At 41.1% G+C, this 142905-nt stretch overlaps 8 protein-coding genes and 1 long non-coding RNA gene across 22 annotated transcripts in view; 4 read left to right on the top strand and 5 right to left on the bottom strand.

Annotated features, from left to right (window-relative positions):
- fbxl4 (F-box and leucine-rich repeat protein 4) overlaps positions 1-15437 on the bottom strand; it is a 17975-nt gene extending 2538 nt beyond the window's left edge. Inside the window, exons 1-9 of one of the 5 annotated variants that reach the window (XM_026184099.2) lie at positions 15233-15437; positions 12136-12766; positions 8993-9326; positions 7600-7844; positions 7138-7351; positions 5262-5333; positions 2624-2748; positions 2052-2239; positions 1-1325 (exon numbers count right to left, since the gene is read on the bottom strand). The exon at positions 1-1325 is cut by the window's left edge and continues 2538 nt beyond it. In XM_026184099.2, coding sequence (XP_026039884.2) covers positions 1162-1325; positions 2052-2239; positions 2624-2748; positions 5262-5333; positions 7138-7351; positions 7600-7844; positions 8993-9326; positions 12136-12632 — 1839 coding nt within the window. In that variant the 5' untranslated portion in view covers positions 12633-12766; positions 15233-15437 and the 3' untranslated portion in view covers positions 1-1161. The other 4 variants (XM_026184098.2, XM_026184100.2, XM_026184102.2 and 1 more) reach the window with 4 other exon arrangements.
- Positions 15438-44196: 28759 nt separating this feature from the next.
- On the bottom strand, positions 44197-58330 carry faxcb (failed axon connections homolog, metaxin like GST domain containing b). 2 transcript variants are annotated; one of them, XM_080307854.1, is made up of 7 exons: positions 58087-58330; positions 56304-56425; positions 52141-52276; positions 51460-51656; positions 47363-47580; positions 45166-45282; positions 44197-44753 (listed from the first exon to the last, which is right to left on the bottom strand). In XM_080307854.1, the coding sequence occupies exons 2-7, from the start codon at positions 56408-56410 to the stop codon at positions 44434-44436; spliced, it is 1095 nt and encodes a 364-aa protein (XP_080163980.1). In that variant the 5' UTR covers positions 56411-56425; positions 58087-58330; the 3' UTR covers positions 44197-44433. The 2 variants fall into 2 exon arrangements, with proteins under 2 accessions (XP_080163980.1, XP_026041332.1); XM_026185547.2 differs by lacking the exon at positions 58087-58330 and having other exon boundaries at positions 56304-56775.
- Positions 58331-59917: 1587 nt separating this feature from the next.
- coq3 (coenzyme Q3 methyltransferase) lies at positions 59918-69120 on the bottom strand. The gene is made up of 6 exons (XM_080307855.1): positions 68477-69120; positions 65862-65999; positions 64027-64126; positions 62125-62376; positions 60759-60918; positions 59918-60445 (listed from the first exon to the last, which is right to left on the bottom strand). The coding sequence occupies exons 1-6, from the start codon at positions 68668-68670 to the stop codon at positions 60273-60275; spliced, it is 1017 nt and encodes a 338-aa protein (XP_080163981.1). The 5' UTR covers positions 68671-69120; the 3' UTR covers positions 59918-60272.
- LOC145431779 (uncharacterized) lies at positions 66593-67111 on the top strand. Its single transcript, XR_013912074.1, has 2 exons — positions 66593-66732; positions 66898-67111. It is a non-coding gene; the product is annotated as an uncharacterized LOC145431779 (long non-coding RNA).
- Positions 69121-70689: 1569 nt separating the features above from the next.
- Positions 70690-78126, bottom strand: pnisr (PNN-interacting serine/arginine-rich protein). Of its 4 annotated transcripts, none has more exons than XM_026184727.2 (12): positions 77895-78126; positions 77304-77412; positions 77001-77177; positions 76661-76896; positions 76137-76302; positions 75588-75778; positions 75330-75470; positions 74981-75080; positions 74332-74385; positions 72712-72906; positions 71547-72633; positions 70690-71027 (listed from the first exon to the last, which is right to left on the bottom strand). In XM_026184727.2, the coding sequence occupies exons 2-12, from the start codon at positions 77389-77391 to the stop codon at positions 70994-70996; spliced, it is 2469 nt and encodes an 822-aa protein (XP_026040512.1). In that variant the 5' UTR covers positions 77392-77412; positions 77895-78126; the 3' UTR covers positions 70690-70993. The 4 variants fall into 4 exon arrangements, with proteins under 4 accessions (XP_026040512.1, XP_026040514.1, XP_026040513.1 ...); XM_026184729.2 differs by having other exon boundaries at positions 71547-72630; XM_026184728.2 differs by having other exon boundaries at positions 72715-72906.
- A 3398-nt stretch (positions 78127-81524) lies between these two features.
- Positions 81525-124315, bottom strand: usp45 (ubiquitin specific peptidase 45). 2 transcript variants are annotated; one of them, XM_026183566.2, is made up of 18 exons: positions 124174-124315; positions 122681-122791; positions 122305-122474; positions 113784-113884; positions 112494-112594; positions 103509-103657; positions 100733-100828; positions 100390-100520; positions 92370-92457; positions 89161-89242; positions 88611-88702; positions 87852-87908; positions 87495-87626; positions 85698-86364; positions 85064-85161; positions 84863-84949; positions 84547-84691; positions 81525-83423 (listed from the first exon to the last, which is right to left on the bottom strand). In XM_026183566.2, exons 2-18 carry the CDS (start codon positions 122781-122783, stop codon positions 83293-83295), a joined length of 2430 nt encoding a protein of 809 aa, XP_026039351.1. In that variant the 5' UTR covers positions 122784-122791; positions 124174-124315; the 3' UTR covers positions 81525-83292. The 2 variants fall into 2 exon arrangements, with proteins under 2 accessions (XP_026039351.1, XP_026039353.1); XM_026183568.2 differs by having other exon boundaries at positions 103509-103654.
- tstd3 (thiosulfate sulfurtransferase like domain containing 3) lies at positions 98621-126775 on the top strand. Of its 4 annotated transcripts, none has more exons than XM_080307859.1 (4): positions 98621-98654; positions 125113-125274; positions 125691-125850; positions 126246-126775. In XM_080307859.1, exons 1-4 carry the CDS (start codon positions 98636-98638, stop codon positions 126304-126306), a joined length of 402 nt encoding a protein of 133 aa, XP_080163985.1. In that variant the 5' UTR covers positions 98621-98635; the 3' UTR covers positions 126307-126775. The 4 variants fall into 4 exon arrangements, with proteins under 4 accessions (XP_080163985.1, XP_080163983.1, XP_080163984.1 ...); XM_080307857.1 differs by lacking the exon at positions 98621-98654 and adding an exon at positions 124397-124531; XM_080307858.1 differs by lacking the exon at positions 98621-98654 and adding an exon at positions 124578-125022 and having other exon boundaries at positions 125691-125742.
- Positions 126776-129749: 2974 nt separating this feature from the next.
- On the top strand, positions 129750-133851 carry LOC113032283 (uncharacterized). Of its 2 annotated transcripts, none has more exons than XM_080307853.1 (11): positions 129750-130152; positions 130298-130457; positions 130602-130751; positions 131150-131269; positions 131371-131466; positions 131563-131697; positions 131784-131894; positions 131977-132087; positions 132233-132357; positions 132456-133325; positions 133498-133851. In XM_080307853.1, exons 1-10 carry the CDS (start codon positions 129794-129796, stop codon positions 133321-133323), a joined length of 2235 nt encoding a protein of 744 aa, XP_080163979.1. In that variant the 5' UTR covers positions 129750-129793; the 3' UTR covers positions 133324-133325; positions 133498-133851. The 2 variants fall into 2 exon arrangements, with proteins under 2 accessions (XP_080163979.1, XP_026040892.2); XM_026185107.2 differs by having other exon boundaries at positions 129757-130152; positions 132456-133319.
- A 5739-nt stretch (positions 133852-139590) lies between these two features.
- Positions 139591-142905, top strand: part of prdm13 (PR domain containing 13) — a 6742-nt gene continuing 3427 nt past the window's right edge. The window contains exons 1-3 of the mRNA XM_026185948.2: positions 139591-139883; positions 141305-141436; positions 141554-141674. Of these exons, the coding sequence (XP_026041733.1) occupies positions 139716-139883; positions 141305-141436; positions 141554-141674 (421 nt within the window). The 5' untranslated portion in view covers positions 139591-139715. The remainder of the gene's footprint in view (positions 139884-141304; positions 141437-141553; positions 141675-142905) is intronic.

Below are 142905 nucleotides of genomic sequence, written 5' to 3'. Positions count from 1 at the left end.
ATTACTACATTCATCTGAAGTGTCTGATATGTGGTGACACATTAACAGCTGCCCAGGTAATACAGTTGGAAATTCTTTCATATTATCCTAGTAAAAATATTAACTGCTGGACCAAAAGCGCCTAACTGAGAGTTGGAGAGGAAAAGATTTTTAGATTTGTTTCATGTCATCTTAAATAAGATCTTCATTACTTCTCTGCGCTTTTATTTCAAAAGAGTCAGTGTGCATATCTTTTGAATTTGATGCCTTTAGGTGTTTTCTGTACTCCTGCAATTTTAGAGCATGTGGAAATGAAAACAATTTTTTTCCCCATTGATGGAAACATGCCATTGCTAAATCTCTAGTGCATGGACATTTAATGATGATCCTGCAGTTTGTAGCAACACATATTAACTTGTGATAGTCTCATTAAAGTAAAAAAATAAAAGAATAACACTAACCACAGTGCATTGCATCTAGTGCAGCTGTTTTCACCTTTAAAGCCCCTTTGAACACAACACCATCCACTATGATTCAATGAAAGTGAGTGAATGGTGATAAACACCACCGGAAAGACCTTCATGTACAAACCAGCCTGTTCATATTCCACAATCAAACAAGGCACTGACCAAGGCCCTGATATGTAGCTAATATTATTATGTGAAGTCCAGTAACAGGTAAGAATGCTTTGTGTTCCATTTGTTTTCCTAAAAAGATGCTTAAAAGAAGTTTTCTCTCAAATGTTGCTTTTTTCATGTGTGATTTCTAGTGGTAAGGCATATTTCCTTGCCGTTTGTTATCTGGCAATACATACTGTAAGTGCTGATTCATATTGTGGGAACATGTGGCAGCTTCACTGCAACAACCCTGATTTAAAAAACAAACAAACAAAACCCCCACCCAAAAATACAAGTGTCTTATGTTGTATAATCCTGCTCCTACAAATCTGTAGTCATTTAGGTTCACTAAATCAGTAAAGCCAGTAAAATCCTCCTCACCCAGTCCCACCGCTTTTTATACTGACCGCTAAAAGAAGATCTCGTCCGTGATACAAGCAGAGGCAGGTCTGCAATCTCCTCCTGCATCTGACCTGCCTCTGAATCACTCTGGGGCAGTATGGGCTGACCAGTACCTCCCTCCACTTGCTACATCTCAGTAGTGGGAAATGAGCCAATGCTGGGGTCACTGAGTGAAGCTTTTCTTGATGGCCACATTGGGGAAGAGGCCAGAGAGCTCCTGGACGATGCGCATGTCTATCTGTGAGCAGAAGGAGACGTCCAGGAGGACAAGCCGAGGACACGACTGGAGGAGTTTCTTCAGTGAGGCGGCGCTCACTGACCGTGTACCTGTCCGGCAGACGTATCACAACAGGGACACGCAGAAGGTGAAAAACACTTCACAAAAAACGCATAAAAAATAAAACAAAACACAGAGCTGTGAAATAAAAACAATGATATTTTTATGTCTGGCTACTTCTTAAAAAGGAAACTGCGTGTGTATTTTCTTTGTAAATGAAGTAAAGTTCCTCTCTGCCTGTTCACACAGATCATAGAGTCCAGACCAAAATCATTTGCACACCTTCCAGCGAGTCAACCACTGAAGCACATCTGAAATAACTAAAGAACTGACACATCAGCATAGCCTGACTAACACTGAAGCTACTGTGCTGTCAAAAACACCAACTTATGCAACTGGAACTAGAGTGTTACTGCTATGGTGTGCTGCTGTAACTTTGCTTACTGAGCACTACTGTATAGCAATATTAAGCTGATTATTTGAGTTTGTGTTCGAGGTTAACTTGAAGGTTTTTTTCACCCCTCAAATGCTACACTGGGAATGGGCCTGCTGTGAATATGATAAGTGAACGATGAGCTAAATCAAAAATGCAGTTGCCCAACTGACAAAGTCTCTTATAAAAAGTTAAGTTGTGGCTATGCTGCTTTGATGGGGAGCTTTATACACCAACGTGATGAAACATAAGTCATGACCGAATAACCACGAACTTGACACTCATTAACAAATGATTAATAAGGCAAACGTTTGTTTCCACATATGTGTGAGGGAGAGCTTACCCAGAATGTCCAGATGCCTCAGACAGGGGCAGCTGGCTGCCAGCTCCTCTATGTCTGAGTCGCAGACGGTGCGGTTGGCAGTGAGGAAGAGTTTGCGCAGGCGTGGAAGGCTGCGGGCGAGGTGTTGGAAACATCCCGTACTGCTCTGCAGCGTGGGACACCAGCCCAGGTCCAGTTCCTCCAACATCCTGAGCAACAACAGAGCCAACAAGTAAACTGGGGTGACGCAAGGACAAATTTGGATATTCACAGAGAAACCATGCAGTGTCTCTAATGTGTAAGTGTTTTAACAAAAACAAAGCAATCGCAGAGGAAACTAACACCATTTCAGGTCCTGGACAATTTTACAACCAAAGATGTTATATGAGAAGAATCCTGAACTGAAAGCTATGAAAACTCCCCACCAAGCAAAAAGATGGTGGCAGGAGCAGAGAGGGGGGAGGAGCTTCCTGAAATCTTATTTTGGGGCAAAATTAGCACTTAAAAAAAAAAAAGAAGCTGTTATGAATGGTTATTTTGCACATGCCTGGAGTCCGCAGGTGTTATAAACAACAGTAGCTTCAAGTGACTACCTGCACCCTGAGACGAGCTCAGTCAGGCCTCGATCGGTCAGGTTTCTGCAACGCCACAGGTCCAGAGAGCACAGCGAGCGACAGCGAGTGGCCAGCATACTGGCTACAACATCATAGTCTTCGATCTGTAAGTGAGACAGGAGCATTTACTCTCTATACAATATGCAGCATTTGCAGCTCACAAGCAAGTTCCCAGAGGGACATTTGGACGATTCAGACCCGCTTTAATGTGCAAAACCACCCTCGTCGTATGCTGCAGTCGATTCAGATGTTATGATTTGTACACGTCGGTGTGAGCGATGTACGGGCAGAGGTGCTGTGATCTGTGCTCATCTACAACACTGTCACAGTCCCAGGCTTTTAAAAATGTACCTTTAGGATAACGTAAAGGAAGATGATGCTGTCAGGATGAGTCAGTCAATAGTCTATCTAATATATTCTGAACAAACTTTTGAAATGCTGCGATAATAAAAAGCTGATTAGCGGCATCACCCGGCTTGTGGCTCGTAACCTCGCTTCCTCGAGAGAGCAAAAGAACAAAGCACTAACGCGGAATACTTTCACCGTAAAAAACAAAATAGTCTTTCAGGAACTGATTTATGTTTGCGAGGCTGTTATTGTTCTTTGGTGTCAGGTAATGCTGGCCATATTTCATTGTTTCATCCAAAGATGAAAGCAAAGAAATGCAATTTAACAACTAAAAACAGCCCGAGCAGATAACTCAGCTACAAAAATGACAGCAAGAACATTTCTCAGAGTTAGCAGTGATGGATATTTAAACTCTGGCAGAGAGAGTCGCTGCCTTTATGCATTTCTCTTGCCAAATGTTGCATAACTTTATTTCTGATGATGACAGTTATGTCTTGAGAAAGACCACAAGAGGATTTTCTCATGTATTATATCAATATTTCCATCAAAGTCATTCAACTTTTTTTAGGGAGTTAAACACACACAGATGCCCCATCATTATCATCATGATACACTAAACATTTATTAAAATGCCTCATTAATAATTCTAAAAGATGTTAATAATAAAACGTATTGTACTTTAATATCATCATACATATCTGTCCACAACAGTTGCTGTATACCATTCCCCTCATATTCAATGAGCCATCATTAAAGGAGTAACAGGAGAATGACACCGCTCTCACAGAAGTCTACAACTACCAACCAATTATCTTATCTTAGCACAGACTGCACAAAGATTAGCCAGTGACCCCATGCCAACCACCGGCTGTTAGTGAAAAATGTGTATTCCCAGACTGGTTTTCAAGTGGTTGTTGGCGTTTGCTGTCACTGGGTGAAATTGGTACTAAAGAGGTACACGGTGCTGCACTGAAAACTTCTTTGGCCCCCAGCAAGTTGCCATGGTTGACTGTAGTTTGCACGGAAGAAGCTTAATGTCACTGCTGTCTAAACATGGAGCAGTAGTGAAACTTGGTTTTGGTCTTAAGACGCACGTTTTTCCAGATCTCATTAGCATTCTATGATTAGCGTTTGCAAATGGGTGTCTTCCATGCAAACACTAAGGTGAGCAATCGCAAAGAGTGCATGGTCAGCACCCTCTTTGCATCTGAATTCACTTGGCAACAGCCAGAAACCTCCAGTAATCACTCACTAATCAGTCAGGGTATACATATTTATCACTAGCCACTAGAGTATCCTAAATGGTGGCCAAATGGTGTCTAGGCCTGTGTGACTACAGCATTATGCAACAGTCACACTAAGAAAAACGGTGGTTGAGGTATGACCAAAATGATTGTGACCTTGTGCAATGACCTTGCAATCCTGTCACAGACAGGGACCAGGTCTTGACCACTCCCAGTCAGTTGCCATCTTCAAAGAGACTTTGGCGTGGCAAGATGGTGATAAGAGTGATTTGCCTATCAGTCTGTCAGCTGTGCTGTCAGCTTACTACTGAACTGGGTCAAGATGGCAATTACATGCAATCATTTTGTGTTAATACAGTGATTAACTTGTGACAAACTGTCAACAATTGCAAATGTGTTGCAGTGTACATACTCAGAAATCAATATTAACTACTTACAGAGTCGAGCGAGAACCTCAGAAATTCAACAGAAGCAATTCCTCCAAAAATAGAGACCTTGCTGCTTCAGGACAGCGATTTAACTGCAATGTGATATACTGTAGGTGCTTAGCAAACCTTGACTTTATGTAGGAATATAACCAGAACGCACACAATTGGCCACCAGCTGACTGGCTCACACGCTGACTGCATTTTCAAACTGTTTGTGTTCATAAATTAAACATCATTTACTTGAAACCTTCACTAATCAGAGTGATTCCAGTGAGTTTGAATCAGGCCACCATTGTTTGCAGACAGGATGCCTTCCATCAGACAACCTGTGCGATCGCACAAGTGGGTACTGCAACTACTTGTAATCAGTTTTTAATGCAAAAAAACATTAAATTCAATTATATAAGCACAGATTTTTCCCAGTTACGATAAGATTGCTGTCCTACTTTTACTCCAGTGTGACTAAGCCATTTGCCAGGGATCACAGGGCTCTCTTTCATCTTCCTATCTGGCATCTTTTAGACAAGCTTCCAAAATGAAAGGTAATAGTTAAGATTGTAGCTTTCTTTGAAACTTCATATGTGTGCACATTCTCACCCTCACACAGCTCCCCAGGTTGAGGTGTCTTAGCTCTATGCAGAAAGTCAGAATGCTTAAGATGGCTGTTTGCTGTGGAGGAAAGGAGAGACGGAGACAGAGGTGCACAGGTGAAAACCAGGTAGGTAGAAGGAGCAAAAGAGATTTAAAACACCGGTACCATCTTACCTGAGTGTAAATCTATATATAAGATAATTTAAAACAACATAGGTTTTAGTAGCGGTAACAAATCCAGTCATGTCACCTAAAGTTCCCGTTTAAGTAACTTCCTGTCTGTTACCTGGCACACCCAGCACTTTCAGGATTAAAAGGTTTTTAATAAAGCACAGGAAACAATTTTTCCACCTCCTTGTGGAGTGAAAAAAGTGAAAACGGAGGCCTCTCGAGCAGCACTACAACTAGTATATGGAGATATCAGAATTCAGTGCTGCAACTGCCAACACATGCACCTCAGCGGTAGGAGAATGTGTCAGACATGAAAGTGAAAGCCTCTTGTCTGCGTGTGCGCGCGTGTGCTCGACTCGGTGTAAGGCATTTTTATAAGTGCCTCTCTCCCGTAAGCTAGCCATTTAATTAGAGCAGTGACAAGGTAATGACAGCTGAGATGTCAGGGCCTCAAACAGACACACGGCTCGCTCTGTCTGTCCGGGTGTAAACAACCTGCAGCACGCTGCCTGGCTCCACCGCAGAAACTCTACACTGTCTGTTGCCCACAACGTCACTCTGAAACATGACAAACACTAGAGAAACGCTGAGGTGCACCACCAAAACAAGGCACAGTGATATTACACATCAGACATGCCTGAGCTTGAATACATGCGATGTATATTCAACACCCTGTAGAATCAGAGTTTACTCAGTTCATCTTAAATCTTTCTTAAGGAGAAATCATTAGTTTTTACATTAAATGCACATTTTTGGGAAGTTTTGTTCAAACCTATACTATATGCATGTTTCAAGTGAAACAAAGGAGGTCATCAGATGATTAACTAAACACGAAAAAAATAAGATTAAAACATCTTTAAAACAAAATGATGATCTTTTTTTTTTTTATATTAGTTCAGTTACACAGGTGGACCTCAGACTTTATAAATGAGGAAAATGTGGTTTTAATTGCTTACAGATCCCCTATCACAGAAAAGTCATAAGTCATCAGTATGTTAATGCCGTAAAACCTGAGTTTCTGAAAGGGGGGAGGAGGCCAGTGGAGGCTGTTGGTAACAGTTCATGTGGCCTAGCAATGAAAGAGGTTATGACATGAGCTAAATCGGTTTGCACCAAGGCTTAGTGTAAGATAAAGGATTCGTTTGAACTGTGAATCATGCAAAACTACTCTAATACAGTCCAAGAATAAAAGTACAGAGTTGGCGATGAGCAGGTCCCCTTTAAGAAGATAAAAGCTGCCTCTGGCTGCTCTTTTATCTCAAGGGGTCAGCACAGTGGGCAGCTCCTCATGTTTGATTTGCCAGACGCCCTTTCTGATGCAAACCCAAAAGGCATTTTCTGCTTTATTAGATACAATTGATCAAATTCTGTTGCTTGAATATCAGGAAAAGTGACTAAATTCTCTGACCTTTCCACCGTGTGGAATCTACCTCTTGAAAATCTCTGACATTCTATATATTCAAAATACGAAAGATAATTCATTTTTTAAAAATCTTTTTGTAATTTTTTTATAACAGCTCAGCATCAATGGTGAATAAAACATTATATACATTTAGAAAAAGGAGCAGTCTGCAAATTATAAACAGCCAGGGTATCGGATATATCATTAACCAAACAACAATTTGACCTGCTCTATATTTAAACAAGACAGATCGAAGTCCACGCGAATCACTCTGATTAGTTTCGCAGAGACACTGTTTGCAGCGCATACCTCTATCTTTGTTCGGTAAAGCACCAGCCTGCGGAGGCGTGTAAGTTTTGAGATGTGCGTGAAGGCCTGTGGGGGGAGACGATCACAGGAGGACAGGTTGAGCTCCTGGAGTCCAGGACAAGTCTGGGAGATGACCTCGAGACAGGCTTCGTTCAGGAAGTGGCAGCATGACATTTCCAGGCAGACCAGGCTGGGACCACAGGCCTTCATGAAACTAAGGCGGGAGATTGAGAGAAATGAGTGACAAGAGGCCAAAAACAAAAACGAACAAAAAAGCCATCAATTCCCCAGTAGTCCTTCATCCTCTTCTTAATTTATTTTTCAATCAGTTACAGAAGAATGTGTAAACTGATTTTCTTTGTTTCAGTATGCTCCTCCTTGAAAAAGTGCTTTTACTTCTATTGCTACTTTCCAAGGTCATTTCCCTGTTTGCTGCCATTCGTGGCCCGCTGATAGTCTGACCTGCTGAAGCCCGTCAGGGTAAGGGCTCCACGGTTGCCGGTCCAGGACAGGTTGAGCCTCTGGAGGAGGGTGCAGCGGCTCTGCAGGTGTCCCAGGGAGGCGTCACTCAGCCGGGCCCAGTAAGGCTGCAGACTCAGCTGGGTGTACTGTAGCGGGTCACAGCAGTGCTGGTGCAGCAGCTTACAGCTCTGGGCCAGACGGCAGAGGTCTGGCAGGGTCAGGTGGCTCAGTATCAGCTGGATGAGCTGTGGACGGGAGTCGGGGGAGAGGGGTTAAGATAGGAGACGAGGAGAGGAGAGGAGAGGAGAAATGGTAAGATACGAGGAGGGTGAGAGACAAGACATGTTTGGTCTTGTAAGAAAACATAAGCAGAAAATAACACATAATAGAGAACATTAAAGAATAGTGGAACCTAGCAGAGAAGAGAAAATAGTTCAGTGTAGAGTGGAGAATGTTAATTGCGTCCCCTCTGTCAGGCAGATCTAAATAGTGGTTATCTGGGAGACACAGCACCGATAGCAGGATCAGCGGTGAGCCGGCTTGTTTTGCACCGCATTCGTGTGTCTCTCAAAGAGAAAGAATGGTTGTGCGTGTGTGTGTCACAGTGGATTAACAATACACTGTGTTCAAGCTGGTATCAGCTGACAGATAATAGCTATATTGTGTTTCTGAAACAAACACACAGCGGTTGTGAAGACTGCTGTTAATGGCAGTGGTTTGGATAGGAGATAAGAGAACAACTATCAAGAGTACTGCTGGTGTTTTGAAGCTCGCCTCAGACAACATGATACATCTGTATGGCATGAAAATGACTGTCTGTGAGTGCGAGATCAAGAAAGTGCCAGAATGGTTCAACCCGCAGTGTTCGTGTGTGACACGTTTTTTTTATTTTTTACAACAACAACAAAAAAGTGCACGTGTGCACACATGCTGAGCACATATAATAAGGAAAAAACTTGATGTGCATAAGGAAAGCTTTAAAACACTTCAAATAATCAGCGTTGCAAATGTTTTGTGTGCAGAGAAATGACTGCAGCACCTTCAACCTATATGTAAGACTAGTGCATGCGACTGGAACATCTTCAAAAAAGAAATTTTAGATATTGCAACTTTCAGGCAGTAATTGTAGAAGTAATGAGGGCGGCAGCTGAGGAGTCAGGTTGGATCTCTGTGCTTGTCAAAATAGGAAGAGTGTGATAGGGAATGGTTAAACCTAATATTTATTAAAGAGGTACTGATCGAAAATACTCCTGTCTGTACCACTAAGCAAACAAGATCACATCTGAAAAATAAAATTTAAAAATGCAGTTTTATTTCATTGTGCGTATCTAAACTTTCAACCCAGGCTTGGATGACGCAAGCCTTCTGATTTGTTATTAAGGACTGTAATCACCTCATATGGCAGTTTGTCAAAGTAGCCATTTCCTGTCCTCTGGTGCTTGCCATCTCCTTGCCTGAAAGGACCTCCCACATCAGACAGCTCCTCTTCGCTGTCGCTCAGGTCACTGATGTCGATGATGGGCATTTTATAGAGAGCCAGCATAGGCCTCTCTTTTACCCCACGCAGGATAACAGCATCCAGTTCGGTGTAATAGTCCAGCAAAGAGCTGTTCACCTCTAGACGCAACAGGTTGGTTGGGAAGCCGATATGCTTTATTTTAGGGGAAAACTGGCGAGCCTGTGGAGTCAGCACCTTGGTGGGCTCACCAGACCACAACACCTCCCACCTGGACAACACAAAACATGTGCAAATATAAAAATAACATTCTTTAACCTATATAATGCTATTAAGACTACTTTGCACTACTCTAGGTACTCGTTGAAAGCAGCAGGAAAATACAGTCCTAACAATGTTCTTAAGCCTGTGTGTGGCATTGTGCACAACAGTGTTTGCCTCTTTATCTTAACATATTTCTAATAAGCAGAGACAGACGGATTTGCCCATATATGTTGTCGGATATGCCCCCATATGAAAACTGTCTTTATTACAGTAAAAAAAAATTTTTTAAAGCTGTGCGGTGTAACTTGTAAATTATGTTTTTACATAGCTTAGCAAGCAGAGCAGTTTTCCCTCTGTTGTTTGCAGTACTATCAGTACTTTATGCAACACATGTTCACAGGTTGTGAAACACATTGGAAAGTTACTAAATAACAACCCCATCATTGTCTGTTTTCAATATAAATCAAACATACAAATCAGGCATTTATAGTATTCTAAAGACTAATGATATAGTGATATCAAAACTTTACACTCTCTAAAAATCTGTATCAGGTCCAAAACTCCAGTGTTGATAAGATAAGATAAGATAAGATAGAACTTTATTAATCCCTCGGGTGGGTTCCTCTGGGAAATACAGAGACAAATATAAATAAAATATACAAAGGGGATAAATAGAATAAATAGGAATAAAAATAGAAATACAAGTGAATTGCACATTTCAAGTATTGAGGTCTATTGCACCATTGACTATTTACAAAAAGTATTGCACAAGGTATTGTACAGTGAGGTGAAGAGGCACTACAGCTTAGTTGTTCCCCCCTCCTCCTTTGTCCTCCTGATCATGCACTCTTAAATAGTGGGACTACTTTGAATGGCTTTTAGCAGCTGACCACATCCATATTCCATCAGAATTGTATACCCTGACTTCTGTCTCACTTCTTTTTTTGCTGGCTCCCTGTGTGTCTCAGTGGACATACAAATAATCCTTACAAGCCAGAGGTTGAGGCTTCAGAGTAAAAGCTGATACTCTGCTCTCTATGGTGTCAATGACAATGTACCCCATTTAGTAGAGCTGGGCGATATATCGAGTTTTTAAAAAATATCGATATATTTTTATACGAGATATAAGATCTGACAATATCCTTTATATCGATATAGTCTATGTTACGTTATAATTATACTTGCGGAGCCGCAAGTTTGCCTCTCTTTCGTCCACTTCCGTCTCTACGCAACGTTACTCGGCCTCGCCTCTCTTTCACTGAACACAACTCCCCCTCCTCCCCCATCGCTTCACCTGCAGGAAGCGACAAGATGGACACGGCAAATCTCCGTTAACGAGTTACTGCGCATCGCCCCGTGCGTGGGGCTGGACGGCGTCAATGTGTTAGCTAGCTAACCACGCTAACGAGCTAACCACGCTAACGCCATGCAGCCAAAATCCTTTCATTTTCTCAAAAGTTGACAGCGCGCCTTATGTATGAATTCTGGTTGTGCTTGATGGCTGCGAACCGATTTTATGTGGAACACGGCGCTCAGCAATCTGTCAAAAAATGTTTTAGTACGACTTTGGTAAGCTACGGAGCTGCACCGCTTGATGGATTGTCGGAGCATTACGGCTGAGCCTCGCGGAGTGATACGTACTGTGCTTCAACGTAATATTACCCTACTGTGTATAAGGACCATAAATGGCACCTGTTAAGAGACGTGGTTGCGAAGCGGATTACAAACTCCAGGCTGTCAGTCACGCAGTACAAGTTGGGAACAGAGCAGCTGTGAAATCTGTCTTTGTTACTATGCTCAGCGTCTTTTAGTTTACATTTTGACTGCACAATTGTGAGCTTTTTGTTATGCACAAAAACAACATTGTTTTCTTTTATTTATGGAGCATTATTATTTAATAAATGCTCATAATTTATTTTTGAGTAAATTTTATGTACATCTGCTCTATGTTAATAAAAGTGCCTGTGTGACATCTGGGACACAGCTTTGACTAAGAACTCTCTTCTTGTTCTTACTTTATGGCTTTAAAAAAAATATATCGAGATATATCTTATATCGCCATCCAGCTAAAAAATATCGAGATATGAATTTTGGGTCATATCGCCCAGCCCTACCATTTAGTAATCTTTGCTCTACACGTTTTTAAAAAAAATGTTTTCAATGAAAGGGGCAGCCAATCAGAGGAAAGCAGGCTTGTGGGGGAGGGGATTCTATGACTTGTTTCGGACAGTAATGAACTGAGACACTGCACCAAGAGCAGGACCAAGGCAACATAAGGCAACACCTAACACGAGGCAGTAAACACCAAGCTAAAGCTGTAAAAAGTGAATAAAGATCCAGGCAAATCTTAAGACTTTATACAATTTTATCAGTTTAGTTTTTTCTAATCAAGGTAGCCTAAATCATTTATCTGCATGCAAACATGGCTAAATATGATTCAGTGCTCTCCTATACATAATACTGCGTCTTCAAGTCGGAACTAAGAAATTAAAAAAAGCTCAGTCTCTGCATATATGCAGCTCCACTGTGCAGTGTGACTCCCTTGACAATTAGCAGTTAGTGCTATAGCAGGTAGATTGTTGAAGAAATCATCTAATCATCGTGATAAAGAATTGTAATAAGCTAATCCCATTGCATCCTCTGCCAGGTTTCTGGTAGTTTTCTGGTGGAAATTCTGGCCAAGCAGTACTTTACTCCATGAAATGCCAACTGGATTTTATCCAAACACTGAAGCCTTGTTATGTAATCGAAAACTGTGCAATTTACTGGTATTGTAAAGTTTTAGAAATGGCATAGTGTGGAGGAACTATTGTTACCTGACATCAGTAGGCGGATTCTGGGTGAAAGGATTATGAGAGCAGGCCAGGATCTGGACGATGGCTCCAGGGTAATAGGTCTCAAACACCTCCACTGCTGTCGGGTAGACGGGCTCCTCAAAGCCTAGCTCAATGTAATCCTTACTGTAGAAGCCTTTAGGAGTGCGACGAAAAGGCAGCGGAGCACTGGCACACTGTTCCCACCACGTCCCATAAGTTCTGAATACAGCTGTCTGGGTGAAGTCCCCTGAGCTGGGGTAGACGTTAGGCACCCCTGCCAGGTTCCACATGGTGTAAGACATGCTATTCTCACTGCCATAGTGGGAGCTGAAGTCCAAAACCTCTTTGGCATACTGCTCCACCTCCACACTGACTGGCAGTACCGCTCTCTGGCCAGATTCCACAGCCCGTCGACTGGTCAGAGCCTCGCCTCGAGTTCCACTCCTGGAGCGCCGCCGCAGACAGATATAGTAAAACATGCTCAACAGGGTTAACATAGGGAACTCTGGGACTGATGGGGGCAGTGGGGAGAAACGGAGTAGGAGGATAACCCTCCACCTACGGGTAGAACATTATCTCAAGCGCTGGGGATGAACAAAGTGCAGGCTAGAAGGCTGGCTGCATGCATGACCTGTGGGTTAGGCAGAGACAAACAAGAGTGAGAAGAGCAAGACAGCAGGTCTAAGACACCACAGAGGGACCAATTTCTGCTTGGTCCCGATATAAACTTGATCATTTTGGATATCTGAATCCTAAATTTAAATGAAAATAGCAAGAAGCAAAAATACATTTTTGGCTGAATATAAATTGAAGGATTGTAAAACCAAAACAAAACAAAAAAACGTTCCATGTGGAGAAAGCGCTACTTTATGTTGTGCATGATTATACTAATAAATAATCAATACATTCAATACATTTCTTTGGGGTTGTCATAAAAAAAGACCTGCTTTCAACATAAGGTTTTTACATAACAGGACAAAAGATAAAATCATCCACCCTGTAGCAGGTCTTAAAATCAGATAAATGCAAGGTCAGGAGAACAACATCACATGACATATGACGCATCCCTACTCATTTAACAAAAATTAAGCCAAAAATACAGAAGCAGTGTGTGAAAGACTAAGCACATGCCTGGTTTCAGCAGCTTTTAGAGCCCTAATCATCACCCATCCACCGCCATGCATTACTGGCAAATATCTCCATATTAGCTCGTCTGTTTAAAGGACACTGTTCTAGAAGTCTTGTGCTTTGTTCAGATGTAACTTTGCAAATCTAAGCTGAGCTGCCATGTGTTGTTGTTTTTTTTTTTTAGAAAGAAGAGATTTTCTCCTGAAATCCTTCTAAACAAGCCATACTTCTTCCAATTGTACCATCAAGCACAGTCTGACCTTGGGATGCATCTGCTGGGAGATACACTCCAGGGAAAATTGGCAACGGTCTTCAATGTTTTTGCACTTTTTTTTCCCCACTTAGAATGATAGACTTCAAATTGTTTGGAAATGGTCTTTTAACCCTTCCCAGATTGATGGACAGCAACAGTTGTTTCTCCAAGCTCACTGCTGATGTATTTCCTCTCTAGCATTGTGTTAACACATACCTGGCTTGTCCGTACCAGTAACCTCCCAGAGCTTCTGCTTTTTCATTTGTTAAACAAATAATGATGTTGTGCAATATGTAAAATGTTGTTGGTTATCTGAGGTTATATTTGTTTAAAAGGTAAGACTTACTAAGAACCATGTTTTGCAATTTGTGCTGATATAAAAAATTATGTTAATTAAAAGACAGGCAGCTTCTTCTTACCATGACTATACATGTATACTTACTTTTACATTTTGATGCTTTCTTGTAGACAAATGATTCATTTTTACACATTGACAAATTACAGCAAGAAGCTGGATCTAATTTCTAGCGATTTCTTCACTATTTTAACCACTTTGACACTTTCTGAGAAGAAGACTTGCTTATTTAATGAATACTTATTCTGCAAACAAACCAAGCACTTCTGCAGCTGCCAATCTTCGAAAGGTATAGCCTTGTACCGCTGCTTGCGTGTGGCATTTCTTCATAACTACATGCGGTAGTTTGTGGTTAAATGAAACACGGCAAGACATTTATCAAACCAAAATGCAAACTGTAGAGGTTAAATCCATGTTAACGCTTGACACCATCAGAAATCGCTAGCACTGACTACAATATTCAGGTTTCAAGACATCCTGGTACTTAATGGTGCCTGGTAGCCACAAATCAAGAGTGGCTACATGATACCAGAAACTTCTGGGTCTGGTGCCTGACACTCCTGCCTCACAGGTTTTCAGTATCACAGATTGACCCAGCTGTAGGCTGCAGTGAGCAGTACACGTTTGCCAGGGACATCCTGTGCTTATGTGTAAACAAACAAGTAGCCCTACAAGCAATAACAGGACACGAGTCCCCACCAACCCTATATTAACCGCCTTTAACATTAAAAAACAATTACATTAAAGCCAGTGATGTTTAGACAACAACCACGTTTTGATAAAACTAAAATATTAGCTTTAACTGTACACATGAAATACTAATAATACTGTAAAAAAATACTACAGTTCTGACAATAATGTGGCCTTATTAATACTGTACGGGAAGAGAAAAGGAAGTGTAGCGTTTTCTGTCTTGCCAATGTAACCTTTGATATTTCATTGTGCATTTGAAGCTAGCTAAACTAGCCCTCCAACCTTGCTACCTTTGAAGGCATTTCGACATTACATTAGGTAAACGAATTCTGACATACGTAAGCGTACTTTAAGCCAGCTGCCAGGAAGAAACTGTCTTTTCCCAAGTCCTTGTTCAATAAACTGAGCAGTCTCCCACAGCTAGTGCTGTCAGTGTTAGCTAACGATAAATAGTTAGTGTTAGGTAGGCAGCTAGCTAGCAGACACAGGCTGAGCTGTCAAAACATGAACTGTTAGCTTCCGTAATGGTTGCTGTGCAAAAACCGAGCGATCAAAGAGGACAAAATTTACAGTGAACGTAGATCAATGAATCCACTGACGAGGAAAAACTCTCTTCCTTCCATAGCCGTTCACAAAGATTTCAACAATCAAACATTCTTGACGTTTACCTTGTGTTGCCTTCAAGTAACAGTCGGCCAATGCATTAACTCAGAGAGCGCACAGCACAGTCAGCGACATAATCTGGGTAACCCTTCATCTTTGTGTGTTTTAAGTATTAGAGAAGTATCAGTATTATTACTACCACTACACGAGTTATTTCTACAAAACACGATGCACTGGGGCGAGGCTCCAGGGGGAAAGTAATGCAATTTGGAAGACTGCTGCTTTTTTCTCTTTATCATTGCACCAGTGCGGCACTAAATAATTGACTGTGTTCAAATGTCGTGAACAAATGCGAAACATGGCCAATTTTGACTGTTTTTGTCAAAACGTGTGATTAAACAGGACGCGGAAACCTAAAAAAAATAGAAGTTACGTATGAACTTTAAATGTCACACTTTAAATGTACAACAAATTATCAACATCCGGTCGGCTTCTTTTAAAGCAAAGGATTATGGGAAAAGTAGTTCTTTGGTTTAAAACAGACACTCAAAACATTCACCCCAGTTTCATGGTTTTTAATACATTTATAGATAATCCAGCGTAATGTGTATTAAAACATACCATTAAAAGAATGGAGGAGTATAATAAGATTTCATTCTGTTTCAAGGCCATTCACAAACAACATAGATGTACACTATATACACACACCCAAAAATAAAAGGTAGAGTTCGGTCAGCAATGGTGAAAATAATTCTTCAGCTTATTAAACCTTGGAGATAAAAAAAAATTAAAACAACTGAAAAAGATTTTTTTTTTAAATAAAACACACACCAAAGGAGAACCAGTCATGTAAACAAAGAAAGATATGAGGTATAAGGTAAGAGCTAATTAAACAACAAGGACCAAGATAAAAATGTATTCAACCTTTTAGACATATTTCAGCGTCCTAAAATACTAACGTAATGTAAGAAAACAGTCAAAGAGGGAGTACAGCCTTTCGCTCAAACACAAGAAAACACAAGCAAACGTGAATAATAACTCTTTCTCGTTGAAGGACCCATTTATTGGCAGGTGTTTGAGCAAAGGGGGTCAGAGGAGTTTAGGGAACACTGCTTGTTGCTCTGCTGCATCCAGAATATTGTTCCGCCATTGGGGCGTGTGGCAGTGGTGGCAAGGGGTTCAGTACTGGGAATGAGGTCACCCTGTACTGTCCTATTGACAGCAGGAAGTGGTGCAGCACCACAGCAAAGAATGCGATGTCTCTGCGCGCTGACTCTTCTCCTGGTCCCGTCAGGATGTGATTCAAGCCTCTTTGGACAGTGATGTTTCCAAGAAGTTCATTACTCTTGGCAGTATTAGTGCTTAGAGAGTAATGGAGCAGATTGATTTCTGATTTGCTCCATTAGAGCAGAAATGAGCTTAGTCATTTCTGCTCTGATGGAGCATGTGAAAATAGCAGTGGAGAGCTGGTCTGCTTTAGCTAGGACTACTTAGAAAGCCATTTTACTGAACTGCTTGGGGAGAAGTGCTTAAAGGTGGCAACCAGGAACCTTCATCATCACTATCATCACCACCAAAAATCTCCTGCTGGTGCTTTCTCTTTCTCCTGGAGCACTCTTAATCCTGCCGGGTGGTCTTGTAATTTAAAAGCACTTGAAAGCACCCGTGAAACTTTTAAAAATAAATAAATTAAAGGTACGGGAAAACATTTCTATAAACCTTTAAACATTTTGCCAATTTTCTCACATCTTCTCTTGGTTTTGTAATGCCACTTTATTTTTTAACAAGTAGCTGGTAATGTAGACATGGTGTACTCAAAAGGAAACAAAAAATAAAAAGCTAGCATGCCCACTGCATTTTCAAGAGTCGTAACTCTAATGAATGTACGCTACAATTTGTACAAATACTGAATATTATCTTTTGGGGCTGCCAGTCAAACTGAATGTTTTTCACATGCTAAAAGTCTCTTGTCTACAAAAGAGAAGTCTGTCCTCCACCATCTCCTCATCACCTAAACTCTTCAACGATAACAGACAGCAAACTTCAGCTGCACAGTTTGTTATGCAACAAAATCCATCAAGTGATCACAAAAAAAGAAAGAAAACTCGGTGTTTGCTGCTTGCTGTAGCGTCCTCATGGCAGTAAGTTTTTGGACTGCTTCAAGTGAAGTGTCCAGGAAGGACAAGTGATTTTCAAAAAAGAAAAAAAAGATGGTGCATGAGATGATGAAAGCGTCATGTCGAAGAAAAAGATGAAAATGTTTTCGCATTGCTTGGCAAACACTCCAAAGGCTATAAATACAAAGAAGAGTGAAGTCACAGTGGTGCTCTACAAAGGTTAAAGCAATTTGTGCTGAGCTATTGGTGGTTTAAGAAGTGTTTAATTTTTCCTGGGCACAAAAGCACACAGATCACACGTTTCATAAATCTGAAACTCAGCCATCTTCTTCAACTCGTGAAGCCCTCCTGCTGTAGATCGTTTGCTGGTTTTAAAACCAGCGGAGTAATAGACAAACAGTGATGTTGAGGGAAAAAAGCAAAAAACAAAACATATTCGCAGTTTGAAGACTCTTGATGGAAATCTGTAATAGACATCGAGGTTGAAATTATTGCTTCGTTATTGCATTAATATTAACTATGGGGAAATACATTACATAAAACCTAAAATAAATGTAGGTGCAACATTTTATGTTTGGTTTATGTAAGCGGACAGACACTTAAAAAAATCATGTAACTTCAACCAGAACCAAAGGCCACAGGCACAAGACCCAAAACTGCTAAAAAAAAACCCCTCTAAAATTAGTTGCTTCTGATGTTCTTTCCTTCCCTATCTTCTATCTTATCCTATGCATTGCTTTGAAGAGTTACTTTCCTCCTGTATATTTGCTTCCTTTGATTTCACTCATTGGTTTCACCTGTGGTCTTTCTGCAAGTGCCTTGCTTTACTGCAAATTTTTCTATCAATCCAATAACAAGGGTCAGTATTGCAGATTCCAATACCAATACTTATACTATAGAGGCAGCTTATACAGGAGACAGCAGCATGATTTATGAGCTGAGTCAACATCAATTTGCAAATTATGAACACATTTTAATGACCACTAAATCACTGTGATTTTTACTTTGCACAATAATTAGTTGATAAAACAAATCACATCTTTCAGCTTTTCATGTATTTGGAAACTGGGTCTTTTGGAGAGCTGGAATGCAGCAGAGATGCAGTGTTCATCTCTAAAGCACTTTGGGTCAGCTTCTGTTGTTTAAATGTGCTATAGGCTATAAATAAAAAAGACACGGCAGTCACACAAAGGTTCAGTTGTTTATTATAGTGCAGGTTTAAGGCACATTTTTTCACTTCCAAAATAAAGTATACTAAAACAACCTCACACAATTCAGTGGGTTACAAACTGAGCTTAGGTGATAATGACAAAGTATCGATCCTATCGTGCTTGTACCAGTTTTGGTATCGATATTATCAATATTTGGATCGATCCACCCACCTCTACATTCTATCCTGTGTGTACATGGTCTGCCTGTGTCTGTAAATGGCCTGTATTTATATAGACGTAGTGTCTCCACGTCTGTAGTGGGATCATCTCTTTGCTCTTCATTTGGCTACCTCTCAGTTCTTGTGCTGCTTTTGGGAACTCTCTTTTGGACTTTGGGTACAATGTTTTTTGGGTCACCCCCAAAAAACATTTTAATTTATTGTCTCTGCTTGTCCCTGCTTCCTGCATTTGGTTGCTCTCTTGTACATTGCTACATTGATATTGCACATAAGAGAACATGTATTAATCATATTGAGACCATGACAGAATTCAGTGTTTGGCATCATCTCTCATAAAACTTTAGTGATATTCCAAAATACACGCACACTCTCCACCCTGTATCCCCAGATAATTAAGAGCCTAATAGATCTTGCGTATGATAGCGGTCGCACTTTGGCTGGCATTTTGCATCGTTGAATGACTTGTCCAGTTGCTCAGTCTCTGCAGCACACCGAGGCTCTATTGTCAAAACCAAAAGACCAGAGTGCCTCGACACACCCGCAGGCGACCAATCATGAGTCCAGCTCTCATTAGCAGGCATCCATTGTGGGTGACAAGTGGAGATAATTACCTTTGACCACAAGAGCTCTCTTGTTCTCTCCCTCTGTCATAGAGACTCTGTCATAGAGTGTTATAGAGACTTTACAGATAAAAATATACCCCATCCTGCTAAATCTGTCACTTTTTTGTAAAAATAGGAGACTTGTCTATGGCTTGCAAGAAAGGTCCTTTGATTGTGATACTAATAGTTCTTGACCGTGATGAACAATTTCACTTTGACATCACTGCATTATATCTGCTGATGCTTGAACATGTTACTACAAGATCAGATTAACTTTCACAGCATGACATGTTTCTTAGCAAATCCTGTACTGGGTTTTCATCACTTTATCTTGATTGATCTCTGTCTAAAAGAAGACTGTAACACAGAAGCACATCAGAGACAAGGATGCAAACCCCCCCCCACTCACCCCCCCCCCCCACACACACACACACACACACACATATATAAAGACTACCCAGCCAGATTTAGAGTTAACAAGAAAGGATGATGTGAATAGGGGGCTACTGGGCATGCTCTGTGATTGACAGGCCAAGCTGCTGTCAGCTCCTCCAGGCAAGCATCAGCGAGCAGCAGTCCTGCTACTGTCAGAGCTCTGTTCTGGTCCACTGTGCCACACATACATATGCACATGGCCGAGCACCCACAAATGCAAATCAGGTTGGACACACACACACACACACACACACACACACACACACACACACACACACAATCTATTATTTTCCCTTGTGTCACTCACACGCACATCCATGCACTGATACACTTTCTGTCCCTCTGCTGTGCCCCAGCTGTCAAAAGCCAGTTAAATAACGAGAGTGCTGCTCTCCTGCCTCTTTGCATAGAAGAAGAGGAGCTGGTTATTGCTTGTATGGAACAGAGTATGTGTGTGTTTCTTCCCAGCTGCAGTGTGGTCACCCCACATGGGGAACTGTCTCATGAGGCTGTAAGAGTAACCGAGCATGCCTGCTCATCCCTGTTTAGATTGGATACAGGGAGAAGCGGCCTTGCACTGTGGCTAACCTCTTATTTTTAATTCACTTCCCTGGAATGAAATGTAATATTGTGCACTCTGGGACTAATCCTAGAGTAAGGCAGTCGTAGAAGTTTGATTTATAAACGGATCACAAGTTACAGCATCATTTGCATCAGAAAGATCTGTTTTTGTGCCATGAGCTCTAGATGGCTGGACATGTATCACTTGTATATATTTAATCGACAGGTCAACATGTTTCAGGCATTACAGCCGGGAAAATGGTGTGGCTGAAGGACTGTGGAAACTGAGAAGCTGTATAGGATTGACAAGAGAAAGCAAGGTGCAGTGCAGTCGTTAGCAGGTTAAGATTTACATTGCTGTTAGTTGATATAGAGGTGGTGGCAGATTTGAGCGCAAACTAAACATGGAAATACCAGAAATTTAAAAAAAAGTGTCTTCCACTTTATATTGCAGTAACTGGTCACAATGTTGCTCTGAATGAAAAACTAATGTGAGCATGTTAACAGGTTAATGAGGTGTGGTTTAATGTGTGCAACTAATCTGATGATGGTTCTAGATGAATAGTTAAACACAGTTTGTCCTGCTACTCACATGGTTGTGTGTGTCATGGCGCAGTCCATCCCATAATAAGATGGGTGTAGCCATCAGGACATCATGGTGAATGTGATTGGTGGTTCTTACAGAAAAAATTCCAGGGACGCTACAATCTCATGTGGCGTGACTTGTCAGTCACAATGTTGGCCAGCTTTACTGTTCTTTTGACTCTAATATGGACCATAATTAACAACATGGACATGAATGTTTAATTCATTAGGACTTGAGTTTGCATAGAGCCTATGGTCTGTTTTACTCTATTTTACTTATTACTATTGAATTAAATGGAATTTCAATGCATTTTATCTGAAATTACAATTAAATTATATTTACTTACAAATGCTTATCCATAGATACTCAATAATAGTAGAAGTAATAATAATAATATAATTATAAGAGGTATTATAACAGGAAAAGAGATAATTATACGGTAATAGATTTTAAATGGTGTGTAACTTCAAGTATTTTATAAGAAACAAGAAAAAAATGATATTGTAAGTAATTTTAAGTAATCAGATTTTTATACATATTATCAGAGTACAACTGAATAGTGAAGAATCCGTCATGCACACCAAAAGAAGGTATAATTATTTAATAAGATTGGAAGTTAAGCTACTTCGTAATTAAGCCTATGGCCCTATGTACTGCACATTTACAGTGTAGGTTGGAGAAGTATTATTTTTGTGCTAAAATACATGGAAGTTTCTCACTACTTAAAATTACTCACAGTATAAATAAATCTTCTTCCTTGTAAAGTATCTTACGTTACACACTACTTACCATTTTTACAGTGTAGTCTGTTTCTTCTCTAAAATACCTGACATTACTCAAAGTAGCATAAAGTATAATTGTTTCTTCTTTGTTGTAAAAATGTGAAATTATACCCCTTTATGCTAGTGTATAGGTATTTTAAGCTAAATTAATAACATCTTAATTCTAGCAGAATTACACCCTTGCTGGGAGCCATAAAGTGCTACCAAATGATAAATAGTTTACAGTGTCGTTAAAATACATTGAAATTTGCAATGCATTTTTTGTTTGTTTTTAATTCTTTTCCTGTGCTTAAGTTTTAATCTGGTAAAAAATTATAACACCTTCTGTCAAGTACTGATTGACAGTAATAGTAATTACATGAAATTTTAACTGTGTTTTATTTATACATGACATGATAAAGCTTCAAGCATACTAAAGTATGTTTAATAACAATTTAGTCAACTCCATTAAGAGTCCATTATGACAAAGAACTTAGAGAAATCTAAATCTATGTCACAGGATGTAACCATATGATTTGAGATTTTAGATGATATTAATCATCAGTCACTCCGCCCCCTCACACAGCTACACCCATAGATTTTTCTGTTGCCTTGAGGCCACACACAGGTATAAAACTCCAAGACAAATCTAATTTCCCTGTTTCAGTCATTAGATGAAATATTTTAATATATTCTATCCACCTTGGTTTTCTTGTTACTTATCCAGACTTTCATCCTACAAGAGAGCGCAGTTTCTGAATAATCATACTGATATTTCATTCAGTAAGCACCAACGCTGTGTGTGAGTTAGGCTCTGAGTTGATGAAACCCACTTAACAGCCTGTCAAACCTGATTGTGGGATCCATTCACCCTCGCTGCCCTTGTCACCACCATCCACTGGAGCAAACCAGTTTATTAAGTTTCCTTTCTTCCTTTTAGACACTAAAACGCGCGTGAGCATCACTATATACCAAAACTATTACCTGTCATTATGATTTTAAATCTTGCAGCATCCCCATCATTCACTTACTCTTCTCTTCATTTAACTTTTCGCACAGCTCTGACCTCCGATCATAGTCTGTCACATGACATTCAGCTAAACTCTGATAACTTTGCCTACCAAGATGCTTTGAACATTTTCCACTGATTGCAAAACTTCTCTTAATGACAAAATCTGCAAATATAATTACTGCTGCAAGAAAACCCAGCCAGAGATAGCGGACAGAAGCTGTCATCTGCTATTGTTTTCTAGTCCTTGTCCTCCAACTGAACTTCACCGACCGACAGTTTAATTGGTTTCAGGGAATCGAGTGTGAAGAGGAGTCATGACCTTGATCTTTCTCCCCGATAAATGACTTTTTCTTTTTTTTTATTTTTACGAACTATACATGCAAATATGCAGAGTATGTGTGTTCGAGAGTTGAGAGGGAAGTAAACAGATACATATTGTCTCATTTTATTGTGTGTTTAGTGGCTGATTAGAGGCCTAATTAAATACAGTGTTAGTGAGCTCAGAGGCAAACAGAGGAGACACTGACCCTGCGACTTCTAATGCACCCTGGGGATCAGCTGAACAAAGAGAGTAGATGCACATGGGAGGACAGAGAACATGCATTCAGAGACTTTGAACAAACAAGCATCACCAGACCTTTATCACCTGAACCTGTCCTTAATTCACTCTTCAACCCGCACCATAAATATTAATAGGAGGGCAGCAGGAAACGAAGCAGAACTAAACATTAGATCATGGTGATGTTGTTTGCTTCAGTTCAGACCCGAGGGGTACAAAAGCACAATATTCAATATATAGGCACGAGGACCAATGTCACAACCTTGACATATACCCACAACTGACAACTCACCTGCACTGATTTCAAAACAGGATTTAGCAGAAATATCTGTAACGCTATCAGCAGCCAATCTCACTATCAGTTTCTTTCCATCTGATGCATTGATACAGCAAATGTTCACTTCAGAATAATATGATTATGTGAGAACGCTGCACGTTTTTTGCCCTTTGGTTGAACAACCCTGCGTTGTATACATTTTACATATATGTAGTGTTTGGAAAACATACAAAACAGCACAATCAGATGACTTACACAATCCAAATCTGTCGTTTGTTTCTGTTATTTAGTTTAGTTTTATTTCCTTTTAAAAGTTATATCTCAGGTAAGCCTGAAAACTGCAAATTGGATTATTTATAATATTGCAATTCTCACTAGTTGACAATAAGATTATTATATGTTACTGTATTTCTTTTTTTCTTTTCTTTTTTTTTGCTTCTGCTACAGACTGGATGTAAATGGTTTGTCTGTTTGTCATTGTAAACCGAATTACATAAAAAGTTATGAATGAATTCATAAACAAATTTCAGGAAACCAGAAATCCAGGATTCAGAAGGTAGGGTTTTTTTTAATGTTGCAAGATGGGGGGAAATTGGACCCTTTCCATTATATTTTCATGAATATATATCAGATTGAAATAGGAAAACACAGAGAGACATCTAGACGTTCTCTAGAAAATGATCCAAACTAATAGAGATCCATGTATTCTTTACATTATAGGAATTCAGTTCATACATATTGTTTAATGATTTTTTCCATTTCTCTGACGTATGTATTTGAGGATCTAGGAAATGCAATTTGAAAAACAATGCTCAGAACTGAAGGAACATGTGGAGGCCAATATAATCAAGACTACATTTCCCACAGTGCAATTCAATACCACATTTTCACTGACTTAGCTGCCACTGGTAAGATCTCTTTCTTTTCTTTTCTTTTTTTATTCTTTCCTCCTGATTTTAGTTTGATCTTAGTGCAATTAAACAACCCCAGTTACATCATTAAAGCTGCTTTCTAAAACTTCCGACAGTTCTCTAAGGAGTCACATGAGACATGGTCATATCCACAGGCTTAGTGCTGTGAAGGTTTTTTTTAATTATTATTTTTGTTGAAAAAAATGTTTCATTAATTTTTGGGACTAAAAGCCAATTGGGAGTGCTTCCATAACTTAGATTGGTATGAAATTGCGGCAGGTAATTCAGTCCAAATGATTGGGTCATATTTGGGAATATCTGTGTCATGGTCTGGGTGTGTGGCTGTAAAATTCCATTGAAGGTCTGGACCTCCCTGGTATCCACCTACAGCCCCCCTCACCTGAAGCTGATTGAGGCAATCAGGTTGGAGATTTAATCTGCTTGCTGACACTGCTTCCTCGCCAGTTCGTCAACTACCCTATGTTGGTAACCAGGCCTCACGCTTCATGTTCATGAATCTCAAGTGCTCTACTAACCTTGTAATCTCGTGTTCTAGTTACTCCAGGAAAACTCCATCATACTGAACCACTCATCTTGGAAATCTGGTTAACCCGCCAGCTCTCGGAATCATCTCCTTGCCTCACCTGCCTGCCTTCCTGCCCTTACACCACCTCGGGACCTTCACCACTCAGGACAGCTGCCACACACCACCTAACCCACCTGGACCGCACCACCTCTCCCACAACGCTTCCATCTCCCACCTGCACATACTTACCTAATCACCAGCAGCTGCCGTTGCTTTCTTGGACCTGTCCCCTTGCTTGTCCCTCTCCCCTGGCCAAGACCCTAACGTGAACGTCATTTTGGTGTTAGTTAATAAACCTTTGGTAAACCCTTTACTCTGCCTCCGCCTTGGGTTTCCTGCACGTGGGTTTGATTTTTGGTGCTCGGCCTAGTAGGTGCAAGGCTTGGTATGTAAACCTTTTCAAATGAGAGATTAGCTACACCTTCTACAAACACAATCAAAGAGCATTACAATTTGTCCCAACAGGTGCTAAAGCTTGGCTAAAGAGTTTCACTTTAAAGCATTTGAGTCTTAACCCTGTGAGGTATGGTTCATCGCTGTTGATAAGCCTAGGCTAACAGACTATGTCATGTTTTTTGTCAATGTTTGCATCAAAGAGTACTTGAACTTTTTTCCAAAACATCCATTTTCCTTTTCTCCAAAGGATTCAAGTCCTGTTTTTGAAGAGAATCCAGCAGCTTGGGGTCTGCATTTTGTAAGATTGGAGCAGTGGTGGTCAAAGCTTGAAGTGCCACTTAAGGCGCTTGACTTGGTGCATGACAGCTATGAAGGGCTTGCAGTAGTCATTAGCAGCAGAGAAAGTGTATGACGTGGGGCTTTATTTCATTTTCTGGGGCAGTGAACGTAATGTACTGGTAACATAACATATAACACTTCTTGTGGAGAAAGTTTAACAGCTTACACTATGTTAAACACACACACAAAACCCCAACAATTTATTTGACTGTGATGTATAGAGAGAGTGAGAGGAGTAAAAGGGGTAAAGAGAGAAAAAACATAGGAGATAAATATGCAAAATTTATTTATTGCTGTACAGATATATGGTGCTTATCCCTGCTTCTCTAGTGCTGTTCTGTTGTGGTATTATAGACCTTATGTTGGGGGGGTTACTTTTTTTTCTTTTACATGAATTAGGAATATGTGTTGAGTTCACAGTTGAGCACCTCTCCATGCTCTGATGGTATTCTGCTTCTTTGCAATGATATTTCGCTTCAGAAATGCATGACCTCTTTGAGCATTCTCAGGACTCACAGGATTAGCATTGATTACACACCTAATCACACACCTAATGTGTTTCTCAGTAAATGTTAACATTTTGGGGATTACGCACACCCCACTTTTCAGTTATTTATTTTTGAAAAATGTTTGGAATCATGTATGATTTTCTTTCCACTTCTCACGTGTACACCACTTTGTATTGGTCTTTCACGTGGAATTCCAATAAAATTGATTCATGTTTGTGGCTGTAATGTGACAAAATGTGGGAAAGTTCAAGGGGGCCGAATACTTTTGCAAGCCACTGTAAGTATACCTTCAAGGTATTAGAGAAACTGGTTATGGAGCTCGAAGGGAACAGCCTTTCAAACAAGGCCCTGGTTCTCAGGAACAGGCTGTACAAGTGAACAGTTTTCCAGTTATGACACGGGAACAATATGTTTACTACTTTGAATATGTGTCCTTGTTTATTTTTTGTAGAACACTGGTAAAATTACAGTACACAGTGAAACTGTAGCATCCAGTGTTCACTTTTCAAGCCACGGCTCTTTTGAGAAACAGAAAGTGTCATGACATTTTTTCTTCTTTTTTTTCTCGTCACCTTGAGACTGAGTGTGCCACACCCTCTGCTTCTGGGCAATCATTTTCAATCGCAAGTTGAATTACCACAAACATTTTATGTAATGCCAACTCAATCGACTGCAAAATGATCACTGCATTACTGCCGTCTTGATTCACCAAAGGGATTTTGAAGCTGGCAACTCAATGACCTGGTCTCAGTCATTGAAGCAGCTATTTAGAAAGCAGTCAGTTTGCAAGTTCATTGGACATGGTCACAGTAACTGTGGTTGTGCTGCGATGTCTGGCCACTGTTTTCCCTAGAATGATTGTAGCATAAGTTATTGTGATGTTTTGGTGATAGAAGCAAGCCAATGCTAATCACAGTTTAGGTCTCTTGGTTATGTCCTTGCAGGTTAAAATGTTGGAGCGGCACAAATAATTTGTGTGGCATCAAATTTGATGCAGAACAGCTGATTGTTCTGTAAATACTTTGAAATGTTTATTTTTAAAAAACCCCCGCCTTGGCTGCATTTTTAGGTAAACAGCTGCAAAAAAACTTCATTGTTTGCAAAACTCAGTTACTTTTTTGAAGAAGTAACTATATAATTAATTGCCCAACACTGGTCATTATATACTGTATCTTGCGGACAGAGAGTTACAGGACTCTTTCCCAGACCACAGACTCATACTCACAATACAAGTCAGAGCTTTATAAAAAAAATTAAATAAAAAAAAAAGTTGTGTTTTCAAAATTGGAGTTCAAATTATTTTTACTTCCAATAGTGTTAACATACTACACAGGTCATGAACAAGATTTTTTTTTACATTTTAATTGTAAGTGGGCTAAAGCAGTTAATTAAAAGTAGTCTAACATAAATGCTGTAATTTGATTATTTTAATAAACCATGTCACTTGGATGGATTCGATGCTGGCGTGACCACAGTGCACATGTCTGCTGTTGCTCACAGTGGTCCAAAGGACTGCACAGGGAGTTTGTGTGTTCGCTCAGACACATGAAAAATTAGAGGGAACATTGATCCAGAGTGATCTGCCAATCTTCAGGCATGTTTTCATCAACCTTCGGGACTGTCTTGTCGGAAACTGACAGTCTCCCGCTCCTTTGTTTGAAGTGAATTTCAGTACGACTGGCTGCAAACTCTCTACATCGCTTGTGAACATTTTTGACATCCATGCACAACTGTCCATACACGTCTCTCAACTGGTGATGAATTTTAAAGTGGTCCTTTTGCGTTCAAAAACAGAATAACTGCGCGCGCTTCGCACTTGGCGGTAGCGTTCAATGGGAGCTCTATTTTCATAGGGCTGCCAAGCCAAGATTGAGCATCCCAGCGAAGCCGTGCATGCTTGTTTGGGAGTGGAGGAAGCACCAATCACAACAGTGTGGCCAACAGCCGTACGAACAGTTTCTATACGTCACCACTGCTTTGGGAGACCTTACTTTTGGGATTGCCCTCATATATAAAATAAACTTAGCAGAGAATAATCTTGATAATCTAACCTTTACATTTTACATAAACAGTTAGTGGCCAATAAACAAGTGGTTTCTATAAATATTCAACAGAAATGAAAAGCATAACAACAACACAAAAAACCATGTTCATTGCAAAATAAATTGTGTGTAGTTACAATAACATAAAAAAGACTATGGTTGACAAAGCATAACTTAATTGCGTGCAACCGATGTACATATGTTTTTAATGTTAATCCAACAGGTTATTTTTTTCAGTGTAGATGGGCCCTATAGTTTCTGTTTTACATTAACATGCAACATGCAGACCGCTGCACACGCATGATGTCCTAGACAACTTATCAAAACAGATGAGATTAAACTTTCATTTTACCTGAGGGTGCCTTTGTAGATACGATCAGAGATGTGGTAATACATGTAACATACTAACAATGTCAAGTGGGAATGATATAAATATTTAGCTAAAACCAGAGGTTTAATTATAAATGAGGAAGGACATTTGAGAGAAAACGGTATGGATGATGCAGTCTGAGGACGTGTGAAGGAACAACCACAAAACACCAATATTGTACATGGCAGGTGAAACGAATGGGAAGCTGTGGTAAAATAACCGTTTCAAGCCAAAGCTGTACAGATTGCAGCTCACTGCACTCTAACAGGTGTAATGAGGATACAGAAGGTATGAAAAGACCTAGGTACTGTACACAATGCACATGTCAATCTGGTGAAAATAAAGTACATGTAGAGGAAAGGCGATCAGTGCCACACAGTGCACAGAAGCAGTGAGAGTGCAAAATATATCGACACTGTCACCTACTGACGCGGTCATTATCACTAATCTAAGATGAGGGAGGAAATCGTCTAAAATAAGCTAAAATATCACTGCATTGGCCACACCTTTGATTTCCATTTAGCTCATGTTGCTCCTGAGGCCCTTGAAGGCTATTTTTCATGCAGACCCCCTCCTTTGGTGCTCCCCCCCCCCCACCCCCACACCACCCCTTTTTTATTCCCCAGCCCTCTCATCCCCTCTCCACCCCATTGCCGCCAACAATACCCCTCTCACCACACCGCCCCACTCTCAACAGGCTTCTGTGGAATTTATTCAAATATTTTGACATTTCGCCTCCCCTCACTTCCCGAGCAGAAATGATTTGTGACAGCTGGAGATGGGTTCGGTCGGAGGAGCTTCATCTAACACCCTGCCTTCTTTTTTTTCCCTTCTCTGTCCTTCTTTGTAGAAGGGCAGATTTTTCTCTTTCGACTCTCCATCTTTTTTTCCCTTCTTTATTCACCACTGCTCCTGTTAGCTGGCACAGGCCTTGAAAGCCTCTCACCCAGTTTTTTTTTTTTCATGTGACTTCCTAGTGTGATAGACAAACTGGGTGAAATTCTTCTATTTGTTGACATTTTGTGTTTGCTGTCTCTTTTTGTGCCTTTTGCTCAGTGCCCACCTACTGTTTGATCCTGGGCTGACGCCATGTATTGGTAACATGGAGGGTAATCCTTCTATGAAACGCCTTTCATCTGACTCCTCTGACGATCGAGTGCAACAAAATCCTCGCTTGTGTTGCCTATAGACAAATATAAATAACACAATTTTTCTACAGTGTGATCACCTGCATGGTGTTGCGCAAGCTGGACAGTAAGGGAATGACACCAGCACTTTCAAGGTGCCTTATTTTCCCACATGCATTTCAATAGCTGATAAACTGATAGAGCATCAACATGAGGAAGCGGTGCATCAGCCAGTGCTGCCTGTGACAGCAGAGTGCGGACTACAGCGCGGTGCACTGACAACAAAGACTCCATTTGAATAATGCTGCTCATTAGTTGGGGGACAGGGCCTTTTTCTGTTGGCGCCTGTCCCTGGTCACTTTGCACCACTGCGATAGACAAACACGCGCACACACTCAACACCAAGGCTGTCATCCATCACCACGCTGGGAGAAAGGTAGGCGACGCTCAAGACAAATGCATTTTTCGTTTTTTTGTTGTTTTTTTTCCTCTGCAATGATTAGACATTTTCTCTTGTGGAGCATCACAGCATCCACACAGAGTGAAGAAAGTGATGCCAGCTCTCTTGTACTGTACATGGCGCAGACTGAAGGAAGCTATTGAAGAAAGATCTGAGATTCCAGCGGAGACTCGAGCTGTTGGAAATCCTTTATCAGCTCCAGTGTCAGACTACTGAAGAATAATAAACTTCCTGACTGACCACATTAAAAAAAACCAAAAAACAACGAATCGTCATTATAATCTGGCATCTGCATAAAATTAATGAGTTTCTGTCTAAATTATACTAAATTAAGTAGTTTTACTGTGTTTCGTTAATCTGTACATGTCCTAAAATTTTACCTCCATCTACTACAATCTACCGCCCCCAAAAAATGAAAAATAAAAAATTGCCATGAATACGAATCAAAGTCCAGTATCCAGGACTAAAGTTGGATATGCTTTTGCAAGGCAAGTGGAAACATGAAGCTAGCGTCAAAGACACTTCAGTCCCCACAGAGTCAAGTGAAAATGCCTAAAGCAAAAATAAGCATATTTGGTTTCCGTATGATAGGAGCTTATTGTTATTCATCATGAAGGGCTTGGCTAATTTGACTGACAAGTGGATGCTGTTTGGTTTTTTTTTTTGTTGTTGTTGTTTTTAAAAAGTAGTGAATTACTGATGGACCTTGCTGAAAAGCTAGCTCGCAACCACCACTAGCATTTATGGTTAACACCCTAAGCTAGCTCTGCCTGTACTGGGGTTAAGCTAGCTTAAACTGCCAGCTTAAATAAAAACAATTTTTTAAAAAAATAAACAAAAGAAAGCACAAAAGCAGGAAGCCAAAAAGAAAAAAAAAAAAAAGCAAAATAGTGTTAATAATGAGTGATTATTTTCGATAAGATCTTAGCGTCATTAGCTAATGCTAGCTGCATTTATAAACCATACCAGAAACTCTGCAAACATGGTTGAGGGGTCCAATCTAATAACACCAGTTAGTAAAGGTGAGGCTCAGCAGACAGCTGTGTGGGCGTAATGAGTTATAAAAAAAAAAACCCCCAAAACATCAATCTACCATACAGCTGTTATGAAGTTAAATGGATTCATACTCATTTAGTGCTTTTCTACTCTGAGCATTCATGCATTTTCTGCTGCAAGCCTCAGTCACCCAATCACACACACACATTCATACAAGTGTTTTTTTTTTTCTCTACCTAAGGGCCTTGTATAACATTCGCACACAGATTGAAGCTGATGGATGCATTGGGGGCAATTAGAGATTCAGTATCTAGCCCAAGGATACTTGGACATACAGACTGGTGTAGCCGGGGAACTGATCCACCAAATGTCCGCTTAGTAGATGACCCGCTCTACCTACCCACTCTCTGCCCAAAGGTGGAAACAATCCAAAGAAAAACAAAGCATATTTTTGTACCAGGCTGTAGCCATCTATGTCTTGGAGTCAGCCTGAAATTGCCATTCCAGGAACTGCAGTTTCACCGTTTGATTAATTTTACAACCCTGGAGGTTGTTGCTTGCTTCAAATGCTGACTTTGTGGTTCTTTTTACAATGAAACACTCCCTTTTGTTTTTACAAGAGCACTTGTATCAGTCATTTCAAAAAGTAGCACCAGACAGCTGATATCAATGTTTAGCTGCTCTTTTTAGGACATCTTTATTTGGACAGAGCCAGGCTGGACTAAGCTAACTGCCTGCTGGTGGTGGATTCATAACAGCATTTTCCTCACTATGATATGATGATAGTTTTTCTTTAACTTGACCTTTTTGAATGATTGCACTACCTCAGATGAAAATATATACAGCATGCACCATAGGCATCAACTGAGTATCGGGAAATCCATCTTCAAGTACGAGCACATCTCTGGTAGAATTTAATTAGACAGTGGTTTATCCTTTATGCAAATAAAAAAAAGATGAAACCAAAGTAATTTGACTTAAAAAAAAAAGAATATTGTGATTGTTTGAACAGACCTGTGGAAAATCCAACTGTAGCTCTATAAAAGGAAAAGAATCAGTCATCTGCCAAGGACAGCCGGAGCTAATAAGTGTGTAACATGATAGAAAAGAAAATTAGTTCATAGCTGTCATCTTCTTGATGAAGAGGCAATCAAAATCAAAGTGAATCACTCTGTGAGGAGGATTGTGTTTTGGAATTCAAACGGGCAATGCTTCAATATGACAAATCAGCCGGTGTGGTGCATGTTGATTGATTCCGTCCATGAAAACCTAATAGATTTAGCCCTCTGTGAATTTGGCTCTCATTAACCTCGCAGCGTTTTCATACGAGAATGTATTGGAGCCATTTTATCCACCACTCAAAGGCAATTCAGTGGGTGATAAATCCTTTGGCTTATCTGGCTGCAGGTGACAGCACAGCAGAGCACTGAGGCTGACGGGGGCACAAACACACTCTCGCAGAAATGCATGCGCACATATTCACACTCCGCAGACACACGCAAACACACATTCTGTTGTGACGCACACACATTTTCTCATAGGGGTCGCCATGGTGACCCATGTGCGGAAAAACCCTGTGATCCAACCGGAACCGAAGACATGCTCCTCGACCCGAGCGGCCAGCCGTAACACAAAAATCTTCCTCTCAGCTCCCAGAAAAGAAGAGGCAGAAGAAGAAGAAGAAGAAGAAGAAGGAGGGTACAAAAAAAAACCTGAATTCAATTACACAGTCGAAACCCACTCCTTGCCCTCCGGGAGTGATATCAGCACCATTTAAAAGTCTGATTACTCACAAAACCAATAACATTTTGACTCCTTGGTAATGGACCAGTAGATTAGAAAATTTAGATTACATTTAACTGCCTGTAGATTCTCATTAAAACGCCACCAACTAGTTAGAAACAATAGGTAATTAAGAGTGTAATGAAGCGCAGTAGCGTTAGCGCACGTCTGTACGTATGCTACTCTTGTGGGACCCAGCCTTACTTTGCACTTATCCTGCAGCAAAGCCATACCAGCGTCTCATTTGGGCAATACGACATATTTAATTAGATTAATGAATTTCGGTGCTGTCTCCATGGGGTTGGTTGCGCTCCTTGCAGTGACAGTATAACAACGCATTATATATTGGGGGAGGCTTGCAAGCTGCAGGCAGGCCGGTTTTAGGTTGGTCCCCTGACAGAGGCGCAGTTTGTGACAGTTTGGGTGGAACCTGTCTCAGGTTTACTCCTGCAAAATTGTCAAATGCAAATAATCATAAGCAAATGTGCTGCAAGATTAAGCACAAACTCTTATCCAAAACTCCAGATTTGATTTAGTAAAGTGAGGTGTATTGAATTAAACATGATTGATTGTAACAAAAACAGAACAAAAAGTGAAAAACACAGGCAAGAGAACTAAGGGTGATAAATGGGTTAGTGTTTGGCTTAAAGCTAGTCTCTGTTGCTCTGGCCAGTCAAAAGTAAATGCTTCGACACAAAGTAAAGACTAAAGGAAATTAAACGGGCCGTGGGTCTCTGAGGCTGCAGCTAACTTGTTTGAAACACTTGGAGACTGTTTTCAGCCTGCTGTAACAGTCAGTTGAAGAAAGTTTTTCTTTTATAATGAAATGGCAAATAACTCAGAAATACATTTAGCACGAAGTTCATAGCACCAGTGTGATACTACCTTAATATGTTAGCTTAAACAGTGTTCCAATTGGGTTTACAGGCAGTTTTTAGGCTGAGATAATTTGCTACAAGAAGATGAGAAAAGGTTTTGCTGAGTGTAACATGAATAGGTGTTACTGGAGTTGAACTCACCTCTTACGACACTGCTGCTATGACACTTCTCTCTTCCACGTCAGCATTTCTGTGCCTGTGTTGAGTGTCTTATCTCGCACAAACCTTTTGGGTGGCAGCGACAGTCGATAACTCTGTTTTAACAAGCAGCTTATCTCACTGAACGTCACCTGTTTTTGAGCATATAGTCTGCTTTAGTGATTATTGGCGTAACCGGGGCCTTTTAATAGCTCTGCTGTGTTGAGATATATTTAATTAATGAATCATCCTGACTGTGCTGTTTACAAAAGTTGATTTACTTATTGATTACTGAAAAAACGAATCATTCGTAAGTCATTTTTCTTATTAGGTTACATGTTGTGAATTTTTATGTAATTACTTACTCGTATACTTTGGCAGTGTGATTATGTAAAGTTTAATGTCAAAACACCACAGATACTAGTAATAAGAGAGGTTACAATCCATGTGAACAATAATACAGTGAGCACTATCATAAAATTCTGACTTAAAATTTAAGGGGAAAAGCAAACAAAAAAGGCAAAAATTGCATTGTTGATTTCAATAAACAGATTAGACTTTTGTTGAAAAAATGCACATGTCCAGATAGGGTTGATAGAATTGACTGCAAACAAAGAACAGCCCCTGGAACTAATCACCTTTCTCAGTTTTAGAAAATTTAAATGTAGTATACTACAAGGCCCTGATTGATCCACTCTGTGGGAGGAATAATTGCTAGTTATTAAGTTACTGATGCTGGCTACTCTGGACAGAGTATGATAGTTATTCCGAAAAAGAATGGATCAATAGAAGTTACAGCTGTTTACAGCTGTCGTTTAATAGCTGTTGCACCATCAATCCATCCATACTATACCAACTGTCACAGTGCAGCATGCGCTGTTGCCCCATGGGATGGCAAATTAATAACAAGGAGTTAGTAGTATATAGTAAATGTTTTTATCAAACCTAGTATTAGCTATAACTGTGTTTTAGGTTAATGTGGGAGCTCTGGTTTCTGCTATTTCTTTAGCTGTAACTTTAGCTTTGACTATTTGCATTATTTTTGTTTGATTCGGTTTTTAGAGCATTACAAACATTTTAACTGGCACTAACAAGAAGTCACATATTACTCCAGTTTTGGATTCTCTTCATTGGTTGCCAGGAAATTTTAGGTTTCATTTTAAAATCTTAGTTTCAACTTTTAGAAGTCTATGTGGTGAAGCTCCCCAGTATATCTCTGACCTGTTGAAACCTCATGCTTCTTCCCGAGCACTTCCCGAGGTCTTCAGGTCAGAAGTTTCTGTTGGTCCCACGCACTAGGTTCAAAACATGTGGGGATCAAACTTTTCAGACACTGGCAAGGCAACACTCTTCTGTTGTCTTTACACTCCATTGACTCTTTTAAAAAGACATGTCTATACACTTTGTGAAGACAATGTAGACCTATATGGACCATAGACTGTAATGGGGCTTAGTAACCGTGATATTATCTATTGGTTAGGGAAGTTTTTGAAACTTGGAACTGAGCGTTTTCCCTGTGGGCATCTTGCTGTTTTAAAATTAAATGTGATCTATGATAGTAACCATTAGGAGTCTCCCTCTGCTGGCTATTATCAGAATTAGCACATGTTTAAAGCACTTTCACTTCACTGCATCTTAAAGATGGCTGCAGCCATCTTTAAGATACAGTCCCTGTTTGCACAGCATTACACTGAACCATAAAAACACAATTCATAACTGATGAATAGATAGCATTCAAAGCTTTAACCTATTTAGTCAAATGTGTCCTCATCAGAGCCAAACAACACAGTTTATATTAACTGTACACTTTTGCACCTTCGCCTATGGACTGCGAAGCCATGCTCGCTATCATTTTTCTTTTGTAGTATTGCACTGCCCTCTATGGGACTGCATCTAAACTGCACACAGTTTTGTGTGTTTCGGGCATATCTCCTGCCCAACTGTTTTCAGCACATTATGGATCTATATTTCAGCACAGAGGGCATTACATTTTGGAGAGAAGCTTTTTAATAACAATTTCTCGAGCTCAGCTTTATTCAGTGTCTACTGTAAATGGCTTGCTGTATTTTAACTTTTTGCGCTGATTTTAGAGACAGGCACAGATGTTCCACTCTCTATGTGTATAGACACAGCTTGTATGGGAATCACTAGGGGAATATGTCTAGAAAGCGCATACGCATTTGCACACCTCCAACCTGGTAGAGTGTTTGTGCTTGTAAGTACTTGAATAATTGAGCCAGATTCAAACACACCATCTCTCTGAAAGGAGTCATGGAGGAGGAGGAGGAGGAGGAGGAAGAAGAGAGAAGGAGAGCAGATGGCCCAGTGCAGATAGACTCAGAGACTGGGAGCGAGGAGTGTTCTCTGAAGGACAAGGTCTTGTATTGTTGTGGCTGCGAGGGCAGCTCTGTCACACGTCGTACCAGGGGTCCCCAAAGAGCCAGGGTCTTATGGTGTCAGTGTCCCCCCAGTCCTCATCCCCCAGCCCTGGCCTATTGTGATTCTTGTTTTTTAATTTCTCAAACGCAATCAAGTGTGACACAAACTGTTTACCTAGCGTGTCTGCCACAACCAAGAAGAGAAAAGGAGAGGAGAGAGAGAGAAAAAACAGGCACACAAGCCAGGATCTCGGCACAAAAATAATCCTCCATAATACCAGAGAGTTTAAAGAGGCTTTGCCAACACCTCCCTGAATCCCCCCCTCCACCTCTCTTTGCTCTTATGAAAAAAGGAGGGGGGAGATAAAAAGAAAAAGGCAAGAAAAAAAAACACATCAGAAGAAAGCTGTTAAATTCGCCCCTCAGTCTCGTTTGGGATTGCTAATTATTGTTTTTAGAGCACAACAATTGGGGTATTAGGGCATAAGCGGCTGGAGATAACATCCAGAGGAAGGCGAGGGGAGGGAAAGGGGAGAAAAGGGAAGAGGTGCACGGGGGGAGACAGATAATGGCTCGACAGAAGGGGAGCTATGATAGGGTCTGGTCCATGGCAGCGTCTCTCTGTACTGCGACACACCACAATATCGGGGGACTCGCTGGCTCGCTCTGTCTCCAAGGATCTTGAAAAGTGAAGAAAACTTGGCAAGGAAAAGTTTCTAATGTTTGACAGATTATGAATTTGGCTGAGATCAGAAGAAAGGGAATGAGAACAAAGTCACCACATCACACCACAACAAACAATGTTAATATAACCAAAATATTCAGGAAAAGAAATGTAAAAATGCTGCTATAACACATATGCCTTAAGAAATATATAAAACCCTTGTGGAATTATCATCAAACACAACATTTATCATCAGCTTTATGGGAATTTTATGACTTTTAGCTCTTTGTTTCAGTTTTGGGCCCACATTAGACGCAACCAATGAACAGCAGAGTGGCACATTTAACAGATAAAAAGACATATTTCTCTTAGAGGACTAAGAAAGCACGATCTAAAGCAAAGGAGAGACAAAAGATTTTGAAAATCAGCTGTGGAATGAGTTACTTGCGAGCACAAAGACTTTTATCATCTTTCCATGACTTTTGGTGGAAAAAAAACCCTTGCAGTTTCTGTCATGGGTTACATTTTCATGTTACGAATGGGCCAGTTTTGGTGTTGGAGGTCTGCAAATGAAAAACTAGCAGATTTTGTGACATCACAACCAATATATAAGAGAAGAATCTAACTTTTTAAAGCAATGATAACTTTAAATTAGAGGTGATCCAAACACCGATCCTTGTGGAACATCAAACATGAAATCATAGACAGAGAGGACATGGTATGGCAACATAACATGTTTAATGATGTTGTTTATATTACATGGCTTGACTTGATTCAGGTTTATTTAGGCGTGAGTGGTTTGTGGTGCTTAACTGCTGACACTGATGGGCAAAGATAGATGGCACACTATCGTATTACATAATAATTTTATTTCAATGAAGAAAAGAAACTTTAGAGTACCAAAAAAAGTACCTGGAGATGGCGTATGCCCCAGAGGAGAGAGAAAAAAACAACTGGAAAACACATTCATACACACACACACACACACACACACACACACACACACACACACACACACACACACACACACACACACACACACACACTTTGGCTTTTATCCTGTGAATGAGCAGGCCAGCCAAAGTCATCTGGAAGCCTGCACATGCCAATGAATAAATAAAGCCGTAATTAGTAAAGAAAACAGCGCCACCTGTTGGTGTCCCACCCCTGTGAACTCGGACCATTATAGGGAGCTGTGGGAAACACCTGAGCCTACAAAGGCTGTGTGTTAAAGAGCTGGCACACGCTCAGAACGTGCGTGGGCGTATCAGAGGAAGTTTTTTTTTCCATGTGGGCCACCCGTGTAACCATGTGTGTTTCAGGCCTTCCATTTGTAAAGAGGCTTACTGAGCATATGTGTTGGTATTGTGAGAGCGTGCATGTGTTTGTGTGTTCACTTGTGCTCGCTTGCGTATGTGAAGGGGTCCAACTGCATGTCCTGGGGCCCACCTGGCAGCATTGTGCAGATTCCGGGGCCTGAGCAGCTGGCCTGGGGGCTGGTGGGGGTGTTCGGTGCGGGAGCAGTAGAGGAGGTTTAAGAGGGGCGTGGGGAGGTCTTCCATGGCCGTTCTCCCACCAGACCCAGGCAGTAGGAGGCAGATGGGCAGGCCACAGTCACTGCCAGAGGGCCAGAGGGGCCACAGGGCCAAGGGACAGGGCCAGCCAAGCCCGACAGAGCTCACACGCATGGAAAAAACATCAAAAGACCCCCCTCCCAACAAATAAAAAAAAGAACAAAAACAGCTAACCTACAATAACAGACTTAATACATGTAAATTGGAAGACTTAATTTATTAATGGATCCACATCCATGAGCAAATAGTAAATTTGTACTAGTTAGTTTTTATATATAACTATATAAGCAAAGTACTAGATGATGATCACCATAGTTATTGCAGTGTATCCTAAGAAAATACAGCAAATGTGTCAGAAATTCAACCAGTCATTGTTTTCAGAACCTGTCTGGAGCTAAAGGGGTGAATGACTGAAAACTGATCATTTATCATTATTGACCATCAGAGAAAATGTTGCTCTCTTCCATACTTTTAATGTTGCTCAAATGAGGCTAGACTGCTGTAAGTGTACACATGTCTTACACACCGATGTTCATAAAGACGATTATGAAGTCTCTTTTAAACCCTCCGCAGCTGCTTCAACACACGCTGAAGACAAAAAACAAGCCTAAACCAGCACAATGCAGAGGACGGTTTTAAACGTGGGGCTGGGTGATTTCAAAGGATATCTTGTGTGAGTGTGTTTGTGTGGGACTGATACGCAGATTGTAGTGAACTTGTACTATAGGTTGATTCTGGTGGTGGTGGTGTGGTAGGTAGCCACCGGCTCTGGTAGTCCAGAGAGCCACAGATGCTCCACTGTTTGTGTGTTGACTCTCTGTAATTTGTTTGCTCTAATTTGTTTTGCTGTGCCAAGGGAGTTCCGATTTTAATTTTGCTCTGTGTGTGTTTACCCCTCTTTGTGGATCGCTGATCTGTTAAGCACAGAGCGAGGGAGAGACAGTCAGTGCGGAGGGTGGGCTGTTCGCAGAGCCAAATTAAAAAAGGAGCAGTGCAGATTGTTTTAAGCTCTGGCAGCCCCTTCAGGCCCAAAGGCCTTGCTCGCAGCCTGCACCTGCTCCGTCCCCGGGGAACTTGGTTCCTGATCCGTGGCCCTAGCTTCTCCTCCCCGGGCCCCTAGCCCAGCCGCCTCATCCCCTCCTTTTCTCTCCACTCCGCTCTGACTTCTTGCTTTCTTTCTCTCTCCTCTCCTTCTACCCCTGTCTTTTCCAATTCTTCCCCTCCAAAAAAAACTCCTGATGCTCCTTTTCTCTTTCCTCCAGTGACTTCCCTTTATCCCTTCACTCCTCAGTCCTGGCCTCTTCACCTCTTCTCTCCTCTCCACCACCTGCTCCTCTAGTTCGTTCTCATTCCTCCTTTCCCTTTACTTGCTCCTGGTTACTTCCTCTTCGCCCTGGTTCAACTCTCTCTTTTCACCTAATGATCTTTTTTTTCCTCCTCCTGCTCCTCTCCTCTCGTCTTGCCTACAGAGTCATGGCACACTCTTAATCAGCCCCCCTCTGCACATGAGTGATTGTGGCTGGTTTAGCATGATTGAAAACACACCACCACATGCACGATATGCAGTTAGGGACACGACAGCACAGTGTGCGTGTCAATAAAGCTGCGTCATGACTTCGGCCCCTTTCCGTTAAGCTGAGATGCACAAGCAGAGTGAACACGAAACCAGGGTGTGGTTAAAATTGTCACAGCTAGTCTTTATTGAAATCATCCAGTCACTCCAGCTTGTATGACTGCCACAGGTAGTTTGATCAGTCAGTCAGCTCTACATACAGTATGATACACTTTGTCACACATACAATATTTACATTACACCAGCAGCAAACGCTATGACGTGGTTCCAATAACAAGACATCTAGTTTTAATATGGCTTGATTAATGCAGTCCAACTGTACTGTAATATCATGCCCAGACTGGATGAAGCGACTGAGAAGCACACAACCAAGACTGGTGCGGATCAGGTCGGAATGCAAACCACAGGTTGACATGATTGAAGAAGGTTGTTTCTACAACCTGAGTCTCAGTTCATCTCTGGCCTTTGGGCAGCTACCTAGGATTGTTCCCCAAAACAATAAAAAAACAAAACATAAAAGTCATCTCCTCAGATGATACATAGACATGCAGACAGTTTTGGTTTTCCCTGGCCAGGTTTTGAGATATCCACTTTTCCTTCATAAGGATGGAAATGGATGGATTTTTCCCCCCTTATTTAAAGTGAACTGCCACTCTCACTTCCACTTCATAGTTTTAAAAATAAACCTTAGGTATCTTCTACAGTGCCTCCCTCAGTCCGGCCTCTGTCTGAAACAAGCTCTTTTACCTCTCATACATTAAAAACAAATTTCTCCTGATTGGGTGCCTCTCACAAACAACAGGTTTGAACAGCTGGTGGGTCGGCTTCTGTTCCCACTGCCAAAGCTATTAGGGATAACCCCTCATTGATCGCAGTGAGAGCCAAGAGTGGAAAAAATGTCTAAAACGGAGCATTAAGAGCAGTCTGAACCCTGAGCTTTGGCTCACAGAGATTACCAACATAAACTCATTATTAGAAAGGTGGACATGTTTAATATTAATCCAGTAAGCTAACAATATATTATATATATATATATCTATACACTTGCTCATTAGAGAGATTTAGAGCATTGTTGTTCAATTGGCATTCCTGGCTGTCTGATATAACTACAGTACTCACTCAAATTTATCAGTGGTTTGGTCTCCAGCTTCTGAAGGAAATTTTAGCTCTTTACTTGCTAAATAAGCTCAATTATGATCACCAGCAAGTTGCTGTCATTATTAGTGTCATATGGTGCTAAGCAGTTTGTCTAGAGCTAAAAAGCTGCCAGCTGCTTCTTAGAATGACACTAATGAGAGCAGTGAGACTTAACAAAAAGCAGTTATGTTGCAGCCTGCGCGACCAAAACAATCACCGGAGAGGTGCTGTGCCTCTTTGTAGATCTGAGGGAAAAATGCAACACGACTCTGTTTGCATTAGAAAAATAAATGGATCCTTTTCTGGGAAAAAAAAGAAAAAAAAAGAAGAAGTTACCAACAGCTTTAAATAATTCTGCAGAAATGTCTGATAGTTGCTCAAAAAAACTTTTTTTGGTGACAGGTAAAATATGTTCAAAAATGTTTCGAAAACATGCAAAAATCAAAGGTCATCTTATTAGCTTTAATATTTAATTTGAATTGATTTTTGTGACAGACATCTGAAGGCTGGGTTCACACTCCAAGGCCCTATGCAGAAATTCTGGTTTAATCCTCCGATGAGTTTGTTTGGCACTTTTTTTTTTTTTTTGCATTCCTCTCTTAGCCAATATCAGAAAAACAGTGAGACGCATGTGTAACAGCGTCCCGTGCATCGTACTTTTACACAGAAGCGACAAGAGGCCGAAAAAATGCGTTTACCGGTTCACTTTTAAGTTGATGTGCAGAAGTGGCCGGCTAATCAGAGAGGACGAAGAGAAAGATCGTGGCTTTTTGTGGTACAGTAACTCCTAGCTTCATATTGAGGCGTGGAGGCAGTGTTGGAGCCCGGAGTGGTTGGATTCTGATTTTCACTGAATAAAAAACTCTGTATTTCAGGGCTCCATATGAAAGAATTGAAAAAAAAGAAAGATTTCTGTGATTTGTGCTTTTGTGAAGAAACACGAGTGGTATTTAAGCAAAGGAATCTGATTTGGGCCCTTTTTTTGCCAGCACGTGAATATAACCTATGAAACCTGTTTGCACTGTAAGATTCTAGGCTAATAAGTGTTTAAGTTAACCATCTCATATTTTGTTCATTTACTTTTTATTTATTCCTCTTTCTGTGAAATAAAAACTAATGAATCTGGCAACTCTGACCATCTATCCAGCCAGCTGAATGAAGATTTTTTTTTTTAATTTTTCCAGGAATTAAAATGAAACTCCATTAATCTCGTGGAGCGAAATAAGAAAAGAGACTCCGAGCCTGGAGAATTCAAAACAAAACTATCTGCACGGTTTAGTGCCACTCGTGAGGAGAAAAAAAAAGTTTATAATCAGGGTTTGTAGACCCTTTAATGCAAGTCACACTTACTTTTTATGTACCATAGTCAGTTTTTAAAAGCCATCACATTTTCATTACGAGCACTTCCAGCGAGCTTAACGTGACAGACAAAAACGAACGCTCCCCCCGGCCCAGACACTTTGGTCCACATTTTAATCAAGATTTTCCACCAAGCTATAGTCGCTTCCTTTTCATTTGGTATTCTGACTCAGTCCGGTCTGCAAACACTTTATCAGCTGCTTCACTGATGACATTCACACCCGGTAACATTCGCATATGCGCAGCCGACATGAGCAGCACAGTCCACTGCAGCTTGATCTTTATCAGCGTCATTCAGTCTCCATTCTGTGCCTTCACAGCTGACTCCTCCGACTGAAATGAGGTGAAAATTAAATTTCCACTAGTGCAAATTAAGATCTCTCTTTGAGAGCAATAAGAAAAAGAAATAACATTAAATATATGTATATATTTAACAAAAAATAAATTATTGTAGAAAGAATAATATCAAGTGGCACTGATAATAAATTATATCATAACAAAAAAATGTCGCAAAGGAGTTTCACCCATTTGTCTCAATGTTCTGAGCGCTGAGGGTGAGTTGTTGCTGCGCTAAGTTGTAGGATGCAGTATCTTTCTCTCTCTCTCACACACACACACACACACACACACACACACACACACACACACACACACACACACACACACACACACACACACACACACACACACGCGCGCGCGCGCTACGTATGAATGGGAGATTTAGCAAAGAAGTGGACATTTCTTGTGTTAAATGTACTGCACGTCCTTAGTCTGGAGTGACCTTGATGTAGAAGGCAACAGGCGGACTGCTGACTCCATCTAGTGGTCAAATACAAGAACTGCAGCTCTCCGATAAGACCACAAGAAGTTTGGAAGAAACTACAAAAAAAAACCCCCCCAAAAAAAAAGACCCGACAACAACAACACCCCCCCCCCCCCCAACTCTCCAAGTTCAACAATAACAAAGTGCAGGCAGATAATTACTTACTGGGCAGAAAATAGGATGAAGCTTGCAGAAGAAATAGGCACAAACCTTACCTCCTGATTTCTGTTCAACAGGCCTATACAGTAAGTGTATCTGGGCTTTTAGACAAAATGATTGAATTACTTTTTTTCACCACATACAGAAGCATGAGGGAGCATGAGGAAAATGACTTTAGGGTCAACTTAATGCACGGACTGATGCTCAATGTCATCTGTGTTTACTCCTCAGCACACGGATGGCTAACAGCAGAGACATGGCAGCTGTTCCTTTTTCAATCTCCACCTGTTTCAGTGGTTTTGTGCGTTATGACACACGGCAGAGTGGTGATTAGTTGCATCATTTCATAGCAAGTGAAGTGCCACCTGTCATGTCTGTAGCACTCTTCTGTTGCCAACGCGCTCTTCATGAGATGGTTCCTTTGTGTGTTAACCTTTCGTGCTAGCTTCTGCATCTTAGGATGAGACAAATAAGGCAAAGAGGAACTGTCACAGGGACAGTTCTGACGTTACGGGAGGGAACTGACTGTACAGTTGCATGTTTTGTAAGGTTTATTTTGCATCGTCCGCATACAAACGCCCAGTCTGCCCATTGGGAAGTTGTAACATGCTGGGCATTACAGGTGGAGGAGCTGGAATAGTTCTTTCAGCTGTGTGCGAGCTGCTGCTTGGACACATCGTTCCAGCCAGATTTATTTAAGCAAAACCACACAGCAGCCTGTAGCACCGACTGTTCTAGCCTTCGGTCAGTCTCAGTCTGCCTAGGTCAAACTTCCAGGTCTGGCATTGACTCCTCTTTAAACTGAGCATCATTGTCAGACCCTGTGCCCACGTCCGAATCAAATAGCGAGCGGTCAGAGTCGGGGGAATGTGTGTGCGTGCGTCCGGCTGAGTGGCTGCTGCCATCGCTGTCGTCCAGCGTGTCAGTCCTGGAGAAGAGGCCGAAGTCCAGCAGGCCCGTGGGGGTGCCCCCGCTGCTGCTCTCGCTGTCTCCGTCATAGTAAAAATCCTCCACCTCAACAAACCACTCGGGCCAGAACCTCCTCCGCATCCGCTCGCAGAACATGGCCAAGTTGATCAGCTCTCCTGTGGAGACATGTAAATCTTTTTGAAGACAGAGAAGAAACCAGCAGGTGGTATCACAGGTGCTTACTGCCTTTGTTAGTCTTTTCTTGTGTCCGGTTTTCTTCCCACAATCACCTTGATCACAAATTATGGATTAAAACACAGAATCAAGCTCTGATGCTGTTCTCTGAAAAGATAAAAAGACTTCAGTGTTCCCTGTGTGAGACTTTAAAGCTGCTCTCTGAGCTTGTGTAAGCAGCACTGCACTGCAGCAGAACAGCACTGCCATCTAGTGGACTACACATAAAAATGCACCAGTGAAAACATCTCACAAGTATGCTTAAATTTTGCAAGGACAAGGTAATATACAAAAACTTGTGATAAAATACAGCATGTATGTGTTGATTTGCAATTACTGAATAGATCCTCTGACCTTTGATAAGTTGCTCTGGTCGTGTTCCAGGTAAAGTCCACATGGCTTGAGCTAGATGCCCAAACACTGTAGCATCTAATGTTGACATCTTAGACCCCATGAAGTATTTCTTATCTCCTGCAAGACAGAAAACAAACAGCAATTTCAAGCAACGATAAAGGGAATATACGAGAACTTCCACAGCACTGTGCAGCTAAAGATGGTTAAATTAAAACTATTAGTAACATTAATAAGCAGCGATGAAGCAACAAGTTGGCCAGCTGATACTGTCCCTGTTCACCAGTACTGGCATGTTGGCTGTTAGTAATCTGCTGTGGCATGTTAATGCAGAGCTGAGAAGACTTTAAAACAAATCAGTTTTTACAGTGATGATTTACCTGCTGCAAATCAATAACAGAAACAAAGTAACCAAACACACACACACAGACACATAATAGATATCAAAAACCAAATTAAAGTACTCCTTTTTCAACTCTGCAACTCATTCCATCTGTGTTGTTGAAAGCTTTCTTGCTACAGATGATTTTCATTCCACTTGTACTGGCAGAAGGTGTTTGTAAACCAACAGTTTTCGCTTTACTTTGAGCTTTTTTGATGCACTAACTGACTTCATGAACTACCTTTAGCTCACTTTTTGAGATGTTTATCATTAAGACCTTTGCACACTGAGTGTGCTGGGAAAAAAATGTTATATTCCGAATTCTTGGGATATGAGCTGGTCATGTAATGTTTATACATATAGGATGTCAGTGGGGCAGTTTAAGCTCTTGTTAGCAGAGTCAGTATCACATCTGAGGAGACAGAAATCATTTCAAAGAGCCAGAGCAGTGTCTAGCTGTGTGCCTGAGGTAAAATAGTATTATTTTACCATTTCAATATCCATCTTAATGTATGAAATATCAGTACAAATTTGATGCATCAGGTGTGTGAACGGCTTTATTTTAAGATTACAATACAAAATGATCTATCACTAGCACTAAATCTTAGTTCACGGTTGTTTTTGGATACTTTCCCCCCCACCTAAACACATTTCACCGAGCACATTTTGAACTGCTGCAGAGAGTGCTAACACTGACTAGAAAGACAGAGCATATTTCTCCCATACTGCCTTCTCTTCATCGGTTATTATTCATCTCTGCCTGTCTTCCACAGTGTGTCTTTTGTCTCGTCTCCCTCCCCTCACCCCCAACTTGTCCTGGTTCTGCTGGATGTTTTTTTTCCCCCCAACTCTGCCAAGTGCTTGCTCATAGGGGGTTGTCTGATTGTTGGGGTTTTCTCTTTATTATCGTTGGGTCTTTACTTTAATATAAAATGCCTTGAAACTTGTCATTTAGTGCTATATAAATAAAACTGAAATGAACTTCTTTTTACTTTTGTTTTTAAATTTGTTCAATTTATTCATACATTTTTCAAATAAGTGGAAATACTCTGTGATCTTTGAGTACCCCAGGCAGCTGCTGACATCTCTCCTGGTTGGGAATCCCTGCTCTTATACACATCATCATCAATGCCATTAGAGATGTTTTTAATGTAACCTGTAAACACTTCCAGTATTGCAGAGGGAAACCAAAACACTACAGGAAGGCAGGTTAATGAAAGGTTGCTCAGTATTTGTGTGCTTTTCTTGCCCTTCAGAGAGCAAACTTCAAAGTAAACTAATTTCATTTTGAAGTTGGGAAATCAGCTCTTCTGGTTAAAATGCCAGATTTTAGATGAACACTTCTGGTACTTGTGTGTAACAAACATTAAAAGACGGAAGCCAGATGGTTGTGGAGTGTACCAATGTTTTCACTCGGGAATGACTTTTCCATTTTATACAAGCTGTTGTTCGCTGTAATGACACAAGCAGATCGATGCAAAGCACTATTCTAAACACACTTATATTGCATCCCTTCAGCTAACATCCAGAACGTTCTCTGTTTTCATTCATTACTGTCTGTACCTCAATAAAATTCAAGTGCAAAAATGCAGATAAATGACATTTTGTTCTGATAAATATAAACCAATTAAGAGGAGCTTGTGAATATTTTGAGAAATATCAGCTCACAGTAACAAATTCATGTATTTTCATTGCAGCCAATGGAAAAAAGAAATAACACTAGCTCCATTATCAGCTTGCATAACAGCATTAGCGTATCGCTCTATAACCACAGTCCTGATGAGGTTAGTCTTAGTTCTACTGAACAGGCGTCCGTACCCAGTAGAGTGGCCAGTGTCCTCATGTCCTTCTCCATCAGTGTGTAGACCTCCTCCTTGGAGAAGCGTCCGATGCCGTGGCCGTACATCTCCCGCCGCACCATGCCACCATTCAGGTGGCTAAGCATCCATTTCAGCGTGTCACTCAGAGGCCCACTCATCGCCAGCAGCTTCTGTGTTTCCTCCAGGTTATCCACCCACTGGCAGTAGGCTATTGTCCTGAAGGAAAACACAATGTAGACAACACTGTGTTACGATTACACTGGCTGGCAAAAAGCTACTCCTCTAAATCAAAAGTGAGCCTCAGCTACACCTACAGTCTGTCAGTTTCTTACACTCTTCCTGTACTTACTTAGCTCAAGATCAAAAAGTATTCCAAATGTTGGTCTAAAATCATCGTGGTCTTTTCAAAAAAGAACAAACCGCATTTGAAACTGAGTCTTTGAGCCATCAGTTCATTTGTATCATTTATAGTTGAACATACAAAATGATTTCTACACAGCCAAAAAACCTTATCCCACTCAGCATACAATTCATGTACCAAGAACATGCTAGAAGGTATAACACCATCAATATTAGCACACATATTTAAACATAAAATTATCACATACAAAAGGTTAGGGATATAACAGTTCTCCAAAAGCATGTTTTTGTTCATACTGCTGTTTTTAAAGGAGATAAATAAAGCAAAAACAAGGAAAAACAGCTTTAATGCCTTAATGCTTAAATCTTATTTAGTTAGTTCAGTGACTGCGTGTCTGTGTTCACTTTGGCATTTTCACCCCTGCTTTGCAGAAACATTGTCATGTTGTGTTGTATTAAAGATCTGTAAATCATTAGATCCGTTTCAAGTAAAACCAAAAACTACACTAATACAAGAAAGAAGAGCCATGTTTATTCATCTCTCCAGTCTAGTGCTGTATTTTTAAAACTGAATATGGTGGCAAACCAGAATTTTACAAAGGACCAACAGTAATATTTTACTCTATGATGCTGAGTCAAAGTGAATTAGAGTGGGATTCCAATAAAAGTGTTTAATGAAAGGTCCAGCCACTGCATCGTAAAGCTTTATGTCTAATGACAATTAGCCTCAACTTAATCAATAAAAGTGCTCCACCCATTCACTTGCTGCCAGAACACAACATCGTATATTCAGCCCTTCAAACTGTCGGCCTGAGGGTTGAAAGAAATGCCTGGAATCCGTTCCTGCTGCTCGTGATAAAATATAGACGCCTACTGCTGCAAAGCACCGGCAACTTACAGTTACTCATGAAAAGAAAGCAATGCTGCAGAAATGGCAGCATATAGTGTATCTCTATATTGAGATTTTTCTCACACTGTGGTCCAACAAATCCTGTTTATTTACAAGCAAACAAACCCAACTCAAACCCTCAAAATCCCTTGTGAAACCACCAAAGGACAAATGTTTCACATGAATTCACTCCATAAAACAAAGACAATGAAAACAGCAACTCTGGTATTTCATACATTTGTTGCTTCTGTTCTGCATAAGTTGTCTGTGTATCCAGATACTATGATTAAGCTGTTACATTCTTACACACTTGGACTTTTCACACTGTAGGACTTTTTTTTCTTTCTGTTTATGATCTGAAAAAGTCTGAAGAAGTGAAGAAGTTGGGCTTGGTGCTTTTTTCTTTTTTTTTTTGGCTCAACAACAGAACTCAATGACAGCCAAGCTGTTTGTTGATAATAGTACAAGTGCAGGGGAGACCTACATGTTTCTACCTACATGGGTTAGAGCTTTTACCCCTCAGTTCATCTAAAGGCCAGTGCCTGGCCTCTGTCATTTTTCTGCTGTATGTGACTGGTTGCTCAATAGAAACTGAATTAAAGAATCTGGGTTATATTAATTTTCAGAGTGGGGACTATCCATTGGCCAAATGCTACTTCCTGTTATATTATCTGATGTCCAAAGTGTCTGTATTCTTTAAACAAACAAACAAACAAACAAACCAGAAGAGGAGCAAGCATAAATAGAGTATTTTTAATCCCCAGGTAATTTCAAATGCAACCTTTGCAAATGTTTCTGTGCAGTTCGCCACAAACTGCATTTTCAAGATAAAGCTGCAGTTGCAGTATTTCCCAGGGAGAGAAAAAAATGCTAATGTGTGATCCTGACAGATGGAGAAGGATGCAAGAAAGAGAGGAAGATGGATGGATGAAGGATGACTGTTTTCAAAAGTTCTGGCTGCTCAATACAAGAAAGTTTCCATACAGGAAATTTAAATCTTACATGTAATGCCCTCATTGATTTTAGAGTTTTATAATCAGATACATGTCTGATGCTGTACTAAATTACATTTTTTGAAACCTCTTGTCAAATAAACAGTGTTATTCAAGGGTTGCATGGGAATACCTGGCGGTTTAGTGCAGGCTAAACAGTACATCGGACTGGTTACACCGAGGGTGGCAGGGATCATTTTGGTAATGATGGTAATGATGCCGATTAGATTCACTCTGTGAACTATGGCTTTTATACTAGCTTTATAGTGTCTAGGAGTTGGGGCCATTTAGCCATAAAGCTTATGAAACATCTACTTATACAGTATTTTAGTGAACTTTGCTGGCTAAATCCACAAAGAGCAGTGAATATCAGAGCAGCAGCCCAAGTCAGCCAATCACAGCCTGCACACAAAGAAAAGTCCAATGGAGCTCACGAAACAAATCATTTTACTGCGTGACTTATTTCTAACTCATTCTTTTCACCATAGATGTGTTACAGCCCATCTTAGAGTTCCTCCTCCTGCCGAATCCCCCTTTAATCCGCGGTTATACCTGCTGTGTTTGCAAACAGTTGGACATTTAAATATCCAGCATAAGGTTAATCTCAATTTAAAGTTGTATTTATGCCCAGTTTTACTCTTGAAATTCCTCTTTGACATTCACTGGATCACAGCTGCTAACACTAGTTGTCTGTGTATGTCTACTTTAAAGTATAGTTGAGTGATCCTTTTCTGGTATTACAGAGTTATTAACAGATTTGTATTTTTAAAAAGCACAGCAAAATAAATGAGTATATAATAGTAAAGCTAGCTTTGAGAACATTTTCTGCTCTATAACCATGCCACTATGAATCAGGAAGGCAACTCTCTGTGTGCACGATCTAACCAAATCTATCTCTAGGCTGTGTCTCAGTACACAAAGAGCAGCACGCTGTCATGCTGCCCTTCCCTGAAATAAATAATTCACTCAATAGGTCTATATGTGGGTCCAAACTTGGTGCAGGGTGCATGGACAAGCAGAGGAAGAGGAGCAGGGAGGTGACACAAGGAGACAAGACGGGAGGGAGCGTGAATGTAGATTACATGAATGACCTCTGCTGCTTTTTGAGAAATGGAGCAGATTCAGTTTATAACACAAAGCCAGCAAATTGTTCCATCCGTTGTTCCTTTTTTATAAGTGAACTAAAACCAATGAGTAGTTCAAATTGTGTTCTAAAATTATTATATAGAGAGCAATAGGCCATACCACATGGATCAAACCGAGTTAGTGTGTGTATGTGCGTGCGCCTTTGTGAGGGGGATGGATAGAGAAAGAGAGAGAGAGAGCTTTTAGGTAATGGAAAACACTCCTCTCGGTGTAGATGGAGTGTGGAAAACGATTTCCTAGCAGCATGTCTCTCCCCCAGTGATCCTGGAGTGACTCACTGCTGCGAAGGATGGCAGATATCACAGCCTGGGCTGAAAAGCTGCACAAACAATGCACAAATAATCTTACTTTTTTGTTTTTAGAATAAATCTGCAGTGTGTCTTTTTTTTTTCTTGCTGCTAAAATAAATTGGACCTTTTTTCCCGGGAGGATCCGTGTAGGTGGTTCCTCATATGGTTTAGCACTGAGCACATTAAAGTGTGCATTTAAATATGAATGCATACACACAAAATTACATAATCAACTCAGCACCACATAATTTCACCCCTCAAGTGCAATAATTAAATCAAACTGTAGAAACAGAGAACTGCTTTTGGTCTTTAAAATGATCTGACAGTGGCTTTTCCATTTAAAGTGCCTGAAGTCTTAGCTCTTAAAAGCCTTTCAAAGGCACAGCTAAAGCACTGTATACCTATACGACTTACTTACCAGTAGAGGTGTTCCTCAACCATTTTGGTGACAGCGCGGGACACAGCTATCTCCTGTGGGGTGAGGTTCTTGTTGAGGTTCACACCCAGCTTCTCCTCCAGGAAGTCCACTATAAACTCTGACCCCGACACCTGTTCGTGGTTGTACTCGATCCAGGGCATCTTACCTTGCGGAGATAGCCTGCCATCAAAGTAGTTCTGCAAAGGGAAACAACTTTGCACATGAATTTCCTGGGCTGTGTGTACATTTTATTAACAAAACAAAGAGACTGTAGACCTATGTGAAAATGGAGACTTATTTGTGGCATGAAACTACACAATCATTGACTAACAAGCTGTAAATCACAAGTCATCATCCATAATAAGCATGTGGTTTCAAAGTCAGACCCAGTCTTCCTCATTGCATCCATTTTTTGCAACCAAGATGGTCATTAACAACTAAAATCTTAAGATCTTCAACTCCGTCACGTCCAACAGCTTTCATTGTTTTTGTCCTTATATGGAAGCTGTTGACAAATGGGACCCCATTTCTAAGCTGCCATTAGCTTGTGCTACCCAGTGTTGATGCTGATGGAAGAGAGACATTAAGGCTGTGCAACAGAAATAGCTATTAATGGCTGAAGAGAAAAACAACTTCAACTCTTCAGAGGCAGAAACACCCCCCTCCCCTCTCTGTTATCACCTGGTAGGGCAGATCCGCCATCCGCAGATACGTCTCTATTTTGAGGCAGAAGGGCGAGAGGCTGGGCACACCATTCTTTGGCCTGGAAAACTGATGGAGGATGATGGCGTCTTTGGAGTCCAACTCCTGCTCCTTCCTACATAGAAACCAAAGGTGGGGGAAACTCAATGAATAAATGTTGTACCTGTAAACGTTATACCTCTTTAAAGACCATTCTTAAACTCGCTAACATAGTCTCATTTTGTACATTTTGTGCCAGTGTTAACGTTAACAGCATACTTTCATCTATTCTGTGTGGATGAAAGTATGCTTTGGTGTCTTGAGCCTTTCCAACTATGCATAGATACCAAGAGGAAAAACTGCCTAAAAATGTTTCATTTTAACCCAGCGAAGCCGAAATCAACCGGTTTTTCCACCTGTTTTCAGGGTCAATTGGTGCAGTGGGGCCAGTGAGATAAAACCAAACGTAACTCAGCATCTGGACAGAAAACAGGACTTTGAGTTCAGCTTCAGGCTCTGGCCAACCTCCCTGTGAGGAGTAGGTCACACCTGCAGTTTCTTTCTAGCACGGTGACACTATTCGTGCCGAGTTCTGTTTTCTTTGCAAGTTTAAAAAAAAAAAAATTATTATGTTAAACAATTCCAATGAATCCCAATCCAACTTTATTTATAGAGCACTTCAGAAAAACAACACAGCTGACCAAAGTGCTTTCCTGTTAAAAGACAACATCAAGATTTAAACAAACATATTAAACAAAAAGGAAAAAAAATAATATAAATCACAGTAAAACATGGAAAACTATAAATAAAATAAACAATAACATATACAAGAAATAAAACTAACAATAAATGAAAATAAGTATTAAAAGGAACCAAAAAAACAACACTTTCTTTATTCACACTGAGGTCACTAACTTTTACATAATGAGTCTGTACTTCAAGTGACTTTAAGTGTTTTGAGATATACTGGCATCACTAGCTGTTATTATACTCCATTAAAACTCTTTAAGTGATTGTCAAGACTAGAAATTTTATTTCCACTTTGATAGATCGTTCTGTGAAACAAGGAGCAGCTGAGCTACCTAAGGCTTAAAATCCACAAAGTTGTATTTACACTGCTCCACTGTATTAGCCGAGGGGTATTAAGAGCTTCAGTTATAAGTCAGAATATTGACTAAATGAGTCATCTCTCCTCCCATTGTACTGTAGGCCTGCTGTCTAAAGACACTTAAGATAATAATAAGCTAGAATGCAATTGTGCAGGGAGGATGTTGGTGGTATTCCTACACTGCTATTACCGTGCTAAAATTGTAGTTGAGGAGTGTCTCAATGCTATCTAATATGGCAATTAGAGTTAAGACCTTTTTTGCAACCAGAGAAATAAAACTACACCTAACACATCAGCACAGGGAAAAAAAACTACATCTAATCTGATTTTACTACACCGCTTTCCTAATCACGTTACACATTCATCTGGGCATCTATTTCTATTCCTGAAGAAGCTTTTAGGCATCATCTCAGGTACACACACACACACAGACCCCATCTGCTCCGTTTAGCATCTCTTTTATCACTGACCACTGCTCCCTATATTTGAATAAATTTGTGTAACTGCAAAGCGGTCTGACAACACTTACTCCACTTTTAACCATCCTTTTTTAGAGTTAGGTTTGTGGAAATTATATTATAGATTATGGTTGCTTTTCTTTTGAGTTCTATCCTATTTTACGATCACATTACAACATGATGTCGTTTTTTAATTATTCAGAGGGGAAAAAAACGTATTTCTGTACATTAAGACAAAAATAAGTAAAATAAAATTTTTTACCCAGGCCACTTTTAGAGTGACAGAAAAAAAATGATAGAGCAAGATTTTGCATGGCACTATTGTATCAATAAAGGGACACCAAATATCTATATTTTATTAAATAAATTAAAATACTCTGGAAACACTACAATAAGAGAGCTCATATCATGTAGCACCAGCATTAGATAAGGTTAGCGGAGCAAATTCACATGAAATCAGCTGAACTTTTGCAATATAAAACAACTCAATAAATACATCGTTAAAAAACAAAACAAAACGAAAAACCATCCAATACTGGACACAGTTAGCTTGACGATGCTAAGCAAGCGAATCACTAAGTCACACGAATTCATTTGTAACAACAGATATTTGACTGTGAACAATTTATCACTGTAACACTTGGTCACAGTTAATTACCGTATTATCAGAAACTGATTCCATGTAATTGGCAACTTGACCCCATTCCAGGCTGGATGTTATCTAAACAAAAACTAAATACAAATCTGTTTTTACAGGATAGTACAGAGTTTATATTTTATTATATTCTAAAAAATAATATGTTCATTTCTAATTTAATATCAGCAACATGTTTCAAAAACCCCAAGTCAACAAAAGATTGTTTAAAAAAAAAAAACAACAACAACACACAGCTGGTTGAGTGTTTCACAACTTATGAGATTAAACTGTCATGGATGCTCCATCCTAAAATATAAAGAAAAGAGCAATCCCTCAATCTACTATCAGTTCATATTTCAGTGCCAGCATCTGTGGTTGTGTGCATTGTGTGCTTTGAGGCAACGTATGCTGCCATCCAAACAAGCCTTTTATTTTCTCTCAGGGAAGGCCTTGCTTATTTTCAGTAAACCACATTCTGCAGAAAATATAAATTCATGCTTGCATGACGACAAATTCTTATTTTTTTCATAACGTTTGTAGTTAGGGCTAAGGCAGGCTAAGGCTGCAGTGGGGACTTCCCATGATGCACTAAACATTTCTACTAATAATAATAATAATGGATTGGATTTATGTAGCGCTTTTCAAGGCACCCAAAGCGCTTTACAATACCACTATTCATTCACTCTCACATTCATACACTGGTGGAGGCAGCTACAAACTACACTCACCTTTTTTCACTCCCCATGTTTTTGTTTTTTTTAAATAAATCTAGTGCATGCCATTAACTTTTGTCTAGTCTCTCCCATAGCTTGTGGTTTGACCTGTTTGCGGCTGAGATCAGAGCAAATATTTTTGATTTTCCTAAACTTTGCTCTGCTGGAGATTCCTTCCTGTTTAAAGGGAGCTCTTCCTCTCTATTGTCACAGTGGTGGCTAGGAGTTGTTGGTTGTGATGCTAAATAAATAAACTTGAGCTGACTGTGGTGCTGAAACCTTGCAGGTCTCCTTGGTAGCTGTCCACAGTTACATGGTGCTGAAAATATTCTAAATCTGCAGAGAAACTGACATCATATTATTACGCCTGATCTACGCATGCCGTCCTTCTTCCATGCACGTTGTGGCGCTTCGTCTCTCAGAGGAACCACTTAAAGAACTTCTCAAAGATCTCTCAGCTGGGAAAAGGAGAACAAAAGCTGACTAGTCGTAGCAGCAGCTCTGCCAACAATACATCACATGGCACGGACAGATGACGCCGGCAGGCTGCGGGGCCAGCCTCAGCGGCCTGCACGTGATTCAGAGTTTCTGCACGAAATGCACGGTTCACGCAGCTTGTGGATCGAGGAGGGGGAGTGAAAGCAGAAACTACCAGGCCACTGTAACAGGATGTTCTTACTTCCTGGCCGAAAAAAATAAATAATCCGTCCATTCACAGCCAGGCGGTCTGTGCTCTGACAATAGTCCCGTGTTAATCTCTCTTACAGTGACCGCATACTGATCACCAGCTTTCATTGTAGAAAACAACTGTAAATGACGCGGACAGCTGCTGTGTCTCAGCTCATTAAAGGTCAGGCTGATTCCGCAGCGTCCGAGGAGCGCTTCGTTTAGACACGCTCAGGTGCCGATGTGTTCCGCACGGGAACTGGCACACGAGCGGACGCGTGACTCGCTTATTAATTATTTTTTTAAGTCTCCACCTAGTGTCGTGTCCTTTGAAGGAGAAAACGAGGGACGGCAACCTCAGCAAGAGCCTCTTCCCGCGAGAGCTGCAGAGGAACCACATCCCCATGTACACACTCCTGTATCCATAATGCTTTATGCGGTGTCACTCATCAGTCACTGTCAGCGGGGGTGGGTGCGATCAAAACGTGAGCCCCGGGAGGCAAAAGAAATACTAAACAAACAAACAGAAATCTGGTGGTGATAAAGATGATAAAGAGCTCAGGAATGTTGCGCGTCCCTACCTGATGGCGAGCAGCTCATGCAGTAGGTAGGCTGCAGCAGCCAGCAGGGCCCCCCCGGTGATGTACAGGGTCTTCTTCCACCAGGAGTCCGAGCCCAAAACCGACATGATGCCTCCGTAATCCTGCAGAGGAAAGGCGATGATATAGCCATACAACGACTGCTGCTGCTCGGAGCCGCACAGCCCGATGGGCAGGCTGTGATTCCGCCCCAGTTCAACAACACACGGCCGGGAAGAGGCGAAACCAGCAGCCCAGTACATCCTCTTCCCTCGGTTACAGCCGCCCCGCGTCCTCCCTGCTGCAGTCCCCGTTAGGCTTCATCGAGACCCCCGGCGCTGTGTCTACGGCATGGCGGCGGTGTGGCTAATATTGATCCAGGAAAGCGGAAAAGGTAAATATCTGGAACATCACTCCCTGAGATGAGGCTCGGCAGCCAGCTCGCTTTCCTTCGCAGGATCTGCCCAGCATTATCGCGCGAATAACAATGGCAACACCGCGACTTCCGGTCCCTAATTTCAAAATAAATGTCAGTGTCCACACTGTTACAATTACATTTTTTGCACCTAATATTTTACTTGCAAAATAACATTTTCTGCTCTTAATAACCGTACACAGTGGCTGTTAGTTATTGCTATTTTTCCATCACATATCATGTGAATGGAATTCTATCGTAAATCTGAACATGATATAAACTAAATTATTCATTTTTGTTCATGAAATGTTTTAATCGTTTAAAAGTAGTCGAATCATTATCTGATTTGTCTGACCAAATAAATAGGTTTAATTTATTATTAGCAAAAACAAATTAAAGTAGCTGGGACCAAAGATTATTTGGCTGTTTTGCTTCCAAATAATGGAAAAAGCTTAAAGCAGGCCCATCATGTATTCCCTTATTTTCTGTTTATATGGCAGATCCCCATCTGACCAAAGTTTCGAGGTACTAATGGGTGCTTCCTTTTTTCTCAAGGGACAGACTAAGATAAACATGAATTAATCTGAACTGTGAATTGTGCAAAGCTACGTCTACATGTTTAGTTCCAGGTTGTTGGGGTTTCTTTTGAGTCTCTCAAAGAGCTTTAGTCAGATACACTTGGTTTGCAAAAAGATGTTGTCCAATCCCCACCATAGAAACGAGAGTTTACAAGAAAGAGAAGCAATTGATCTAATTAAGTTCTGCATAGAGCTGCTAAGAAACTTATGTGATTAACACCTGTAGAACTTAATAACTTTCACAGCACATATTACGTGTAGTGGAGTGTACATTTTGATCATCAGATCAAGGTAAAAAGAGGGCTAGAAACGCAAAAAAGAATTACCCAGTCCTTTTATTTTTGTGGCAAAGTTGGGCAACTTCCGTTGCTGTCTAATCAAATGCCGGTTACTTCATGCAGCCGGCCTATTGTCTTTCTCCGGTGGAGGATCGGAGCCACCCCGCCCTGGCGAGCCCCTGAACGCAGAGACTCACTCACCACCACGAAAACAAACTATTGGCCAACAGCAGCCAAACATGATGATAAGCCCTTCTGCTCCGCTTCTACATTTTAAGCGGCCTCCAACCGACTGACTGCTCCGCTTCAGCTACTACAGACTGCTAATTCTATGGAGTGCAGTGTGTTTGTGCAATCACACTGAAGCACATTACGCAAACGAGAAAAGTAAGACACGGATTGCAAATCCACTATGCCAACTGTGCTGTGACCGCGGTGTGCTGTGGGTATAGACTCTACTTACAGTCTAACTGTATAACTTAGTGGTAAATGCACTAATAGGAAGGAGTACTCACTCTGGAGCAACTTTGGAAGTGGAAGACTTCCACTTTAATCCAGCAGGTGAGTTCCAGATCTGTTTGTCGAGCATGCCGAGAACAGGATGTAGACAACTCGGACAAAAGAACATCCAGTAGTTACGTGTCCGCCGGTATCATCCTGGTGCCAATTACCTGCCTGCTGCTGTCTGACCCCGTCAGGTCAGTGAAGGAGGGTGAGTGCTTACCGCAGCCATGGCTACGGCAAGTTAAACGCGCGGCCTCGTGGCTCTCGGGAGCGCGCATTACAGCAGGAGCGTGTATTGGTGTTTACTGCTGAACCAGCCTGGGAATATGACACAGCAGGCACTGCTGGAGAAAGGCATTTAGTAAACACACACATAGAGATACTGTCGGCAGATAGAGGAAACGACTTTGACACCAGGAAGCATCTTTATGACACTTTTTGTTTTTTGTTTTTTTAAATGGCACTTTTGGCCAGATCGCTCGTGAAAAAGACATTTTTGATGTCAATGACGCTCTTTACCTAGATAAATATAGGATACATAAAAGTCACTTTGCCAAAAACCGACTGCAGCTTCTTACCTTGTGACAGGACTGTTTTATTTCTGGCTCAAAATGGCTTGATATCATTCTTAAGAGACATGCTTGTCATGTGTTTGACAGACTGTGGGTTGACAAGTCATTTAAAACAGTTTAAATATAGACAATCATTTTGGGGCAAATTCCTGAAATCATTTTTCTGGCACAACACAGACTTAAAGCACAGCGCAGAGTCTCTAACACAGCAGCACAAGAACAGGCTCTAGGCATCAGATAGAGGGTTGAGTCTACAAAGGGAACAAAGTTGAACAGTGTGCAAAGGTGCCCCAGAGACTATCCAACATATAGTAATAGGATGTAAGAAGCAAGCTGGAACTGCATAGATGTAGAGGCACAACCAAGTGGCTGTGATAGCGTACAGGAACATCTGTGCTGCATATGGACTAGAAGTCCCCAAGTCCTCAATCACAAAAGGTGGTTGAGAACAACAGGAGTAAGGTCATGTGGGACTTCCACTTCCACATAGAAGCTGCTGGCAAACCAAGCAGTATTGTAGTGATTGTTGACAAGGAACAGAAGACCGCAGTTGTCATAGATGTTGTAATCCTACCGGACAGCAACATCGGGAAGAAGGAGCACAAGAAAATGGAGAACCAGGTGCTGAAGAAACATCTGGAGCAGATGTGGAAGGTAAAATCCAAAGTGGTCCTAGTGGTAATAGAAGCATAAAGGAGCTGGAAAATTAGCTTGAGCAGATTCCAGGCACAACATCAAAGGTCTCCATCCAGGAGAGTGCAGTCCAAGGACCAGCTAAGACACTGCACAGAGCACTCTAACTTCCAGGCCTCTGGTAGAGGACCTGAACGTGAGGAGCACACACATACCACCCCCCAGAGGGTGAGAGGGAGAGTTCTTTTTAAAATATGTATATACAAAGAGCATTTTTTTTTTTTAAACCGGTGAAATGTCAACATATCTGAAATTGAAATAGGTGTAGTGCTCAGTCCTCACAGCGTGCTCTGTTAGCTTCTGCACATGTTCTACAGTCATATTTCTGGTCTCTTTAAGACCATCATGCAAGCATGACTTATTCTCTGCACGAGGGAGATCTGTATTATGTAATACGTCCACATGAGACCAGACCCCTTATAATCCCACAGGAAATGGTTGCCCCTCCCCTCTGTGGACACAAAATATAAATTAATATTAACATCTAAAAACCCGAAATCATGTTTGTTTGTTTTTTGTTAGCATTCCAAATAATCACATTTTTCACTCTCATGCGTTCATTCTTGAGAAATCAAACTGATGTGAGGTCAGTTTTAATGGAGGATGTTGCAAACCTTTAACTATTCAGCCTCAAACACCACACTGACGCAGGACAGCATATGCTGAAAATGATTACACAATTAAAGGATGCACCGTTGCTTTACACAGCTTATCAAACACTAGACATGTATTCAGCGCTCACGCAGCACAGCACAGCATCAATGGGTCTGCCAAATGCAGCACATCTCTAATTCTGTTTGCAGGCAGTTTGTCCCTTTCCTTGAATAAACTCAGTCTCATGTGCTGCGTCACAGCTGGCCGACAGGATGTCAGGGCCGCTCGCATCTGAGTTATTATTTCTCATTTTTGGATTTCTTCTCAATTGGCGTGGCTCAGCTGCTACTTTCTATGGTGTGGTCCTCTGGGTGGAGGCTGCTGTCCTCAGCCTGTTTTCTCAGTTTGACAGCGTGGAGGGCGTAGTTGATGGCAGTGCTGTCGGTCCAGCTCCAGGCTCCCGACAGGGGGTTGTACAGCATTCCTTTGACAGACTGCACCGAGAAACCATCTAACAAAGAAGGAAGACACTGATGTCAACACAAAAGGCAAAATTAGATTTTTATTTTTGCACTACTCCTGAACACGAATTATAAAATGAGCTTTGCAGACAATTTATGGACACAGAAATCCTCAAAATTTACTGCTGTTTAAAAAAAACTTTTACATCTTGTAGCGACCTTTTGTAATATGGTATATTTACTTAGTTCCACATAGATTTGCCCACTTAATTATTTAAAAAAAACAAAAACCTTTGCATTTTTAGTCTGTTTTCTATAATCAGTGGGAGCTTCTTTTTTTTTCCTCCCTCCAAAGGGACTTACGAGACTCCAGGAGGCGTTCCAGGTCTACTGGGCTGACAAACTTCTCCCAGTCGTGGGTCCCGTCGGGCACGATGCGCAGCAGCTGCTCCGCTACAACAATGCCCAGCACGTAGGACAGGTTGGTTTTATTTATAGTCGTGATGAATAGTGAGCCACCTGGCTGCACACAGGGAGCAAAAATGGAAAGGTTTGATTCATGAAATATAAATTAAATAGACTGCGTTACTTCTGGAAACACATTTCATGACACCTCTGCAGGTGATATACAAGGGAGGAGCTCTTCTACGAGATGCAGCAGGGTATTTATAGAATGGATTTAAGGCTTTCAGAGGACAAAATCCAGCGTGCGAGATCTGGAAGGATGCCAAACCTCAAAGTTCAACAAGGCCAAGAAAAATAGGTTGAACAGGAGGGGAGAGAAAAAATAAATAAAAGCATGAGCATCAAAAAAATATATGTATGCGTGGTCAAGAAAAGTACATTTAAATGTTTGGGGGTCTTTTTTTTTTTCTTTTCGCCTGTCCCGTTTGGCTCTTTTGCCATCAGAATTATTGTCTAAAGGCGAGGAAAGATGCCCAACGGATTTACTTTACCAAACTGACCATCCCAGCCTTGCCGTAATGGTCTATTTGATTCACCTTTTATTGTTTATTTAATTTATTTTTTTATTTTCACTTGCTAGATACGGGACAGACTTGAATGAAGAAAAGAAAAGGGAGAAAGGAAGAGGGTGAAAAAAAAAACAGCGGAGAAGAGGGACGGGGATAAAGGGGGAAAAAAAAAACAAAAACCAACTAAATAAGCAGACAAAAAAAAATTAAAAAAAATACATATACCAATCACCTGGATCACCTGTTGAGAAAGAAAAAAGAAAACAAGCAGAAGAAAACGAGAGCAATACAATAAACAACATCACGATGATATATGGAAATATAACAGTAAATACTAAATATTAAACATTATTGTGTTTGGGTTTTTTTTTAATGAAAGTGCAGAAGAAAGATTTAGACCAGAGAGAGAGAAAGAATTCCAGTCATGACTTAACCTCCTGTATTAAGCTTTTTTTCCCCCCCCCTCTCAGCTACTTTTGGCCCACTAACCTAGGAGATTCTGACCCCCAGGCTGCAGTATGGACCACGGCTTTCACTGAAACTTTTCAATGATAAGTACAAGGCACACACAGAAAAACACAGCAGGTCATCCACAGACCCCGTCCAGCCCGGTGCTGACTCGGGCACCCATAACTGTCTAATTCAGAGAGAGGGAACCTCTACCTGATATGCAAACACAAGTGCAGTATTAACACACAAATATCAGAGTCAAAGTATTAAAAAACAAAACGAAACAATAAAACAACAAACAGCACCTTTAGCACTTGGCTGCAGCAGAAGGCGAACGTTTCCAGGTCAGCCAGATGTTCCACAACCTCAGACGCCACCACAGCATCAAAGTGTCCCGCTCCTTCATCCTCTCCTCCTGAGAGCTCTTCCAGGGTGCACACCTGGTAGGACACCCGCTCACATAGGTCCGGGTCAAAGGACGAATGCAGCTGGGCGGTGCCAATGCTGTTTTCCACTGGATCTATACCCAAAACTTTAGCTCCCAGACGACCCAGGGGCTGGAGGAGGATGAGGAGCAGAGAACTGCACGTCAAACTTTTTTTTAAAAAAGCAGAGCCGAATACGATACACTTAAAAGAAGAACAGACAGTACAAAACCATATTAAAAATGATAAAAGTAGACAAAGCACACATTTTAAATGAATAATATATTAGTTGCATTAGCTTTGAGGAATAAGAATACGATTTTTCATTGTCCTCTTTGGATGACAAATATAACATTATACATCAATCATATTAACTATGCTAAATACTTAAAAAATAAGTCACTGTTCAACCACAACAGCTAACAATATGAGCAACATTTGTCTTGCATTATAAAAAAAATATATATCTGTATCACAATAACTCATATTTTACTTAGTCTTAGTAGAAAAACTTGACTCTTACACACAAATAATGTTGTACTAACAAACTTGAAATGTTACTGCTTTGTTATCTAACCTGTCTTCTTCAGGATGCTGTGCTCATTTGACTGTGAAGTCACTGATTATGTGTTGGAACTCACATTTCCACAAGCCTTATGTTTATCTACAGTAATATATTCACTGGGGGGTAATAGGCACCGATTTGCATGAACTATTAAATTCTGGAATACAAAATTTAATGAGAGAAAGAAAATTTCCTGACTTCCATCATTCACTTCATCCACACTCATCCATAACCTGTCCATCTTCATAAGAAGAAGAACTAGTAAATGGGGATTGTTGTTTTACATGCAGGTAAATACAGCACAGTGTAGGTCTAATGAGAGTTATTTGAATTCAATGTTAGGCTTTTATAATATATCTAAAACATGTCAATTAATACAAGAGATTTTGTGGTTGTTGAGTAAAAGAAACCCAAAACAACAACAACAACAACAACAACAACTCATGAAATTTAAAACAATATCAATCATGGTAGTAAAGCATCATTTCATCTCCACAAGACGCTGTGCTGGCACTGTAAATAGAGTGGGGAAAAACATAGCAGCGATATGCAGGAACATGCACTAAATAAGGGTTTGGTGTGAACGGTGCCCTCCTGTGGACAAAAGCTAAACATCCAAGTCTGACTGAAGAGCTTTTTCGCCCAGGGGCCTGTTATCCATCCTTCCGCTGCTGATCCCGTGTGATGGTAGGACTGTTAGCTAAGAGACGGTCAGACACACAATAACAGTCACAGCCTTAACAGGCGCTCTTATCATGTGTGTCTGTGTCTCAATAAGACAACCTGTGTGACGGAGCTGTATAAGAACAGGACCTGATTTTGTCTTCAGAGATCACACAGCACAGCTGGTGAGTCCTCAGCTCACATCAAAGCTCCGTCCCAGTCATGCAGCTATCAGCGCTAACAAACAGATAAACAACTGTAAACGACCGACTGTCCGATCCACCACGCCGTGACCAGTCAGATCAAAGCAGAACGAGCACCGGGCTGACGTTGAAATGTTTATCCGGGCTCTGCTGCGTATGCATGCGAGAAGCCTGGCACTGAAGCACATCGAAGGCACATATTTACGCTGCACGAGGGAAGAAAAGACTCAATGTGACGTGAAAGGTAGCAATTGAAACAATTGCGCCCAGACAGATAATATGTAGCAGGAAAGACGCTTTTCTTTGGCGCTGTTGTTTGCTCTGAGTCTGCAGCTTTCGGACGCTTTTTACCTCTGTGAGCAGGCCTCCTCCACAACCGACGTCCAGGATCTTCAGTCCTGCGAGTGGCTTCCCGGGATGGCGCGCTCTGTGCACATTCAGCAGGTTATCCCTGTGCAAGGTAAAAATATATCTCCCATTCCCAAGTCTTCAAGATATTTCAGAATACTCTACAACAGACCTAACGCTTAAAAGTAAAAGAACAGTGGGCAGATATGAAATTGTGAACCTCCAAAGTCTATGAGAAGCCGCTTAGCATGAGGAAGTGTAGGGGTAACTCCATGGTGTATTACACCATCTTCTCTCAAATCGCTCCGAGCAACAGTGTCAGCCAGCAAACAAGCATCCTCACTTCCTTCCCTGATATACAGTCCGACAGCCTCCTGCCTGAGGCCCGAAACATGGGAACAGGCTGAGACCTGACTGCACATCATGCTCGTCATTAAAGCTCTGCTAAGGTGCCAAAATATACTTACATCCATCTAACTACCTCCTCGCACTACCACCACCCAGACAGAGCCAGACAAAAGCTACTGCTGAACTATCAGCACATGATAAACCATTACCGTCAGCATGAACTCAGTGATTATTTTCATAAAATTTACTTTGACTTAATGAACCAAAAACCCCAAAAAGAAATTCAGTCTCAAACCTGAAGTATTTCTGAGTGTTTTCCAACTTTATATTTTAGAAACTGTGGGTAAACATTTTGTCACACAGGTAAATTTGCATACACAATGAATAAAAAGTCAAATAATGACCTCTACATTTTTTCCCTATCATACTGTGTTCCCTCACTTTGGTGATGCTGGTAGAGTAAGCCATCTATCATATGGATCCAAATATCTCCGTGTTCAACTTCGTTGAGATCAGCTGACTGTGAAAACTGTAGCATATGGTTCGCATCATTTTCATAATAATCAAACCTTTCAGTGACCCACTCATGTCCTACAGAAGGTTACAACTGCCATATTGGAAAAGACCACTCCCATCAGGACATAAATCTGTATCCTTTGATAAGAGGACAAGTATGATGGAAACTCTGAATTCCTCACAATAAAGGGCAGATTTTTTTCCTTTAATTTGTCACCATTGCATGTATAGTTATGATTCACTGTATTGCTGTCAGTGTAACATTTTGAGGACAAAATAGACCATTTTGCTAATAACTAAGGCAAATCAAACACTAAACCCTGTTTTGTTAAAGACATTGCATTTGGTTACTACACGGGGTATCTGCACAGATCCTGAGTCTGTGTACAACACCATGTATTACAGAACTAAAGCACACACTGAAACAATGAAGAAAATAAGGCACCCTGGCAGGATGAACTATCAGAGTCGCAGAGCTCCAGCAGCAACAGTGGCAGCACTGCTGCTGTCTCTCATTTCAACTTGCCCTGAGGGTAAAATCTTATTGGGCAAATCATCCCCACTCAGACATCACTGACACTAGATCTGTCATACTGTCACCATAAGCACACATCATCATCACCACCACCAAGAAGATCCCAGGGTGGGGGAGGGGAACACAGCACTGGGCTCTTGGCTGGATGGCTGTCATGATTACAGCAAAGGGTCCTGAACAACAGATCTTATCAATCAAAACAGCCCCAGCCGACCCCCAAAACATGCACACGTGTAGAGCCAAAGCAGCTGAAACACTATTGGCTGAAAATGTACTGATATTTGGAAGAACCCTGTCACTTTCAATTTCTCTTATTTTTCCTTGTATCCTCACAAGTTGCTTTCAGATACCACGAGGCCGCCCGGCTTTCCTTTGGGTTATGTTACGTTGACACCATCTGTTGGCGCCTCTGATGAAGATTGACGGGCGGATTGTGTACCGTATAAAAGGCACCCTCAGGTCGTTCATGGCGTGAAGAGCTGCAAATTCTCCCTGTTCATCCCACCACTTGTTTGCCAACGACTGGAACTTCCTCAGTTCATCAGGGTCCACGGTGCTGTGAGAAGCTGACCGAACGCTGCATGTGGAAAAAAAACAAACAAAAAACAGCCATTAAAGTAGAAACAACCAAGCCAAATAAACAAGGAACCAACAAAAGACTGTTCTATAGTGTCGATAATAAATAATAAAAATCTCACTATACTTTTTGATTCAAAATTCTTCTCCAGAACCTGCAGCTGAGTAGCCCGACAGCTGTGTTGAGTGTGTGGAGTCGAGCTGTTTGCACACATATTCCAAAAAGTATACACAGCACTTCACTTGTTCCACATTTTGTCATGTTAAAGCTTTATTCCAACATGGACTTGATTATCACTTCATAATGAGTAAAAAGGTTTGCTTGAAATTCTTGCAATTTTATTAAAAATAGAAAAAAAATATGCCATGTAAGTATTCAAAGTCTTTGCTCAGTTTGATGCTACTCGCTTTGCACACCTATCTTTGGGCAGTTTCTCTCATTCTTCTTTGCAGAAACTCTCAAGCTCCATCAGGTTGGACAGAGTGGGAGTTGGTACACAGCCATTTTCAGATCTCAAACTTCAATCATGTTCAAGTCTGAGCTCTGGCTAAAGTCACTCCTTTGTTATTTTGGCTGTGTGCTTAGTGTTGTTGTCCTGTTGGAAGATGAACCTTCGCCCCAGTCTGCGATCCAAGCTAAGGCTGACTAGTCTCCCAGTTCCTGCTGCCAAAAAAACATCTCCCAGCATGATTCTACCACCACCAAGCTTCACTGTAGGGATGGTATTGGCCAGGTGATGAGCGATACCTTGTTTCCACCAGACATGATGTTTAGCATTTAGTTCAATCTTTGTTTCTCATGGTCTGAGAGTCCTTCAAGTGACTTTTGGTAAACTCCAGGTGGGCTGTCTTGTGCCTTTTATTGAGAATTGGCTTCTGTCTGACCCTCTCCCATACAGGCCTGATTGGCGTAATGCTGGAGAAAAGATTATCCTTCTGGAAGTTTCTCCTCTCTCCACGCTGGAGCTGTCAGACTGACAATCGCTTTCTTGGTCACCTACCTGACTCAGGCAGAACTTCTATTTACAGATGATGGTGATATTTTTGATGAAGAGTAATTTTTCTGTAACCTTCTCCAGATTTGTGCCTCAATAAAATCCTGTGTCAGAGGTCTGCAGACAATTCCTTGCTTTGTTTGTGCTCCAACATACACTGTTAACTGTGGGGCCTTATTTAGACAGGTGGACTCCAATCAAGTTATAGAATCATCAGATGACCAGTGGAACCAGGATGTACATGATTTTGAGTGTCATAGCGGGGGCTTTGAATACATATATGAACATATTTGGTTGCTATTTTTAGTAAATTTAAAAGAATTTAAAGCAAACCTTTTATTAACCGTGTCACTATGGGGTATTGTGTGGATCTTTTTAGGTAAATAATGAATTTAATCATTTTGGAATGAGGATGTAACATGATGAAACACCAGCAGTCGTGTACTTTCTGGATGCACTGTGTTGGGCTATGTACCAATATCAGTATCATTGGCTCTCATATGTGAGCTTACTGTTTTTCTTATCCTATCCAGTATTTTGCATTCTGCTGTGCTCACCATACTTTGGACACACTGAGTGCAGTAAAACTGAAGAAAATGAGTTAATCTAACAAGCAAAATACCAAGCCCTTTTGCTACTGACATCAAACATATAGTTTCTGAAGATGCAAATCGCAAATGCAAATTCTAAAACAAAAGGTTGTGCTGGTATTTAACCCTCAGTACCCATTTCATTCAGTTCATCTTGCTAAAACCAAGTAAAGACATGTAAAAAAAAAACGTGTAAAATGGTTCGGTAATGATGCAATCTCTGGTGACGTGCAAATTTTTACAAATGCTGAATTGTGCCAAATTTTGTTTTTTTAGTTCATGCATAAGTCACATGCTCAAAATGCTATCACTTGAGTAAAAGAAAAAGGCAGCATTTTTAGTGTTCTAAAAAAAATGGTGAAAAGTGTTCAGCCACAGGACACATCAAGACACTGAAAATCGTGTCTGTAAGCAATGAATCGGTTTGTGCAGAGATAATCTGCTTGGAAGCCTTTCTAATATGATAGCCATCCACAAAGGTACTCAACTTTAAGATACTTTGACTATAAAGTATCGGAGTATTGGAGGAGCATCACACATTTCACAAATCAGTCCAGTTCATTTAACAAAATGACAAACCTGACTATCTTTCTGGATGCAAAAGGATGCTTGTATTAAATTTCAGAGTAGTAATTAGAATTGTTTCCGTAACATATTTATGATGCACTATGTATCAGCTGTCCAGAGTCGTAGAGCTACCAGGGTGAGCCTCGTCGGACCTCTTAGTCTAAGCAGTAGCTGTATGCTGCTAAATTTCACTGAGTTTTAGTTTCTTTTTTTCTTTTGAAAAAAAAAATACTGATTTCTAGCCCTGCTTCCGGTCCCCCAAATATTCTTATACAGTGTGGCACTGGAAAGGAAGGTGTCACCACACGAGTGTGTCTGCTAAATACCCGTTTTGACGGAGCACAGCACGTCGTTCTATCTCCCGACAGGCGCTCCTCTGCAGCCACAGTGTCCGCTGTTTACACACCGCAGTCCAGCCGAACCCGCTTCGACCAGCGGCCCTCTGGACCAGGCCACAAACAGCGGTCGTTTTAAGGCAGTGCAGCCCTAACATGAGGCGGCGAAACTTGTTGGAGTACATGTCATAAAACCATCGAGGTACTAGCTGTGAAGTTCATAATAAACAGTCTTCTTCGTCTTTGGAGTTCAGCGTCGCTGGGTTTCCTTCTTCTTCTACGCTGAGATTTAAGCGCAGCTCTCACCGTCGCCGTTGCACTGCTGCCCTCCTCTGCCTTTGGAGATGAGCCCACTTCTCCACTCTAGTTTCTCGGGCCTCTCAGGTAAAACCAGCGAGATGCTCCCCTGTAAAGCCTGCTTCCAGATTACAGTTACTATTTTCAGTTTCGTCATCATTGACGTTGACTATCTTTTTCAATTATTCCCCATGTCCTCTTGAGCTGCTAAGGACCCAGTGCCTCTGCCACTCTTCATCTATTTATATTTTATGTATTTAATTTTATGCTATGCCAGTTTTCTTTTTTGACTGCTTGTGTCTGCTCTATGGTATTCGAAAGAATAAATATGAGCAGTAAAAGTATGCCAAGTTCTTCCTTGATTGTTTAAAAATTAAAAAGTCCCAGTTGAGACCTGACCAACTGGACAAAGTAGAGTCTAATGACTTTGGTTAGTTTCATTTGTCCAATACACTTTACCCAGTAATCACTTGCAGGTTAATAGGATCCATCAGTAAAGAAATCGGATATTGCAAACCACTCACTAAAAATCAGTGTTTGCACAGTAGGAAATGAAAGTTCGACAGCTTTATTTGTTCCCAGTTTTTTTTTAATTTATGTTTTAAAATGGATTCGTGGGAGTCATGCTCTCAGTTGTGATGCCTGATCAAACATTTAACTAGTTTCATTTTTTTAAAGTGCCAATCATCTCTGTACAAACAGAAAAAAAAGTTTACTCATTGGGGAAAAACCAAAACTGATAACTTCACTGGCCAATCATATGTTACTGATGACTATTTTTTTACTACTAGGGTGTAATTTGTGATAACTTGTATTATGTTCACATGTGGAACAAAACAGTAAGATCACCTATGACAAGAGCGTTTCTGGCACAGTGGAAACATCTGAATGGTTTGAGGGACGTGAGATGAAGATTTTTGTGTTGACTGTTGTCTCCAAATTCTAAATGTGATTAAGCATTTAACCTGCACAGGCTTCAAGTACTCATGTGGTACACTAACCTGTGCTCCCTCGTCAGCGCTTGGACTCAGTGTTCGGATGCATGACATGAAGAGTTGTTTTTTTTGTTTTTTTCCAAGGCCAAATCCAAGCATCACCTTTCAGAAAACTGTCTGGATGTGCTCATGTTATATTTTTATGTTCCAGGATTTAAAAAAAAGAAAAAAAAAGATCAGAAACAATGGTGTACCAAACACTGAGCACAATTTTCAGGCTCACCTGCAGCTGAGAGCCTTTAACGATGTGCTATGTAAGAAGTGAAACTATTGAAGTGTTAATATTTTATATTGAATAACTGTTTTTCAGTATGAACAAACAAGCAATTTGATGCTTTAAACAGAAACCATTATCCTAACTACAGCATCAAAAAATATTTTTTTCCTAAAGTAAAAGTTCTTATACAAAACAACCTTTTAGATTTCTAAATTACATTTTGATGTTGTAGATCTAAATTGATTTGATTAAAATAACTTATTTAATCACTTAAATATTGCTGCATTGCTTTATCTATAACAAAACAGCAACAAACTTGTAGATTTAGCTTAAAAAGTGACACTCTAAAACTTATATAAAATATGGTAAGGAATACAAAGTGCACCATTTGCAGTACCTAGTGGAACAGAAGTAGCACAACTTGTAAATACTTATGGACAAAGCAACCGTTCTTCAGAAAACTGAGAAAATGTTTTAAGTTACTTTCTACCATTCATTCTATCAATGCACGGTTTTTGCAACACTACTTCCATCCAGCAGCACTGACAGCTGAACACATGCAGCCTTAAAGTGGGAATTATTGTAATCTCTGGGAAGTAGCAGGATCCTGCTTTGTATGGTTAAGTTTAATGCAATTGCAACACGCATCATTAAATACTGTGTTAGTAAATACTGAATTAAGGTCAGAGAGGTAGTGAGGCAAGACAAGAAACAGTTTATTAGACATCTTACAATAATTGGAGAAAAAGTTAATCTTTTTTTAAAATATACACAGTTTCACTTGAGTTTTTTAGTGTGTAATTAAACTGTGCATGATAATGGAAACTCCTACCATTCAAACTTGTTCTTCAGGCACACTTTAAAAAGAACATATTTACAGTAAAAGAAAAGTATGAGGGGGTTTTCACCTACACAACTGCCTCTATAATGAGACAAGCCTGTTCAACTCATGGAATTTAAAATGGCAAAGTGCACAGATCAGGGCAGTGACTGTGCTCCTCAGCGTCTGCTACGACGGGAGGGAGACGTCGACCTGAAAGAAAGTTATGAACACGACATTATTCCTGCACTAATGACACTGATTGCAGTGCACAACAGAACAAAACACGTTTCACCAAAAATACTGTCAAGACTATAAATATGGCAGAAAACTTCCATAAAAACTGATGTTATACAAATTCTACAGATGCAAATTAAACTGCAGAACATGGCGAAAAGACAAATTTGTTTGTTTGGCTCAATTTGACATTTTCGCCCTCTATTTTGGCCAGGAACCAGACAAATCAGGCAGATGCTCTAGGGAAGCGGTACTTGCTAGTATTCAGTCATGGCATATTTGCATTTGACATAGAAAACCGTTGTGAAAGATTTAAGCCTTTAATTCATGAGACCTGACTTTACACAGTCAGGCACGTGTAGCTGTATTAAACATTAAATTTTCATAACAGCCAACATTTTCCTCTCAGCTACTACAACAGATCAAAGACTCGAGAGAAATCACAATGAAAACAGTATTATAAAGTATTTTGAAAGAGAAAAAAACGAATACTACCTTGATCGCGACTTAGACTTGTGTTTGCGGCTTGCCTTCTTACCAGACTTGTGAGATTTTTCCGTCGATCTTGAGCGACTACGTTTGGATTTCTTATATTTTTTTTCCTTGCTAACTTCAGGGGAGGGGGATCTACTTGAGTCAGAGTCTGAGTGCCTCTTGCTAGCTTTGGCCGAGCCCTTCTTGCTGGCTTTACTATCATGTCGCGAGTGCTTGTCAGTTTGAGAATCGGTTCCTAACTCGCTCTCTTTCCTTTTCTTAGATTTGCCATTCTCTTCACTAACTACAGAGCTCCCTTTTTCCTTCTCTTTGGTCTTTGGCTTTTCCTTCTTTTTATCCACCTCTTTGTCTCTATCTTTATCCTTCTTTTTCTTGTCTTTCTCATGACTACGACTCCTTTCCCTCCTCCTCTCTCTGTCTTTACTAGAGGCCTTTTGTTTATGTTTGCTGCTGCGACTATGACTGCTGTCCCTGCGTTCCCGACTCCTTTTCCTCTCTCTATCCCTCTCCCTGTCTCTGCTGCGACTGCGACTTCCTCTGGCCCTCTCTCTGGCCCTGTCTCTGGACCTAGATCTACTCCTTCGACTCCTGCGCTCCCTGGAATCACTCCGATCTTTCTTGTGGCGGCCTGATCGCTCTGCACTGCTCCTCCTCCTGTCCCTGCCCTTCTCACTGCGATCACTACGATGCCTGTGTGAGCTGTGGCTGCGGCTGCGCTGCCGGGTTTTGTGGGATGAGGAGCGACTACGTCTCCTTTTCCTTCGCGGGGAGGAAGATCGAGAGGAGCTACGGGAAGATACCGAGGAAGAAGATGAGGAGGAGGAAGATCGACTGCTGCTGTGGCTGGAGGTGGAGCGGGAGCTGCTGCTGTGACCATTGGTGGGAGAATCGCTGCTGCCTCTCCCTGAGCGTTCCTTCCCTCTGCCTGAATGCTTTCCCTCACTACCCTCCCTCTCACTACGGGACCTGCGCCTGTCTGCCAAGGGCTCTGCCTCCCTCTCTTTCATGTCCTGTTTGTGTGGATATTCTGACTGACTTTCATCATATTCCCCCCTTTCTTTACTTAATCTCTCCTTTGCCATCTCTTCTGTACAAACAGAAAACAAAGACTCAGGTTAAAAGTGAACTAGTAACACACATTGCACAAATGACATTTAATATTTACCACGTGCTAGCAGCGCCTCCTGAGCTTGTTTCTCTTGCAGCAGCTGCATCTCCCGCTCTTTGCGGCGGAACGCGTCCTGCTTCTCCCGGATGCGGTGACGTAATTCTTCCTCATCTGTGTCTGAGGATTCGGATCCTCGGACGCTACGGCCATCCTCATCCTCGCTCTCATCTGAACCATAGTCACCGAGCCCGCCTGCCACAACAGAGCCCCCAGGTTGTTGAGTGTTGGAAACTGTTAAGATCCGCTCTCAAATCAGGTTCCACTTATGAAACCACTCAATCCAAACTCAAGGTCCCCATTAGGGCTGCCACGATTAGTCGACTAGTCACGATTACGTCGACTATTAAAATCGTCGACGACTAATTTAATAGTCGACGCATCGTTTGAAGCTTTGTAAGATCACAAAGGACGCAGGAATGAGTAGTAGGATTTAAGAGTGTAATAACGGACTGAAACAGAAGATGGCAGCACTGCATGTACAAGGATGCCAGCTGCCGTTAAACCCCGAAGAAGAAGAAGCTGTGTCCCAGAATTCATAGCGCAGCCCAGCGCAGTTGTCAACAATGGCGGCAGCTAGTTAGTTTTAACTTTACTCTTATTATTCTTTCTTGGTCACAAAATAAACGTTTAACATATTTTCAGGCGAGAATGTAGCTGTGTAAACCTCAAATATCTGCTCAGTTTATCAAGACACCACGTATTTTCAAAAGCGCTCCGACGTTTTCGGAGACGTCTGTTACCCACTAGCTCGTTAGCTAGGCGGGGGCAAGGCTAACTAGAGCCGTGAGAACACCGGACTCCCGGCAAATCGTTTTCAAACCCACCGCCGTCTTTCGCTAGTCAGGTTAAACATATATATAAGTCACTTAGATAACTTAAAAATTTTATTGTTTGGCTTTCTTTAGTATTTTATTTGTTCCTGAGTAAATCGGTTTGGCTGAGATTAAAGTTATAGTTTTTGCACAGCTAAAAGTGTCAAGCAGACAGCTGATTATCAGAAGTGTGAGACACTGGAGAATATACTCCGGTGTCCTGTTATATTTTAGAAAGCAAGGAGTTTATTAAACTTCACCGAAACAATCTGCAAATTTCATTAAAAATTAATAAACTACCATATTGTCTTTATTTTTAGTTAGCACAAACACTTCAAGCTGTAAGCTAATGATAGTTATATAAGACCAGATGCTGCTGGTGCAATAAGCTGTACGCTGTACGTCCAATGGATGATGATCTGATTAGTCGACTAATCGCAAAAATAATCGGTGACTAGTCGACTATCAAAATAATCGTTTGTGGCAGCCCTAGTCCCCATGAAAGGCACTTAATCTTGTTTAACTTTATACTTCACACCAGTAAACCTCTTATTAACAAAGAGTACACATACAGCTCTTAAACACTTTCAACAGTCTGTAATGTCTTTGAGAGCATGCTTCTAATTTCAAAGCACAGATCTAAAAAGCAAGTCAGATGCCACTTTTGCCTTAAATAGTAGCAGTGAAATATTGGGTGTCACGCTTTGTGCCAACAGCTTTTCCCACGTTCCGACTAATAACCCCGACTATAAATCAAAGAAACTTCCCTTCCCTCCCCACCAGTGACAGAAAAAGGGATACTCACTGAGACCGGTCAGAGAAGCCAGTGCACTTGACTGTGCCAGCTGTTTTGCAGGAGCTTTGATTCACATCAACAACAGGAACAACATGTTAAAACACATACTGCCATTTTCTCAAAGGCAAGAGTCGCTAGAGAAAGGGATGGGGCCACAGATAAAGCACTATTCACAAGAGCTGCCATTGGTAACAAGAGAAAAAAATAATAAAATAAAACAAAAGAAATGGAGAAAAGAGAGAGGGTTAACAAACAAACTTCTGTCACACATCCAAGTCAAACAGTCGGACAGGAGCGAAAGAACCAATCTGTACTAATGCACAGTCACTTCACTGGAGGAAGTCTCTTGTATCTACAGGTGAGTCAGCGCTGAGACTTTATTCAGTCTTACAGCCATTCAGCAGCACCTCCAATACCATGACAGGTTTTCAATACTGTCTGTGACAAACACTGCTCTGCTGTGTCCTGATGCATTAGCAGAGAATGGTTGGAAATGCATATCAGACAGACATACTCTGATGTATGCTGCTCAGTCACCCTCACTTACAGGGTGTTACGGAGTAATTTTAAGAGGCACGTAACGAATTCTGTCCAGATTTAAACAATGTTTTTGTGACAAGCAGAGATAATGCAAAAAGAGGAAAATATAAGACCAGACCTCGAGTGGCTTTCCTGTGAGTATCTCTAGCCACATGCAGGATCTCTTCATTTGTGACCTCAAGAAGGATCTCTGTCAGGAGTGTTTTTGTCATCACCATCTAAAACAAGGACAAATTAACAAACATCTCAATATTTTATCAATTTCAACAATTAGATTAAAATCAAGCGCTCAAAAAGGAGTCAACTGGACATTTTTGGTTTGTAAACACATTTCACCTCTACAAATCAGAAAAGAAGTCCAGTTGCCTCCTTTTCGAACACTCAAAACTGCCATGACCCGGACTGAGAACCTACACAATCACACTCAAATCTGACTACTTGAATGTAATTTGAAAGTTCAAACTGACCAGCTGGAATTCCTTTTCCTCCTCAGTCATTTCAGGTTCACTGTCTTCTGCAGGGGGCGAGGGACTCCGCGCAGAAAATGCTTTCTTTAGTGAAATCTTTTCTTCGTTGTCATTATCATCATTGCCCTCATCATCACTGTCCTGATGCAAACAGAAGAGAAGAATGAGTTTCAATCAAGAAAACATAGCCAATCATTGCTACAGATGAAGAGGGAAAACAAAACTATTTGCAGTATGGGTCTTAAATGAGTTCCTTACAAATTTACTCTTGCGGGGCAGACGTGGGCCATCACCACCCTCATCAGCCTCATGGCCTTTAACGTCATCTTTTGCCATTTCTGCACGCTCCTTCTCCATCCGCTCGCGCTCCAGCTTCTTTTGCTTCTCCCTGTCCATCTTTTCAAGACCTTCTCTGATCCATGCAGGTAGTGTGCGTCTCTTTACAGCATCTGGAGATCAAACGTGTTATCCACATATATTTTACAAACGATTAAACTATTCCAGTACAAATCCATGTACACAAAGAAGTTGTTGTATTAATAATGGTGCATCGGTTTCTACAGCTATCACCTATTTAAATTTGACTCTTTTTTTTAAACAACCAAATTTTTATAAATACCTTTTGTATGCATATAAAATGAAGCCAACACAGGTGGAATAAGGACTTCGATTATTTAAACATATAGTCATCTACTGATATTTATCTCATACCTCAATACCATTTTCTTGAAATGTTTCTAGAAAGTTCAGGAATTTAAATAAATTAACTAAAAAATAATAATAAAAAATTCCGACATCAGGACTCACCTAATGGTGCTGCTGGGGCCTCAGGTTTGACAGGGAGCTGGATAGGGGATCTTGGCCTGTCTCGAAACCCAGGCGGTCTGGCATCTCGTCTGTTCTGAGGAGGACCCTGCCAGTACGGGGAGTGGAAGCTTGCTGGTGTCGGAGCAAATGATGAGGCAGCTCCATGCTGTTGAGAGACAGCACAAACTCAAAATTAAAGTCAGTTCTAAGTACTTAAGGTCCTCTGTTTTGGCAGTCACTAGGTATGGGGTTGCTGTTGTCTTTCCCCACTCCTTACTGAGCTAAAAGGTATACTTGGGTTAAAAGGGGAAAAGAAAAAAAACTCAACAAATAAAGTAATAACAAACCATGCTGGATCCTCAACAAGCCAACACTTCCTCTGCACAGCATCAAGAAAGCAAACGACTGATACGCCTAGATGCTCGGACCCGGCAGAGTGTCTATGGATTGCTCCTTCTCGTGCTACTTGGCTGTCACACTAAAACCAAAACGCTTCAACAGTTTCTACCGTAGCATCTGCATACCTGATAATCAAACTGGTTCATGGCCATGGGGGCCATGGCGTAGCTGTCGGGCTGTGCCCCATACCCATGGCTGTTCTGGGGGTAAACCCCATGGTGGGCTTCAGAGTTGAATTCCACGCTGTCCTGGCTGTTGCTGTCCTCGCTGGGGTTCACCACATCCATTGGTCCTGACCCTGGAGGGATCCAGGCCTGGTCAGGGGGTGGAGGAGGAGGGGGCTGGCCATGCATTCCCCATTCTGTTAAACACAAAATACTTAAACAAGCCACAAGAGAAATCTCCACAGTTTTTTGTTTTTTTTTCCCAGGGGGAGAGCCATGGCTCAAAGGCTTAATTGTGTACCTGGTTGCCACATTCTGCCAAATGCTGGGTCACCCTGAAAGTTGCTGTGATTATTCTGTCCAACAGATTCGAGGCCTGGGATGTCCTGACCATTGGGCTGGATGTTCTGCTGCTCTCCTCCTGTAGACTCTTTTTGGGCTATCCATGCTTGCGCCAGGGCTGCCCAGTCCACTTGACCTGGAAAAAAGTGCATTAAGACTAGTTGCCAGTGCAGTTTTTGAATCCATTGTAAAATATTTAGATTTTTTTTTTTATTGAGGGAGCAAAAATGCCATTTGTGGTGCATGAGCATCACTCACTAACCTGGATCATGCTGATGCTGAAAAGATTGCATCCACTGCTGCTGGCTAAGAGGCCATTGCGGCCAGGGCTGTCCTCCCTGGTCCCACATTGCTCCTTTCACGATTTACACCTGAAACACCCAGATCAGCTACATTTAATTGTATTGTGCACTCTCAACATGGAGAGGTGTGTCAGTGTAGAATTACACTTGCCAAATGGCAATGGAAATTGCAAGCTGCAATAAAGTGCTAACGCTACTTCAAACTGACCGGCTAGCTGTACGTTGGGAGACACTTCCCTCTTAACGTTAGGATGCTACCTAATGTGAGACATTGTGTCGTTACTTACATAGGATACTGAAATTAATTCGGGAATTGTGCATTGGTTCTTTTTTGTTTTTTTTAATTAATTTTTTTTTTAGCTAAGAAAGCTTAGCCATGCTAACGTGAGCTAATATTAGCTAGGCTAGGCTGTGTCTGAAAACCAGCAGTTAGCACCACATTTTTCTCAACAACCAAGCAAAGGTTCACTCATTTAAATTAGGCCATAATGGGAAAGAAGAGTGGCTGAAATTTACACTGAAGCTGTGCTTTGAGTTTACAGAATTCCCACCTTTGCCTGACGGGTTCGTTCCGGCGATGCGGTCGCAAATCAAAATGGCTGTACAGGCGAGCTGCTCGGAGGAAGTACGAAAGAAGAACTGCTGCCTTCAAACTAAATAGGAAAGTTACAAATCATTCAGTATCCATGGTTAGTAAAAGTTTGCTGGAAGATTATTTGAAAGGTCGAAGAGATACTCAATCTAGTCTCTGACTGTATGTGCAATACAGTGCTTGTGAACTGGACATTCATTTGTCCTATGTCAAAAAAGTTGAATTTGTTGTTCTAATTTGAGCTATTAAATACATTTAATTAATTTTAAAATTTTGTAGCTATGACGGGTGCATTTCCTAACCTCAAATAATAGTTTTGTTGTCAAACCTTGAATAAATGGGATTAAACTGAAAATGAAACGGAAGGAAAAAAAGTCTTTCCACTTGAAACTTTTCTGTACGAGCAGCAAGTGAAGGCAGCACGCCAAAGGCTTCAGATGGTGATGTCAGTGTGATTTTAGCACCCATTTATAGCTTGCGTAGTTTTCATGTAACTGGAATGCCGAAATGCCTTTCAACGTACGCCCTCATAGAGGGTATAGAGCATGTGCCGCAATGTGCATTCAGAACCACAGCCATTTGGATTTGAAACAACAAATCTACCCAGGGCCTTCCTGTTTGTAGGGACCCTTCTAAGCCTGTAATGAAACGTCTATTTTTTGTTTTCGACTGCTCGTTTCTCTGCAGTTCTTCTTCTTCTTGTTATCATCAAGCTCCCTGACAAAACTCAGCTGAGTGAGCGAACTTCCAAAATTAGAATAGAAAAAAATGAAACAGCCTAAAGTAAAATAATAAAGGAAATTGAAAGAAAGCAAACCGTGGGACGTCAGTAGTTAATTTTCTTTCAAAAGAAAGGTGGGAAGAGCACAACTAACAGATTAAGGATGGTTTAGATATCAGCAGTTGTTATAGATAGTGTAAGTAGTTACTTCATAGTGATGGATGTGTTCATGTGTCTTTTTCTCCTTGTACCATGTACATCAGCATACCTGTTTTTATTACTAAATAACCCAGCATATCTGAACGACCATCGCGCTTCCGTATTCATTTTGATAACATGAAGCCCAACACTCAAACATATCAGATCATCTCTATTATTTACAATCATTATGGTGACTTTGGCGATCTGGTTGGATCACGTGCCTCAGCACCAAAACGGCTGGAAAACAGTATAAGGCTGTAAGCAAGTTAGCCTAATATCAGTCCTGTATGCTTCATTCCTGTGGAGGTTATGTCTGTGTAGCAGCTCATGAGGCTTAGAGGTAATCTGACAAAGACTAGAACTGAAGATGTTTCTTGCACATTTTTATTTAAATAGTTTCCAAAGTATAGATCATCAGTTATTATTATCATTTTAACTAGTTTAAAAAAAAATGCAGAAAATAATTCATTTGTAATGAATGAATATTTTGCACAAAAAGCAGCCACAGCCATTTAACATCAAAGGCTTCTTAGCTTGAATTTTTTTTTTTCCAATAACACATTTAAAATGAAACACTTCATTGTCAAACATTTGATTTGTATGCAGCCACAGATTGTGCATGTCACATTTTAATATTTTATTATTGTTCAAGATGCTGGGTCGAAATTTGGTTCTTCCTAATTTGTGTTCTCTTTTTGAGTATTTTTCACCTTCATTACTTTCTTAAGTACAGGAGATACCCACATGAAATTCGCACAGCTGTAAAACGCTGTTACAAATGGCAAGCAAATCAATCTTACACCCAAACCAAGTGGCAGAGCTTTTGTTTCACAAAGCTTTATTAATAACTAACTTTTAGCATCAGTATCATGGGGAATATCATAGGTTTAATAGCAAACAGCACCAGTTTAAGGTTTATGATATTGAGTAACAGAAGAATGAAGCAATGTTGGTGTTCACATTAAAAATAAATAACTCAGACATATTTATATTCTGAAAATTCTTCCATTCATTTTCACCTGCTTAACCATTTCAAGGTCACAGTTGGGCTGGAACCTATCCCAGCTGCACAGACAGCCATTCAAGCTCACACCTACAGCCAAGTTAGAATCACCAGTTAACCCCAATCATGTCTTTGGACTGTGGGAGGAAGTTGGAGCACCTGGCAAGAACCCAGGCATTAAATGGAGAGCATGCAGACTCCACACAGGAGATTCAAACCCATGACCTTGTTGATGTGATGTTATGGTGCCATCAAATGCACCACAGTTTTTCCAAAATTCCCACAATTGGAGCACACACAAGAGGTTTCGTTCTTTCAGTTGGATTCAGGTCAGGTGATTGGCTGCGTCATTTTAGCAGCACTATTTTCTTTCTCTGAAACCATTTGCGTTTCCCTGATGGTGTTTGGGATCATCACCTTGCTAAACCCCACCCTTTGAAACACTTGCTGATTCTGGTTTTTCTGTACCTTTCTTTGCATTCAAAACTTTTTCCCTGTGTGAATTGTTACCAACATCTGGTAAGACTTTCATGTCAATAGCACCTTTAGAAATGTTTTTTCCTTTTACCTAAAATCTGTGATGCTTTCAATACTTATTTCACCTGCTGTGTCCATTTGGGAATCGAGCCATTTGCTGAGCATAAACAGGTGCTAGTGTCATTCTGGGGGTTCAAACTGCATAATTTAAGACTTATTTATTGGCATGTATAAATTAAGCCATAATCAGCAGGATTCCAGCATTAAACAGACTGGATGGAGCCCACTATTTTTCCTAAAACAGAACTGAAGCACTTTATGAGAACATGTCGTGTGTTTGAAGAGGTCGTGTGCAGGTGTGATTTAATACCATCGTGTACTCTGTTGGTATAGTGTTGGTGCATTTTCCCTGTGAAGAACAAAGCCTGAGGCGTGTGCAGTCCAAGTGTGTGAATGCTTCCATGTGAAAACGTGTTGAGCGTGTTATACATTAGCGAGTGCATGTGCAGCGTGGTGTGCAGCTGGGCCAGGCTGACAGTGAGAGCAGTAAAAATTTAACCTTCACTGCTGGTAGACGAGCTCCACAGCAGCACCTTATTAGTTTCTTAAAACTGTCTCATGCAGAGGGAGGGCGCTTTTCATTACACAAGATTAAATCACATCAAATGCCTCAGCAGCATGTCCTCCAGCCAAAAGCCCCCCTTTAAAAATAGACAAACGCACTTCAGAAAAGATTTACTCGTCTTGTTTGGTGGCGGTTTGACAACATGTTCTATGTTCCAGCCACACAGCTGGGATGTCACAGCGTGTGGGAGTGAGAGAACGCGCGGGGCGAATGTCTTTGGACGTTGCCCTTTTTCCTGATTCCACACCCACCTCCTTTTCACCAGCTCCCGACATGTTCTGAAGCAGTGCTGCTTTGCACCCGTCACGGCCGATAACGGGCGAAGACTGGCTGAATGTGGCACGGCGGGATCCGCAGTGACAGCCGAGATAGGAAGAGGGAGACTGTCGACGACATCTTGCTTGCAGTAAAAAAAAAAAAAAAAACAACAACCCAAAAAACAAAACCCAGCATGACACCAATTTAGCAGCAGAAAACATTAAATCTATTGTGATTTCTTTTCTACTACTAGAGCTGTTGCACAAGAGAAGCTTAAAGAAAAAAAAAAGAATATCGTTGAATATACTGTTCATAAATTAGGTTTATTTTTATACATTATGTTTTATGTTCATTCCATAAGCAAATTTAAATATTTTTCTGGGAGCAAGAATTTGTCTTGAGGAAGGAAACCCTGCACGCCTGGAGCACCATGAGTTTTGTATTGTCCTATATGTACAATTACATACACTCAGTACTGTTTTTGCTTACAGTAAGCAATACTGTACATAAATAACCCACGCATATCCCTCTTTATATGATTGCAAGTTGTCTTCTCACCATCCACGGGTTTCTTAACCGTGAAGAGAGGCACAGATTTTGTATTTTTTCTGTCGCAGTTGAACATAATTCATAAACTCGGATGCATACGTTGAACTCTTTTCTGTCTAATCGTTTGGCAAAGCAGGAGAAATAAAAGTAGTTGAATCTAAAATATTTTCATAGAAAAACAAAAAACAGGTCATTTGTCATGGACATTTGAAGAATAGGCAATACATTCATTAGAACATCAACCCATGCACATTACAGAAAGAGGTTTTTCTTATTAGCCTTTTTTTAAGCCTTTAAACTGTTTTCTAACATGTTTCTCTCATTTTTTTCTTCTTTTATGCTCAAGCTTATTCATGGCATTAGAGAATGAAGAGCAAGTCTGTTGTGGTGCTGACTGTCTGACACTTTCGTGTGTTCGGGTGGAGCTGAAATACAATGAAGGCAGAAGAAGTGATGCGATAAACATCAAGTGCGCCTGCCTGCGGGGGGGGAGAACTACACCGATGACCTTGAGGGAGAGTATGTTAAAGAAACTCAGCTCAAACTTGCCGCAGAAATAAAAAACCAAACAAACTTGTCTTTGGCAAATTCAATTCACTGATAGTCAGACATTTATACATTCTGATTTTAAGAAAACAATCCTTTTGAAAAAGGCCGAAGTAGAATAATGTTGTGCTACTTCTTTAAAGGTGCTGTGTGGCAACTTCAGTCAGTATGTTAAGCCAGTGTGTATCCTGCGTCAACAGAGCCAAGGCTGATTTTTCAGACTGGGTGTCTCAAATGTACAAACACAGATTCCAGTGAACTCCACAGAATGCTGCTTCTCGGCTCCTCCTCGTCTATATTCGTCTTTACTGTCACTAATGATCACGCTCTCACTGAAGCCATTGCCTCACAATTCAAATATTTTGTGTGGAGCATTTACATTCATAACACAACCAGACTGCCAAGTCTGATTTAAGCTGGCGATCATTTACTGATGTGAAAATGGTACACAGCACCTTCAAACTACATTCACTGGTCTCTCGCTCACTCACCCACACAAATACACGCAACCGACACCAACTCATAGGCGCCGGGTACAGGTTAGCATGCAGTAAAATTCTGCCACTTCCAGTTAGTTATAGTTGTAAACTATCATGCATTTTACATCTCAGGCACGTGACTGTGGCTGAGACAGACCGTAACATTTGGGTTACAGCTCAGGTTCAATAACACTCTGGTTTTCACCTAGCCTCTTTTTAAAGAGCAGGCTTTTCATAGTAATGATGATATTAATAATAATAAAAAACAGAACATGAATGAAAATCTCTAAGCCACAAAATAAAATCCTTTTATCCTTTATACATCTACAATATTTAAAGGTGCCAATTTAAGTAATACAAAGGTGTATACAGTGAAATCCTTCCCTTTTCTTGCCTCCAAAACACCCAAAGATACAGTAAGAGGAGTTTACAGGCTTCTGCAAAAACAACACAAAGCAAAAGGAGGTTTTCTAGAGATAAATACTTTCTTCTGTCATGTTAGAGGATTTCCTCATAGAAGAGCAGATATGCCTGAGAGTTGAGTACCCTTGACTCTGGTACCATCTGAACTGTGGTATCGCTGACATACACCCACTGGCCCTGGGAGCTGCTGCAGGTGTCCCTGGCACCTGGGAAAAAACAAAAACAAAACCCACAGTGTCAACATCGTGAGGCATAAAGGCTCCTCCTGGAGTCGGGGGGTGGAAATACAAGGAGATACTGGGTTACTGGGAGTAAATATTGGGACAAGCTGTCACTTCATGCTTCCATAGCAACAAAGCTAAAATAATGCTAGCCAGTAAGGAGTGCTGAAACTAGCTCAAAGTGGACTCATTGTGCTCTTCTTATTTTCTATATGTTACAATGGATGAAACTTTATATAACCCTCAAAATGTCACAAGGGGCATTTTAAACTCTGTTCTGAGAGCTGACAACACTCGATTTATGGTAACTAAGTGGTAAGACCAGGGCCATCAAGTAAACAGATAGAAAGCCTCAAATAACAAGGTCACAGATTACAACAGGCTAACTCACTGCTATTACCTGCGTGTTATAGCAACAAGACTGCATAAATTAAAAAAACCTGAATACTTTTTAAATTAATTAAAACACATTTTTAAAAAGGACCTGCAGACATGTTGGCAATAAGATAAATTTTTTTACCAACTACTCTCACATGAAAAAAAGCAAAGCATGATTATATATACAAAATAATACTTTCAAGCTTAGCTGAGTTAAAATGAAATTATTGTAGTAAGTTACTTTAATACTTTTACATTGAGCAGCTATAGCAGGAAGAAGAAATGTTGAGGAAGACAAACTTTCATTTAATAGAGATGTCACAAGGCCTTAAGATAAGAAATTGCTCGATTCACCAGTCTGTCAGCATTCATTGTAGAGATGTGAGACCTGTGTGTCATCGCCAACTAAAAGCTCCTATTGTAAGACATAATTTCTTAACATTATTTTGGAAGCAGCAAGGAAAACTTCTTCCTTGAGGTTTTCAGCTATTTTTCAGCTTTTCTGCAAACCTGGACACGATATAAAAAGAAAATGAAAGAGGGAAAGAGAAAAAGATGGCTCCAAAGAACACAAAAAACTTCCATTCAACCTGCTCTTTGTGGAGGACATCTTTGAGGTTACAGGGGAGTCAGGGTTTTATTGCCAAAACACTGACTAAGCTTACAAAAACACAGAAAGAAAATAACAGATAGAAGGTCTTGAAAGAGCTCAGGAGAGCTGGCCCCTGACCTGACAGGTTCTTGTGCTGTTGTTCTGTTTTCCTCTGTGGAGCGCGCACTTTTACATATGCAGTGTAGTGGCCTCCACGCATTGAGCCACTGTGTTCGACAATCCCGTACAGGCTGTAGAGGACACGCTCACCGACTGCCAGGTTCTAGTGGGAAAAAAAAGAAAGAAAGATTAGCAAAAAGTAAAACTAAACTTTAAAAAAAAAAAACTACCACCAACCAAGGACTTTCATTACAAGCTGAACCAACAAAGTGATGTAGTCACAGAAAAAATCTGAAGGTGCAGGAAAGTTTTCAGAAAATTTAAACTGTAAAACCTTGCAGGACGCAGAGCAGAAAGGAGCCAGATCCAGGATCAGAGGAAAGTCAACATGGCGGTTCACCTTACGGAGGTTCATCCCTGCCTTAAAGGAGAGAAAAAAACCAACAAAATCACACACGTACACACACCAATCAACAATTAGGCTCTCAAACTTACTGATGATTTTGCTGAAGAAAACAGAGTTATGGCTGCCTACCTGGTGGAAGCGTTTCAGGTGCAATGTGATGACAGGAGGCAGTGAGGATATGAGCATCTGCTTCCTAGCGCTGGTGTAAACCTTCTCCACTTTCTTATCTATGCAAACACAAAAACACAGTAATGTCAGCTACAACTATTAACTACTTGAGTAATTTAGACAAACACAGAAGCAAGCCAAAATAATATCAGCCACTCAGTATGGGCAGTATGGATTCCTGGACGTCTGTTCAAACTTGAGCGGTCGTTTTAGAGCAGCAGCCTGATATGTGAAGACATGCAGCAGCTCATGAGAGTGAGTCCCCAGATCCAAGGCCTGAGATTTCAGCTCTGTGTATGTTATGACTCACACTACAAAGAAGTGGACCGCTACAGGATTGGACAGACAATTTTCTGTGTATGTTTTTATTCTTTCCCACCCACAACGACAAAAATACCAACTCCACACAACCAACTGTAAAGAATGTGAAGAATACTCCGATGGAAGATTTTGCGTGTAGCATACAGACAACCTGTGGTCTGGGATTCAAATGTACAATAATCTGGAAATAATTTAAAATATGCTTGTAAAGAAAATGCTGGTTCCTCATCCTCAAAGCATTGTACTCTGCTTCCAGATGCTTGTTTTCTTTTACCTGCTGAGCTGCTCTTGCGCAGCTGCTTCATCCTACGTTCAGTGCAGCTCTCACAGAGCAGCCTGTTGTTGCCCATCAACAGCTCCACAGAGGTGAACTGGTGGAGGCAGGACTGGATGGAGCACTCCTTGGAACTGGGTGTGTAACTGTGGGACAGAGCCTGGAAGGCCCCCTGGTGGTGCTGATGGTGGAGATTGTCTCGGCTCTGTGTTTCTCCGTGCTCCTCTGGAGAACAGTGTGCAGATGGAGAGCAGTCCCCAGAGCTGAAGCTCAGGTTGACTTTAGAGACGGCGCTAACTAGCTGTTCCACAGCGCCGCCTTGCCTTGTGGAAGACGATGAAGAAGGAGATGAGGCGGAGACAGGCGTAGGGGACGGAGTGAGGGTGGAGGTGGATGATGGGGTAGACATGTGCCTGTGGCTGTGGCTCTGGTTGGAGGAACGTGGCGTCCACTCGCTCTCAGAGGCCTCGCTGTCGGCGTCATTGCTGCTGTCTTGAGCGCCCGAGTCTCTCTCGCTGCCGTCCGACAGGCTGCCGGCAGCCGCCATCTTACAAACTGAGACGCAGTGGCTTGATCCACCTGCAACACCTTCGTCCTCTGGTCGGTCCCCACTAAAGCCTGCTCCTTTCTCCTCCACAGAGCTGGAAGACCTCCTGCTCTGTTGCTTCTGTGGAAAGGGAGAACAAGTACATTATCATTATCATGCACACTGAAGACTGGATGCACACAGGATACTGCATTTTTATTTTAAATTCTCATTCATTAAAAAAAATAAAATACAATTCTCATATCTGTACACAAGCATTCTAAGAGTCTTTCTAAAGGAACTCTCACCAAAACTAAAAACCACAACAGTCCATCTAATGCATAATCATGCATTAGAAAAACAGAAACCAATGTCAGAGAAACCAAATACCTACAGCAGTTTTCATATAAAGGAAAGAGAAAAGACCAAGATCATAACAAGGACAACCAGAAGCACTCTGAGAGAGAAAACCTCTGCCAAGGCAGCTCACTCTCTGGGCAGTATTTACTTTTCAGAGAACAGCATTGCATTTTCTATATATTCAGTTTGTTTCCTTTGTTCTTTTTAAAGGTACTTTGAGAAGTTTGTAGTTTGGTTTCGTTATTTATCCTGGTGAACCCCATTATAATGTACTCGATGATGAGTACAATTATTCTTTAGTTTTCTTTATTTATGTGGACATTGTTTCAATCTTTAGTTAGAAGAAAAAAAAACGTTATTATTTTCTTTTCCTAAAAAAACAAACAAACAAAAACCCCAAAACAATTAATGCCGTGTATTTGAATTGTTATAACTGTTACTGTAATGCATATAAAGTCAGAAGAAAATCAACTATACTCAAAATGTATTAAATAGCTCTAGCTCTTTAAATAGCATTATTAATCACTTTGACCCTGAGGTCAATAAATTGTAATATTTTTATAGTACTTTCTATATGTTGACAATACACACCATACTTGTAAGAATCATAGTTCCTAAGTTCTAAGGCTTTTTGTTAATTTGCAGATAATAAGTTGGTCTTGCAGATCTTGGTGGTTGCCATTCATGGTCAAATTTCAATGGATTGCTAACACATATCTACACCCAGAAAAAGTTTTAGGAGAATTCATTCAAAACTGTCCATATGATTGCATTTCTAGACAGAACAACATGCACACAAACACTACCAAAAACATAACCTTCTTGGCAGCGGTAATAATAATAATAATAATAATAATAATAATGATGATGCTCAAGAAAAGGAGCAGAATAGACCTGTACAACAGTCTCACCTGTCCACTCAGCTTCCTGGTATTTCTGTTGACAGAGTGTGTTGCAGAAGGAACCTGCTCACTGTGAGCTGTGTGGCTCTCCTGCTCCCGGGTGCCCTTCCCCAGCCTACCAGGGTTGGAAGGTTTTGATATCTGAGCACAACAAAAACATGAAGGTGCAAAGAAAAAGTTTCAACAAGGACTTTGAACTGATTTCAGCAGATGGGGTTGGCCAGTAAAAAACAAAACAAAACATAAAACAGAGAAATGCACCACTAACCCAGCAATCTGTGAGATAACTACCAGCTCAAACTGTCTCAGAGAGTTAATTTGTATCCTTTAAATGATCCACAATGAATGTAATTTACAGCAGCTCACCCTCTCCTCTATAATGGGCAAAGAGATGTCAATGAAGGCTTCCTTTACTGTGGATATCTGAAAGATAAATAACTGCAAGTCAGTGTCATGATATAAACTTTTAATCTCTTCAACAGTTAAAATCATAGTTCTGCTGCAGTCTAAGAGAAGATGACTGAAAATGCTTTCATTTCCTCTCCTCTTTCTTAGCTCCACACCTGCTGCTCTCCATCTTCAATGATACTCTTTAGTTTGCATAGAGGCATGTGCTTTGTTAACCACTCTAAGCTTCCACAATTTACTGTAAATGCCTGCTGTAAACAGTTGGTATTCGAGCTGGTCCTTGAAATGATTTATGTTTGTTTTTCCACTGACTTCCATTTGTTACCTCTGATTAATTCTGGAATGTTTCCTGGACGTCACAGCTGGTAAAGAAATCTTGTTGCTTAGTTTTGTTGTCTTTTCATTTCTGGTTAGAGATAAATGTCTGCCAATTTCTGACTAACTGAAAAATACCAGTGCTGCTCCTGTGACAATCATTCAAAGCAAAAAAAAATCAAATAATTAAGGCATGAAATGTCTCACAATGAGTCCTAACTAGGTTACACGGCTATTAAAAAGCGACTCGTGTCAGAGCTGGTTGGTTTAAGAAATGCCAGCTTGTCAACCCTCATGTGCTTCATACGTTCTAATTCTACAGAGGGGAAAAAACCCTACAGAGCAGTGCCTGATTGGTTCTTCCCGACTATTCAGGTCCTTTGCTTTATTTCACTCGCTTACGTGCTCGCACTCTTCACACATGATTGTGTTTGTGAGCTCGCCGACAAAGATGCGGTCGACAAAGTTCATCTTCACACCTTCTTTCCCGTATGCTGATGGAGAAAAAGACAAAAGGTTTTCTTTTATTATTTATGCATGAAAATTGTGATTATTGCTGTTACAAGATTACCTTCAAAATTTTCAACACTATAATTTCCATTTTAAACACTATTAAGCATCACAATTTACAATCACTATTGAGAATTAATGAGATCAAAAAGTGCAAATAAAGGACTACTTTCACTGCTGAGACAAAGGAAGAACATGGGTCAATAAAAAACAAGTGACACAGATCATAATTAACTATTTAAATTTATTAGCTGCTGTATAAATAACTGATTATACACAATCAATTTTGGATACACAACTGGAAGGGTGCGCTAAAACATGAGGATGTTTATTCTTCTCTTCATGAAACTGTCCTCTGCTTCAGGAGTAAATTAACTGCATTTCCTCCAAATGCCACAAGATGGAACTATTGATCTCTGCCGTGTGCCACCTCCATACGAACCTTTGACTTGGCGTTTGGTCTCCTCGTCTGCTGTCTTCTCTGTAGGATTGTTGAACGCCTTTAAAATGCCTGCTTTCACCCTCTGCATATAACAAAACCAGAAAAATACTAGAAGTCACATTTGAGGTAATATTCATAAATCAAATTAATTATATAAATGATGCAAATAAAATGCATTTTTGGGGGGATATTTCTTGAATTCTCTTTATTACATCCATTAGTGACATATCACAATCTCGCCTGCAGCTGAGCCTGACAGGTATACCCATTATAAGCATCATTAGTGTAAAATAATTATTGTGCTTGTCCAAAAATGTTATCATGTAAATCACTTAATTAAATGTGCATGTTCGTGTGTGTGTCGTTGTCTTATTGGAGGTGACATGGTCAGTGAGTGTGTTGTGAGAGAGCTGTGAAGAGGCACAGCCACAGTAAAGCACCAATCAATAGATAATTGGCCATGGTCCATGTCTGAGTCGAGACCAGTCGGCCCCCATTGTCCCGGGACCCACACACTGCACTGGCTATTTAGGTCAAAAAACCCTGTTAATCCCAGCCCGGCCAGTCTGCACCTCATTCAGAGAGCGTGGTCAAACCAGGATGTGGCTCTCCTACTAATTAATTACCAGTAACCCCCATGCTCTCTATCTCTCTCCCCCAAAAGTAACAGCATGCACTGTCTCACACAGGATGGGCCAAAGGGAGGGGAATCTGGTCGGGGGGCGTGAAGAGAGTTGGTACAAGTGTGCAGGGGTGGAAACTAAAATGAAGACAGGCAAAGAAGGACAGTCCATGCCCTGGGAGGGTAATACCTCCCATCTCAGCTAATTGGTGATAATTGACTGGGTCTAAATTAGCATATTCAGATCTCTGATACTAATGGCCATTAAACACAAACACTTAGGGCCTCTAAAAGGTTGGCTACACACAGAGGAACACAATATCGTGGCTCTCCCGCTCTCTTATACACACACACACACACACACACACACACACACACACACACACACACACACACACAATGATGTGGATGTACTATCACTAATATTCAATTTGTGTGTTCATACAAATAAGAAGCAAATGGGTTTATTCCAGTTATGAATGAATCAACGTTTCATGAATTGATGTGTGCATCCTGTTTTTCTGTTTGAGAACACGGGATAATAATAATGCTTTGATTTTTACAAGAAACATTAGTAACTGGTATGACTTATGAGTTTTAAAAAAGGCATTCGCTAATGTAGGATTAAAATGCCACTGAATCTCTGAATGTGCTGCATAAATGAGTTTCTGAGTCAATGAATAGCGGAGGCCATACCCCCCCTCCCTCTTTACCTCCTTGATTGGATTGGGAGACGGGCTGATGAGTGTGTGTGCATGTGTGTTTGGGAGGAGGCTGTGGGCGACCCTCAAGCACAATGGGACGGCCCTGGAGCTCATTCAGCAGCTGTGGGTTTCCCAAGATCACACAATGATGCCGGTTATGCCACTTGCAAGTCCCCTAAGTGGCACAACTGTTACTGTTCACAAGTTTGAATGGGAACAGGGGAGCCGAGCCCGTGGCCCTTTCGTGGGCCCGGGGCTGACCACTAAACACACCCGCTAACTTCTCCTCCTTGGTTTCACACAGCCACTGGTGGGATCACAGGGGCCAGCTAAGCCCTCCAATGGGCTGTTGTGGGGTCTCCTAATTGCCCCATGAAGGGTTGTGGGGGCAGGGGTTCTCTGTACTTGCCAAAAACATGGCACCATAAGCTTTGACCACAACTGCTGGCTAAAGATGACATGGGTTTATGTGAGCGAACAAAGCCACCCACAAAAACACAGATGAATGTCTTATGGTGATAGCCATCTAGGATAAGTTTTAAGATCTTTACTGAATTACAGCACAATGCATATGTGGAGCAGTTAATAGGACTAACAACAAGTAAGACAATGATTAGCTCCTCATGGCTTTTGAAATAAACACAGTTGTAATACCGCTGGAGCTAAAAATCAACCATCTGAATTATTCCGATGCATTTTTTAACTTAATTATTAGCATGTGAGATTGAACTATCATCACCAAGTTACTAATGTGCATTTTTTTTTAAAGCAATCGAGCTGAGTGTTTGAGCAAACTTTAAAAATCAAGCACCTCTGTGAGGTTGTACTTTGTGTTATCCATCCAATTTAGGTTTGGATATTTATATGTTGACATGAGGTGTGATCATGTTTGTCACTCTGCTCATACAAAAAATAAGTCAATAGATAAAATCCATTAAATATGTCTACTTTCCCCTTCAAGGTCGACTCCCTGATCACCACCTTTAGCTGTTCGTTTTCAGTCATGGAAGTCCTATTCTGATAATTTCCACAAGTAAATATCAACTTCTGTGTCTAACTGACCCGATGTTTTTTCTCACTGGCAATAAGAGCTGAGTCTGTGGCCATGACCCAGAGACCAAACAGCACTCTTCACTGAAAGAGTCTGCAGCATCCAAGACTGAAGGCAGCAGCAGCATGACCAGAAGCAAGCTTATGTTAGGTTTTTTCCAGACATTAAAAGGGTGTACCATAAATTCATCCAGCAGGCTCAGACTGTCAAGACAGAGCTCCCTTTGTAAGACTTTGATGTTTTTAAGACAAGAGTTTGGTGAAAACTTGAACTGCAGTGCCAGCAACTTTGATCCAGCACACACAAGTTTTGTGTGGCAAAAAGAACAAAATTCTCACTTCCCCAGAATTTAAATTTAGGTTAAAAGGTCAATTTTTGGACATACTGCAGGTGATTCAACACCCATTACAAAGCATAAATGTAAGAGGACAGAAAGGGACTTCCACAAAGTGAGCTAAAAACAGCAGATAATCTCGAAACAGAGGAGGCTGAAGGAATCTAGACGGAAATTAAATCTTGTTTTTGTATCACATATTTCCTAGTCAGCAGAAAACTATACCTAAGCACATTGAAACTAAAACACATAAATCTATTGCCTTAATGTTTGCTATAACCTTAATATGTATTCATGTTGTTCATATTTTCTGCAAATTTATCTCATACAAAATGTTCTAAATGCACCTGAATGAAGACGACAAAAATAAACCACAAACACTTTGTGCTTGATTGAAGAACATAATCTAACAAAACATCGCCCAATTCTTATTCTGGGCTTAGAAAAATCGTATGGATTATTGAAATACATGAAAGCCTATTATGTATGAAGGCGTACTTTAGTTTCTTCTACTCGTATGGAGTCCAGTAAGTAGTGCAGAAGCTCCTGGCTGTCTTGTTGTTGGTAGCCCTTGAAGCATGGAGCTCTGGAGAAAAACAGAAACATATATTTTTTTTAGAAAAAAAAAAACACAACAAAAAACCCAAAAACAAAATAAACAAACAACAAAAAAAAACAAAAAAAACACCCAGAAAACAAAGTTAAGACTAACTGAAGGATGGATGTTTGTGAAAACAGTGACAACATCAAACGTGGGAGTGAATCTGACTCAAAAGAGTCTGTTGTTTGTGCACAAAAACTGAACACGTTATCGAGTCTAGAAGAAAACCACTGAACACAAAGCAATTAGAATCCATGGCAAAACACGCAAAAAGAAGAAACCGTGCATCAAGGTCTCTCAAGAGTTTTCACTGCTGGATCTGTGAAATCCTATCTGCCACTATAACGCCTCCTTTCACAATCCAGGTGGACGCAGTATAAAACTTATACACTTAAAGGACCAACAAACAATTTGTTAAAGTTATTTTGGTGGACAGAATATTTTCTTCATACAGTCATGTTAGCAATATAATGAGAATTAAAATCCACCGAGAAGTCGAGGACGCTTGCAAACAGTCATATCCAGGATCTTAGGTTAACAACTTCACTAAATGGCCTGAATAGAATATTGTTCAGTACATCATAATTGGGTGCTCATAAAACCACAAAAACAACCTTGAGCTTGAGCACAGGTTGGGTGAACTCACACACAGTGATCACATGTTTGATTATATTCTGACCAAAACTGTAGGAGGAGGAGCAATTTTAGTGAATGTGAATTGTGAACAGACCACCAGATGAGCTCTAGCTCCATCTGAGTAACCCCATTACCAGGATGAACACCTATTTGCTACTAGCAAATGAACTGTGTGAAAGCAGGTCCCCCTCAGATAAAATTAAACATCTTCTTTTTGTGAAAGCAGTTGCTTATTACACTGAACTTCAATAAATTATAAATTCATTATACTTTATTATAAAAAAAAAATTATACTGGATGAAAAAAAAAAGATTTAAATAAGTCTTATTAAATACCATTCTTCCATCCATAAAAAAGTAAAAAATAAATACAATGAAGCTCTCTAAGCAATATAAGAAGAGGTTCATAGGCAAGTCACCACTCCTCTATGTTGGATACTTCCACAAAACAGACTTTCTGCTGTGCACAAATCTTCTTGGTAAAGCGAATGGACACCATTAGAGTGGTTAGAGGGGAGGCTCTCCTTGGCTCCGACCCCTGGCTGTCCACGGTGAAGCAGATGTGAGGACAGATGCCAGGGGCAGATGGGTAGCCAAGGTTGGAGCTACTGCAACCTGTTGGGCCGAGGCAACCACATAACCAAAGGACAGGTTGGTTCAACAGGGATAACACATACTGAGAGGCCACATTCCTGATTAGACAACATTGAGGGTGGTCAGAGGTGGGAAGTGCGTAGTAGTGGGTTAACTCCTTTCAAGCCATTGTGGATCTTTTGCTATGCTATGATCTTTGTATGTTAAGTTTCTTTGTTTGCCAAAATGTTCTAAATAGGAATGCTGCACACCTGTTCCTGTCTGATGAAAGCAGTTAATCCTATTATAATTATTAAAAAGGAATGCAGTGTGTCAAATATAAATTCTGACCAATACATTCTCCTAATGACATTCCTAATCCTACTTATGTGGGAAGATCACTCAGACCAAAACAGCTTTTTACACCCTTGACACATTGCCATGAACAAATGGATGTCCAGGAGAGAAATGGCCAAGCACCTCTCTTCAACACAGGTCAGAACCTGTAAATCTGGAGGAGATCAAAGTTGCCCCACATACTCGCATCTTATCCTAATCTCTGTCTTTCATGCCTCTTTTTGTGCAAACAGAAGGCAACGTGCAGGGGTGAAGATGGTACAGAGAACATATGTTATTTACTGGCGAGCCTCCAGGAAGAGCAGCAAGTAAAGGAATGCCTCCATCTAGCTTTGCCAACTGAATTTGTTGATCAACTAAAAGAGAGAAATATGAAGACAAAACAGAGAGGAGAATGCGTGAGACAGAAAAAAAAGGGGGGGAAAGAGAGAGGCAGTGAAAAAGAAAAAAAAATGAATGCACATGGTTGGTATCAGTGGGAATGAGGAGGTCTGGAAGTTCATCCCAGTGGAGACAAAGCAGAAGGGCCCTGTAGCCCTGCTCTCAATCTGGCCAATACAAACAGCTGCGGTGCTAACACAATTAATAGCCGGATGAGTTAGTACCAGACACAAGGCCACACAAGCTCCCCCCAAGTCGAACACACACACACACACACACACACACACACACACACACACACACACACACACACACACACACACACACACACACACACACACACACACACACACACACACACACACACACACACACACACACGTTTATTATTATTAGTCCTTTACTCTTAGACGACTTTAAAACATTGCAGTTCAATGTTTGCATTCACTGCAGCATTTAAACACTATGAATAATTTCAAATTAAAAATAATAAACATTTGTTGTCACTCTGAGAACATTGTTAGTTTAACTACTGACTTCACTAATGGGAAATTGAGAGACAAACCCCCCAAAAACATTCATTCTGACTACATGGATTAGACCAATGCACCCTCACTGATGCTGACATACTAGTGCTGTATAAGAGAAAGAAAACTCATATATCATGACACAGTAACGTATTTAAAGGTTGATTCGTCAATGAGAAATGGCACAATGTTTGAAACTGTAATATAAAAAGATTTTATGCCTATTGAAATATTCCATAAAAACGCACAAAAATTCTAGTGCAACAGGGAAAAAATACAAAGAAAAAAAAATCACTGAACCGCCATCAAAGATTGGCTTTGTACTTTTAATTCATATTTTTCTGGTTTTGATCATGAAGCTCTCAACATCATTATTCGAAGGTGTCCTGTGTTCACAAACCAGATAGAGAGCAGCAGAGCTGAGGGAAAGGATGTAAAGTTTCAATGCCAGCTTTGAATATGTGCACATGTCAAAATTATTATTCTTATTTTTATACCAACTCTGAATCTGTCTCTCTTCTTTTAATGTGGTGTGTGCTGTATGTGCAAGTGACCTGGATGCCAGCACTAGATGGGATCCATTGTTGTCATGTGCTATTTCTATCAGGGATGAAAGGCTTCTCACAAGGCTTATTTATGAACAATTTTTGAAAGATGTGAGTATGTGGACACAGTACACGGACAGAGAAGAGAGCCAGCATACTTTTCATTTTTTTGCACCACAAGAGTGTCCAGTGGCTGTCCTGAAAATGGAATCAGTCCTTGAAAGAAGCAGGTGTTGATGAATGCCCTCTGTGTGGCCTTTTTTCCTCCAGATTGTGCATTACACATGTGTAGCGAATGCATCCAGATAAAGTGATGGACATTAATGATGAAAATTCTCAAAAAATTGTCATTTTTAATACTTAAGACATTTCAAGTCCAGGTCCAAAAAGGAAAACAGACAAACAGTTGTGTCTGTAATTTTTTTTTTCCCAGTTGTGCCACTGACTGGCTTTGTAGTACACTGGGTACAAGCTGGGACCCTCACTGGCACCAGATACAGAGTGTGGTGCTGGCCGTCCGACACACACTGCTTGGCACTGGTCTGAGCACAGACCAGACCCCGTGCTGTTGGCAGGAGGATGAGGAAGCAAGCTGTGGGGTACTCAGCTGGTTAAGGTCAAATCCATGTGAACACACGCACATTTAACACAAAAATGGGCTCGACTTCAGGATGAGCTGAGTAGAGTAGGTTGACTCATATGGCTGTTTCAAGGTGTCGGAAACAGACTGTGTTTGTCATTATAATTCAGAAGATTAGTGCTGTTTATTCCAACTTCTACCTTATTTTCAAAGCACAACAGCTCCAGCCTGCAGATTTACTTCCCTTTACCGAGAGTAAAGCCTAAATCAGAGTCTGCTCTGCGTGGGAATACTGTAAAACACTGGATCAGCCATGGCTATAATCATTAACCCCTGCTAAGTAGAAAAAAACCATTTAAACTGTGCTGATCACAGACTGAAGGCCCCATTATGCAGTGTGCTAACACAAACATACAGGGAAAGACTGATAAAGAAATGATAAAAGCGCTGTTAGCCCTCACAGGCCAAGGGCAGACCCAATCCTCTTTGAGTGAGAAGAACTTGCAGAGGATGGCAGGACATTTTCAGAGTACAGGTACTGTAAAGGTCGCTGCAACAGAAAGAAAAATGTCCCAGTAAACAAGCAGTTCTTGGCCTTGGCCTTTCAGATCAAAGGCTTTAGGCCTGAGTAAATGTAGATAGGCTGCTGTGAGGAGTCGTCTAAAAACAGGTGATAGCGCAGGCTATCATCAGGCTCAGAATCATGCATGTTCTGTGGTGTATAAGTAAATTTTAAAAAAGTTAAGTTGCCAATCACAACACTAACAAAAAAGCAACAAACAAAAAACAAAAACAAAACCCAAAACAACCCCCCCCCCCAAAAAAAAACAAACAACCCAGACAAAACAAAACCCCTCATTAAAAATAAATATATATTGAACACTACATACAGCCTGAAAGGAATCTGCAGCAATTGTGACCAGAGACAAGTGACTACAAGCAAAATAACTGCTGGCGATGGGAAGTGGGCGACACCCAAGAAAAATTTCTCTCAATTCCAGGTGATAGTACATACATTAGAGGCTCGCCCAGACCACTGGAACCTGGCTATCCACAAACAACCGTCCGTCAGCTTCAAAGCGATGTGTGATGAATGCGTTACTTCAGTGTTCCTCACTTTTTGAATTGGATAATTTGGCTTCAAGACATCAAGATGGCGATACCAAAAACAGTCATCCCTGCTTCCTTGCCATAAACAAGGGGTTCACCAAAACGAATAGCTCTGCACGTTTGGTTTGACGCAACCATGAAGGGGATTTATGTCTCTGGCTGGAGCAAACCAGCAACTTTTCACCTGCCAAGTGAATGTGTTAACCACTACACCATGGGATGCAAAAAGTCTACATAAACTTCATACCTGTAAAAGGCTACAACATACAATAACTTGAATGCTTATATCTCTATCCATTAGATCAGCGGTCCCCGACCCCCGGGCCTCGGACCGGTACCGGTCCGTGAGTCGTTTGGTACTGGGCTGCGAGAGTTGAGGCTCAGGTGTGCAATGTATGGTTTTCAGGGTTTTTATCGGTTTTCAGCGTTATTTTGTTATCGTTTTGATCGTTAACTCTGTTTTCCTGGGTCTTTTCACGCGTGTTATGAATAAATCTTCTTTTTTTCGGTACTGGTACTAGTTTTATTTTGTTGTATTTATCCGCGACACCTTAAAGGCCGGTCCGTGAAAATATTGTCGGGCATAAACCGGTCCGTGGCGCAAAAAAGGTTGGAGACCGCTGTATTAGATTATGTGAGTTGAATTTACCTAAAAAAAAAAAAAGTTATAAAAACAAAACATTGATAATAAAGTGCATCAAATATTATTGTCATTGGGAATAAACATGAACGCTGTAATTGAGCAATAAAATAAAATAACATATCCCCTGTTTCCCACCTCTTTGCCATTTGAAGCATAAAAACAATGTATTAAAGCTGTCATTTTACTGTACTACAATAAAGCTGTATGGAAAAATGAATAGATTAATCATTTGATACAGTTTAAACAAAGAGTAGCATAAAGTGTGGTGAAGCTTAAAGTCAAATCTGTCTATTCAAATGTATTTTAGTGGAATAGATTAGTTCTACTTGAAATTAGACATGTATGAGTGCATAAGAGTGTGCAGTGCTTGCTGTCTGAATGCATAATTGCCTGCATGCGTTGCAGGGCGAGGTGGTGCCAGGTGAGGTGGCATCCCACAAACACACACTACACAAACACCCACAGAGGTCTGTCTGATAAAAGCTAGGTACCAGAATAACTATAAAAGCCGCACCAGAGAACGATCCAGTCATCCAACGTCAAATGCTCTGGTCATCCACCTGCACTACTAAACAGTGTGAGGCCCCAGCCCCCCTCCATACACACAAACACGGTGGACCCAACCAGCAGGGTACCAAGCTCAACCAATAAGTCAGCCAATCAGACACCCACACTTTTCATGTAAGAGCAAGGTCTGCCTGTCACACAGTCTGTCAGACCTTGGATCAAATGCGACACAGGTGGCACAGCCATGTGGAGAGAAGCAGGAGAACTACAAATGGCTAGCTACAGCGGTACAGTGATTTGAGTGCATGTTCCGTGTACGTCAAGGTTAGTGTGTGTGAAAGGCATTCAGCAGAGACCATGTGCTACTGGGGTCAGGCTGGTTAAAAGTGTGCACTGCTGCAGTAAAGGGATGAAAGCAGGTGGAAACTGTGGCTCCTGCAGTGGTGATGGAGAACAATAATTATGGTGAATTCTGATGGCTTCACTGACCCTGAAACCAAACATTGGCAGGAGTCTGAAGCTGGTGTATGATGATTGGTGATTTTAGGTCCGCAATTACACAACCAGAGTTCAAAATGTCTGAAAGGTTTGTCAATAAAATCTGTGTACTCAAAGTACAGATACTTTTTTACTGTGCTTACGTACTATTTTCAGATATATGCAAGTTGTTTTTTTTTTCTGCCTACTTTTTGCTTTTACTCCCTACATTTTTTAAATATTTGTAAGTTTTTATTGATTATCTTGCACAAAGTATTTACATTAGGAGCGTTATAACATTCCTGAAAATAAGAAACCTGGCATTTATATGTATAGTATTTGTCCATACGCAATTTTGCTAAACATTGGAGACAAACATATGACAAACAATTTCAACTCCTCAAAGTTGTAGCAAGATGGAAGTGGTATGTCCCGATTGAATTTTCCAGATGTTTTTTATGTAAAATGTTTTTTTTTAAATAAATATCTGGTTGTGATTTTAATTGTAGGCAAAAAAAGAAAAGAAAACCAAAAAAACCACAAACAAAACAAAACACACACAAAAAAAACAAGAAAGAAACCAACAAACCGAACAGTAGGACCGGTGGAAACAGCTGGCCCAGTCTTGATGGCATTTTCCACCTCATAGTTGTTTTACTAGGTAAGGTAAGCTATTTAGACAAAATTACTTCTTATCTCTTTAATATACTGGGTCCACTTAAACCAGGGTTTGTTGAATTTCTCTCTTTAAAGCTGCAAAGACATAGTGAGCCTCACCATTATAAATATTTGGTAGACAGTATGGTGCAGTTCTTGTATTCCTTCCAATGCTTGGAGCCATTTTCTTGTCAGGGTTTTCTTAGCTGACATTAACATAATTCTCAGTAGATATTTATCTGCTGGATTAGTTATATTTGGGAGGCCTAAGTACATATATAAGAAATCAAAGGGGATTTGTGTGCAGAAAATCTTTTTCAAACATTTGTGGATATCTTGCCTAACCCTAATTTTTGGGCAGGACCAGAATAGATGGTAGTGATTAGACTTCAGACTGCCACATACTCTGCAGGACCCTCTACAGTGTAGGCAACAGAAAATAGATACACATTTTTTATTTTCCTTCTTTGTCTTCTGATTCAAGATGAGTATCATTAGAATGAAAAAAGTTAGACGAAAGTGAAAGTGATTTCAATCTACTGAGATTATGTTATCATTACGTTAATATAGCACAAGGTTCAGTTAGCCTTGCATAAAAATAGAAGCATCCTCCACAGAAGTTTCTTACTTTAAGTGCATTTCTGAGCCTGTGCTTTTTTACTTGAGTATAGAAGTTGTATCAGTACTTCAACTTTTACTGGAGTATTTGTTACCAGTAGTATTTGTACTTCTACTTAAGTACAGAATGCCTTTGCTTTTGCCAACTCTGCTTGCTTCAGAATGAAAATATTCAAATCAACATAGCCTCTGCTCCAGCTTCACTAGCTTACATTACTTCTCATGTTCCCCACAGATGAGGGGACACATAAAGCAGAGGCTCTGGGTTCACAGGAAGTAGCAGGTGATATGAAAGGTTGTGCCTTACTTTTGGCAGAGTTGGTTGAAGAGGATTTTGGGATTGACACAGCCTTTCCCTGGATCCTTCATGTTGTGGAGGAAGGCAAACATGGCGGCAGTCAAGGGTTCTGGACTGGGCAGCACTACTGTTAGTGGACTCTGGAATAGGAAGAACACATGAAAGTAAAACATGTTGTTCTTATTTGAAGTAATTAGTATCTTGTTTATGAAATAAGGCCAGAAATACAGAAAACATGAAAATACTTCAATTTTAACTACTACTAAGTTCTAACAGCATTCAAAAATTTCTGTAATTATGCATATTAAAATATGCATAATTCTCCTTTATTAATGAGAATAATAAGCTGTACCAGATTTGTCTCTGGAGGGGGGCAGATCCTCAATTTGTACCCCTTCTCCTTCACCTCTTGGATAAGGTCAATGAGCATGTGTGTCTGGGACAGGTTCTGTGAGGAAAACAGAATCATGTTAAGACTGTTAAGCGGGGTCATCGTTTTCTAAAGGTGGGACTCGCTTATACAATATTAATGCAGTTTAACATTTTGCAATATACTGAGTACTGCAATAACATCTATTGTGATTTGTCACCTTTCCCCAACTGCAAATTATGTCCTCAAAGTTAGACTTTGTCAGTATCTGTTTCATTCATGTTATGGTTTTGTTGTAAATAATGGTCAAGCACACCAACACTGTCACTAAAACCTGCCATAAATGTTGCCAGTAAGTCTGCTATCAGTCTGCAATTTAAATTTGGGTCAAGTTGGCAATTACTTGCAATCATTTATGACAGTACAGCAATTAGCTGTGATAACTCATTAAAACTCACATGTGAAATTCACATTTAACCATTACATTTGGACTTAGCAACATTCCTGCTTTATATAACCAGTATACAACCATTTGGCAGCCAGTTGAATCCTATGGAGTTGTCCTCAGTGACAAAGACTCATTCAGACTGATGGCAACATGCAGACAATCTGTCTGTATTTATGAATTAAACAGAAATTATTTTCACACTTTTGACAATCTTTCAGAGGGATTGCAGTCGGTCCAAGTCAGACTGGAACTGTTTGCGGAAACATTGCCTCTTGCAATCAAAAGTTGTTGTGAGGATCTAACACTCTCAAGGTCTAAGCAACCATTTACTCACCACAAGATGCAGAATGTGAAAAAAGGGCAATTTTTAAAAATGTACTGAAGATCCTATTTTGTAGTTGTGTGACTGAAGGTAGCTTTGTCAAACCAAGTGTGTCCAGTGTTGGATGGTTTTTCGGTTAATTTTAATTAGCTAACATTATCTCAGATGAGGTAAATGAGGTGGGCCCTCTTTTTTTCTAAGTATTAGAATTTATTTAATAAAATATTGATATTTGGTGTTTTTATATCCATACAAAATAACACAATACCAAGCTGTGTTGATTTCCCCCACCATATCTGACACTCTGCCTCTGATTTCAACTGGGGAACAATATTCATCAGGTGCATTAGATCAACTGGTTTTAACTAGAGAATATTGTACATTAAAGAAGTGGCTCCAACTGATCAAAACCACAGATTCTAACATTTTCTTTCATAAGGCAAAGAAACAAGAAAAGCTATAATGTTTTAGAGATATAAAAATGTTTCTGCACTTAGCTTGTGGCAATATCATGTAGTCAACTAAAATAGCTGCGCAACAATGTTTTCTCCATTTTAGTATGATTTAGAAACTTGTGTCGAGTTTATCACTGAAAAAGGCAAAATTATCTATGATCTGTATGAATTAAATGCAGAGAAGATCCTTGGCGAGGAGATTGCTTGAAGCAGTCATTGTCCCTTCATGTTAGAGAAGCATCTTTTCCTCCCTTTTCAAGAGATATTTGTTTTGTCACATCCTGGCAATAAAGACTGTTGCTATGGAAAACACACAATGGAGCTGGCATTGTGAACACAGACACAGCTCATCCTCTGACAATTATGTGTTTTCACCAGAAAGATTGCAATTTTCAAGGAGACAATACAAACAGACAGGGAGAGGGAGGGAAAAGCATGTAAAGCACGCTCACTCGAATTTCAATCAACGAGGGAGACCCTGAGGGTGATTAACAAAATGGCGGAAAAAAAACAGCTTCATTGTTGAAGAGGCATGTCAGTTTGCAGTCACCATGACATGACCAGGGAAAAACTGAGGAGGGCTCTATAGCTGTGCTGTGCTGTGAACGTGCTCTGCACCAACCGAGTGCCAGTTGTGTACAGTAAAGTCTGGAAATATTTGTACAGTGATTCAAATTACATAATCTTGGCTTTGAATGCCAATATCACATCAACCACAGAGGAATCACAACTATATTTTGTCCAGAGTCATCCATTTTCAAGGTCTCCAATGTAAGGTCTAAAATAAAATGTCCATTTTAAATACGTTGAGTATCCTTTGAAAGCAATGACTCCCTGATGTTTAGAATCCGTGCACCTAACTAAAGGAGGAGCTTGATACTTTGTGATGCTTTTCCAGGCCTTTATGCTGTAGTGGTCTCCAGTTGTTTGAAGGTCTTTCTGGCTTTCCAGTATTGCAAGTAAGTGATAGACTTGGCCATTGCAGTAGTTCACTTCATTACCTTCAAAAGTGTCTGGATTGCTTTCAGAATATGTTTTAACTTATCTTTGAGTTGCAAACACCAACCAGTCAACACTGTTGAAAGCGAGCTGACAATATAGTTGATACGAGTTTTACTGTCTTTCAGATCATAGTATGCTTCAGGCCACAGATCACTTGTTTGCAACTCGTGGTGAACACCCTGTGTTTTTTCCCTCCTTCACAGTGTTCTTCACCTGGCTGCATGTTCTCAAGCAGTTCTTCTTTACCATAGAAAGGATACTATGATCATCCACCACTCTTGTCTTCCACAGATGTCCAAGAGTTCATGCACATTTACTATCTATGGCTTCTTTCTTTTTAAAGGATGCCACTGGTGTCACTTTCCTTGGGAGCTGTATGCCAAAAACAATGCTTCTGAATATTTTAGTGTTCTGTTAATGGCAAAAGTTTCTCAGTTCTTGAGTTCTGACCCAATATTATAAAAAGAGTAAGATTCAAGTAAAAACAAAATCATCAAGGACGAGTAACAGAAACAGAATAGCAATACCAACCTGCATAACAGCATTGAAGAAGCAGGTGTTACCAAGGTTATTGATTCCCTTAACAGGGACCAAAGCACTGCTGACTGAGCTCTTGCCTTTTGGTGGGTCAGCATAATCTGGTGGTTCTTCTCTGAGTTTTATGATCTTGGGTGATACTGCTGGAACACATAAAACAAAGAGGTACAGTAAAAGGCTATAAGTTAGAGTTAAATGGCAGGATTATAGTGTGCACGTGGTTTTGAATTAAACCTTAATATTATTTTTCATAACAAGACTGAAGTCAAGATGCACCAAGTGAAGTGGGGGTCTTGAACAAATTTCCATTGTCCTGGAATACTGGCCAAAAAAAAGAAAGAAAAAAAAAAGACTTTGCCTTGCACCAAAACTGGGACTGGGAGTAAGGTATTGGGATGGCAGCTGGAAGGAGAGCTGGGTCATTTGGGAAAGCAGATGACAGCTGTAGAAGTTTCCGCTGGTTAGTGGTGGAGGAGTGGGGGTTGGGGTTGGAGAGATGGCTCTCCAGAGCCAGCTGTTACTCCTGATCACCAATGAAAACTAACCTTCCACAGAAAGTAAGACACAGATGGTCAGAATCTAACAGTGGCATACAGCTTGCTGGGGACAGACTAGAGTTAGTACTGGAGCAGTGTGGGCTGATGGCGTGCCAGCAGCTAGCAATATAGCTAAAACCATGATGGGTCAACAATAACACGTTACTGACACATGCTAGTCTTCTTCACTAGTTAACTTATTGTTCTTAACATGACATCTTACTTTTGGAGTTTATCATGGTAAAAAATCATGAATAAATAAAAAACATAAATATGTGACAGTTGCAGCTTCTTCAGGTAAAACGCAGCTGTTGTTCAGAAACAAACGCCGATGTGGGAACACACCATAATCCTCTACAGATTGGCTTTTTTAATTTAGCAGCCTTAGGCACAGAAAGAGGTCTACGCAGTGAACCAGCAGTAATGAGAATACCAATGTAGCCATTATCAACTCCCTAAAACGATCACTGTACACAGCTGAATACTGAAATGAGAAACAATGAATGTGTTCTGTTTGGTATTAAAGAAGAAAATAGACTATTTTAAATGCTAAACAATAACCAAGCCAGGAATGAGACACACAAGCAACTCAAAAATGTACTACTCTTTAATTAACATTACCTATTTGCAGTGAAGAATGAGAAGATATTTCAGTCAGAGTGCATTTCATTTGTCAAATTAATTCATGAATATTTTGAAAGATTTATTTGTTTGTCTGTCAGGAGAAAGCTTTTCTTTAATTTCTCTAATGATCTGGAAACTTGATGTTCATCATATTTTTGTCTATTTAGTCCTAGTACTTTGGGATTTTCATTAACAGGATCTGTTTTTCTGCCTTAAACAGTAAAGGGCAAAAGCATTGAGCCACCGTTCATTTCTTTATATTTTGCTTCCCAGCAACCAGACTTTCTTGTAATCTTTTAAACTGGTCTTGAGCAATAGTTCTCCAGGCTTTCTGAAACTCTTCTGAAGCTCTTTTTTCACTCATTTTTTAGAGGAATATTTTCTTGTTTTTGTTTATTTCTTTGTTAATCCACTTAAAAAGAAAAAAAAATGCACCTAAATTAAGGATGAACCAGTGTTGTATCCATACATAACAGATAACTGTAATAGCAGCCTGTTGCAATACACAATTTGTTTCCTTTTCTTCACTAGAATGTGTGAATAATGTCAGAATCACAGTTTTGACAGGTATATAATAAACTTTTTGCACCATCAAGGTGATTACCAAAGAGCTATTAGCTGAAAACTTGGTATAAAATATCTAGGTATGATGCACCTAAGAAGTCATCATAGCTCAAAAAGAAATATGATGCATCTGACCCTTCAGTTCTACTGTTCACTAAAGCCTCATCAGAAATGGTCTCACTGGAAGTGTTGCTGGCAGTTAGCCATTCTTAAGGAACGGAAACAGGGAGAAAAGGCTTATACAAGAACTGGACTGAAGATCAGTGGCAACAGTACTGATGGAGTGATGAATCAATATGTGAAATTATTAGTCAAAATCTTTTCAGTATTTACAGAGGTCAGGAAAGATTTACCACAGTGTCTACAGCCGTCTTAAAAGCACGCTGGAGGCTCTGCCATGGTTTAATGCTAAATTTCAGAGGATTGTGTTGGAGTGCTTCTTAAAAAATAATGAGCACATGAACTTGTTAGAATTGTACAAACCCAGTTTTTGATTTGTATCCTGTACTTTCCTTTATGTTTGCATATGTTTAAATGGTCAGAGGGCCCGGTGGCGCCAGTGTCCGGCAGCCTCGCCTCTGTCAGTGCGCCCCAGGGCAGCTGTGGCTACAATATAGCTTGCCATCACCAGTGTGTGAATGTGTGTGTGAATGGATGGATGATTGAATGTAGTGTAAAGTGCTTTGGGGTCCATAGAGACTAAGTAAAGCGCTATACAAATACAGGCCATTTACCATTTAAATAAACCACAACAACCATTTTCCATTTTCTAGAAAATTAGTAGTATATATAGAAATAGTGGCCAAAGTCTTTAGCCCAGTACGCTATAGTGAGGCAGATCATCTTGTAGATGATCCCCCCCCCCTGTGGTCAGAGTAAGGCACAAGTGATAGAAGTGAACACGGACAATCCCTGTTATGACCAAGACTGCAGCAATCTTTCAAGCTGGGTTTGTAAAAAGCTAAAATATATTCTTTGATGCAGTACAGGACAATTGAAATATGCCATTTGCAATACGCTCTGAATGGCATCCATATTATCCAATTGTGTATGTTTCTGTTCCGTGTCCTGTGTCCTGTTTGTTTGTATATGTCTTTTTGGCTGCTGTTACAACCAAATTTCCCCTTGTGGGACAATTAAAGGATTATTCTATTCTATTCTATTCTATTAACATTGAGAACTGAATTCTTCTTAGCAGTAGTCAGTCCTCAGTGTAAAGAATTTGTGAATACGCCAGCATGATTTAAAAAAAAATCTAATAGTTTGTTATTGTAGTATTAAAAAAATTCAGAGTCAAAGGATTTTCATGTCATTTTAATCGTATTTAAAAAATATTGCTGAACAGAAGTTACAACAGTTGACGTAAAAAAAAAAAAAATTCAATGAGTTTCCTACTGCATAGAAAATATAACCTCTCTTCTGAGCTGATAATAAGACATTTCATTACAAAATGGCAAATTCTTGCAGGGACTGATGGAAGCACTTTCAGGTCCAAAGGCTGTTGAGAAATCCAATAATTGCAGAGAAACACAAAGAGAGTTTGGTCCATGAACACTTTATACATATAAGCGAGTCAAGAGAGCAAGCTAGCAGCGAGGTCACTAGCCTGAACCTGCTTATGTCCAAACCGAGAAATTCAATACAACAGTAAACCTTTAAAAGAACCTGCACCTTTGCTCTTGCCTTTCTCTTCCTCAAAACAAAATGGCCCTGCATTTGCACATATTGAATTTATAGAATCACTCTTTGTGCATGTTTACTGAAAAAGCTATTCAACATACAGCGATAGGTAAGCCCACTCTTGGCCGCTACCAAGCAAGCTTTCCCTCCCCAAGGCCAAGGGCATTAAAACGACCGTCCTGGTCACAGTCGGTGGAATGTGAGCCTTGGACTTTTATTTGTGGCCTTAAAAATTTGCATTTTATACTAAATCAAATTCCACTAAACAGTGTCTAAAAAAAAGGTCAGCTTTTCTTTTACATAGATTTGAGAAGAAATACCACAACAACTCTGTCACAATGCACAGTGCATAGTTTTTTTTTCCGTTGTATTTTCTTGCCTGCACCAATGCTGCTGCCTTAAATTATATTGCTTTAACAGAAAATATTTAGCGCTGATGAGAAATGAAGCAAGCGTATTTAAGCTTGTCCTCTAGATTTGGGATCAAGAAGGCAGGGGCGAGGTTCAGCTTGTCGGGACAACATGCTGCTGAGACGCTCCACCCAGTGGTGCTAAATGCATCTGGCTCTCTGTGCTGGCAACATCTGGAGGCCTATTTTCAATTTCAATATGCAGCCATAAGGGAGCTCCCATATGTCATCACATACAATGCATGGAAAACAAGTGGGGATGAGGAAAGGCCATGGCCTGATCGAAGGGAAAAAAAAAAAATCGGTGTATTTTTGGAGTTTTGGTGTGAGACTGAGAAGGTGTGAAAAGAGACATTTACGCACGTATGGACAATTGAGCAGAAGAGATAGTTGAGTGGGAGTAAGAGTGTGTAAATGAGCATGTCTACTTGTTGTGGTATTTGAGAGACACAAAAATCAACAAAGTGCAACTTGAGTGCGAGAGCCGAGACCTGCACTTGAGCTAAGAGAGAAGCAGAGGAATGAGGGAATGAAATGGATGGAATGGGGATGCCGATGGACACACACTGCATCTGGGACCGTCACCCAAGGTAAACAATGTTCAGGGAGCCATCTGGCTGAGACTGGAGGCGGAGGAGGGTGTGGGGGAGTGATGGGCAGAAGAGGGCAGTGTGGGGGAGTAGAGCGTGGAGGGAAGGGTTGCGACGAGCACAAGCATATGGAAAAGCAGATTTTTCCTCTCCCCGCAGCAGTCAGCGCAGGCAAATGTCAGCATGAGCTGCATCCACGCTTGACTGTGCTGCACTCGGCACCACCACCTGGCTCTCCTTGCTCAGCCACCGAGTATGGGCAGCAGTGACACTGTGGAGCCTTTCCCCAGGGCAGAGGAAAGCATCGTGGTGCTCGAGCTCACCCACATGCATGCATATACACCAACACCTCCTGTACTCCCTGCTCTTTTTCACACAACGGAAATACAAAGAAACATGCTTACTTTGGCAGGGAATATTACTAAAAGTACTTGCAAAAGAGAAAGAGAAAAAAAACAACAAACTGCCTTACATGTTCGACATTATCAAGCTGAAGCAAGGCTAACATCAGACTAAAATTCAAGCTCACAAAACAAAACATAACCAGTTTTGTTAAAAATTAATATTTTCAACTTTATTTTTAGCAGCAGCGCACCACAAAGACTTTTTTTTATATCTAAGAGAAACTTAATGTAAATTTATACTGATATCATCAAGACAAAGCACAGGAGTCTGCAAAAGTCTATTTTCAAAAGGCCTTTACTCTGCCTTCTTAATGCAGTTCACAGTTGGGCTGGGAGACTGTCAAATGCAAAGGCCAGTGGGCGTCATCCACGTTCACTTACAGTGCAGCAGTGCAGAGGGCCAAGGCCGGCTCACTTCATGCAGAGCAGCCAGTCAAGAGGAAGGCCAGGCAACACCAAATGTCTTATTAATTTGCTAATTTGTTGTGACTGCAGGGCATGAAAAGCCCGTTTCCTTGCCATCTGAGGCCAAGAGAACCCAGTGCCATGTTACTTACAGACACACACACATTTAAGCACACAGATTTTACTACCCACTATCTGGCCTACTTTCATGTGCGGTGGTGGGAATAAAGACAGAAGCACTCTTGATTACCTCCATGAAAGCACCACCAGGGGACAAGCCTCTTACTGGCTACTGACTCGGCAAAGCTAAACTGACAGTAAACTAAGAATTATGGCTTACAAAATTAACAACCAGGGTGAGGAAATCAGGTGAATAAAAGTGCCGTAATCCAACTACAGAATATCTCTGATTTAAGCCACGGTCTCAAAACTGGAGGCTAGAAGTGCAATTCTGAGTACAACAGAGACAAACAGCCCTGGTGCAAACAATATGTAAATATTCCTCATATAAACATGTGATAAATTTCCCACCATGACAGCAACCTATTTAGAAAAGGATTTAATGTGAGTGTGACCAACACCACACAGCAATAAACTTTTTGCAAACAAAACTGTTTTGGCCTTTGAGAATTGGAGAAAAAAAATTATAAAAGGGAAATGAGAGATAAATCCATGTTATTTCTGATCCAGCAACATTCAGAGTCAGCCACTTAATGCAGCTTTGATGTGCTGACTCTTACCTAGGGGTCCGTGTCTGTGTCAGCAGATATGAGAACATGAAACTTCTTACAATAGGAAAAGAAACAAAGGCAGAGCACATATATAAGTTGTGCAGCTACATTTGTCTGACACGACTGTGCACTGTATTCAGGTCAGTAGTAGTGATGCTGCAGTCTGTACAGTTCTTTACTGCATGCCTCCTATTGGGAATGCAGAAAATGTTGGGCGTACACACAGGGCAACGTGGCTGGATATCAACTAAAACTGTGTGAACTGGTCTGGCGCTTTTAGAGGAGAGTGACTGAAGCAACAACCTATGAGAGGGAAGGATATCGCAATCTGACATCAGGTCAAAGTCCTCCATTTAGAATGTTTCTGGAAACATGCAACAAGGTTACCTTCACATCCAAAACTTAGGAATGTCGACTATAGCAAGCTGTCAACCACACAGCAATGACACAACCAATGAAGCACATTATATGTGGATAAGGCTTTACTGGTGCAAGTTCATGTGCACAGGGTGGGCTTTAATTAATGTTAAAATTAATGTTTAATACAAGGATGTTTATGATGATTTGGCTATGTTAAAAAAAAGAAAAAAAATTGTAAAGCAACCCTGAATCATTTTGAAAGGTATTTAAATAAAATTGCTTGAATACATTAATACACACATGCAGTCCAGTGATACTGTATATTAACACTCAGATTTTCTTACAATTATAATGCAAAGAATGACTCGATTCACAACAAACATTTTAATTTGCTCCACAAAGACTCCCCAGCTGTCTTACATGCTGCATTCTAGCCCCCCTGAGGTCAAGTCGCTTTTTTACCCGGGACTCTGGCACTTGAGCTGAAGGCCTTGATGGTGAGAGACCACAGTTAATCGACTTTCTTTCTTCCTGAAGCTGTTGTTGTACAAAATTATTATAGATTTGGAAAAAAATCCTTGCTGGGCTCTTTTGTGCTTAGGGACTATAGGAAAGAGAAAGAAAAAAAAAACAGAGTACAACAGCAGCTTCTTGAGAAACCCTGGCCTCCACTGAAATGCAATTTCACAAGCTCCTCAACAAGCAACGACCATCTATTTTGCTGCAACAATGGCTGTCCGCTTCTATACCCATTTGGCCGACCGGTGTGGAACAATCAGGTGGCAAGAAAGGTGACAAAAAGGTGACACATAATTCAAAGAAGCAGAGCTGTTGGTAGCTACAGTCCAGCTCGGCAGATCAATCCCCACCAACAACGGACTGTGGCCTGGCACTGTGTACAAAAAAAGGCTATTCCACAGACATAGGTATATAAAACAAAACACGCAACACTGCTCACCTATAGTCTTTAAAAATGAACAACACAAAATCAAAAGTGTATACCTATGTAAATTTGTCAACCCACCACATGTCTAACTTATGAATTCTCTGTACATTTCTTTTAGAGTCTGTGTGTAACACACACTATGTAGACACTTTTAAAACACTTCAAAGAATCTGAATTTTTCAGGTATGTAATGTACTTAGAGGAGAAAAGATATTCAGATTTATTGTGCCAGGAAGAGCTTGTACTCTGTGCTGCAAAGAACACTTTGTGCCAGTGAGAATTCAGTTAAGTGTATTACTGAAACTTAAAGCTCTTTGTAGAGGCCAAGTGTATAGTATGAGCTGGAAGAAAATAGGGTATCTGCTTGACTTGAAAGTTATTTTTAACATTCGGCGTTATGTGTATCTGTGAATGTGTGTGCATGTCCACTGAGAGTTAACGCGCTCCAGCTGTTAGGATCCAGTTGCTCAGACTTGTTGAGGACCCTGGCTCCCACTAGTGCAGCACACAGGCCCAGAGGTGGTGAGACATACAGCAACTTAACAGAGGAAGCTAGGGACAGAAACGGATAGCGATGGAAAGACAAAGAACGACAGATCACAGGGCTGAACCCTGCGCAGCTGCGCTTGTTCTTCAGGGAACCCAGCCGGGGAAGCAGCGCTCAAGCGCTTAATTCCACAAATATGTGCAGTCATGCAATATGCAAGGTGGGGGCAAGGGAGGGAGTGAGGGGAGAGATAGCTGCAGAATCAATCTTGCAACTTCCACAGCCATGGCTTAGATTGGGGACCAGCTTGCCTGGGCCTCAGTGGCTGGCCTCTGGCCACTGGCAACTGGGCAGCATGCAGCGGGCGATGCAGAGACGGCCTGAGAGACTGAAAGTGATGATGCCCACCACCCTGATCAACTACAGTCTGCTAGGAGGTCTTTCAGCACGCCAGCACAAAGCAAGAGATGCACACTGAGCTGAAGGTGTAGGTACATGTAAGTATTGAGAATGGGAGTTGATGTCTATATGGATGACTGACTCAGTGTGGGATGGGGGGCTCAGGTGGTCTAAGTGAGGGAAAAGGACAAGTCTGAAGGTAGTAAGTAATGCTGAAAATGCTGCAACTAAAATCCAACTCTATTCTACATCTAGTTCTTAGTATTTCTAGTAAGTTTTATTGCTTTTAATGACAAGTTTGCTGCTCTAATTCAATTTTAGACCGACAGAAGGGTAGAAAGAATATTCTTCAAGCACTTAGCAGCATAGAAAAGCAAAACAAAACAAAACAAAAAATCAGACAACCATTTCACCCATTTGAATAGTGTGGGGTGTCTCTGCATGAAGAACAGTAGGTCAAACTTCACATGACCATTGCCACCAGGGGGAGCAGGTGTACTGCAGCCGACTGCTGGAATGTCAGCCCTTCACTTAGAAGAATAACTTTTCTGATAGGAGCCCGTCTTATTTGTGGATCTGGCCACAACGCAGCCGCTAACTGGCTCATATACTGTTATTGTGCTTTTGCCTTCTACTCATAGACACAAAACCTAGACTGACCAGAATATTAAGCAAATTATGTAACATGAGATGTATTCAACTAAAGAAAGGATCACCAGTTTAAAGGAATGATAAATCTTGAGCTACACTGTCATTTGGCCCTGCTGAAACTGCAGTAAGCATGTACGTTTTGTATAACTGAGGCTTAATTTGACAACAGTGGATGGCCAGAAAACACCTTACCTGATGTTGCCTTGACAGAGTGCTTTTGTAAAAAGTCCAGGCTCTGAGCCAAGGCCTTCTTGTTGCAATGAGTCGAGAGCTCTTCACTGCATTCGAAACACCTGTCACAAAGAGAGAGGTTAATAAGACCGGGTTCATTTTACTTTAGAAACTAATAAGACAGTATTTAACATCCGAATTGCTTGGCTAGAGTGGAAAGCAGTTTAGAAATCATGATTAGGGATGGGAATTGATAAAAATGAATCAGTGTTGGGGTCATTACTCAAAAATATATTACATATATTACACAGAACACCTTTCTTAAAGTGTTCTTCTACTTAATTACTTCTACTAAAAACTACTCATTACGTTACTTTCATGTTACTCTGTAAAATGATCTGAAACGCAACGTCTCATAATTACCATTTAACTACATAAACCTACAGGCTACAGCCCCACACACCAGCACAAATCCCTATCCTAATAAGAACACACGTGATCTTTCTCTTAGTATTGATGTATGAACACAAATCAAAGATGAAAACCAGAAAAGAGACTTTAAACTGATCGTCACAGTGATTTTACTGTAGAAACATGAACAGGTAGACACGGAGGCTGCAGCCAGACCGCTCAGGCTCTGTTACCTGTTGAATTTAAGCAGCGGCTTCACCGCGAATAACTGCTTACTTTATCACGGTGCTGTTCTGGTGTCAGCATTTACTCAGCTTTAACATCCCATCTAGCTTAGCACAGTGTCGGTGAAAGTGCTTGTAAAGAGCCAAAGTTGTGTTAACAATATAATGCAGTTGTTTCTGTCTTGGAGCAGTCTCCACTTCATTATCGTGCTCTCATTCTTTTATGCAATAAAAATAAAAGTAATGTCCATATCCATGCTGTAAACTGTGACACTTTTTTCCTCCCCTGACACACAAACTGAAATCAGCTGATTGCAGCAAGAGCTCAAGATCTGATAAGCAGGATCGATAAGCAGGCAGACTAATGGTTCCAATGGATTGGACTACTGGGAGCTGGTTCTCGATTCCCATTCCTAATTATAATGGTGGAAAACAAATTTTATTTTATTATTTATGAGCCTAAAATGATGTAAAATAATTTACAAATAAACAAACTGGTCTTAGAATTGTGGTAGCCAGGATCAAAAAGACTGCAGGTGCCTGTTGTTTTCTATTTGAGCTCACATGCTGGCAGCATTCTGACACATGCCATCGCAAGGTGACAAACAGGGCACCATTGTGTGCAGCCTTTGCTTCTTTTCATGACAGTTCACAATTAACTTCCTGGGTTTCTCACCAGGCCTTCCATGTGCTCAAACTGATGGTGATGCAGTGTGACTCTGGGTGGAAAGCCTGTTGATGCTTCACAACATGCTGGATCCCTGACTGGTTACAGCCCTGTAAAAACAGAAATCTTTGTTGGCAACCATAAAATACACTCTGGGCTCACAACATTTAAGGTGCAACAAATCTTCAAGAGCACAGTAGGGTGAAAATCTTTATTCAGGGTCATGTTTAGACTTCCTCTTTTCTTGAAAGTTCCAACAGGCCTAACCACTTCATTATGGACATTTTCTTCACTAGCCACGTACCCTAACAAACAAACCTGAATGCCTAACCCCAAGCCCAAACCTAACCATGACCTAATTGTAACCCTGAAACTAAAACCACATTTTAAGTCTCAAAAATGCCTTCAACCTCAAGGGGAGGTGCAATAACTGAGCATCAGAATGATGATATAAGTGACTTTGGGCATAGCTTGGCTGTTGGTGGTAGAAGGGCTGAATATTTTAGAAACTGCTGATCTATGATTTCCCCCACAAAGCCAAGGCAACAGTAACTCAAATAACCACTTGTTACAACAGAGGAATGCAGAAGAGCATCTCTGAACATAGAACACATCAAACCTAGAAGCAGCTGCGTTACAGCAGCAGAAGACTGTGTCTGCAGAAAAATGAAGCCACAATTTACACGGGCTCACCAAAATTGAACAACAACATAAAAGTAAATAAATAATTTTTAAAAAATTGGTTTGTTGAGCATGACAATGAGTTCATTGTATTCAAATGGCCTCCACAGTTACCAGATCTCGATGCAACAGAGCAGGGCAGAATGTAAAATTAGCATTTTGGACATGCAAGCAGCAACTGTATGATACTATCAAATCAACAACGACTAAAGTTTCCAAGTAATGTTTCCAGCACCTTGTGTAGCATTCCAGCCGGACTTTATTCAGACGATGCACTCAATGATCATTACGGATGGACCATGGTGGGGTATTCCAACCCATTTATTCACAAATTGCCATAGACACATCGTAAGAGCTGTTCGCCTTCCAGCTAGATGCTAATTTTAAGATGGATGGAAAACGATAACCTTCTCATTTAATCCTTTCTGCGGCAAGCAGTTGCGGTACGATCTTCCTTCCCGGAAGTTGCCCGTTACGAATTTCAAAATAAGAGTTTAATCTATATTATAAGGTATAATTCGTTCAGGGATTTAACTGTTTGAAAAATATCAAATAATCTGGGTCATTTACACTCCCACCAAATCATTAGTGTTCAAAAACATAACTCCATAAACATAGGAAGAAAGAACACAATGATTTCATAATACAAATAATGACCAAACAACAGAAGCATAGTATGCAAGGAATGGACTAGTCACCTTCCAACAATAAGACTAATTTTTGAACTGGCCGTTCGAGCACTGACCGCTTAGTAAGACGTTCACCATTTTTGCCAAGTTTCCTGTCACCTAGACAGAGCTTCACTCTCCTAACCAGTCCATCTCTGTCCATTGTAGTCTCTACGACTCTTCCCAACCTCCATTCATTTCTGGGCAAGTCTTCATCCTTCATTATGACTATATCCCCAATCTGCAGGTTTCTCTTTGGGGTGTGCCAGCGTTGTCTAAAGGCAATGTTGGCTAAGTACTCTTTCTGCCAACGGCTCCAGAACTGCTCGGCCAAATATTGTACATGGCGCCATCTCTTTCTCGCATACATATCTTCCCTTATGAACTTGCCGGGGGGAGGAAGGGCCATGGTAGACTTCAGGGTAAGTAAGTGGTTTGGTGTCAGTGGCTCAAGACTGTTGGGATCATGTAGGTTTTCAATAGTGAGAGGACGACTATTAACTATCGTCATTGCTTCATAGAAGAATGCTCGGAGGGAAGCATCAGGTAGGTTTCCAGGTGAGAGTCCAAGGGTCGCGTTGAGAACACTCCTGACTGTTCTAATTTGACGCTCCCACAATCCACCAACATGACTTGATCCAGGAGCATTTAGGATGAAGTCACACTGCTTCTTAGAAAGGAAGTTCGTCAGTTTATCACCATCTAATTCCGTGAGGGCTTCCTGCAGTTCATTCTTGGCTCCTAGGAAGTTACTGCCTTGGTCAGATTTGATCTGGCGTACGGCTCCACGTATAGCAATGAAGCAGCGCAGTCCAATTATGAATGAGTCTGTAGATAGATCCTCCAGCATTTCAATATGGATGGCTCTGGAGGAGAAGCAGGTGAAAAGGAGACCATATCGTTTTCGCACACTACGTCCTTGCTTGCTATAGAAGGGTCCAAAGCAATCCATTCCACAGTAGGTAAAGGGTGGAGATGGATTTACTCGCTCTGGAGGGAGATCGGCCATTTTCTGTTCTTCAGTCCGTCTCCGAAGCTTCCGACAAACTACACATCGGCGAAGATAGGATGCAACCGTCCTGCCAATTCCTGGTATCCAGTAACCTCTTGTCCTAATTGCACTGAGAGTCATCCCCTTGCCTTGATGTTTGACTTCTTCATGACAGTATGCTATGATCATCCTTGTAACATGATGTTCCTTTGGAATGATGGTAGGGTGTTTAACTGAGAGAGGAAGGTTTGAATCACGGAGTCGACCTCCCACCTTAATCACACCATTGTTGTCCAAGAAGGGGTTGAGGTGATGTAGCTTGTTATGAGGTGGCAGCTGACAACCTTTCTTCAGTAGCCGCACTTCCTCCGAATATGTTTGTCTCTGCAGATCTTTGATGATGAGGCGCTCGGCTTCTTCTCTTTCCTGCACTGTAGAGAGGCCGATTGACTTATCCTTGTTGATCCTTCGAAGAATGCGAGCCACTGCACAGATGGCACGAGTCCAGGATGAGAACTTTGCCAGCCGATAAGTAAGAGAATCTTGTTCTACAGTTTCCGTGTTTAGAGTCCGTGTTTCCTTAACTTCTGGATCTCCGACTGACAGTTCCGGAGCCACCTCTTCTGAGAGGTCAACTCCCTTTTCCCATAGAAATGCAGGGCCGGTAAACCAGTCCGATGATATTAGCTCATGGACAAAACAACCTCTAGAAGCACGATCCGCAGGATTCTGGTCAGTAGGGACGTATCTCCATTGCCTTTGATTCGTGTAGAGATGTATCTTCTGGATACGGTTGGCTACGAATGTATGAAAACGTCGAGCCTCATTATTGATGTACCCTAGTACAACCTTGGAATCGGTCCAAAAATGCTCTTCAATGTCCGCATATCCAAGTTCTTCCTTCAAAACATTGCTGGTTTTCACAGAGATGACTGCAGCCGTCAACTCTAATCTTGGGATCGTGGTGACCTTTGTTGGGGCGACACGAGATTTGGCCATGACTAAAGCACAGTGGATGTCTCCTTCTTCATTGCTAAGCCTCAGATATGAACACTGTCCATAGCCAGTAGTGCTTGCGTCGGAGAAGTGATGTAACTCACGTTTAATAACCCTTCCGAAATCTGCCGGGGCATAACTTCGGGGTATATTTATCCTCTCCAAGTTGTTGAGGTCGTTTTTCCATTTCTCCCACCGTGGACGAAGTTCGTTGGTTAGAGGGTCGTCCCAACCTGTTCCATGGCAGCACATCTGCTGCAGCACTTCCTTTCCAATGAGCAAAAAGGGGGCTATGAGACCCAAGGGATCGTACAGGGATGCAACAATGGACAATATGCCTCGACGTGTTGCAGGCTGTTCCTTAAGGTTGGTGCTGATCTTCAGGCAGTCTGATTCGACGTGCCATTGGATACCCAACGCTCTCTCTGAAGGTAAGTTATCAAAGGCAAGGTTGAGGTCTTTAATGTCTGATGCACGTTCAGTTGCTGGTATGCTTACCAGGACAGCTTTGTCATTGGACACAAACTTGTGGAGCCTAAGACCACCCAGGGCACAAAGTTTTCTGGCTTCTTCTGCTAACTTGATAGCCTTCTCTGAGCTGTCTGTACTTGTGACTCCATCGTCGACATAGAAATTTCTCAGAATGAACTGAGAGCCTAATGGGTATCGGTCCTTATTTTCTGTAGCCAAATGCTTCAATCCGTAGTTCGCACAGCCAGGCGATGAGGCTGCGCCAAAGATATGCACCCTCATACGGTATTCTTGGGGCTGTGCACCGAGATCTCCTTTCTTCCACCAAAGGAAGCGCAGGTAATCCTGGTCTGACTTCTTCACATGAAATTGGTGAAACATTTTCTCTATGTCGCACATCAATGCAGTGGAGTGCAACCGGAAGCGAAGAAGTACACCGTTGAGATTGTTCATCAGGTCAGGTCCAGTGAGCAGATGATCATTCAAACTGGTTCCCTGGTACTTGGCAGAGCAGTCGAACACCACGCGCAGTTTGCCTGGCTTCTTGTCGTGGAATACACCGTGATGAGGTATGTACCATTTTTCGCCCTCTTTCCCATCATCGTGGACTTCCTCTGCATCACCCCTTTCTATGACCTCCTCCATGAACTTGATATACTGTTCTTTGTACCCTTCATCCTTTAACAGCTTCCTCTTTAGATGGCTCAGACGTATGACAGCAAGCTGTTTGTTGTCAGGTAAGGTAGGTCTCTCCTTAAAGGGCAACGGCATCTCGTAGTGACCTAGACTGTTCTTTTCGATGTGGTTCTTGAGTTTGTCCAGGAACAGGATGTCCTCCTGAGACACTGGTTTGCCGTCTTCCTTAGCATCCTTAAAGTCAGACTCTAGAATGCAAATGGCATCTGCCGGAGTGACTGGTGGGAGCTCCCTGACTGCAACTCGGAAGCACTGTCCCGCCGTACTTGAGGTGTCGGGGCATGTCGACGTACCACCAACTATGCTCAATCCTAAGTCGGTACGAATTGCATAAGGCTCATCGTCTCCTCCCGTTATGACGTCTCTTGGTGCCATTTCTCGTGCGCAGTTATAGCCTATCAATAAACCAACCTCACAGTCCTGTAGAGGTGGAATCTCTTCTATGACCTTGGAGAGATGATTCCACCTTTTAGCTGTCTCGCATGTTGGGATATGGGCTCTGTTTACTGGTATGCAATCCTTGGTATAAGCAGGAGGAAGGTCGATGAGGAGGGAAGAGCGATAACCCCGAACACAAAGCCCTGAGACTCTTTGGCTCTTTACGATCACGTCGCGTCCAATCATAGTAGTTAACTTCAGCTTAACTGGACAGGAATCTGCCTTTAATTAGAGCTGGGCGATATGAGATTTTTTCATATCACGATATGTTTTTTTCATTTCAGGCGATAACGATATCTATCACGATATGAGCCAAATAACTATATTTGTAAGATTTAAATGTGCCGTTGCTCACAAGTAAAATGTGAAATAATCAGCAGCTTGTTTTTATTTAAATATTTATTTCCCATAATAAGTTCAACAGGGTAGATGTACTTAAGGAACATGAGACTTTTTCAGATAAATAAAGGCAAATATTGCAAACTACACACAAGGCAGCCGCTAAAGCGTTTAAGTTTCAAAATAGAACAAACGAAACAGACTAAATTGTCAATTCCACTTAGAAACAAAATATTAATTCTAAAAATAAATCTTAGTTTGTTTTACAGAAGAACAGACAAAACTGACTAACTTTTGGCAATATCAAATAAACTGAGAACTAAAAGGAAATTCTCAATCTCTCCTTGTTGTATAGCTGAGCTTTTCAAACAGTTTTAACAGTTACTTTAGTCTGACAAAAGCCGAATGATGAATTAGCGCTTCCAGTCAGAGACTGAGGCTACGTCCACACGTACACGGGTATTTTTGAAAACGGAGATTTTCCGTTTTCGTTTTAAAAAATAATCCCGTCCACACATAAAGGCAGAAATGAAGGAAAACGCTGCTATGAACATGCCAAAGCAGCAGGTGGCGCTAGATTCCTAACCGTGCCGAAATGTTGGCCAATCAGAAGTCTAGAAGCCTCGGTGGGAAAAAGTAAACAAAGCTGGGGCATAGAAGCAGAACCGAGTCGTATGTGTGGACGGACAGTAACTGTGTGTATATGTAAGCATTTAAACACTGCAGAGAGTAGAATTAACAGTAACAGTATTGTAGAAATTCATTTCACCGAAACAATAACGTGGCGCACAGTGTGACGCATGCACCAGTTTATTGTATTTCCAGACTTGTTTTCGGCACAATTTACAGTGCACGCTACTCTGTTTTTGTCAGACTTGAAATAGCCGAAATACCTTCACACTACGGAACTTCTATGGCTCTTCCGTTTGACAATCTCTCCGGCACTGGAACCATCATCTGTTTTCTCTTCGGTCACGCTCGGTTGATTTTTCTAGTCGGCACACTCATTTCCTCCATTACCCGCTGGCTGCTTCCCAAACAAACACACGTGCGGCTTGGCACTTGTGCTGTACGTAACAAGTCACGCTACGTGACGCTGCGGCTGTGATTGGTTCGGCTCTGCGCTACTTAATTTGGATTGGCTGACCTTTTTTTTTTTTTTTTTTTTTTTTGAGGACAAGAGCGGCGAGGTCTATCGCGATAGCGTAATTTCTCTATCGAGTAAAAGTTATATCGCGATACATATCGTTATCGTTCTATCGCCCAGCTCTACCTTTAATACATCACTCAGTTCCTGCTCAACAAACGTCGTGTCGCTTTGCGTGTCTAGCAAGGCGTAAACCAGTTTCTCAGTTCCTGTATCCTTTTTTGACACCCACACAGGCACAATCATTGATGTGTTAGTTGGCTGTCCAGTAATCACTGACATTGAAGTTGCAGCAGCCTCCATTTGGCCGGCATTGCTCAGGATAGTGGTTTCCTGTGGCAGAACTCTTTCCTTCTTTAAATAGTTGTCATCGTGTAAACAAGTGGGATGTTTACCCTTGCACGTGTTGCATGAGTGTCGATGTCGACAGTCTTTTGCACTATGTCCAGGTTTGGTGCAGCCATAGCAGAGCTTATGTTCTCTGACAAAATCTCGACGCTCCTCCAGAGTTTTAGCAATAAACTTGGGACATCCATGTAGTCTGTGTTGATTATTTTGACAGAAGGCACAAGGAGACCTTTCCTTTCCTTTAACTGGCTTGAGCCTCTCGGTGTCAGCCTCAGTCTGTGTGTTTAGAACGCTTGCCTTGTTCCTCTTAGGGTCTCTGCTGCCTTGTTTTGCAGTGCTCGACTCAGAGCTGCGGAGGGCATAAGCTGAGGTGATTGGATTGCAAGCAATCTCTGCCTCTGTCGCCATAAATGTGGCGAAGTCCTTAAAACTGGGGAATTCCTTATTGCCCTTTAAGGCTTCAGTAACCTTCCTGTTCCAGTGAGATGCTATCCACTCTGGTAGTTTAAGGATTAGCTTCTTATTCTCTTCACAGTCGTTCAGTATTTCGAGGCTCTTCACATGTGTCATTGCATCTTGGCAAGCGTTTAAGAAATCTGAGAAGTCTCTTAATCCTTCTGCATCTCTTGGTTGGATCTTTGGCCAATCTGTGAGCTTATCTCTGAAGGCTTTCTGTATAATAAAGGTTTGGCCATATCTGTTATCCAGTTTGTTCCACGCATCCTTATAAGCGTCGCTGTCATTCCTATAGAAAGTTCCTTCTAATGTTTTAAGAGCTGGGCCGCCTACATACTTCCTCAAGTAATAAAGTTTGTCTGCTGGGGAGATGGCCTTTTTGTCAATAAGTGACATGAATGAAGTTTTCCACTCAATGAACTGAATGGGGTCCCCACTAAATACAGACGGCTCTGGAACTGGAAGTCTATTTAGAGCCATACTGTCTTGTAGGGCTTGGGCAAGGGATGACACGTTTAGGTCGGGTGGCGATGCTGTGACGGTGGGAGTTGGAGGGTTGATAGCAGGGGGAACATGATGGTTTCCCACTGAACTATTAGAGGAATGGAGACTGCCTTCCTGCGAGGCTACCTGGCTGTAGACTTGCAGTTTGGCCCGAGCGGCCCTCAAATTCTTTTCTGCTTGGAGGCGTTCAAGTCTGCGCTTTTCTACTTCCATTTTTCTGTGCTGTTCCTCTATCTTCTCCATTTGTCTCTCTTCTTCCAGCAACCCTTCAAATTCGACTTCCTTAGCAGCTAGCTCTGCTGCTGCATCCGCCTGTTTGAGTGTTAGAGTAGTGCCTTTGTGACTACGGATTGACTTTGTCACTCTAGATGCAGTGGATCCATAGATGGAGCGTGCGTAGCTGTTCTTAAGCAGCTCCCTGAGACGGCAATGTACTTGTTCTGCATCATAATCACCATCGAGATCTGACATTCTCTCGTAGGTGATTATGATGCAGAACAAGTACATTGCCGTCTCAGGGAGCTGCTGAACCTATACTGTGGAGAATTATGGCAGTTCTAGAGGCAAAATGCAGTCCAACCCGGCACTATTAAGGCACATTTAATAAAGTGTCCAGTGAGTGTACACATGAAAGTAAAGAAGCAGTCAAGTTCATACACAAATAAGAATTAAAGACTCTTGAATATGATAATGACGTTCTTACTCTGTTGTTTATTTCAATTTAGTTTAAACTCTGCTGCATCACATTTTGCTTTATTTATCATTTTAAAAAAAAACAAAAAAAAAAAAACTTACCTGAAAACCACACTTTAGACACACCAGAATGTCCTGAGAGGCTGCTGGCTCGCCATCAATCATTGTCCTTTCCTTTAGGCACTCTGAGCATACCGACCACACACTCGAGAGGACTGATTTCTTTACTGAGTTCAGGTCCACTGCTCTACTCACATGCTGGCAAGTCAGTCCTGTTAACAGACAAGGTGTCTTGTAAGCAAGGATCCTTTTAATTGAAGGTGAATTGCACTGATCCCATAAGAATAATGAATGAAACCTCACAGACTTTTCAACATTGACAAAAAATACTCAAGAATAGTCTATAGGACTTTACCAAGTCAAAATTCATAGTCTTAACCGTAACAGTCCGGTGCCATGTACTGTTACGGTGACTTACCGCTGACTTCATCTGATGATTCCTCATCTCGAGGTTTTCTTGGTTTATTAGTCCGCTTAGTCATGTCGGCGGCTTTCAAGGAGAAGGGGTCCTTCAGCCGCATCTGGTGCTCTGAAAGCAAGAAGGGACAACACTGGTTTAGTTTTACACATTTAGGACACCCACACATAATTTTGTTTATCCAGGTACTACACAACTGCTATTATTATTTTCTTCACAACAGAATGAGGTACTTTCAAAATAGCAAAAAAAAAAAAAAACCCCTACAGTTTATATCAGGAATTGTTAAATGCACACACTCACACACATTTATTGTGTTGTCATTGTACTACAGCACAGTCCTACAGAAATGTGCCAAATCAAAACTTTATGACAGCATGTGTTTACATTCAAATAGCTATGCATACATATCACCTAAAAGCCTATTTAGGCAGTTTTTAATGTATTTGTAAAAATTGTAGAGGGTAATATCACTTGTAATGGAAATTGTGTATTTTGTTTGAGTGTTTTGTTTTGGTTTTCTGCTTTTATATAATTTTTAATATTCACATGTTTACATTTCAGTATTGTAAAACTTTACTGTAGATCTAATTGTTGTAACATTTTATTTGGAGATATTTGATGGCTTGGGCCCCAGGAAGACTAGCAACCACTGTTGTGGAAGCTAATGGGGTTCCTTATAAATAAACAAATAAACATTGAATCGTCAAGCACTACTTTGCTTCCAACAATAGTGAAAAAAAAAATATTAGGATAGAATAACTAATTATGTTTGCACAATTACACTCTTGCTTTCTCATATTTTATATATATTCAGTAAACTACTTTTCATTAAAGCAGTTGTTTTTTCTCTCCTTCATTCAAAAGCCCAAGCCAACTCCTCCTTGCTGGGCTCCGACTCAACGAAATCCACTTTCAAGACAACAGCACTAAAAACAACAACAACAAAAATTCTTTTTTTTTTTTTGCCATACCAGAATAGCCTCTGCTGAAGATTATTTAAATAATTAAACGGTAAATGCAATATGTGGTTTGGCTGTTATAAGTTGGTGTGTTTGACGCTACTCTCAAGCTGGTGTGTTCGGGGCGATTAAATCAGGTGACTGATTTAACCAATCAAAAAATTTCCACTGCTTGTAGGTTTAAGCTGATTTTCCTGGTGGACTCCTTTTGAAATAATTTTTACACCCTTCGCCTAACATGCTACTGACCTAAACGTTTTCTAAACTGCAAGAAATCTGGAAGCGAACGGTCACAATACCTACGGCTACATGATATGCCACTGCTAAATAAAGGCAGTAGGAGAAAATCAGAGTTTTTACGACAGATAACTCTATTAATGGACAACACCATGATTAAGAGGCCTTAACAACCCCGGCAGCCCGGTTTGGGTGAGAATAAGAGGCGCCTAACCCATTTATTACGGAAATTTTAAAAATTAGTTTATCTTTTTCATACTAGATTTAGCGAAAATGGAATATGTATTAACTCACCTCTTAAAGTTAGGCTCCTATGTTGACTTTGTCAGCTAATATGAAGCCAACACTGAGATGTCAGCTCTTCCTGGGTTGCAAAAAAAGGCCAGCTACATTAGCTTGGTAGGATAAAAACTGAACTGGTGTGTTTTATCCAAAATTACACGCAGACATTATGGCTATTCAAAGAAAAAACGCGCAATACCGTCAACAGTTATCTCAATATCTTTTTGTTTCCACCCTTGACTTTTAAAACATGTGTCAAGCTTTCGTTAGCATTTACAGGCAGCACTGGTTATGTGTGACGCACTACGGCAGCTCAGGTTGGCCCAATGCTGCATTCAAGTTGAGTGGGAAAATCTCTTTTTTACTAGAGGTAAATAAAAGCTTGTTTCCCATCTTTATGCGTTTCCCAGTTTCCCATGGCGGCGAATGCAACATAAATAATGTTTTTTGTTTTTACTTGATGCACTTGTTTGATCTAATTAGGGGACATGATGCTAATTTGTGTTGATAAATAGTTAGTTATTACTTGTTTGAAACTATCACTAAGGCATTTGTGGGGAAAGAATTTTGGCCCATTAGGATAGCCGTACGTCTGCGCAAGCGCAGATAATTGTCGGCATTGTGACTTTTTTTAGTTGTCCCACGCAGATACGCTTAAGTGAGGGTTTGTGTTGAAGAGCAGTGATAATTTAGAGTGCAGTATCTGGCTTTGATAATCACACATGGCCTTGAGAAGTTGTTGGAGACTTGCCGGTGTTGTCCCGCGGCTTTTATGGAATAATACCGTCCAGTTTGAAGCTTGCGTCCCGAGAGGACAAGGCTCTGTGTCCAGCAGTGTCAGCACTCGCCCCGGTTACAAAAGTGAGGTTTAACATGAGTGACTCACTGTCATGTTTTGAAGGAGCTCATATACTGCATTAAGTATATTGTCTGTCTTGTTTTTAAACGCAGAGTTGCTGTTCCGCACATTCAGTTCAACGCCAGCGAGCACAGTCGTGAGTTATGAGCAGCTGAAGGAGCTCCTGGTTGGGCGGAAAGCGGTAGTTATAGATGTGCGAGAGCCCTGGGAGCTCCGAGAATACGGCTTCATCCCCGGCTCCATTAACGTCCCCCGTGAGTACTGCTCTCTCTACCTGCAACATTGTTGTCCGGCTGGGCTGCCAGGGCTGTAGACTTGTATACTAGTGTAGTATACTGCAGTTTGTGTGGGTTGGGGGTAAATAACAAATCGTAAATGTCCAAAATGAAGCAAACTCATACACAGTTTTTATATTGTTCATAAAACAAACATTTGAAGGTGTGCTTTGTCCCCGTGGCTTCATAATGGCAAGTTTAATTAGGTTTGAAATGTGCTCAATTTGACATACAATTCTAAATGGAGTAAAACGCAAGCAATATGAGCCACTTCATATTATATGGTACGAAGGAGGGCATTATTCTAAAATATTACTACAATGCTTCCAACCAACTGTTCTCCAGAGCACCAAACCCATCATACTTCCTTAACCTTTGTGTTTTTGACTTTACAGTGGCGCAAGTGAACACTGCACTCCAGCTGGGTCCAGAAGACTTCAAAGAAAAGTATGGTGGTGAATTACCTCACCAGACAGATAACGTTGTGTTTACTTGTTTGGCGGGAATCAGGAGCAAGACTGCGCTGAACACGGCCATCACACTGGGATACAAAGAGTGAGATATGTGTCCTTGGCTTATGTCTGTCACCGTCACTGGTTTCCACCTCGTCATTATGTTTCTTACTAGACTTGGCCATTTTCAGTCACGAGAAAAGTTATCAGTATTGTGGTTAAACTTAGACTTTTATAGTTACCACCATGAGACAGCATTTACTATAGTTGAGGTTATTGCCTTGTAGTTACACAATGCTGTTCCTCCTCGGAAGGATACCACATGTCCCACATCACATTTTCTATGTCTATGTGTCAAGTATTAAAACACTGTGATTGTCTGGTGATGGTAAAGTCACATACAAATGCATGATTTTGTTTAAAAGTCTTAAATTATGAAAAGTGTGATTTCGTCAAAGCAAATGTTCACTTTTTTCTTTCTTTTGTGTCTTGTTTCAGTGTTCAGTATTACTCTGGAGGATGGCAAGACTGGGTGAAGCATGAGCAGCATAATCAGTGATCATGGAACTGGAAAGATATTTATATATTTATTTGAAGCTATTTTTGCAATTATTCGAGTTTAGAATGTGAAGTGATGGCGCAGCCTTGTAAAGGGCTTAAAAAAATTTCATGGCTCCTCATTTCAATGTTAAAATCTCAAAGAGGTGAAACCAGTTTGCTTAAATCCACATCTGCCATACAATATTTCTTGAAACCCCTCTTTAATTTCTCTCAGGCTTAACCTCCTTCTAAACCCTTTACAGCTTTTTGAAATAAGCTCAAAGAATCTTCTGAAGTGCTAAAGATTAATTATGCAAATAAAGTCTTCCACTCCATAATGTGAACTATTTTATTATTTCCTGTTGACATATTGTAAATATTAAATTGCTCAACAGGCAGTGCAGACTTTGCCAATACTTAATGCATTTATTAATAAATGTACTATTTAATAAAGTTATCAAAGCTAAATAAACTAATATTTAACTTGAGTCTGTGTGTGTTTATTATTATTTTTATTATTTATATATTGGGCAGGATTAGTAGATGACCTAAGAGGACATTCGTTTAAGTAATTCCAGATATAAATAGGCATAGAGAGGCTTGCCGGGGTGACAGCTGCTGGGGAAGTACTACGATTTACTGTATTGAAAGTCCTTGTCTAATATCCTGTATGAATTTGTCACCAACTCTCCACAGGTTCCTTCATCATCCGTGATAATAAATGGGTTTGTTTTCAGCAGGGAAGAATGTTTCCACTACAGTTTGCTGACCACCGCCATGGACCTTGTTCCCTATTCCTTCTTTTACAGCTTGAGCTGAAAGTCCCTGCAGAATCAGCAAATTTTAATCTCACTGTCTTGTTTAATTTGGACAATATTGTTTTAAGTTACTTTAGTTTATCCTAAAATTCAGCTTAATCATTGTGAGTGACAGGAAACTGGCCTCTAGGTGACTTTTCAGATGCGTTAGTAAATTATCTAGGAGTGTTTATTGGTTTTCTTTGGGGACATAATTGATAGCTTTAAAACATACCTGACATTGTTGTATCACCTCAGCACTTTACAGGGATTTTTGTTTCTTTTATATTTGAGCTTGGTGTTGACAGTAATGACTTGTAAATAAAAATAAACAGTTTTTGAGAATCAGAAAATTTTGTGATGCAATAATATATTTACTTAAGATTTACATCTATATAAATATTTAATTTTGATTGTTTTAGAGTTTTCACCTCTCTGATACAGTTTTTAAATAAATAAGAAAATATTTAAGAAATATATATGAAAAAATAGTTTCATGAACACTTAAACATATTTAATACCATATATTGATGCATATATATTGTATGAGCAGTTCCATTGGTAAATTTGTCAAGAATTTGTGAAAAATTCTATTAATTGACAGCAAAGCTTTGCATGGTATTCAAGACAGAATAATCTTTACACAACGTTGTAAAAAATTAAGTTTTCACAGGACTTAATAGCTCTGTGAAAAACTATGTGCATCCATATGGTTACTGGTAATTGCACTTGATCAAATGATGTGTGAACATCTCCATCAAAAGAGACGTTTTGGCAGTTTGCTGGTCTGGAGCATTCAATACCACAAGCTTTCCAGGAGTGGACATCCTAGCAAATCCCCACCCCAAGGTCAGACTGCGCTCAAAAACTGCAAAAAACCCAAGGGTAACATCTCAGACTCTACAGGCTCAGTTAGCATGTTAAAGTTCATGACAGTTAGAAAAACACAGACCAGTCTTGCTTGCAGTGGTTGCCAGGAGAAAGAACATGGAAGATTATGTTTACAAAGTTACATCTGAAGAAACCACAAGATTTCTGGAACAATGTCCATTGAACAGATAACACCAACATGGAGATGTTTGGCTATAATGCTCCGTGCTACATTTTGTAAAAACTAAACACAATATATCAACACAAACACCTCAAACATGCTGCCAGCATGGTGGTGGATTGGTGATGATCTGGGCTTGTTTTGCAGCTACAGGACCTGGGTACCTTACAGTCACTCAGTTGACAATGAACTCTGTATACCAAAGTACTGTAGAGTCAAATATAAGGCCATCTGTTTGACATTTGACGGACTGATAATGTCATACAGAAAACCACTACCTTGAGATACTCCATCTAGTAAAGGAGTATCTTAAAGTAGTCTTAACTTTATTTATTAACTAAATTTATTATTAAATAATACATTTATTCAATCAGTTTGCTGAACGTTCTCTGCTGCCACAAGGGCGTCTTTCATAGCAAATGCCACCACCCTCTAAATATAATATAATTATCTGGTATTTGTCATTTAACACCAATAATAATAATGATAATAACAAAGCATTTTTAGTTCAATATTATCATCCATTTTAATAAGTAATAATTAAATATTTAAATGAGTATCAGGCAAAAAAAGTTATAATACCACACAATGATGTATAAGAGTTTGTGGTCTTAGTAAATGAAGTGAGGTTTTATAAATACTGTAACAGAAAGCATCATCATAGTGAACAACGGTTGGTGGAACGTGAAACAAGCAGCTTAGTAGAGAGATGACTATTCACATGACTGAAATATTCCGGCTCTTCCCAAAAGTCCCATGCGGCTGCAAGATGTGAGGTCAGTAGGAGAGAATAGATGCTCACTTAATCCATCACGGCAAGTTTTCACATGGAACTGTGAATAAATCATCTCATAAGTTGGATTTTAATGTTCTAAGCGGACTAAACCAACATCGGCTTTATGCATATTTTGAGTTTTTTTGTGGTTTACCATGTTGCTGTGGTACCTTCTTTTTTATAATTGAGCTCATTGTAATATCGTCCAACCCCTGCCCATGTGATTCTGTAGGTGTCAATGTAAACCATGAACAGGGCTGACTGGCATTTATGCCCTTTTATCACTGTGTCATGTCATCCGTAAACTCCAGACTGTAATCTCCCCCCTCCTTTTCTTCCGCTTCCTCATCTTCCCGCTGAAGCAGTTAATTCCATTTTCTTTTTTCTGCATACTCCAGTTTTAATATGTTGAAAACAGAGCAGACTAATAAGTACTAATTTACGTCAAAATCTTGCCAGCGCTCTTTTGTTCCTCTGCAGCCACAGCCTCATCAGGTCACCCTCTAGCTTCTGCTCAGCATTCAATTAAAGTCCCTCGTCCCATCAGAGCACATCACATCAGAGATGCACCTACTGGCTGCAATGACTTACTGGACCCTGCCTCATTGCCTGCCTGCCTGTCTCCCTGCTTGTCCTCTGATGCTGGACATTAAGGTGGTGGATGTGTTGTAACCCAGGCAAAAACCCATTATGATTTGGATAAAATAAGGAGTCTGAGAGACTTGTGCCCACAGCCATGATCCCAGCCCATTTCTGCTTCTCACAAGCTGCTGATACATATCTGAGAGGCAGGTCAAGCCTGCTTTAGTACGGAGGTTCAAGATTCCACATGCGTCGGCTCATGACCTGGGCTGTTTTGAACAGAGCAGGAGCATGACTGTCAATGGGGAGTATAAAACCTCAGACTGTGCTGACAACCAGAGAGTGCAACAAAGGAAGGTTCAGGAGCAGTAAAGTGCAGCAAACCACTGACTGTTTCCCTTCACAGAACCAAAGCCACATAGAAACCGCTGCCATGAGCTTCAGCCCAGAGAGGATCTCGTCCTACCGCCGTCACTTTGAGGACAGCAGCAGCTCGTCCTACCAGATCAGGGTGTCGAGCCCATCCCCCACCAGGAGAGAGGCCCGTCGTGCCTCCACCGGCTGCTTCTCCTCTAGAGCCGGGGCCAGCAGCATGCGTGTGGACTCAGTGGGACGAAGGACCATGTCTGCAGCACGCAGGTCTCGCATGGTAGGAGCAGGGTAAGCCATTGGATTTTTGTTTTACAGGCGAGGCCGCGAAAATAAATTCTTCTTCTACAGGCTGTCTTTAGGAATAATTTTAATCACTTAAAGGAACATATTTTGGTGCCTGTGGCTGTAGGTTAACTTGTATCAGTCATTTCAGTGTGAGTGCAGGTGCCATGGTGTGCGTTGGGCCGAGCGGAGAGCCTGCCATAGACCTGGATGTGGCTTCAGCTGAAAACCAGGAATTCCTCAGCACCCGGACAAGCGAAAGACAGGAGATGATCGTTCTCAACGACAGACTGGCCGTATACATCGACAAGGTGAAACAACCTTTTTCAACTCGATTTTACTTATTTTGATAGGCGCAGCGAAAAGCAGATATCACACTGAACTCAAACATGTTGCACAGGAGTAATTCTCATCTTGTGGAGTGTGGTTTAGACTGAGTTTTCGTGTCCTTACAGGTGCGATCGCTCGAGCAGCAGAACAAGCTACTGGAAACTGAGATTGAGGCCTATCAGAACCGGTTTGAGAAGCCTGTGGGTCTGCGCCTGCTCTATGAGGAACAGCTGAAAGAGCTGAAGAAGATTGCTGAACAAATGAGAGTTCAGAGGGTGAGACGAGAAATCTCCCGGATCCTGCCTCTGCTCTTCCTTTGCTTAGACACTCAAGAGGGCATTAAGTTTACACCTCACCGATCTGTAGAAGATCCACCCAAACAACGATACAAGACGTCAACTTGGTGTTTTCAAAGTTCTTTACCTGGTAACAAGCTCATTTCTGGCAGGCAATTTGAGGGGGATCCTGACCGTATTTGGGTGTCAGACTACAGCTGTTGTCAGATGTGTTTTATGCACAGATGAGATGACTTGATAATGTGCTGGCAGGCACACACACAAGAATGAAGCTGAAATATAAAATGCAAAAGGCTCAGCTAGATTTTGCGCACACCCTTGTGTTCACCTTCAAATCTAGCAGACAGGCGTCTTACTTATGCGTTCTTGGTTTTCAGGACATTTCCTTGGCGTCCAAAGAGTCTGCAGCTGCTCAACTAAAGGCAATCAAAGTCAAATATGAGGAGGCGGTGGAGCTGAGGAAGAAAGCCGAGTTAGACATTGAGGCCTTCCGTCCAGTGAGTGACATTAAATTAGCCACTGTCCTGGGTGTGAATGTCGCCTACACATTATTTCTCAGGGGCAGACATACATGATAACACTTCTGTTTATTTTTCAGGATGTGGACAAAGCCACCTCCTCCCGCATTGCCTTGGAGAAGAAGCTGGAGCAGTTAGAGGTTGAAATTGAATTCCTTAAACGAATCCATCAGCAGGTGGGTGACATCTTTACGTAGGAATTAGCTATTCCAAGTTTGCCTTTTATTTTTAATGATTCCTAAAGGCCTCTCTTTTTTTTTTTTTTGGTTTAGGAAATTGATGAACTCATGAAACAGATCTACGCCGCTCACGTCTCAGCCCAGAGTGCGTTCACTCTGCCCGACTTGGCTGCTGCTTTGAAACAAATTCAAACCCAGTATGACGATATCGCAGCCAAAAATCTCCAGGTACAAAAATATCACACAAAACCGCTTCCAGATGATGAAAAGTACACAGTTGAGTCTTCTGTAACGTTATCATTCTCCACTGTTAGGAAATGGATTCGTGGTATAAAAGCAAATTTGAAGATCTAACCCAGAAGACGTCGAGGCATGTTGATAAAGTTCGAAGCGTTAGAGAAGAAATAGCCAGTGCCAAAAAAGATGTGAGTATTACAAGTGAAAATTAATATGTAAGAACCGTTTATTAATATTGAGTGTCTATAATTGGGCTGAAACTGTCCCTAGATCCAAAGTAAAGAACGAGATTTGGATGCCATGCGGACCAGAAACGAGGCTCTTGAAGCTCAGATCCGTGAGACACAAGAGAAGTACAGAAAAGAACTGGAAGACCTGCAGGTAAATGTCGGCTCATGTTGTCCCAGGGTGCACACCTGATCCCACCAGAGTCAGTCATAAATACACACATGCTCTCACATTCATACATGCAAACACAAAGCCACTACAACAACACATTCATTTTATAACCCCGATTTCCTGATAGGCTCGGATTGAGGCCCTGCAGCTCGAGCTGAAATCCACCAAGGAGAAAATTGCGCTGCACCTGCGTGAGTACCAGGAGCTTCTGAATATCAAGATGGCTCTGGAGATTGAGATCACAACTTACAGGTAAGTGAAAAATAGCCACCTGAAAATGATTTTTGGGTTGTGTCTTTGAGTGAATATTAATAAATTTGGTAATTTTTTGTCTTTTTTTTCCTCTGCAGAAAATTGATCGAGGGCGAGGACCTGCGGCTTTCTGGCATGATGCAAACCTTATCTCTCACTAGCTGTAGCATGAGCGCCATTGGTGCCGGGATGAGCATCAGTGGAGGAGGCATGGGAGGTGCAGGTGGAATGGGTGGTGGACTGATAGGACGTGGTGGTGGGGGAGACATTGGGGGCAGAGTAGGAATGGGTGGGGGCATAGATGCAGGAGGCATGGGAACAGGTCCAGGAATTGCAGGTTTAGGTGGAAGAATGGGTGCTGAGGGAGCCAGTGGTAAAAAAGGTCCTGCTGGTACATCAGCTGGGGCAGACTTTACTGGTAGTCATGGATTAGGAGCTGGGGGTGTAGGTGTAGGTACTGAAGCTAATGGTGGGGTTGTGGGCAAAGGCAATGGCAGCAGAGCAATGGGCACTGGAGGAACAAGTGGTTCTGGTGCTGGAGGTGTGGGAAACCTGGGATTCGGTACTGGAGGCAAGAGTGACAGCAGCATAGGTGGGACTGGAATGGGTGGAGGTGGTAAAACTGGAGGTTCAGGTGGGATGGGTGGAACTGGCACTGGGTTTGGTGGAGGAAATGGTGGTGTAGTTGTAGGAAAGAGTGGTGGACTTGCTGGAGGAATAAGTGAAGAGGGTAGTGTAGCCCGTGGAATGGGTGGTGGAGTTGGAGGCAGTGGAGGAAGTGGGGGTGTGGGTAGTGACGATGCTGCTCTGTCAGCTGCTAGTGGCATGGGGAAGACAGGTGGAGGAAAGGGTGGCATTAGTGGCACCGGGACTACATATGGCTCAGATGGACATGATAAGAACATCGAGGCCTATGCAGAGCAGGCTGTGGAGCTGACGGAGAGGAGGACGGTGCTCATTAGGTAAAGGTACCATCAGGTGTTTTTGCAGTTCTTTCAAACAGGACAAGCACTCACACCCAGAAAGTACAACCAAACACTACCCTTCATTAAGAAACAATGACTTAACCTGGTCTGTGACAGAGTCGGGTGTGGTTTAACATGCTTGTTTCAGTCACTTTGTCTCTCTGTCTCTCTACAGAACAGTCAAAAATGAGGATGATGTGCTGGAAATGGACCACCAAGAACAGACCTACACCATCACCGGAGCGGCCGATGAGTCGGACAACGAGTGAGCAACACGAATTCCCAAGTGACCTCCTCTCACCCTTAAACCTCCACGCCCCTCTGAGCTTTGCACTGACCAAGCCCCATGTTTGGACACTGACCTTTGCCCTTTTGCCCCAGACAAGAAGACCATGACTGACCCTTTTGCTTCAAATCAGGGGCTTTAACTATGCCTCACTAGACAACTCAACATATTCTCTAAACTTTTGTGACCCCCCCCCCCCCCCTTTTTTTTCTACATGCCACAAATAAAGCTATCAGCATTGAATTACCTTGTTACTCTTTTATTTTGTGTCCTTTTGAAGAGTTTATATGAGGATAGAGAACGTCATTCAGCAATAATTCAATGCTGGTTAAACCTCATGTTTTGCTTAGCACAAAGAAATGCTCCTTAGAATCCTGGCTTTGGCTTGAAATGATGCAGAGTGAAAAAGGGAAAAGGAAGTCATGAGGGAACAGCAAAACAGAGAAAGAGAGGGGGAAAGGGACAGAGTCACCTGAGGGTCGAGATGGTTGCCCTGACACTTTCTGCAGGGCTGAGGAATCCGTCACTCAAATGCGGTCCTGCAGCAGAGTGACTGCACACAGCCGTTTCCTGTCCTCATTCCATCCATTTCCACACCTTTTCCCACTGCGGCTGATCGGGAGAGATTGGATGTGGCCAGCAGATGCCAAACACGCTCAGTGTCCTGCTCAGGGGCAGAGAGTGAAGACATGCAACACACCAATCAGAGACAGAAAGCGCAACAAAGACTGGAGTAGAACCGGTGGTCCTGTGCTGTCATGGCAGCAGTAACATTACTGTACCATTATTATTATAATTTGGCACATCTCAGGAAAGATAGCAAGTAAATAAATAAAACAAATAATTCTCGGTGGATGGAAACCCAGAAAGGCTTCCTCAGTTCAACGTAATAAGGCTTCAATGGAACTTTTAGTTGTTTGATTGAAGATTTTTTGATGTTTCATTGGCAGCTTTAGAGTGGATATATGTCAATAGACAATTATTATTATTTTTTCTGAGTAAATAACTTAAAAAGGAAAACCAGAAACAGTGATACACGTGGGATAAATATGAGTGAGTTAATTAAAAGATCAATAAATACATTTTAAAATAGCAAAAACAGTAAAGCAAAACAAAGAAAAGGGGGGAAAAGAACAGAGAAGAAAATTAGTAAATTAGACTTAGTCAAGTATTTTAGTGTGTAACCCCGTATTTCTTGCTGCACAAATTATTTATCTGAATAATATGCACTGACTTCATTTTAAACTCACGTCATTTTCACGAGCTCAGTCCACTCAAACACGGAGGAGAAATTAGTTTGAACCCGAAGCTGTCCGTCGAAAATATGACGCTCATGTGAGAATGAAACAGGAAAGCATTTATTATCGATAGCCTCACGTGTTTTTTTTAAAATGTGTGGAGCTCTCCATGGTGCTTCCGTCTTCACACTGAGAAAACTCATTGGGGGAAAAAGTGAGTACATTTTTATTTAAATATGATAAATAAATAAATAAATAAATAAGTATTCTGAATTCCACAGCATATAAAACAAAGAGGCAAAATGCGCTCCTTTAAAATATATATTTTTTAAAAAACCCTCAAAGACAGTGTACCTGATCATTGATATTTTTATCGCTTATGTTTATTATTAGTTGCAATTTCCTTTTAGGATGTAAAAAAATACGAGACTGAATTAAATGTTGGGTTGTTTTTTTTTTTTAATTCTTTTAACGTTTAACTTGTCGCAGAAAAATGTTAGAAAATATTGACCTCCTTGTTGAGATAATAACCGTGAAGTTCGCTAAAAAATGTCTAACCATATTCAGCCATGCAGGCGAGTCAAGGTATCATGTCTTTAAGCGTGCTCTTTGCCTTTATATTTGTTTGTCTCACATTGCCAGCTTGCAGAGACAAACCCGCCGAAGTGGGTCACTAACCTTCATCCTGGGAGAAAAAATGCGCTTTTGCTCGGGGCGAGGGAAAGAGCTCCTCAGATTCACCGAGAAGGGCAAAAGTTGCGACTTTCTTTGAAGCCGGTGATTCTCTGTCACTTCGGCGCATATGCTTTGGGTAGCTAAATCCCAATTAGGGTCGGCTGACACGCTGCTCTATTCACGGGCGACCCTGCCTGCATACATTTGCCTAGGAATGAACTCCTCAAATAGATCTGCTGCTAAATGCGCCGGACAGCAGAGAAAATCGGCCTGAGTGACACTTTCTTTCTGAGGCGGTCGAGTGAGAAAAGGTATGAATTTATAAGGTACACCGAAACATATCAATTCACGGAACTTCACGCGCCTTTATCCGCGTCTTCTCACGCGAGACAAAGTGAGTTGAAGTCAGGGAAAAGTGGCCTTCCAAAAAAAAAAAAAAAAAACTTTGTTGAGACTTTGAATACCAAAACGCTGCAGCCCACTTTTGAGTAGGGATTTTTTTTGAATGCAATCACGCATGAACAGCGCTGAATCGGATGCCATTTATTCGGCTCCTCTCTAATGCGATTTTGAATATTAGTCTGGGTTAAAATCCCAATCATGTCATCTGGTGGGAGTCCCATACAAGCACAATTACTATTCAAACGCGTCTCAAATGTCCCACCCGCATCAAGGCAGCTGGTCTGCCCACGGTGCAGCTTGCATCTTTCTCCAGGTTTCTCAGAGTGTGAAACACCTCATAGATGAGCAGGGGAGGGTGTTTCTGCAAAAGCAAAGAAAAGCACGGAGAAGATGGACGGTCTGCTCTGAGAGCAGGCACGAATCTGAAAGGAATAATAATGATTGTTTTGCTGGGTGGGATTCGGAGGGGCCAGAGAGCCATACGCGCGAGGATTTCAGTTTTCTTTCTTTCGTCTTCTCCTTTTTTTTTCTTGAATCAAAATTTAAGTGTGACCGACTGAATGCGAGAGGTGGGCTACACAAGATGTGCTGGCTTACACGCGGAGAAATAAATGGATTTAGAGGAAAACAAAGTCATTTCTAAAACGTGGGAATCTGTGAGAAATAGGCCACATTGCTAAGTGGGACAATGATTGGGCTCTCTCCCCCCTCCCTCCCCTGAATAGACCCAAAGAAAGTTTATGGGTCGACATAAAAAATGTGTTTTCTTCTGCACTCAGAGGGGTCTTCAATGGTTAGACCATTGAAACCAGTCCAGGAGAGGTGGTGGTGAACCCTTGGCACCCCTGAAGTATAGTCAGGGCGCATGAATGGAGATCCCTGGTGGGGCATTGCTCTCCGTATTTACCGCGTTGCTTTGCAGACAGGTTGTTCCTCTATATTCATGGGTCATTAATGGCCAACCAGTTAAATCAGAGAGAGCCCCACCGTTTAGACAGTTTTAATCCAAAAAAGGCTGGCAAGAGGCAGGCAGAGAGGGCCATAAAAAAGAAGAAAAAACCCGACTCCCACCTCTTCCGAGCACCAATTCTTCTCAGGTCGTTATTTAAGTTTATTAAAGAGAAGAAGAGTTCATTAAAAAGAAAGAGCACTCGCAGAATCCGCAATAGTTTCTGAATAAAGATCCAACTATGTAATTAATGTTTTTCTTAAAAAAAATAGAAAAAAAAAGAATAGGAGGAGGCACAATAAGGCCGCTCCAGCCATTTAATTTCATTTAATTTTCCATCCCATTTGCCTCCAACACTGCCGTCACTCTGACACCGAGCCTTTTGACCACTCTTCAGGGCTTCAGAGCGCACAGCGGAGCGGGGATTCACCCCGGCGACTTTTTCCGCTAACAGAAAGGCAACGTCTTCCCCTCTTTTTTCTTCGTTTTCTTTCCTCCTTTCATTCACCCCACCTCCTCCTCAGAGAATAATTAATTTCACTGTGGAGAAGTGCGGGCCTTTAAAGCAAAGCAGGGGTGGATGGGAACCAGTCGCAAATGGCGAGGCGTTAATAAATAACTCCCCCGCACAGCCGGGCGCAAAAACATTGACGAGATTGTTCGCGTGTAGTTCAGGACTGTGGAGGAGCGCAGGGAGGTGGGGGCGAAGGGGGAAAATAGTACCTGAAATAGTTTATTTTCATTTTGTGTGAAATAGTTTATTTTCATTTTGTGGAGAGATAACTAGCGGAAATGCACTAATGAAGTGCTTTTATTTCATTTTATTTTTTAAATTATTTATTTATTTATTTATTTATTTATTTATTTGGGGTTTTTTTGGGGGGGGGGGGGTCTCTTTATTTATCACCATCTTTTTGGTTCTAATGTCGCATACCCACAGTCTTTCCTCACTCTAATCCCCTTCCAAGATAGTTTTAGTACCACATGTTTTACATTAATTGCGTGTGTGTGTAAGAGAGAGACACAGGGAGACGTGCACAGTGGACAGGTCAGAGGTCAACTTGTTCATGGTCTGAACTGATCACCCAGTTGTTGTTTTTTCAGTTCAGACTCATAGACAGCATCAAAAAGCATCCGTATCTTTAAACAACCTGCTGCGCGGAGCCTCATTGTGAATGTGATTCTAAGTCTGCCAGTACACAGACACTGTGTTCGCCAAACAAGTGGGTTTTGGTGGGCATCACATAAGAGCTACAGATCCAAGAATATGGAAAGAATAATTAAAATATATTAACATCCATTCTCAAATGACTTAACATCGCAAAAAAAAAAAAAAAAAGAAAAAGAAAAAAAGAAGTACACTGTATAGCCAGACCTGCCTGTGTGAGATCATGCAAAGTTTTGGAGATACATGGCTTTCATAGGGCAGCGATGTTACCATGGTTATTTGACTTTATTTATTTATTTATTTATTTATTTTAATCAATCAATTAATCATTCAATCAACCAACAGGTTCAATTACTATGTCAGTCCAGCCACAGGAAGCAGCCAGTAGAATCACCTTGAATCCAGCGTTTCTATTTCTAGCCTTTTTAATAAGAGAGACAGACTGAGCATATTTTTTTCTTTTTGTCATAATAATAAAAATATTAATAACAATGACAATATATTTTTTGAGAATATATTTCTTTGTTAAAAGAAACAGCCTTTTGTACAAACGATTTTCCATGTTTACATATATATACATTCATAAAATACCATATATATATATGGCATTTTTATGAAGGTATAAATAAATATATTCTGCAATAATTCTATTATCTTCGTGTCCCTGAGCAACCAAAAAGAAAAAAAAAAAATCTGTTGTATCTTGAGCCAAGAGAGCCACAAACAAACAAAGTGTGAGCGTCGTGAAGATGATGATGATGGTTGTTTCTTTCTCTCTCCTCCTGCTGGTGGTTCTCTCTTTTCAGTACCTGCCTGATCTCAACCCGGCACACGCCGAGAGTCAATAGAAGTTAACAAGTCCTCTAAACTTTCCTGCGCCTTTTGTTAATCTAAGGACACAAAGGCGGAGGCAGAATAAAGCCCTTTGAAGTATGCAAAGCCTAAAGAATGCCAGCCAAGTAGATTTAAAGTAGCCACTGATTTCCAAAAACCTGCCTTGAAAGGGAAGAATGGAAAAGGGTGAGGATTTATGGAGAAATTATACAGTGGATTTGTCAGTTAAAATATCGGAACTGTCTGGAGGACAAAGCCACATGCTGAGGATTAATGGCCGCTCTGGACCTTTGATTCTGCACCCTCTTTTCTCTGGCCTTGACAAATTGGATTTCGGGGATGGGAAGGTCGCCTGGCCCTTTGTGTCTCTTGACCGTTTTGGAGCAATTCATTATACAGCGGGGTGAGGGAAAGTCTCCATGTGACCAGGCCGGCCCGTTTTCTCTCTCCACACAGCTGCTGGGTGAGCCCAACTCTCTCACACTCACTTCCACACAGTCACCGCTGCTGCTACAAACTCAGGACCGCTCCCACCCCCCACCACCACGTCCTCCTCCTTCTCTCCCTCCTACCTTACAGCACAGCATCACCTCTTTGCTACAATCCCCCCAATCTGAAACACCCTCACACACTTGCATCCCCAGATACAGGAGTGGGTGGGTGGGTGCGTGGCTGGGGGTAGGGTGGGGGGTAAACTTACTCTGCTCCATCACTAGAAAAGCCGGAGAGCATAACGCCACCGCGTCACTTTGAGGGCGGACATCGGCCTGTCCTCATCATCTCCTCTCGCTTCATCCCCCTTCCCTGCGCGCTCTCCATACTTCCGTCTCCATCAGTCTTCATGGTTCTGATCTCACCCCACGCCATGCAAGCCACCCGGGCGTCCACCACCGTCAGTGTGTTTGCGGACTGCAGCATCCCGGCCGGGCTCCGGATTGGACCGGTACCGGGCATCTTCAAACTCGGGAAGTACGTGTCGGACCGCAAGGAAGTAGGGCCCAAGAAAAAGGTAAGTTTAGAGCATTAAAAGAAGAAACGTGGAATAATTGTCTCTTTCTGGAAAGTTCTTGTTTTTACTTTGCATTTTCGAGTTTTTTTTTGTTATATATTTTTTTTTATTAATAACGGTTTTATTTTTAAATTAATTTGGAAGATATAAAGATTGATTTATTTTTGTAAGCTTGCCTTTATTCAAAATCATTTTCGTTATTCCAAGTTTGTATCGGAACTGCTTTATTCTTTCGCTGATATAATATACATTAAAGCATTTTACTATATTTATATAGTATATTTTACACGTGATTAGAATTATGTATATTATCTTATGTTTTTAAACATAAGTAGCTCCAGCAACACTAGAAATTAGATGTATATTTTTTTAAACTTGCTCTGTCAAACTCCATCGGGCCTTGAGTTAGGCTTTTAATTGGTTTGGCCTGTCAAGTTGGAAATAATTGAGTTCCATTAGCGGCTGACTTGTCAGTCTGTGCTTCTACTTAACCGGCCTAATGGGCGACCCGGGTCTGCTGTGTGGGATTTCAACCCCTCAGCCGCCTCACATTTCTCTGCCTGGCGGGCCTGTTATTCCGATGAGCCGTTTAATTTTAATCTAATCCGGCCACAGAAAGATGCCACTGAGACAACATCCTAAAACAAATCAGCAAAAATAAAGGAAAATAAAATTAATTTAAAAAAACATAAATAAACAACTAGATTGAAACAGTGAAACATGAATTAGACCCACGTTATCAGCAATTAATTATTTAAATTAAGTGAAGCTTGGGGGTTAAATGATGCCCATTCAAAGACCAGCATTTTCGCACTTTTTAAGTACTTCGGACTGGAAGTATGGGGGGGGGGGGGCAAACCAATATATCTGCCCCCCTTTTTTTTTTACACGCGCAGTAGTGAAGACTTTGCGGCTCTGTGAGCATCTTTAACTGAACTGCGTCGTGTTATTGTTGAAGCTGTCATCGGGGGTGATTGATGTGTCTAAATGCGTGGCCCCGGGCTGCCGGCGATCATCAGGTGCAATCTCTGTGTCAAATGTCACGCTTCGATCTTTAATGTCCTTGAACAGTTTAGAAACGCTCTGACACTCCTCAAATTCGTTTCCCATATCAACTCAATTAGGCCCGTGTGTCATCCTCTTTAATGAATTATCAGCAGAGCGGAAAAAGACGCATTAAGCGCGTTTTAAGGAATATTATTAGTGGCCGCTGAACCCTTCAGGTAGCTCGACTTGGAAGACAGTCGTTTGTGGCAATTTCGTTTTTTGTAATGTGAAAAAAGACTAAAATAGCAAAACTGCATTTTTTTAAAGAAGGCAGCGACCTTTCTTTTAAAAATGTTCCTTTTTCTGATGGTCAAAAATGGCCCTCACTGCTCACGTTTGTCTTCATCGTGTTTCTCTTTTTCCCCCTGGCTCAGATCCGCTTGGTAAGGGGGGAGTTCGTAGATGAGTCAGGATGTCCCGTCCCGGACTGGATCGGATTAATCCGCGCCGCCAGGAACAGCCACGAGCAGAACCTGGAGGCTTTGTCGGACCTGCCTGGCGGACAGGTGAATATTTTAAGCCCGTGACATCACAGTTAACGGCCTCGTGAAGTTTCTCATGAGCAAATTCCTTGCCCCTCTATATGGACTCTTAAGTTAACACTGCTTTTGTTTTTTCTTGAGATTTTCTACCGCGTGCTGAGAGAAATCCCCGCAGGAGAGGAGCTTAGTGTGTGGTACTCCAACGCTCTGGCCCAGTGGTACGACATCCCCACCACGGCCACTCCCACGCACGACGAGAAAGGTAAACGAGTCTGCAGAGAGTGGTGCTGCTAACGTGGACAGTTGAACGATTTTTAATCCAACAACAATAATAACAATATCATAAAAAATCTGTGACTTTTTTTTTCCTTCTAAGGACGCGTGTGTCGTTTTCACGTGAACACTACCTTCTGTGGCCATGGCCTCCGATTTACAGATCTGACACATCGACATGTTGAGGGTTTTTATCACCGTGCAGTTAAATGACTGCCAATACCCCATAATGTGACTGCTTTATCGCTCAGAGATGGAAATCAATTGGATGTTTTTTGCTTCCCTGCAGGCGGATTATTTATTCATTTGCAATTCTTCATGTCGCGCGTTAAATAAAATATCGTGGTTAAGAAATCAAGTGAAGAATAATATAGCCTACTGGAATAAAAAGATTCGTGAAGGGAGAGAAAACTGAACTTTTAGCTGTATTTTGGGTGGTGTTTAATTATTAAAAACTAGTTCTTGTGGGCGGATGAAGACGATACAGTGGATAACAGGTCATCAACGCAAATCATTTTTTGGAATAAAATGCTAGGATGAAATGATTCGATTTGCTAAGATTAAAATACAGAACACAAGAGGATTTCAGTTTTGTGAAAGATAATTTCTCGATGGGTTAAGATTTTTCATCAGCCCGTCTTCGAATTTATAATCAATTTGTGCGGGCCAAATTGGTGCAAAGTAGGCGTTTGCGCGTCGGGGATTAAACACTTAATCTTGGTTAAAAAAAAAAAAAGCTCAGAAGAATTTAATCGGTTTAAAAAAGATTATCCACCGATACTTCATTGGAAATTCCATCAACAGGCGATTATTTTATCTTGCACATTTAATTTCGAGCTGGAAGGGCCTCTTGAATACTTCCCAAAAGCACAGCGGCGAAGCTTTAAATGATATCAAACTTGATTCAAGATGTTTTTTAAAGCTCTTACTCTGCCCCAAAGTAGTTGCGGTTCTTGAAACACAGAATAAAAAAGCAATTAAAAGCAGAAACTGACGCGCCTCGGCGACCATGGAGAAAGAAGAGGCTGGTGATTCAGTCGCGAGACTGGAGGTTAACAAATGTCATCGCGCCATTAATATTCATGTATTCAAAAGCAAATAAATTCAAAAACAAGTGCTTCACGGTAAATTAGGTGGGTGCGTTAAGGTATTGTGGGCTAATGAATGCTAACTTTTATGTGGGGTGTATATTGCCCTGATTCTCCGGCCCAACACACCGT

Source organism: Astatotilapia calliptera, chromosome 11, assembly GCF_964374335.1.
Source record: "Astatotilapia calliptera chromosome 11, fAstCal68.1, whole genome shotgun sequence".
Classification (NCBI taxonomy): Eukaryota; Metazoa; Chordata; class Actinopteri; order Cichliformes; family Cichlidae; genus Astatotilapia; species Astatotilapia calliptera.
Note: the sequence above shows the minus strand (reverse complement) of the source record. Positions and strands in the feature narration are given on the sequence as shown.

Bases quoted from the DNA above. Each gene is read 5' to 3' on its own strand.
- faxcb (XM_026185547.2), bottom strand. From the start codon at position 56,563: ATGTACTGGGCTGCTGGTTTCGCCTCTTCCCGGCCGTGTGTTGTTGAA. The intron at 52,277-56,303 runs GTAGGGACGCGC...GTTTCTATGTAG, and splicing joins CATGAGCTGCTCGCCATCAG to GAAGGAGCAGGAGTTGGACT. The intron at 45,283-47,362 runs GTACGGACGCCT...TCTGTCTTGCAG, and splicing joins GACACTGGCCACTCTACTGG to GAGATAAGAAATACTTCATG.
- coq3 (XM_080307855.1), bottom strand. From the start codon at position 68,670: ATGTACTCCAACAAGTTTCGCCGCCTCATGTTAGGGCTGCACTGCCTT. The intron at 64,127-65,861 runs GTACACAATCCG...TACCTTGCACAG, and splicing joins CTGAGGGTGCCTTTTATACG to GGATAACCTGCTGAATGTGC. The intron at 62,377-64,026 runs GTAAAAAGCGTC...ATCCTCCTCCAG, and splicing joins GAGGAGGCCTGCTCACAGAG to CCCCTGGGTCGTCTGGGAGC.
- pnisr (XM_026184727.2), bottom strand. From the start codon at position 77,391: ATGTGGGACCAGGGAGGACAGCCCTGGCCGCAATGGCCTCTTAGCCAG. The intron at 77,178-77,303 runs GTTAGTGAGTGA...ACTTTTTTCCAG, and splicing joins TCAGCATCAGCATGATCCAG to GTCAAGTGGACTGGGCAGCC. The intron at 72,634-72,711 runs GTAAATATTAAA...CTGTTTGTACAG, and splicing joins GGAGGCGCTGCTAGCACGTG to AAGAGATGGCAAAGGAGAGA.
- usp45 (XM_026183566.2), bottom strand. From the start codon at position 122,783: ATGCGGCTGAAGGACCCCTTCTCCTTGAAAGCCGCCGACATGACTAAG. The intron at 100,829-103,508 runs GTTGGTATTGCT...TTTTCCTCACAG, and splicing joins TCTTCAATGCTGTTATGCAG to AACCTGTCCCAGACACACAT. The intron at 100,521-100,732 runs GTACAGCTTATT...TTCCTATTCCAG, and splicing joins CCCCTCCAGAGACAAATCTG to AGTCCACTAACAGTAGTGCT.
- tstd3 (XM_026183570.2), top strand. From the start codon at position 124,884: ATGGCCTTGAGAAGTTGTTGGAGACTTGCCGGTGTTGTCCCGCGGCTT. The intron at 125,023-125,112 runs GTGAGGTTTAAC...TTTTAAACGCAG, and splicing joins CACTCGCCCCGGTTACAAAA to AGTTGCTGTTCCGCACATTC. The intron at 125,851-126,245 runs GTGAGATATGTG...GTCTTGTTTCAG, and splicing joins ATCACACTGGGATACAAAGA to TGTTCAGTATTACTCTGGAG.
- LOC113032283 (XM_026185107.2), top strand. From the start codon at position 129,794: ATGGGGAGTATAAAACCTCAGACTGTGCTGACAACCAGAGAGTGCAAC. The intron at 131,270-131,370 runs GTGAGTGACATT...TTTATTTTTCAG, and splicing joins ACATTGAGGCCTTCCGTCCA to GATGTGGACAAAGCCACCTC. The intron at 131,895-131,976 runs GTGAGTATTACA...AACTGTCCCTAG, and splicing joins TAGCCAGTGCCAAAAAAGAT to ATCCAAAGTAAAGAACGAGA.